The sequence below is a fragment of the Trifolium pratense genome, linkage group LG4, assembly GCF_020283565.1.
Source record: "Trifolium pratense cultivar HEN17-A07 linkage group LG4, ARS_RC_1.1, whole genome shotgun sequence".
Lineage (NCBI taxonomy): Eukaryota > Viridiplantae > Streptophyta > Magnoliopsida > Fabales > Fabaceae > Trifolium > Trifolium pratense.
The window spans coordinates 45,945,180-46,089,358 of NC_060062.1; the positions used below are offsets into that span (position 1 = coordinate 45,945,180).

The window sequence follows — 144,179 nt, forward strand, 5'->3', positions numbered from 1 at the left end:
AATCCATACCTAAAAACGTAAAATTCATAGAGTTTACGATTTAAAACGAGATTTTAACAACCTTGTTCTTCACATTCTTTTCAGCTAACATGGTATCATCTCTTTCGGCCTCGTTAACAAGATTCTATTGAACGTGATTTTCAATGGGTTTCAACACTGGATTAATGTAGTGGCCTCTATCTCTAGCATTGCGGTTCAATCCAATTGTCTTCACAGATGATGAGTGAATGGAAGAAGAAATGTTGTTGCCAAGATCCTTGCATTGATGCTTGAACGATCCCAATTTGTAACATTAAATGTGTTGCTTTCTTGTTGGTCATATTTTGTATATGAAATTTATCTTTATTGGCCTAGATTGTTTCTCAAAGAGCATATAGATTGAGAGGTTGTTTGGAAGACAAGTTTGTTTGTTAATTGTAATAAATAAATGTAATAAAACACAAACTTCGATATAGCCATCAAGATTAGATTTAATAAATATTGCAGGACTAAAAGATTTAGTTTATTTATTTGTTGAATCAATCTTTTTTTTATTTCAAACAAATAAATCAAATCTTTTAGTTAATATATTAGGACTAAAAGATTTAGTTTTATTTATTTGTCGAATCAAATTGGTTTTTTTATTTGCCAAACCAACTTAATTAGTTGATTGAGTGATGATCAACACTAAACTTTGTATGTAGCAAAATTGTCAGGATCGAGTTTTTACCTCAACTCGTTTTGCCTAGCAAAACTCGACACGTAAATTCGACTTGTAAAATTGTACAAGTTTACCAAAAATTAAAATAATATTAAAATTATTAAGTACATGACATATATACTAATATAATACTATAAAAACGTCAATATTTCAAAATATAAACTTACTTATAAAGGCAAAATATACCAAATCACTATATAAATAACATTATATCCATAAAGTTGTATCAAAATATATAATTATCTCACCAAATCATATAAACGTCCAAATAACAATCTAAGATAAGAAAGTTCATAAGTTTATGAAACCGTTAAAAATTTAAAGTATACAGAAAAACTAGAGCTTTTCTTTTCAAAAGTTCAATACTACTAGAAGGCTACATCATCATCTTCATCGATGTACTCATTTTCAACATCATCAAATTATTCTCCATAGGATAAAGAATTTTCAATAATAGAATCAAATATCAAATTCATTGAAGGTAGAGTCGAGAAAAATTGTTTATTTTGACAGTATGACAAAAAAAAAAAAATTGGGCCAAAAAATTAAAATAAACCTTTAAAGGTAAACTCGTAATCACAAGTAAACTTGTGCGAGTTTACTCGATTCTAGCGAATTTGACCAAGTTAACTCGGTGTAAACTCATTTTTTTCCGAGTTTACTAGAAAATGAGTTTACATCCGATTTAACATGTTTTTCACACTTAAAAACGTAAAATCGAAAGAGTTTACGAGTTAATACACGATTTTAACAACAATGGTGGTGAAGCCAGGTAAAAAAAAAAAAAAAATTTATTGTATTGAAGTTAATGGCTATTTTGGGCTACTTTTTTAGTTGCATCGGATCCAAAAATAAAATAATACTACTAGTATATGCACTTAGGAGTGGAATTTAATTTTAAGATTCAACTTTTGTTTCGAACAATTGGTGGTCAACCCAGAAGCATATTACACACATATACCCTTGCAATTGCAATGCAAACGGGAATGGAATAAAGTAGATAAATTAAAAATCATACAATACAAGATGATATTCCAGCTTATTGTTATTACTAATAATTAAGATTAACATAACATTTATTTACACATTGAAGCGTAAACCTTAAGAACCCACCAGGATTTTGCTGACCATGTTATTCTCTGACTATAATATATATGGTTGTCAAGTTTCCATTAGATTTGGAATCTAGAAAGCATTTCAAAAGATTTCCCGTCATAATTAAATGTCATGATCTTATAGTTTTTTGACTGAACAATTTTATTATTGTTATTAAGAAGAATAATTCATATAGATCGGTCCATAAAATTCTTTTGATCATGAAGCTAGATAGTATGCATGAGAATCTCATTCTTAAAATAAACTGTTTTGTCGCATAATAATCGCTCAATTTTACATTTAACAAATTAGATCATATCCAAAAATACCCGATCAATATGTGATGTGGAACAAACCTATGCTATGTTACTTGTGAAAGAAAAAAAAACCTATATGCTATGTTATGAGTGGGAGGATTTTTTATTTTTATTTCCCGCGAAACTTTTGGCTTTGGTTGATGATAATATTCATTAATACCCATATTCCATTCTTATTCTTAACTAAACAATCCTAATCTATCAACTTCTTCTGCTACTCTAAAAAAATAATTCCTAATCTTAATTATCTAAATTAATTTGGTCAAGAAATTACCAACGTTTACCCAATGCATGATTTTTTTTTAAACGGTAAAATATTATTAATAATAACCGATCTCTGCATGATTGATTTGAAAGCTTGTACATATACTCTCCTTTTCTTTTTCTCAGTATTCATTATATAGAATTTTTACTAAAAATGAATAATATACATTCAAATTTATAGAGTATATATCAATACAACACAAATTCAAAGTCATTAAAATTAAAAAAGATGAAACTGCGAATAAACTTACGACAACCATGTTAATAATATAAAACAAAAAAATACATTAATAACCTACAATTATTATATTCAAGTGATCTGAATAATTATGCCTCCAATATGTGTGTTGACAATGATAAAATCATTGATTGAATCTACATCGGATCGAAACTAATATTTCAACTTGAATTAATTGAACACAACACCAAGATAGAAAATAAATGATAAAATATCACTAAGACAGAAAATCAAAAGAAACAACGCACAAACTCTACCAAAATTTACTCTAAACCATCCCTCACTCAATTAATAGATTAAAGAGAAGAAAAAAAATGGTGACGGCCAGATGAAAAGAGGAGGAGGAGATATTATTGTAACCTTACAGGATAATAAATTAAAGTTTGTCCTCTTAAAAAAAATGAAAGTTTCTATATAAAATGAGAGATCTAGAAGAAATATACTCTAGAAAAAGACCCAAAGATCAAAGGAAGGACCACAAAGCATCGTTCAAATAGAGAATCATATGATAAAAAAAAATTATAATGATGTTTTGAGAACCAATCAAGAAGAAGAACATGTGTAGCTTCATTGACACGTACCATGTTTATGTGTTTCTTTCACACATTGAAATAAATAGACAAAGAAGAAAAAACAGTTAGGAACAAATCACTAATTATGAAATAATCAACGGCAAGAGATCTTGTTCCCTATATTTTGTAATACAGGTTGGGTCCGTACGTGGCCTCTAATTTTTTGATTATATACTAATCATATTAGTTGCTAAGCACAACCAATAGTGTAGGCTCGATACCAAACAAAAAGCCATCTGGTTAGGCTATATATGTCTCTTCTTGGCTACCACATGGAGAAATTAAGGTCAGAGGAACAAGGTTAACGATGTTGGATCCAAATGTATAATAAAATAATTTGGTTAAACATGAATATTAATTACTAATTAGGCCACAATGAGACGGGGTTAAACAAATGACAACAATTGTCTAGGTTTAGTTGGGAAAAAAACAAGAATTAAGCACGGTATAGTCAAGATCAAGAGTTGAATAAAAAATTAGTTACGACAGTTGGTTAAGGTAGAATTGATCCAAGTTGACCATGTATGATTAGAACAATAAAATAATATACTTGTGGACGGTGTTAGATGTAATAGAAGGGGTTAGACTCTCCAAACTTAGTGAACTAATGTTTGCATTTTGATTAATATAGATCTATACATTTTGTGTTTGAGAATGTATGAATACTTATTTATTGATAGTAATTAAAGACGCTAGCCATTCTTATACATTTTTTTTTCCTCTTTTGAATAAATTTTGAACTATAGGCAGAGACGGATCTAGGAGCTTAGTACACCGGGGGCCGAAAAATAATAAAATAATCAAACAAAGGAAAATGCTAAACAGTGCTTCCGGGGCACTGGTTAAGCATGTTAAAATGGAAATTTTGTTTCGAAATGCGTGCATTCAATGCCTCAAAAGTACAAAAAGTTGTCTTTTCAATATAAATTTTATTTTTTATTTCCTTTTTAAGTATGCTTAACAAGTGCCCCGGAGGCACTGTTTAGCATGACCCATAATCAAAACCATGTAATTTTTTTTTTTATGTTATAGTATTATTTTTACGAAGTTCTTGTTTAATAGTGACTGGTGACTAAACGTCTCCGGGGAATATGTGGGGCACAAAAAATGAGTTCTTCTCTCTCAATCTAATTTTGTTCATGTGCAAGAGCCAAATACTAATCTTTTGATCACTTACTTAAGAGACCGAAAACTCTTACCAATTGAAACAACTATTTTTTTTAATTAAAATGCTATATTTTTAATAATTTAACACCTATAATTGTTCGACAATATAAATATTTTTACACCATAAATATACATATCAATTAAATTCTTATTTATATAATCTAAATGATAAATAATAGATATAATTACAAATTATATATGATATATTATGTATATGTATGTAATTAAGGGGGAGGGGGGGGGGGGTCTTGGCTACTGCTTGCCCCCCTCCAGGTCCGTCCCTCACTATAGGTATAAGATATAATGGACTTGTGTAAGAATGATAACATAGTTGGAATGTCTAACCAATCTTTAATGCCTAAACGCTCTTGTTTAATCGATAGAAAAAAAAAGACAGTAGCTACTAAGATATTTATTTGTCTTTTTTATAAATGTTAGTATTATATATAAGACTAGGGATTAAAATATTGGTCTTTTTTAACTGTAATACTATTTTATTTATTTTTATGAGTTTATATTTCAGTTGGTAGGACATTGCATTATATATGCAGGAGGTCGGTGTTTGAATTCCGGTCATCTCACTCATCTACCTTAAGGGTGAAATTTCTATCTACTAAGCTACTTGATAGAAAAAATATTGGCCTTTTTTAACTGTAGTATTATATATTTTATTTTTGTTAAGTGACCTAATGACTAAAAATTCACCTCTTAAGGTGAATAAGTAGGAGATTTTTCATTCGAACCCCAACCCTGCATATAAAATACAATATCTCTACCAATTGAGTTATGCTCACGAGGACAATTATTTATTTATTTATTTATTTACTAACATATTTTTACTTAATTTGAATTTTTTTTATTGAATAATAAATACTATAAAGGAAACATGCTAGTATCAATTTTATTAATTTTTGTGATGTGATCTATGAAATTTAAAATTTAGGGACAGATGAGTAGTAAATAAAAAAAGAGTGAGTGTGGATGGTGTGGCTCGAGGAATGTTTATGGGATCGATTACTTATTTTTCTATGCGTTGTATAGATATTCCTGTCCATTTGTGTCTTTTATAATTTTATGTTTGATAATTTATTTACATATTAATAATTGTAACAATATAGTATAATATTGATACAGGTGTGGCCAATTTGGGAGCTTTGCCTAGTTTTTCTAGTCATCGAGACCTTAAATATAATTGACCAACTCTGAAAAACAAAACATCTAATTATGTATCTTGGTCCGAATTAACAAATCCATGCTAGGAACAATATATTGTATTTTAAGCCAGCATAGCACTTATGTCTCCAGGTCGGTGACATAAAGAAGCTATAATTTTTTTTGTTGAGTAAATACAAGCTATATAATTTTTAATCAAAGTTGTACGTGACATGGATCAATAAGTCATTTATTTATTAAAAAGAAATTATAAAGTATTAGTAAGAGTGCTAAATATTTTGATTTACATGAAATGTTATCGATTCTTCGCATAACTTTTATGTTCACACTTCCTTCAAAAAAAAAAAACTTTTATGTTCACACTATATAGGTCAATTTCTAGGTCAAGTCCCGTCTCAGATGGGGTGCAGATAGTTGGCACTGTACAAAAACATGTGTTTTACCTAGAGTTAAGCTTTCTAGCTCTATTTAATGGCAATTGTTAGGTGAAATTGTCATGTTAATCACACCATCAACACAAACCAAAGCATGAGCTATGAGGCTTATAATAACGTACAATGTGTTTACTTAGAATATATTTGAATTTAAGATTTTGAAGGATAAGGGATGGGTACTTATTTTTTATTTCTAAATTACAGTAGCTATAAAAAAGTTCTTAAGATAAATTAAATGAGAATGAAATATTATTTATGGTTTATGATGTTATTCTTTTTTTAAAAGAAATATCAAATTCTAAAAGAGGAATACAATCTATTTGTGAATCCAACTTTATGGTACATCTAATATTAGTGATGATCATAAATAAGATGATATAAACAACTATCGATACTCTATTTTTTACTACACTTTATTTTATATCTATCTCTCTCTTTCTATACTGTCAAAAAAAACAAAAAATTCTCTCTATAACATCAGGGTTCTAAGGTCCAGCAAGTCTGGACAGTTGCCCAAACTCTGAACAAAATTATTGGTGTTTTTAAGGATTAATTTATGGTTAAATTAAATTTTTTAGAAGTTAGTTTAGAATAAATCCGAGATTTTTTACTAGACCAGTTATATATTATTTCACATATAAAATTTTACATAAACTCTATCATATTTCTGGCGTATAACATCATCATCTATCACATTTATTACATTATTTTCTCTATCTCTTTATCTCTCAAAGGTTCTTAGTGTGTACACGAAATATTTTCCTTAGATAAATTACGGTATTTAAAAAATTGGATTTATAATTTTTTTTGACTAATTATAATTATTTTATTGATAGCTGCTAATTTGTGTTTTCAATTTTTTTGTAACTTGTTTCCGGCGTTTCAAAACTGCCGCTAAATATAAAAAACACGCCAAAAATGATTTATTTTAATTTAAATTTTCTGAATGGTTTTTCAGTGGCATTTTCCACCGCAAATGGCTTAAAATCATCGGAAATCTTTCCGTGAGTTTAAAACCGCCATTATATATGACCAGTGATACATGAAATTTTTGTAGTAAAAAAGTTGTAAACTACCACATTTGCTTGATTTATACTCTCTCCGTCCAAATATTTATTCATTTTACCTTTTTAGTTTTGTCCCAAATCTTTAGTTCTTTTAAGAAATCAATGCACAATTAACGGTATTTTACCATTTGTACCCTTACTAAAGCTAAAACATTAATTAAATATATTTTCTCTTTCTTAATAAAGTAAGGGTAAACTTGACTTAACTTATCAATTTTTATCATTTCTTAATCTCCGTGCAAAACTTTAAAAGGACTAAAGTTTTGGGACAGAGGGAGTAGTAAACTTTTTTTTTTTTTATTTCAAATGATATTTATCATTTCTTATTATATGTTTATCAAAAGGTAGTGTAACAAGCTGCGCCACTAAACCTTTCTGTATAGTAAAATTCAATTTTTGAAAAGCTACATTCAAAGAACTAGGCGACACAACATTACCATGCATGACCTTTTGAATTCTTTTCAAAAAGTTTAGAGCCTTTGGGGCTAGAAAGCCAAAAATATCAAATGCAAACGGTATAAAAAACCGAACAATTTTGAGAGAAAGAAATAGCAAATATAGTTCTACAATCATGTAGTACTAGTATGGATCAAATTGTACTCCTAGTCATAGTTGTTAAGAAGTGGTTAATTCATCTTGAAAATAGTTTGTTAGATGTTTTAGAGTTAGTTACAACCAACTTATTAGTTAAAAAGTTTGTTAGTAACTAACTAGGTAGTTAGAGAAATTGGTTAGGCCTAGGGATGAGCTTGCTTGTTACACAAGCTACCCTATAAATGCAATTAGTGCATTCATTTGTAATCAATCTTTTGTGGCCCAATAAGGAAGAATAAAATTCTCTATTTTCCCTAAGTTTCATAATCAGTTCTTAATCAATTTCATCAAGAAAAGTTGCTCATCTTGTATAACACAGTTTTTGCAAAATTGTGTGTGTGCTCAAGCTCAAGCCTGCGGGCCTATGAGCTTGCCTGCGTGCCTGTGCCTGCAATCCATCCTCTGAAGCACTTCAGAGTCAGAGGCAACATAACCTCTGAACTTTGCATCCTCTGAACCAAGCAAATTCTTGCTTCTGCTGCGCCAACAATTGGCATCAAGAGCCTGGTTCAATCACAGGACAAGAGTGAATTGTGAAGGAATCAAGTGGAGAAACACAAAGTGAGCTTTGTAGATTGATTTCTTGAAGATTCAAGATGAACACCCAAGGTTTTGGTACAAACATTCTGATTCTTGATGGAAAGAATTGGGATAGATGGAGTGCAGTGATGAAGTCCTTATTTGGAGCACAAGAGTGTCTTGAGGTAGTGGTGAATAGATACGATGAGTTGGGAGCAAATCCAACTAATGATCAGAGAAACATATACAAAGAAAACAAGAAAAAAGACTGCAAGGCTTTATTCTATATCCAGCAGAATTGTGATGCACAACATTTTGAAAAGATTTCAAAATCAACTAAGTCCAAAGAAGCTTGGGATATACTCGAGGGTTACCATGATGGTGGAACCAAGGTCAAGAAGGTGAAATTACAGGCCTTTAGGAGGCAATATGAGTCTATGGTGATGGAAGAGGATCAAAAAGTAAGTGATTTCTTCTCAAAACTTCTTGCACTTGTTCATCAAATGCAAAATTGTGGAGAGACCGTCACTGATGAAATGGTAGTAGAGAAAGTGCTTAGATCCTTAACTCCAAACTTTGATAATGTAGTAATAGCTATAGAGTATGTGAAAGATACAACTACTATGAAAATTGAGGAATTACAAAGTGCTTTGGAAGCACATGAGATTAAAGTTCTCAGTAGAAGTTCAGAAAAGAAAGATCAACAAGCCTTGCAAGCACAAATTAACAAGAAAGAAGATAATGGCAAGAACTACAAAAAGAAAGGCAAAGATAAACCAAAGTGGCTTAAAGATCAGAGTTCAAAAACTGATGACAAAGCTGAATCCTCTAAAGGAGGAGGTTTTTCCAAAGGTAAAAACAAAAAGAAGAACTTTGATAAAAGCAAGGTGAAATGCTACAATTGTGAGAAGCTTGGCCATTTTGCAGATGAGTGTTGGTACAAGAAAGATCAACAAAAGGCTAATGTTGCAGAAGAAAGTGATGTCAAGTCAGTCTTAATGATGGCTACTATAGGGGATGAATGTGAGAAGAATGAAGAATGATTTCTTGATTCAGGGTGTTCAAATCATATGACACCACATAGAGAATGGTTAACCAATTTTGATGCAAGCAAAAGGTCTAGTATAAAACTAGCAGATGGTAGAAAACTTGCTGCTGAAGGTATTGGTAACATAGTGATCAAAAGTAAGAAGGGAGGTAAAGTGATCATCTCTGAAGTGTTATATGTCCCTGGTATGAATTGCAATCTACTCAGTTTAGGTCAATTGGTGCAAAGAGGGTTCTCTGTAAGTATGGAGGACAATGCACTGAAGCTGTTTGACAAAATGAAGAACTTGATCTTGATGTGCAGCTTGTCAAACAATAGAACCTACAAGTGTAAAATCTCAAGTGTAGATATGATGTGCATGTCCACCACAGTGATTGATGAGGTTGAAGCACTTTGGCACAAAAGGTATGGACACTTAAACTATAGAAGCCTCAGTGATTTAAATTCTAAGGAATTGGTGTATGGCCTGCCTAAGTTTAAGACTAAGAAGTCTATATGTGAGATATGTGTGAAGAGTAAGCACAGTAGAAAACCTTTTGTAGCTGAAATGCCTAAGAGAGCTAGTGTTGTATTCCAAGTTATTCATAGTGACATCTGTGGTCCATTTGAAGCTGCTTCATTAGGGGGAAGCAAGTATTTCATCACATTTGTTGATGAATATAGCAGAATGATTTGGTTATACACTTTGAAGTTAAAGAGTGAAGCTTTAGAAGTGTTCAAGAAGTTTAAAGTCTTAATTGAAAAAGAAAGTGAGAAATCAATTAAGATCTTGAGAACAGATGGTGGTGGAGAGTATACCTCAAGAGAGTTTGAGAACTTATGTACTAATCAAGGCATTACACATGAAGTTACTGCTCCATACACACCACATCACAATGGACTAGCTGAAAGAAGAAACAGAACATTGTTAGATATGGCAAGAAGCATGATTAAGTAGAAGAATTTGCCACACAAGTTCTGGGGTGAAGCAGTACTTACTGCAGCCTACATTCTGAATAAATGTCCTACTAAGAAACTGAAAGTTGTGCCAGAGGAAGCTTGGTGTGGGAGGAAGCCAAGTGTGAAACACCTCAAGGTTTTTGGCTCATTATGCTATAAGCATGTACCAGATGCTAGAAGAACCAAACTTGAGGATAAAAGTGAAATAATGATACTCATAGGATATCATCCAACTGGTGCCTACATGCTATACAATCCAGTTACTCAGAAGGTTCACATTAGCAGAGATGTAATTGTGAATGAAGAAGAGAAATGGAAATGGGAGAAGGAACCAGTGTACAATAGTGAATTGCAGTCAACCTTCATCTATCCAAGTTCAAGTGATGAATCTGATGGAGGTGATGAAGGTGATTCAGCTGCTGAAACTAGTCAGAATCAAGGTACAGATAGTGATGGTAATATGAATTTATCAAGTGATGATGATGATAGGATTTATATGATTGCAAGGACTCAGAGAACCAAAGGTGTACCAACTAGATTGAATGATTGTGAAGTTACTCAAGACAATGCAGTGAATGATGAGGGTGATCTCATTCACTTTGCATTACTAGCTGATTCTGAACCATTGAACTACAGAGATGCTTTGAAAAGTAATGTGTGGAAGAAGGCAATGGAAGAAGAGCTGAAGTCAATTGAGAAAAATCAGACTTGGAAGCTAGTTGACTTGCCAAACAAGAAAAAGAAAATTGATGTGAAATGGGTGTTCAAAGTGAAATTGAACCCTGATGGCACAATTTCAAAGCATAAAGCAAGGTTAGTTGCTAGAGGATTCTTACAGAAACATGGAATTGACTACAATGAAGTGTTTGCACCAGTTGCTAGAATAGAGACTGTGAGGTTGGTTGTAGCATTGGCCTGTAAGAACAAATGGAGCCTGTACCATCTGGATGTGAAATCAGCATTTCTGAATGGTCCACTTGATGAGGAAGTGTATGTGTCACAGCCTCCAGGTTTTGAAATAAAAGGGAAGGAATCAATGGTGTATAAGCTGTATAAGGCACTATATGGCTTGAAACAGGCCCCTAGAGCATGGAACAAAAGGATTGATGACTTTCTGATTCATATAGGGTTTAAAAAGTGTGCTGCTGAGTTTGGTGTATATGTACATTGCCCTAAAGATGAAGATATTGTCATAATCTGCTTGTATGTTGATGATTTGCTCATAACTGGAAGTAGAGTTGCAGAAATTGCAAACGTGAAAGATAAGCTCAAAAGTGAGTTTGAAATGTCTGATCTTGGTGAACTTTCATTCTTTCTAGGAATGGAATTTATAAGAAGAGAAGATGGTATAGTAATGCACCAGCAGAAGTATATTGGTGAATTACTTGAAAAATTTGAAATGGAAAGCTGCAATCCATTGTCAAATCCATCAGTGACAAACACAAAAATTGATGAGTGCTCAGATGAAGAGAAGGTTGATCCAACTGTGTTCAGACAAATAGTTGGCACATTGAGGTATGTGTGCAACAGTAGGCCTGATATATGCTATGCTGTGAGTGTTATCAGCAGGTTTATGCATGATCCAAGGAAGTCACACATGATAGCTGCTAAGAGAATCCTCAAATATCTTAAAGGTACTTTGGAAGTTGGCTTGCTATTCCCTATGGGTACAAACAGTGCAGGGAGTACTTTGATAGGGTATTCTGATAGTGATTGGTGTGGAGACATAACTGATAGGAGGAACACATCAGGGTATGTTTTCAAGTTCAATAATGCTGCAATCTCTTGGTGTACAAAGAAACAAGCTGTGACTGCCCTCTCATCTTGTGAAGCTGAGTATATAGCAGGCACATTTGCAGCATGTCAAGCAATTTGGTTGAATTCAGTGATGATAGAAATCAAGTGTGAACCAGTGAAGCCTCTAATCCTAAGGATTGATAACAAATCTGATATAAGTCTTGCTAAAAATCCAATTTCACATGGCAGAGCAAGCACATTGCTACCAGATTTCATTTCATTAGAGAACAAGTGACTAATGGTATGATTGAAGTGCAGTATTGTCCAACTGAGGTACAACTTGCAGATGGTTTTACAAAGACTGTGAAACTTGACAGGTTTGAATTTTTGAGGAGGAGCTTAGGACTGGTTGTTTGTAATTCAAGCATTAATTAAGGAGGAGTTTTAAGAAGTGGTTAATTCATCTTGAAAATAGTTTGTTAGATGTTTTAGAGTTAGTTACAACCAACTTATTAGTTAAAAAGTTTGTTAGTAACTAACTAGGTAGTTAGGGAAATTGGTTAGGCCTAGGGATGAGCTTGCTTGTTACACAAGCTACCCTATAAATGCAATTAGTGTATTCATTTGTAATCAATCTTTTGTGGCCCAATAAGGAAGAATAAAATTCTCTATTTTCCCTAAGTTTCATAATCAGTTCTTAATCAATTTCATCAAGAAAAGTTGCTCATCTTGTATAACACAGTTTTTGCAAAACTGTGTGTGTGCTCAAGCTCAAGCCTGCGCGCCTATGAGCTTGCCTGCGTGCCTGTGCCTGCAATCCATCCTCTGAAGCACTTCAGAGTCAGAGACAACATAACCTCTGAACTTTGCATCCTCTGAACCAAGCAAATTCTTACCAAGCAAATTCTTACTTCTGCTGCGCCAACAATAGTGAATGCTCTCTCAATATCTCATAGTTTACTTCAACTATTTAGTTGGATGAGAAATTGAAATATTTACTATATCTAGTAATTTATATAAAAAAAACCTAGATATCATAGCAAATATTGCCAAGCATATGCTTATTTGATTTAGAGCCTTAGGTGACATACAGCTCAACTTGTTGGATTGGCAGTGTGGTTAAGATAGAAGAGGAGACAAAATGCAGAGAGATTTAATTTGGGTGTGCTTTCAAGCTAGGGAGAGGGTACTGTTAAAAAGAAGAAGTGACATTTCTTGCATTTGTTGTTTTATGTGTGTTTTGGGGATTTTGTAAGGTAAGAGTCCGACATAAGGGTACGGCCCTTGCTAGGATGATTGTCCAAAATTTGAGCATAGTGTTCCCTCATATCTCATAGTTTACCTAATGACCCATTCCACCTTATGTTATCTTGCTACTATTACTACTATATCTATTATCTATGTTCATAGTACTCTCATCTTAATTTTTTGAAATGACCTTTCATGCATATTGTTCATCTTATCAATGTGCACACGTGCTCATCAACTTGAACGTTCATCCTTTTTTGTGCTTGAGATTGTTTTCAACATTATTATATCATCACCACTTTTTCTTTTTATTAATCTCTTTGCTCTATATGTCATTATTCATCACCGCCTATTTCCCTTGACTTTTACTAAATACTAGTCCCACACCCGTGCGATGCACGGGTATTATGCGGTATTTTATATTGTAATGTTGAAAAATCATTCGTTTAAATTGAATCAATAAGTATTATGAAAATTATAATAATAATAATAATATCAACAACAACAAAATAATAATAATAAAAAAATGATGTAAATATAAGATAGATATTAAAGATGTGTTTATACATTTCGAAAAGATTATAATGAATCTTATTGCATCTACCAAAATAAGTTGGTAATCCATAAATTGTCATGTCGCTATGAAAACGGTTTGTGGTCATACTCATACACTGTGCATTTGATTAGCAATATCTTTAACTCATTCTTCAAAATAACTATGGAAATGATAACATATAATTGACCCGGGAAAACAATCGATGTTGAAACATAAGTTTTTATTTATATTATAAATCTCATTGGAGAATTCTGAGTTGGATAAACTACTTCATTATCTCTTACAAAAAAACTACTGTATTATCGAATTTGACATTTATATTAATTTGAAACTTATTGGAGCAAAGATAAACCAACTTAACTCATACTCAAATATCGAATATGATAAAAATCATACAGGGCATAACAACCATTAGTAAAATTTATTTTATCTATTTTTTTTTACTAACATTAGAAAGTAGTCCTGACAATCGACCAACTCCTTATATTTATAAAGATTGGGCAAAAAATTATTAGCAAAAACATTAACTTTTTTGAAAAAAAAAGACAATAAAATACACAAAATAATAAAATGAACAAAAAAATTTAAAATGAATAATAACCCAAAATAATAATAATAATAATAATAATAATAATAATAATAACAATTAGTACCCCACATTAAATGGATGTAAGTGGATGATGTGGCTAAATGAAAGGTTTTCATTGGTTTGTGGATTAGGGTTTAGATAGGCAATTCCACAACTATCTAGGATTTATATATATAGATTAAACTAGAATTTAGAAATCAAACTTGATGCATGTTGATGAGTCGTATGGTATGTTTGTCAAAATTTACAACAAATAAAGACGCTTATAAATCATCATAAAAAAACTTTATAAATCTAAATCAAGTAATTGATAAATTTCATTTCAAACTAATAAGGGATAATATATATAGTTGTTAAAATGGACTTGACTATTTAGGTCGGTCTATCTACGCGTATTTTAACAGGAGTTGGACTATTTAAAAACATGGAAAAAGCGATCATGTACATCTTTTTTAGCCAACTATTGAGCCTATATTTTTTATGAACTAAACTTAGGGGGTGTTTGTTTCACTTCTTAAAATAATATTCTCAGGATACTGAGGCTGGAAATAAATAAACCCACGTTTGGTATATTGGAACAAAAAAAAAGCCTTGGAATAAAAAGTACCCAGGAACCTCAAACTACCCACTTTCTCCCCACGTTCTTCTCCAATTTATTCCCATGAGATGAGGGCTGGAAAATTTTGTTCCCAGGAACCATGAACCCATGTTCTACTATGAAAACCCATTTTTACCCTTTGATTTACCCGCTCAATCTTCCCTCCAAAACAATTTCCACGTTGAAACAATTGCTTTATATTCTACTAAATTGTTTGTTCATCACCAACTTTTGCAATTTTTTCCTGGTTCTGGGTTTCTCCTTGTTGTTCCAGGTAATATGATCTACTTCTTTTAAACTCTTTCAATTTTTCCACTCTCAGATTTGTATGTTGTTGTTTGCTACTTTTTTTTCTCGATAATTTGCTACTTTTTCCACTCTCACGTTGATTTTTTTTTAATATAAATTAGTGTGGGAGTATGGTGAAAGAAGCAAGGAGTGGAATAAGGGAAATATGGTTTTAGTTGATTATTGATATATTTTTCTTGGAACAGAGATGACTATCATTTGTTTGTTTGAATTTTTTTATGAGATAAAGATACCAATAAATTACACAATTTTAGGCTAGAAAAAAGCAAAAAATCAAACAAATTTTAGACATTGATACAAACAGATTTTGAAAATAAGGTGATAATCACGAATAGATTTTGTAGATCCCCAAGGTAATATGGTTGGTTTCATTGTATATACAACAGGGGTATTTTGATAATTTTAATATTGATTCCCAGGAATATACATCCAAAACCAAACATAGTTTAGTTATTCCTTGAAATTTTTTAACAAAAAATGTCCAGGAATAAAGTTACTAACCAAACACTTTTTTCCCTATTTTCCTGGGAATAAGGTTCCCACTTTCATATTCCAGGGAAAGTTAAACCTGGGAATCAATTGTGTATCCATGAAACAAACGCCCCCTTATTCTTCCAATTGAGATTCAGGTCGGCCCATTGAAAATACTAAAAAAAAAAATTAAAAAAAGTAGGTTTGTCGACTTTGGTAAAATAATATTTGGACCAGTCTGCTTAAAAAATAAGGGTGCAAAGTGAATTAACCCTAACTTAAATCTCTTTCTCAAATTTGAAAAAGTAATTTTTCTCTCAACAAGCAGTTGCGACTTCAAGAGACACAAAAACATAGGGTAATGTTGCAACCAACGACTATGAAATGCAAATAAAGAGTTGCAACCGTGAGATCCAATGAGTTCTTCTTATCTTCTTTGAACGTTAGTGTAATGTATTATTTGAATGCTTCCGGTAAATTTTGACCTTAATTAGAGATCATTTACTTATGTTGAAGACTATGAAATACAAAATTGTGTTTACAGGATTCATTTACTTATGTTGAAGAAGTTTTTTTTTACTATACCAATAAAAAAAGATGAATTTTCCTAATAAAAAGTTCTCTTGGTTTTCTATTATTTTAAGTCCGAGTACATAATAAATTCTATAATATTTTTTTATATAGACATAAACTCTATAATTGTAGTTTAAAAATTATGATTTTTTCATGTAAGATATAGGAATGGTAGTAAATTATTTCATATAAAAAGGACTCGAGGAAATATAAATATGCACAAACAATAGTAGTATTATTTTGACAAGACCACAGCGTGTGCATGTGGAGTCAACTATGTAGGATGATGATTTTAAGATAATAATAACGTCAATGTATGGAGTATCTCTGTTTTTCTTTCCTGTTATGTTCGTAACCTTTATTGTACGTTCATCAGCGTAAGTAGAAAAAAACAATAATACTGAAACGGAAAGCATGGGTCGGGTTTATGCTGGATAAGAACAAAATTCACAACTGTACTAAACATGCATCCACGTCATCATGTACTAAACATTCATATATCACATCATCCATGCATGCATGCATGATCTACATACATACATGACCGACCTCATGGATGGTGTGGTGATATATATTGATCATTTTTTACATTAATTAATTTTCATAATTAAACCACATTGAGCCAAAAACAGAATATGCAATGATTATTTGGAAAGAAAAAGACTTAAACACTAACTTTGGCTTATATAACTAAAAAAATCAAATCAGAGAATCCATTCTGAACCCACTTGCAACCATGCAACAAAATTCCCACTAATCTTCTTTCTAGTTATGCATATTAATATTAATACTAATTAATAATAATATTTATAATAATGGGCCCGTTTGTTTAATATTATTAAAAAATATTACTTTCTAATATTTTAGTATGTTTGTGTATAAACTTTATTTTAAAAATATTTTATTAAAAGATAGTTTTTATTTATGCTAAAAATAAAAACTATTTTTGATAATTAACTTTTGAAGATTTTTTTTGTTAGGAAGTCTAATGATCAGAAATTCAATTCATTTTTTAGAACAATCTACACTGCATATAAAATGTAATATCTCTACCAATTGAACTATACTCACGAGGACTGAAACAAATTATTTTAAATAAATTAAAGAAATACAAAATCTTCTAATATATTTTTTAAATCAAAGATATAATAATAGCCAACTTTTCTTAAAAATCTCTTAAAAAAATAATCTCGAAATTATTTATATCGAAACTATTTTTTTAAAGTTTAGACACAAACATAATTAAAACATAAATAATAGGTTTTTTAAAATCTTAAACAAATGGGCCCAATAATACATATATAAAATGTTTTGCTGCTGTTAGCATCATTTGATTTGGTCGCAAGCTCTTAATTATCGTCTAAACAAAACCAAAATAGTATCAATTGGTGCATAACATATCACAATAAATTATTCATGCTTTTTCTCAAGTAAACAAAGCCAAAATTGATAATCAATTGGTGCATAACATATCAAAGTAAATTAATCATAGTCATGCTTTATCTCATGCATCAAAGTTTCATACATATATTTTTCTAAAAATTCAATTACATGATATCTCTACTAACTTTTTTTAAATCATCACATAATCTGAATTTATTAAGATTTTTGGTGGGACTACTCATTACAATATTAGGTATCTTCTTTCTCTTCTCCAAATTTCTCATTACTTAGTGGCTAAACTCGAAATGTCACCATTTAAAAAAGTTGACAAAAAGGTGAGTGGTATAACATCATATGCTAGTCCATGTTGCAAATTGATATTAAATTCTACGTGGGAGTAACAATCTTTTACATTTTTCATCACAACTTTGTTTTTTATATAGAGATTCTAGTGAATATTTTTAATTATTATGTGAGTTATATGGTCCCCACAAACTTGTTCCATAATATCGGATTATATGCCAAATGTTCCATAAGCACGAAGATTCCGGGATTCACATGTCTTAATATTGTCTCAAGTTATTCATTTCCACATCTTCAATAATTGAGAATACTTGCACCTATAAGATGATGAATAAAAAGAAAACCCTTCTTAATCAAATGATTAGATTTGAGGAATTATGCTTAAGGAGTGTGGCACTAATTATTACTATTATGTAACAGGATAATCTAGGTGGATTAAACACCCTTTGACACATCCCTTGAAGTAGTGGATATGTCATGTCATATGGGAAGACAATAACAGCTTAATTAACCATAGACAATTACTTACGGCAACGGTTTGGAAGTTGTGCCAGGAAAGCAATTTGCAAACAATATTGAAGTGCTAATAATGTAATTATGTGAGGAAATTTTATAGATGAGGGTACAAGAATCCAAAACACTAGGACACTTGGCCCACATAGGTATTAGTTGGGTTGGAGACCATGGTCTATTCACTTTCTTCTCTTACTAACTAGACCTAATTTAAAGCTAATAGCAATATTATAATAATGAGGTTTTGTTTATCTTAGGAAGGTGCCAAATATACTTCTTTTTCAACAAAAGTGTTGCATTGTTATTTATTTTAAATTATCTGCAATTAATCTAAGAACATTTAGATGAGATTACACAAGTCTTTTTTAACTTAACTTGGGTTTTAAATTTTGTCAAAAACAGTTAAGGTCCTAGATTCAATCTCTAGCTTAGATATACAACAACGTTAAAACTCTTAAGAATAAAAAAGATAAGTATATCATGTAAATATAAAAGAGAAAATTGTTTAAAAATTATTTTGTTCAAATTCATCTCTTTTTATATCATACTCAATAAAATTTAGTGTATTATAGTGTTCACCTTAAGAAAAATTAGAAATCCAAAACTATCAAGAATTTATGGGATCCCAATCTTTTGATTCTTACAGAAAGTGAACACAAGAGTGAGTAGAAAGTGGTATGTTCACTATCATTTTCATTTGTGGTCTGCTCACTTTCATTATTTAATTATGACATGACAATACCGAAAAGATGAATACTTCTTCCATCCACTTTCTTATTAACTTTCATGACTTTATCAAATCTCAATCTAAATTTTATTGATATATAAAATTTAGATGGATTGAGACACATCTTATGTAAAGTCAAATAGTATTATCAACTTCACCAAAAGGATAGTGTCAAATTAAGATTTAAATCTCGATGCGAAAGAGACTCTTATGTAGTGTTTAACGGTGTTTTGAACATGACTATCTCCAGTAAATTATATATAAAGAAAACTACCAACCTCAATGAGAATTAATTGTGCAAGAGTATGAGTGAAAACATTTTTATTTTCTAAAAACAAATTGCTATGCAATCCCCTCAATATGCTAAAAAAAATAAAAAAAGATACACCCTCTCTCTCATAATATAAATCATTTAAGTAAAAAGAAAAGAAAAAAAAAAAGGTCTCATATACACTTAATTTACTCTCTTTTATCAAATTATTGTCATTCCCTTTCTCATACCACTAATGAATACTAATTTTATAAAATATGTAATTAATTTTTTTTTTTTTTAATTCGTGTATCATTTGTTAAAGTGATTTAATGTTGGTTTTGTGAATGGGTGGGATCAATTGGAGGACCTTCACTGAGGGGGTGTATAACGTAGTATAGGTCAGAAAGTTCCACAATAAAAGGAAGCCTCCAACAAGGTCCAATAAAATAATCCAATATTGCATTCTGGGCCAGAGCTTAAAAAACAGCAAGATACACATCACATTCATGAAAAAGAACAAGCGTGAATTTAGATGGATATAGCCGTAAATTGAGTTGCGTGAGAAGTGTGAACTTCCCTACGTAACATTGCATAAAAATTTGCACCATCCCTTTTCAACTTTCGGTTGTGTTGATCAGATAACAAATTGAAGGCTATACATTACTATCGACCATAAGTTTTGGGACTAAATGCAACTTGATCTTGTTGACATCACAATAATAATATGGCAATGTGGGATCGGATCAATTCTGCATGAAAAATCTAGACAATTGCACTCTCAATATTGCCATTGAGATAGTGTTCAACCAACTCTATGTGCTCAAATCTATCAAAATACAATATTGAAAACGCAAATCAAGTATATTTTCAGATAAAATAAACGACCACATGCTTCCGGTAAAATGCCACGTTTTATGGGACGGGTTGAGCAATCATCTAACCAAATTTATCTAAAGACTCAACAAGTGTACCTTTCATTCGGCCCACACCAACATGAAAGCCCAATCATATTCCCTTACTCATACTTTTTTATTCGGCCTATGCCAAAAGGAAAATCAGGTAGGGTGTTATTTTTTATAAAAAAAAAAAAAAAAAAGTACATAACAAGGGAAGGAGAGGATCCAAATCCAAATTGAATCAAGATTTCACTTGCAAATGTAGAGCACACAATCAAATCAAATCAAATTGTTGAATAAACAAAATCAGAAACCCAAAGGCAAAGTGGGCAAAAACTAATCAAATTGAATTTTACAACAGAGGGGGGCAGAATCTCGAATGAGCAAGTTCCACCATAAAAACAAATTCAGACATCAAAAAAAGCCCCCCAATCAAGAGCGAACACCATATATCACAACAAGCATCAGCAACTCAATGTGCACGTGCTCGGCTACTTTCAGCATTTCTAATTGGATTGAAGTATGGATGGGCCTGCATAGCATTCACCATTTGTTAAACAAACATTCTGTAAGCAGCATACTAAATGCATATAGCAAAGTACAAAAATAGAATCAACCATCAATGTCGGTCAAAAACATCAGTTTATAGTGCAATGATCTAATAAACGGGGATCCACCAACAGTTCTTTTATTAAACAGGAAAAAAATCAAGACAAGACACGATTAACTGAAAAGTGATGAGCACCAGCTAAAGCCAGATAAGCACAAAGGACACAAATGAAAGACCAAGCTCAAATCAAGCCCAAGTGCAGCAATAAAAATACTAAAAGAATTGGGTGTTACCATTGCTTCTTTTGCAGTGGGCCGCTCTTGATGATCGTATCGCAGTAACTTGTCAACAAAGTCAACAGCCTTCATAAAAGCAATGAAAGTTTAGACAATGTGGGTAAATTAAAACACATAATTAGTTAATTGTAATGCATACTACCTCAGGAACAGCCAAGTGTTGATTTTCAACATTAATGAACCTTTGCCATGGCTTCCGGCTATGCCTGTTACAAAAATATTGGGAATATCCTGTTAGTTGAAATACCTAATAGTTTTATTTATTTTGACAAAACTAATATTTTTATTTAACAAAAGCTATATACTAAATTATGAAAGCACAGAAACAAACCTCCCAATAAGTGCTGCAAAATGCGGGTCCAACTCAATGCGATACTTATTCAAATATGTATTTAATTCATCCGTACCGAGCACCTATTGCATGAAGGAAGAAAAACATTATCATAAAAAATTCCATCTCTATCTCTTTAACGTCTAAGTTGCTTCTAAAACAAAGCAAACATCTTTTGTAGTTCTGAATGAACTCAATTCAGATTGATGCTTTCACAGGCATGGACAAGTAGCAAACAAATAAATAAAACAAGGAAACTGTTTGTTCTGCCAGGATAGATAGCCGAAACATAAAGCAACAAGTTGGAAACCGAGCAAAGACAACATCTTTCTAACAGACAACAGAAAAATAAGGTGTTTTCAAAAGCCAACAAAATATTTCATTTCTTTACAAAAAGCGTATTTTTTCCCAAGACCACCAAGTGGGCAAACTGTAGTACACAGAAATCATTGACGAGGAAAAGCCAACAATATAGAAAAGGACGCAAGATACAGGAGCAATGTACACTTGCAACATAATACAGTTCCCAGTGTGCAATTACAGATTAAAAAACCAAAGCAATAGTATAAGCAGTATTGAATTATCTGCCAAACACATATAAACCAACAATCTGGCACAGATTCAACCACTTCAAATGCTACACTTACCCTGGCTATCTTGACCAGTTGATCATAGTTATCGTGTCCATAAAAGAAGGGCTCCTTCCGGAATATCTATAACAACACAAACCACAGGTAAGTAAAGCAGGAGACCTCATGCTGTAGTTAAAGATTATAACGTTTAACTCAACAATAATAGAAGCCCGCCTAAATACTAAACATTAGATAAATTACATTTTAAGGAAAATATGTAGCTTACCATCCCGGCAAACATACAACCAAGACTCCACAAATCTAGAGAGTAATCATAGTCTTGAAGATCAACAAGAAGCTCCGGACCTTTGAAATATCTACAAGCCAAGCACATATTGAAGAGATCAAAAAGTGTTTGTACTCAATGTGTCTGTGAGAGAGAGAGATTATAAGTTCAGCTAAGTAAAGCATAATCTTGTTGCTGTTACAAAAAACAACAATCTGATGATTTCCCACCTATTCTGGACTAAACCATATTTGCTCTTTGTAATCTGATGGCCTAAGGATGTCTATGGATGAACTACAGTTAGATATTTACCAACAAAAGTATTGATTTTTGGATGCTAAATTCAACGACCCAAACCCTCTCCCTACAACAAACTTCCCAGAGTAGCAAATGATCATTGTATGTGTGACTGTAACAAAAATAAATATCTCTTAGGGTATGTTTGGTAGGGGGGGATTTGGAGGGCCAAGTCTATATTTTAAAATATATTTGATATTTAAAATATTTCAAAAGACAAGATGATAAATGATCAAATAATACTTCAGTTACACTTAATTGATCTTAAAAAAAAACATTTTATATTGTGCGTAATTTAAAGGAGAAAAGTAAGCACTCCCCTCCAAAACCCTTAAATCAAACATATACCCTTAATGTTCAAACTTATTTTTTGAATAGCAAAACATTAGTAGTTAGTGGGGGAGTTGAACCAATGACTTCCTTATCACTTCAACCCTTATGTCCTTCCCTCCAAGTATATATATAACCATGCCTAGTGGCGGATAGAAGGAGTTGCAATGATTAAAGGAAATCAAAAGCAGATGGTATAAGAATATGAAAATGTTGCCCAAGTAATTATTTAATGAGAAATAATAAATCATCTAAAAAAGCATCAAGAGAAACATAAGTCAGTCAGTCAGTCCTCTTGAGAAAGCTTGGTAGAAATCTGCAAGTGTACCTTGAAGCCACACGGACATTATATTCTTTCCCAGGGTGATAGAACTCTGCAAGCCCCCAATCTATAAGACGAAGCTTACGCTGCGAATGGTCAATCATTACATTATGGGGCTTTACATCTCGATGCATGATTCCTTGTGAATGGCAATAATCCAATGCCTGGTAAAAGTTTCAAATAAGTTAGCACTTCCAAGTTGATAGACACAAACGACTTTAAATGGCTGGATTGGTAAAATAATAGAATGAAATTATGGATAACAAATTGAACAACAGTGAGAATACATAAACTAACCACGATACATGAGCATGTATAACTAACATGCAAATAAGGAAACCTACAAGACACATGAAGAGACATGCAACACTGCCTTTTGCAATGTAAACCTTAAGAGGCAAAACTTTATAGTTTGATATAGTAAACAGTTGAGTTAACAAGATATTCAATTGAAGATTATCTTTACTGAATGACACCAAGTATCCATACAAAAAACAAAACGAAACCAAGAAACAAAATCTTCTGAGTTGAAGAACTGCACAATCATAATCAGAGACACGTGCATAAAAGTTGAAACACACTATCTCAGAGGACATAAATGGCTAAACTAAAGAAGCATGCAACCAATCCTAAATTCCTGATCAGAAGGCTTTATAAAACTCCAACCAATTTCAAGAGAAAAAGAATCTGGTTTTCAGACTGTAATCGAATAGTAAAGACAAGGTGGTATGACTTGCATCACAAGAGCACCTCTATGAGGCAGAATTGAGTTCTATAACAAACCAATCCTGAGACACCAGGTCCAAAATACCAACTAAAATGTACAGTTCATTTACACTACGCCCAAGACTTAAGTATTTGTTAAATCTGAGCAGCAAATGGTTCAACCCTTCATCACTTTTAAATTTAATTAAACAAGAAAAACACAAAAATCATATGCAATCAACCTTATAATATTATTAATTATATAAAAAAAAAACACATAATAAAACATTTAGTATAGTTCATCAAGATCAACGAAAAAAATGACAAAAATACAACTGTAGCATGTTCATGTTGCTCGTTAATAAACAGGAGCGCATCAAACTTGCCTTTAGAAGTTCATAGATATAATATCGTATATCATAGTCTGACAGTGTAGGATAGAGTACTTTAAAGTCAGTGTTGTTGACATATTCAAATATGAGACTAGGGGTCTTGGACTGCTGGTCTCTAACAATGTCAAGCAACTTCACAATATTGGGCCCTCCACAAAGATTCTGTAATATTTTGATCTCCCTCTTGATCTGCATTAATAACCAGAAGAATCTATGGAGTTAAATATATAGCAAGAGGATGGGAATGGGAAGTCATTATAGTTTAAATTAAGAAATAGATGAACACCCGCCTTCCACCAGATTATTTCAATTCTCAGTAACAAAAGGGAGCTAACTACTACTCCGTAGCACTATGGTCACTTGCACGCCATTGACATAACAAACAACAAAGAAACTAAATCTTAATTAAAAAAAATGCTTTTAAATGATTAAACAAACAACATAGAAAACAGAGAATTGAAGTCCCACATGGCATTTTCTACTTTCATACTAAAAAATTGACCCAGATTGGAGTGTAACTGCGGAATAGAACGAAGATGCATAAGCACAGCAGTTTAAGTGTTGAAGTACATCATTAACATAGCCTTATCCCATACTGTAGGGGTTAGTAAAGTATATAGATTAAGTAACACCGTTTATCATCAAGCCTGGCATGGTGAAATTAGACCACACTGCCGTTATACACAGATTGGAGTGTAACTGTGGAATAGAATGAAAATGCATAAGCACCGCAGTTTAAGTGTTGAAGTACATCATTAACATAGCCTTATCCCATACGCTAGGGTTAGTTATATTATAAAGATTAAATAACACCATTTATCATCAAGCCACCACTTGGGGTTGGTCTAGTGGAGTTGGCTTGGGTCCTTGGCATGGTAGTCAATCCCGGGCGATCCCAGTGGGATCCCGGTGGAGCAGAGCGGAGCGGAGCTCTGTCGGGATGGGATGGGATGGAGCGGCGCAGCTAAGCTTCTCGGTGGGATCCCAGCAGGTTCCCAGTGGACCGGAGCGGAGCGGGTCCCGGGTTGCCATCCCGGGTTAGGACTGAGATTTTGTTTTCATGGGTTTTAAAGGGCATTTTTGAAATCTCACTCATTTTAGTAAGGGTAAAATTGGTTTTTTACCTTAAAAACTGTTACCTACTCCTAACTAAACCCTAGCCGCAATTCATTCTTTCTCTCACGCTATCGTACTATCTTCTCTCACTCTCAAGATCCAAACTTCTTCAACCTTCATCTGCTGTTTCTTCTTCAACCTTCATCTGTTGTTTCTTCTTCAACCTTGGATGATTAGACTTAGACTTTGATGATGAACTCGAGTTTTAATTTTTAGTTACTTTATTAATCTAAGTGTTGGAGACTTGACTTTTGCTTATTTATTTTGCTTGACTTTTGTTGGTAATTTTTAGTTACTTTATGATGAAGGTGTTTTTTTTTTTTTTTGACAAAGATGAAGAAGGTGTTGTTTGTAGACTTGAGATTTGTGTTTTTAATTTTTAATTTATGAATGTTTTATGGATTTTGAGATGTTTGTTTAATTTTACATTAATTATATGTTTATAGTATTATTTATGTAATTTATAAATAAATAAAAAATAATAGCGGCATCCCGGCCATCCCGCTCCCCGGGATGCCGCTATCCCAGTTTTGGGGCTGGCCGCTCCGCTCCGGGATCCGGGATTAACTACTATGGTCCTTGGAGTATGCTCCTCTCAAGGTCTCAGGTTCGATTTCTCTTGGTGCCAATTTCGGTGGGCTAAGTCCATACACAGCAAAAAACTCTGGCTTTAAATGGGACCCCCGCAAGTGGGCGGTGGGATTGGTCCCCTTGGATTAGTCGGTCCTAAGACCGGATACCAAGTTTTCAAAACAAAAAAAAAAAATCAACAAGCCACCATGGCAAGGTGAAATTAGAGCACACTGCCATTAGACATGCCAGGAAATTGCCGGCTGCACATTGCAAAGAATGGCCGTAGCGACTTCTATCATGCCACCATAGCAGTACAAAGCATAAATAGTTACAAGAAAAGGCGTTTGTTCTATTTTTGAAAGGGACATGAAATTCCAAGAGTTCACAACCAATATCACACTCAAACGACCTTTGAAAACTTAACAGATTCTACAACCACCATTTTTGGCAAATCATCCATCTCTGAAATTGAATGGACTCCATTCTCTATCTGTGTTTCCTCTGTCCTTTCTTTCCCCTACTATTGTGATCTTTGATTCTCCTAGGTAATCTCTTGCAGCTAATTGTGTCTTTCCTTCTCTGTTCTCTCTGATTCTACTTTTCAATTATTTCCAACATTTTTTCCTCTCTGTTCTTGTTCTTCATGAGAAATTAAGAATTCAACTTCTAGTTCTAAGTTCTCTCAACTTTTTTTTGGTTGTGGTACAATGGTTGTTAATGTATGGAACATTCAAGAATAAATTTGAAGGAACTATTAAGTGTTTGAGCTTGACATGCAATCACGGAATGTGTACACAATCGGAATGTGCCATAGCAAACAATTATCATTTCATTTCATTTTGGTAGTTTATTCTATAGTACTTTGTAATAGTTGATGAACTATCGTCACACCATGTTATTCCATGTGAAAAGAAAATGAGAGATATTAGGCCTGTTGGGATATCTTTTAGCCAATAAACAAGAGAAAATGGCTCAGAAATGGAAGTTACTTGGTTCACAAGAAAGTTTTGTACTACGCTGGGGGCGTGGCTCTATCACGCGCGGCGTAATTCCTAGTTCGTCTGGTGAAGAATTCCCTGCTGACTACGCGCGGCGTGGTAGGATACCACGCGCGGCGTCATTACCCTTTCAGAGGATGGAAATTTCCCTGCCGATCACGCGCGGCGTGAGTCTCTATCACGTGCGGCGTGATGATGGAAGTTGTATTACGCCGAGGGCGTGACTCTATCACGCGCGGCGTAATTAAGGAGAAAAGGATCTTGGATTTTATCTGAAGACCACGCGCGACGTGATGGATCTGACACGCGGCGTGGTTCCGATTCGTATAAAAAGAATTCTGAGATTCTGGAAAGGGGTTGGAACTTTTGGAGTAAGATTTGATTCAGAGAGTTTTTGAGCAAGAAGTGTTGCGAGATCCTTCGTTTCAGAGGCCAAGATTGATCACTATTGAAGTTGTACAACACCATGGGAGCAATTTCATTGGAGTTGGAGCTGCAATTTGATCACTCAACCATGAGGAACTAAATTCTCTTGAGGTTGGATCTATGATTAGGATTTGAACTGTGTAATCTATGTAATCTTCCAAGTTGTAATGAATTTCTCTTTGAATTGTGTTATACAATGAATTCCATTTTTAATGCTTTCCAACTTTTGATCAATGTTTGAATTGAATTTAGATTTTGATTTGTATGAGAATATGAATTGAAATCGGATCTGAATTTGTTGTGCACTTGTTGATTCCATTGAGAAATTGAATGAATTAGTGTAATTAAAGATTAACAAGCTTCATAGACTCCTTTACCGATAGTTTCAACCAAGAGATTGGTGAATTATAGGTAAAGGATAGGATGAATCTATCAAGAAATTGAGGTTTATCATAGTGTTAATGTAGTTGTAACACTTGAGAAATTCATCACATTATGGTTGATTACATATGATTGCTATGGTTTAATGAATTCTCTAAGATCCGACCTCGTTTTCTTCCATTTGAATTCCAAACAAACGTTCTACCAATTTGATACCTCAAAGATTACCCCCAAATTATGTGTTTACAGTTTTCCAAGTGTTTAGATACGATTACGCGTGAATTGACACAAACCCCGTGAGAACGATATCTTAATTACTACTTGACGATTAATTCAAGCAAAGATCGTTTATGCAATCTGTAATGGGCGGCTAGTTGAAAAGTTTACCCTAACAACATCTATAAACTACTTATCAGTGACAATCTCCAGTTTATTCTGATATTGCCTAAACCAAATCCTAATTATGACATATATCCATTCATCAAATTAAAACCCCTAATTCCAAAATTAAAAAACATGAAATCTCACACATAACTCACCTTCTTCTTCTTGACAGGTTTGAGAATCTTAATAACACATTTTTCATTATCAGTACAATGAACACCTTCAAACACCTCACTGTATTTCCCCCTACCCACCTTCCTCACCACCTCATAATCATCCTGCTCCCTGAAAAATCACACAACAAAATCAAAACAAAGATTCAAATACAATATATGAATTGAAAATGAACGAATATTAACAAGAAAAACGAAAAAGATTATTAAATTATTATTACCCCCACTGAACGGTGAGGGTTTCGTAGTCCCAATATTCCTTAGGGCGAACAACGTTGATGTCAGAATAAACCCTAGCCTTGGAGGTAGCGCCAGGGCGGCGAGTGGCTTTTCCAAACTTCTGAGACATGAAGACCGGAGGAGGAAGGCGAGGACGGCGGCGATGGTGGTAGGGCGGTGGTGGAGTTGTTGTGGTGGCGGACGCGACTAAGCGGCGGAGGAAGAAAGAAGAGGGAAAAGAGAGAAGAGATTTGGGGAATTTTTTATTATTAAAAATAAAATTATTAGAAAAGTAAAAGAAGGAATGAGATTGAGATGTTCGAAAGAGAAAGACCAATCTATCGCGCGAGAAGTTCAATTGGAATTGTCTTATGGCCATTAAATTGAAAAGAGAAGAAGGGAAAATTAATATTTTAAGGCTGTACAAGGAAAAATAATTATTTTTTTTATAACAGAAAATAATTAATGGTAGGTAATATTTAGTCAAAAAAATTAATGTTGCATTCTGTAATATATATATATATTAATGTTTTTTTGGACGAATGCGGCAATTAATAAAATACAAAAAGATTATCTATATATATAAATCCTAGATAGTTGTGGAATTGTCTATCTAAACCCTAATCCATAAACCAATGAAAAACTTTCATTTAGCCACATCATCCACATACATCCATTTAATGTGTGGTAATAATTGTAATTATTATTATTATTATTATTATTATTATTATTATTGTTTGGGGTTATTAATTATTCATTTTAAATTTTTTTGTTCATTTTATTATTTTGTGTATTTTATTGTTTTTTTTTTTCAAAAAAGTTAATATTTTTGCTAATAATATTTTGTCTAATCTTTGTAAATATAAGAAGTTGGTCGATTGTCAGGACTACTTTCTAATGTTAGTAAAAAAAAAATAGATAAAATAAAATTTATTAATGGTTGTTATGCCCCGTATGATTTTTATCATATTTGATATTTGAGTATGAGTTAAGTTGGTTTATCTTTGCTCCAATGAGTTTCAAATTAATATAAATATCAAATTCGATGATACAGTAATTTTTTGGTAAAAGATAATGAAGTAGTTTATCCAACTCATAATCCTTCAATGAGATTTATAATATAAATAAAAACTTATGTTTCAACATCGATTGTTTTCCATGGTCAATTATATGTTGTCATTTCCATAGTTATTTTGAAGAATGAATTAAAGATATTGCTAATCAATGTTAATGAAAAAGATACCAAAGTAACTTCAAATGTGATGTATAAATAAATTTTTTAAATGTATATATATATATATATATATATATATAATTCCTAGATAGTTGTGCAACCACTAATCTAACCACAATGTATGAGTATGACCACAAACCGTTTTCATAGTGACAATTTATGGATTACCAACTTATTTTGGTAGATGCAATAGGATCCATTGTAATCTTTTCGAAATGTATAAACATATCTTTAATATCTATCTTATATTTACATCACTTTTATTATTATTATTATTATTATTATTATTATTATTATTTTGTTGTTGTTGATATTATTATTATAATTTTCATAATACTTATTGTTTCAATTTATACGAATGATTTTTCAACATTATAATATAAAATACCGTATAACACCCGTGCATCGCACGAGTGTGGGACTAGTTGTAAAAGATTATTGTAAGTAATATCTTGTGTTGTAAAATGTTGCCGAGAGATTTGACATGTTAGGTCGTGGTTTCGAACATGTAATTATTAATGTTTGTCTCTTAGTGTGTGTTTTAGTTTTGTTGTTGGTATCTTTATTAGAAAAGAAAAAGATTTAAACATCTTTATGAGATCAACGAAGAAAGTGTAAAGATCAACGAAAAAAATGTAAAAATAAATAGAAATAACATCATCTTATATCATTGTGTGATTTGAGATTCTAATTCTCATATAGCATGTTTTTACTCATGATTTGAAACTATATTTAAGTGTGTTCGTGGTCATGTTGTTATTGTGGGTTCACCCACCGCAACAATTTATAGCTTCCTAAAAATTACGGTAACATTCTCGGTGGGGTTTAGCATGCACAAATTGTAGAATTTGTGCATGAGTGCACAAATTTGTTTGTTTCAATATGGACCATTGAATATAATATATAATATTTAAATGGTTAAGATTAATTTGGATTGTATACTTGTTACTTTTTTATGACTTATTGGTCATACTAAAAAAAAAAATTATGACCCCACCAAACTATTATTTAAAATGATATAAATTTTTGTTATTTTTTGTGTGCTTTGGGCTAAGAAGTTTGGGTCTTTACGAGCCCAAATGAATTTTGAAGGGAAAATGTTATTTTATTTTTTTGAGAGAGAAGGGAAAATATTATTTTGCTATATATGAAGAATGTTAAGTATAAATCTTTAGTATAAAGTAAATTGATCCTTCCATTACTTAAAAAAAGAAAAAAAAAATATATAAAAGTGTTCCAAATATATAAAATGTTTTTTTACACAAAAAATAATCATGAGTTACACAAAAAATTTATTCACATTAGTTTGACGGTCCAATTAGATAATATTGAATGATTGAATTGATAAAATTAAAAATCTCCGGTCAAAATTGCTAGTTTTAGGAAACCTCATTACCTTTCATAAAAATTAGGTTTTCGATGAGACTGTTATTACAATTGGTCTGTAGCGGCCAAGCAAATCATCAAGCATATTTTTTACAATACGAGAAGAAACAATGTGACTGTGGACGATTTGCAGATGTCAAAATTATGAATACCGGCATGAATCCAAATAAATTGTTTTACACTTGCAAAGACAGAACTTGTGATTTTTGGGATTGGGCACATCCATTAAACTTAAATTCATGTGAAAATGGGACCAAAGTCTTAGAGGTTCATATGAAACTTGAACAATTGAACTCAAACATGGAGAAGGAACACAAGAAATTCAGCAAGGTTTTAAAGGATACTGGAGATGATGTCAAAGACATAAAAAATCTTTTGAGGTTTTTCAAGTTTATTTCCATTGTTATTGTCTCTATGTTGTTGCTAATTTTTTGTTTCTTTAAGTAATTTGTTGTAGTTTGTGTAAGATGTTTCAGACACTTATGTGTTCACTTTTTTAAGTTGTAATGGTGTTGTATTTCTTCAATTTCTGCCGTAGTAACTGATGTACTAATTTGAGAATTTGAATCATACAAGTGTTCATTTATGTGGTATCTGTTCATGTTTATTTGTTTGCTACAGTGTCCCTCTCTCAACTTTAGAGAAGAGGATGAATTGCTAGCATCATCAATAAAAAAATAATATATTCTTTTCACGATTTTTTAAAATTCACTTCATTTTAATGAATAAAAAATTTCAATAGAAAAAAAGAGTACTCCCTCCAAACACAAATATAAGAAAAAATAATTGTTTACGCGATGTTTAAAAAATTTAGTTAAGTGTAGTTAATTCTCTTGATTTAATGCAAAACATGAATTAAGTTTACTATATTACTCTTTGAAAAGTGATTTATGCCTTGGAAATCAAATAAACTTTTGAAAAGTGAAATGATTAAATAAAGGTATATTATAAATAGTAGTATTAATTAGTTTAAAAGTAGTTGAATTTTGCTTATATTTGTGTTCAAAAATTGAAGTGCTTTTTCTTATATTTATGTCCGGAGGGAGTAAAAATTATTTTGATGGTGGTGTACAGATCCGCATGACTGAGTTACGGCAATAACAACTTTTTGTTTATATTTTTTCGATGTGCAGTGTTACGGCAATAACACCTAAGTCATTTCACATAAAAGGGACTCACTAAGGATTACTGGATTAGGGGCAAAAGAGAGAATTTAGTATGATGCTTTTTACACACATAAAAAAGGTGAGGTTAATTAGCAAAAATTAAAATATATTATTTATTTTTATTTTTCTCTTTTCAATGACAGGTAAAATATAGTGGGAGTGGACAGCTGTCCTTCAAAAACTTTTTGTGCACAGTGCACAAATTGTACAATTTGTGCAGGCTAAATGGAACCAACATTCTCTAGTGACACAACAACAATGTCTTGAGCAACAACTTGTAATCTTTTATATTATAAGCTTGTATACACAAACAAATCCTAAACTCTAATTTGTTTTCCCTGTTTTCCCTCTATTTTAGATTGTAATTTTTATTAAAAAATAATATAATTTTGTCTTGACTAAGATTCGAACTCACAACCCTTCAATGCAAGATAATATTTCCAACCATTATGGCAAGTATACCAATTGTGATTAAAATTATGTGCAATAATTGATAAGCACCATCAATTTTAAAAGTATATCATATCAAAATTATTGTTGACTATATTATTCATCACGAAATATTTTTATGTCTTAACTGATCAATGATTTTTTTCTACCGGATCATAAATTTAGAGAATAATTATCATGTGAGATTTGGAAAGTTATTATCACATGTGATTTGGAAAGTTATTATCAAACTCAATTCTGCTAAATTAATTTTTTTTGCAATACAACCAAACACAACCATAGTCATGCCACTAATCACATTCATTATTTTGATTTTAACATTGCAGATTTAATATTAATCGATGATCAATTGATACAATATGCACTAGCAGATATTGAGATGATGTTACGTAGTTGTGGGAAGAGTTTAAAAGATTATCCTACAAAGCCTAGAGCAGACACATCATTAGTTCCTGATATACAAAATAGTTTAATACACGACGAATTGAATTGTAACAGACAATCATTAGCTGAGGAACATGTTAGATTGATGTCAACTATGACTTCAGAGCAACGTAAAATATATGACACAATCATGACAAGAGTTAACGAAAACAAACCTAGTGTGTTTTTTCGTTATGGTTATTTATGGCGGTACATGGAAGACATTTATCTGAAGGGTCATGTCAGCCGCATTACGCTCAAAAGGTGAGATAGTTTTAACAGTTGCCTCAAGTGGGATCACTGCATTGCTTATACCTGGCGGTAGAACAACACATTTAAGGTTTTGTATTCCTCTAAATGTTGACGAGTTTTCAACATGTACCATAGTTCCTAAAAGCCCTTTGGCGCTATTAATACAAAAAGCAAAGCTCATTATATGGGATGAAGCACCAATGATGCACAAACACTATTTCAAAGTTGTTGATCAAACTTTAAAAGATATTCTCAAGTCTGTTGATGAAAAAAATAAATACATTCTCTTCAGTGGAAAAATTGTTTTTGGCGGAGATTTTAGACAAATTCTACCATTAATACCCAAAGGTACAAGGCCAAAAGTTGTTCATGCTACTATTAATTCTTCGGTTCTTTGGAATTTTTGTGAAGTTTTAACATTGAGTAAAAACATGAGGCTTCTCGGTAGTGCTTCGAGTGCAGACGTTGAACAAAGAAGATTGTTTTATGAATGAATTTTGGGTGTTGGCGATGGAGAAATTGGAGATGACAACGACGAAGATTTAGAACTTGACATTCCATCAGATTTATTGATTCAAAATTCAGGTGATCCTCTTGCTTCTATCGTTGAAAGCACCTATCCCCAACTTTTACAACACATGAACGATAGAACGTATTTCCAAAATAGAGCTATACTAGCTCCTAAAAATTCAATAGTCGACACAATAAATGATTATATGTTGGATTTAATTTCCTGGTGAAGAAAAAATATATTTGAGTTATGATACTCCACTCACACAAAATGTAGACGGTCAAACAGTGGATGATGTTCATACTCCCGAATTTTTGAACACGATTTCTACGTCGGGACTTTCAAATCACAAGTTGAGACTTAAAGTTGGAGTTCCAGTTATGCTATTAAGGAATTTGAATAAAAAATTAGGATTATGCAATGGAACAAGACTTATTATTACGAGATTGGGAAAACGTGCTCTTGAAGGAAAAATTATTTCATGAAGTAATATTGGTGATCAGGTTTTCATACCTAGATTTTCTCTGACACCATCTACCGTGAGAATTCATTTTAAATTTCAACGGAGACAATTTCCTATAATGATTTCTTTTGTGATGACTATTAATAAGAGTCATCTTTAAAGCATGTTGGGATATATCTTCCGTCGCCAGTGTTTTCACATGGTCAGTTATATGTTGCAATTTCAAGAGTTACTTCTAGAAAAGGATTAAAAATATTGATCATCGATGACGACGGTGAAGATACGACTAAGACTTCGAATGTGGTCTATAAGGAAGTTTTCCGTAATATAACATAATTTTCTTTGTATGAATATTTATCCAAAATTATTATTGAACTATCATTTAATGTTACTCAACTTTTTTCATATACCTTACATTATTGGAATTATCATATCTTATTTAATCATTATATATCTTACAGCTAATCAGACCCGTGCACCGCACGGGTCAATGTTCTAGTTGGCATTAATATTAGTTGTTACCACAAAACCTAGATATACCAAAGATTCACTCACCATCATGGTTAGGGGTTTACATGGGTTGGATAAACCCAATCGACCAAGTCAAATCCACTCAATCTAACTCAAAAAAGTGGGTTGGACGGAGTCATTGGGTGGGTATGGATTTTAAAATGTAAAATCCATAAAAATAATAGGGTTTCGGGCAAAATCCAACCCAGACCCAAAAAATCCACTGAATCGGTAGTGTTATGGTTTTTAAAATATTTTTCATACAAATATCAAAGATTTTTCTTTATTAAAAAAGAAAAGCAACAAGTTCAATACTCCAATTTTCAAAATAAATTGCATGCATGTTTATTTCAAACGACAAATGTATTATTTTCCCGTACATCACAGTTTTAACGCATTCTCTCATCATCTCCTTCAAATCTCCACTCTTCGACTTCTTTTTATCATTTAAAAGTAGTGGTGCTAAAAAAGATTCACTCACCACAAAATCTAGATATACCAAAGATTCACTCACTAATCACCATCATGGTCAAAGAGAAGACCTTCAGCACCGAATCAGCAAGAGTTATATATCAAAATAACTAATTTCAACATTTAATTTAGGCAAATTCAACTGTGCTTTTGTTAAAACTTGATGTACCGGTACAATAGCCAATTCAACCAATAGAAAATTAATTTTTGTCTACATCATTATTTATAGGTTATATTTTAAAAGTCAACTAAATTTGTAGTATTGGTACATTTATATATACAAATTTAATCCCATAAATTATACAAATTGTATTTCAATATTTAATTTAATAATTTGAAAAATCAATTTATCTTCATCATCAACACAATTAAAGAACAAATTCATCCACTCCTAAACCTAACTGGTATTTCACAATCAACCTCCTTCTCAATCACGCACTCCCCTTTCTGAAACTCCCCACCATCTCCAATTTCTCCCCACCCCAACTCCCCGCATCTATTTCCAACCCTGACGGAATTTCCTTATCCAAACCCTTCTTCCACTTCCATCTCTTCTCTCTCAGAGATCATTCTCTGGTTGTTCGTTTTCTCAATTTTGTTCCTTCTATTCTTTCACATGGCGACGACTCAGTCTGAGACGATGGAGGACACAGGGTCACAGCATTACAACACACAACAGGTATAAATTTTAAGTTTATTTTTCCCCTTTTGCTGATTTTTTTCCCGTATTCCTGTTTCTAGTTTTTTTCGGTTTCTCTGTGTTCTGTTTCTAGTTTTTTTCCTGTTCCTAGTTTTTTAAGTTTATCTTATAAATTATTTGTTCTAGTTTTTTTATCGTAAAATTATTTTTCCCCTTTTACTAAGATGGTTGTACTTAAGCAAATCACAACATTATATATGCTTGTTCTTTTGCACATCTTGTGCTTGGAATATTTGCTATTTTTTTCCTAAGTATATAAAATTTTGTTGATTTAAAAAAAAAAAAGTACACTATTCTTGTACTTTGTTCAGCAAATAATTGTGATTTATGGGGATGAAGCAATTGTAATATTGATTTAGAATTTGAATAGGGAAAGATATTAGGTTCCTCAATCTCATCTTGTTTAGTTGAAAGAGAATGTTGGCCCATAGGTGGTTGCTCAATTGTAATACAAATGTTGGCCTGTGCGTGCTTGATAAGGCTTTGAGGTGGTTCCTAGTTTTTTGGTTTTTCTGCTCTTTAGCAGCTGTATAGTTCCCTGCTTTGCAAAGTCTAAGGATATGGAAATTGATATTCTGGATGTTGGTAATATTTTGATAAAGAGTCAAGAAATTTTATTGGTTTGGAAATTTAATTTGGATTTTGTTAGAATCATAAGTTATGAACTATGCTAGATGAGATTTATATGACATTGAGGTGGAATCAAATGACTTAACTATGAGAGCAATAATTCGTGAGTGTTTGAGGAATAGTGTAGCATCATAATTGTGTCTTGACATTGATTATGTATTTCTTTTCCTTTGTTTACTTCTCGTTGTTACTTTGGAAGCTTTGTGTAAGTGTCGAGGATGTGATAGAAGAATATTTTTTTTCACAATTTGTGGTATGGCTATGGTTACAGAAGGTGATCTGGTTCTGGAAATTGGGCTAGGAACTCTTGTGAATTCTGATGCATTTACTTTGCCAGTTAAGAATGTTTTCATTAGTAGAATTGTAGAACTTATATTAATATAAGACAGACCCCTTGGTGGTTTCCATGTCTCATTTGTTTCTTTGAAGTTTCACAATTTATATACATGTATTGGTGGTGATTTAGCAGTGCATTGAAGGGTGTTGAGTTAAGGAATGTCATGATATTATTCTCACATTTATTATTGATATGCTAATCATGATCATGTATCATTGACAGTTGAATGTTACAGTTTGTATTTAGTCTACTGTATTATTTGTTTCTTAGTATAGCATTATGTGATAATGACTAGCACAATGTAAGGATCGGATTGATCCTGATACTTGTATATAAATACATACTGAATGAATGAATAACACACAACATTCTTTACATCATTCTTTCTTGGTATCAGAGCTCTTAAGCTTGAAGGCTCTCGATCCATTTTTTTTTCTTTTCCATGGCTTCCGCCGCACAATCAAACCAAGAGAAAGCCTCCCAAAAGAATGATCTCCCATCACGCATTTCTGTCATGCTGGACAGAGAAAACTTTCCTCTATGGAAATCATTGGTACTACCAATAATAAGAGGTTGCCGACTCGATGGTTACATACTCGGGACAAAGGAGTGTCCAGAGCAATTCATTACATCAGCTGAAGCAAGTGGCAAGAAGATCAATCCAGATTTTGGGGATTGGCAGGCTGAAGACCAACGAGTTCTTGGTTGGCTACTCAACACAATGACAACAGGAACTGCATCACAATTGTTGCACTGTGAGACATCTAAACAACTTTGGGAAGAGGCACAAAGTCTTGCTGGTGCTCACACAAGATCACGAGTCATATATCTCAGATCAGAATTTCACAACACTAGGAAAGGAGAGAAGAAAATGGAAGACTACCTGATGAAAATGAAAGATCTCGCTGACAAACTCAAAATGGCAGGATCACCAATTACAAATGTTGATCTTATAATTCAGACATTGAATGGATTAGACTCTGACTACAATCCAATTGTTGTCAAATTGTCTGATCAAATCAATCTCAGTTGGGTAGACTTGCAGGCACAATTACTTGCTTTTGAAAGCAGACTTGATCAACTTAATAGCTTCAACAACCTCAATCTGAATGCCACAACAAATGTTGCTAACAAAGCTCAGTTTAGAGGAAACAGATACAATCATAGAGGAAGTTGGAGAGGATCAAGCTTCAGAAACACGAGAGGAGGCAGAGGAAAAGGTAGGCCTTCCAATGATATCTGCCAGGTATGCAACAAACACGGTCACACTGCTATAGAGTGTGACCATCGCTATGATAAATCTTACACAGGTAGCAGTTACTCAAATGCTAATGTTGAGAGACAAAGGACACACAATGCCTTTTTAGCATCACCCTACAATAGTCAAGACTATGAGTGGTACTTTGACAGCGGTGCTAGCAATCATGTGACACATCAAGCTGACAAGTTCCAAGAACTCACTGAAAACAGTGGTAAGAATTCTTTGATAGTTGGAAATGGTGCAAAATTAAAAATTGTTGCTTCAGGTTCATCAAAACTTAAAAACCTCAACCTACATGATGTCTTATATGTACCACAAATCACCAAAAACCTGCTAAGTGTGTCAAAGTTAACTAGTGATAATAATATCATTGTTGAATTTGATAATGATTGTTGTTTTGTGAAGGACAAACTGACAGGGAAGGTTCTTCTAAGAGGGATACTTAAAGATGGTCTGTACCAACTCTCAAATGGCAGCTCTCAAACAAATAAAGACTCATGTGTCTACTTGTCAGTCAAGGAAAGTTGGCATAGAAAGCTTGGACACCCTAGCAATAATGTCTTAGACAAGGTGTTAAAGATTTGTAATGTTAAGACTTCACCTAGTGACAAATTTAAGTTTTGTGAAGCATGTCAGTTAGGAAAATCTCATTTATTACCGTTTAAGTCCTCTTCCTCTCATGCTCAGGAAGTTCTAGAATTGATTCACACTGATGTATGGGGTCCCGCACCAATAAATTCAATTTCTGGTTTTAAGTATTATGTGCATTTTATAGATGATTCAAGCAGGTTCACATGGATTTATCCTCTAAAACAAAAATCTGATACCATTCATGCATTTATGCAATTCAAGAATATGGTTGAAAATCAATTTAATAAAAGGATAAAAATTATTCAGTGTGATGGTGGAGGTGAGTTCAAACCTGTCCAAAAGGTGGCACTTGAGACTGGAATTAAATTCAGAATGTCATGCCCGTACACCTCTCAGCAAAATGGTAGAGCTGAAAGAAAACATAGGCATGTGGCTGAGCTAGGCCTAACCTTATTAGCTCAAGCAAATATGCCGTTGCACTATTGGTGGGAGGCTTTCTCAACTGCTGTGTATTTGATAAACAGGTTGCCATCGTCTGTAATTGAAAATGAGAGTCCCTATTTCTTAATTCACAAAAAAGATCCAGATTACAATGTCCTAAAGCCTTTTGGATGTGCTTGTTATCCATGTCTCAAACCCTACAACAAGCATAAACTTCAATTTCACACAACTAGATGCGTATTCTTGGGATACAGTAGCTCTCATAAAGGATACAAGTGTATGAATTCTCATGGGAGGGTCTTTATATCAAGACATGTAGTATTCAATGAAGACCACTTTCCCTTTCATGATGGCTTTCTTGACACAAGAAATCCATTGAAAACAGTAACTGAAAGTACTACTACATTATTTCCTCTTTTTTCTGCAGGAAGTGCTATAATCAACACTACAAATGAGCCAACTGGAAATGAAGAGAACTCAGCTTCTGAGACTAATTCAAGTACAAACCAATTGACAACAAGTGACAGTTTCAATGATGATGGTGATAACTCACAATCTATGGCAATAGAGGACTCAACTCAGGGACTTGATGGTACTACAAGAGATAATAGTGATGATCACAGTGATGACTCAACTGAAACAAGCCAAAGGAGTACACAAATTGAGCCTGGAGTCATAGTAGCAAATGAAGAAAACAACACCAACACACACTGGATGCGCACTAGAAGCAAAGATGGGATCTACAAACCAAAGCAACCATACATTGGAATGATACAAGGCCATACAGATGACAAGGAGCCTGAAAGTGCTAGTGAAGCTCTTGCAAGACCTGAATGGAAGAAGGCAATGGACTCAGAATTCAAAGCTCTATTGTCAAACCAAACCTGGACATTAGTACCTTATCAAGGCCAAGACAACATTATTGATTCAAAATGGGTGTTCAAAACCAAATTCAAGGCAGATGGCTCAATAGAGAGGAGGAAAGCAAGGTTAGTTGCAAGAGGTTTTCAACAAACAGCTGGTGTGGATTTTGAAGAAACATTCAGTCCTGTTGTCAGAGCAAACACCGTGAGAATTATCCTTACTATTGCTGTACATCTCAATTGGGACATTCGACAATTGGACATAAACAATGCGTTTCTAAATGGACATCTCAAGGAGACTGTTTACATGTCTCAACCAGAAGGATATGCAGATCCAACAAAACCACATCACATCTGCAAGTTGTCTAAGGCAATCTATGGGTTAAAGCAAGCTCCAAGAGCTTGGTTTGATAGCTTGAAGAATGCTCTCTTAAATTGGGGATTTCACAATACTAAAAGCGACTCGTCTCTCTTCATTCTCAAAGGTACTAATCATACTACCTTCCTACTCATTTATGTGGATGATATAATAGTGACCGGAAGTAACTCCAAGTTTCTAGAAGCATTCATCAAACAACTCAATGTAGTTTTCTCACTCAAGGATCTTGGGCAACTACACTATTTCCTAGGCATTGAGGTTCAGAGAGATGCAGGAGGATTGTATCTAAAACAGTCAAGATACATAAATGATTTGCTCAGGAAATTCAACATGGAGAAATCCTCAGCTTGTCCAACTCCAATGATAACTGGGAGGCAGTACACAGTTGAGGGGGAGAAAATGGCAGACCCAACTGTATATAGACAAGCTATAGGAGCATTGCAATATCTAACCAACACACGTCCAGACATTGCTTTTTCGGTTAACAAGTTAAGTCAATACATGAGCTCTCCCACTACTGATCATTGGCAAGGAATCAAGAGGATACTGAGGTATCTACAAGGAACAAAAAACTATTGCTTGCACATTAAGCCTTCTACCGTTTTAGACATAATTGGATTCTCGGATGCAGATTGGGCTACAAGCATAGATGATAGAAAATCCATAGGAGGTCAGTGTGTATTCCTTGGTGAATCATTAATCTCTTGGTCCTCACGAAAACAAAAAGTAGTGTCAAGGTCTAGTACTGAATCTGAATACAGAGCATTAGCTGATCTGGCAGCTGAGATAGCATGGGTTCGATCTCTCCTAAATGAACTGAAACTGCCTCTACCAAGAAAACCCACCTTGTGGTGTGATAACTTGAGTGCTAAGGCACTAGCATCCAATCCTGTTATGCATGCTCGTTCCAAACATATTGAAATTGATGTTCACTACATAAGGGACCAAGTGCTGCAAGATCAAATCAAAATAGCTTATGTGCCTACAGCTGACCAAATCGCAGATTGCCTGACTAAACCTCTCACTCATTCAAGATTTCACTTTCTAAGAGACAAACTTGGAGTGACTCCCTCACCACCAGTTTGAGGGGGAGAGTTAAGGAATGTCATGATATTATTCTCACATTTATTATTGATATGCTAATCATGATCATGTATCATTGACAGTTGAATGTTACAGTTTGTATTTAGTCTACTGTATTATTTGTTTCTTAGTATAGCATTATGTGATAATGACTAGCACAATGTAAGGATCGGATTGATCAGATACTTGTATATAAATACATACTGAATGAATGAATAACACACAACATTCTTTACATCATTCTTTCTTGTTGAAGCAAGGGAGTAAGCATAATGACTACTGGTGTTTTGTTTAATGTGCAGCAAAGGAGACTTTGGCTATGATTGATTTTTTAATTTTTTTTTTCTAGTTTGCTAGCTTAGCTGAAGTTTCTTAATTGTATTGTAATGTTGTAAAGTTTATGTGGCAGCCTGCAGAAAGAATTTAGCAATATGATGTACTTAGTGGTGAAGTTGGGTTGGGAAGTATCCTTTAGGTTGTATCATTTCGATGGATTAGGAGAAATGTTGATGCAAAACAGTGTAAATTCTAATATGAACCATTTCATCAAGTGGTCCATGGTGGACCAATCATGAATAACATTATAACGAATACGAATTTTATAAAATCTACCGTTGGATTGAAAGTTTATATCATATAGATCATCCATAGAAAAATTGAAAATCATTTGATATGTTATAGAGACACATCAAGATTAACGGTTTATTAAATAACGTAAATCTTGATGGGTCTCAATAATACATCAAATGATTTTCAAAAAATTTTAAAAAATTTATGGATAATCTATACGAGATAAACTTTCAATCCAACAGTGAATTTCGTAAAATTCATATTCGGTAGATCACTTGTCCACGGTGGACCACTTGTGAAGGTGGTCCACCATAACATTAGCCTGCAAAACAATCATATAAGTAGTGTAGATGATTATCAGTGTCGAGTTGGTAAGTGTCATCTCTACTAGCTTAGGAGGCTAATGGATTTTCTGCGTTTATTTTTAGATTGATTTAGGCTTATTGGTCATATCTCAAAATACCATGTCCGGTTGGTTATTGTAGTTGTGAAAGTGTGTGTACAGATTGGAGAGGAAGGTGTTAAAGCTTATAATGACAATTGACAAGTAGGGTTATTAGTTGATCAGAGTACGCAGTGAAAGGTCAAGTTGTTGAGTAGTGCGAAATTTCGAGGACGAAATTTTCATAAGAGGGTAGAATGTAATACCCCGAATAATTAATTAATAAGTTATGATAATTTTCTTTATTAACCTTAATTAGTATTATGGCAATAGATTAAGCTAGTGAACAATTAGTAATTAAGTTTGGAAAATTTCGCATTTTAAAATAGGGAGGGTAAAATTCCGCATTTTTTAAAACAGATGGGGTAAAACTGCATTTAAGCCTAGATATTAATGGCACAAGAGTAATAAAGCGGAAATTTAAGGGTGCTTATATTATAGGAAACAAGTACTTGGTCCATTTTTTTTTAGAAATTATTTAGGAAAAAATAAAATAAATAAAAAGAAAAAAAGCTTTCTCTCTAGAAACATCCACACGTGAGAGAGAAGAGAAGGGATTTCAATCTTCTTCTCTACCTTTGCTATGGGCATCACCGACCAAGGAACAACACTTAGAGAATTACGTGACTCTGATTCCCTAATCGTTTAGGGATACGTAGGACCAGAGTCTTTCCTGTCGAGCTATAATTTCAGTAACTCTATATTTCAAATAAGTATATTTGTTATAGTGTATTAGGCTTGCCAAACTATATACAGGGTTAGTGACAACAGGGCAGGAATTGAGACTTAAATTCTCATTTCCAATTGTTTGTTTAGATTTGATTTTCTATTTTATTGCTACCTAATTAAATAAATATATTGATAGAAAGACAATGTGCAATGTCTATGTGGGTGTGTTCATACCATTTCCACTAGGATTTTTTTTGTTGAACTTTGTAAGAATAATATTTTTTGATTGTAAGTGAAATTACATCAAAAGAACCAAACAAATAAGTGAAATTATAAAAACTTTCACTTAGTGGTAGGTACACAATCCTAGTGGTAGGTATACAATACCAGAACTCTGGAATTTTAGGGAAGGAAGGCTTCGTTGAAGGAGGGTGTTTGAAACCAAATACTAAGCGAAAGAGAACTTGAGTCTTCATTTGGGCGGTAAGAGCTTAGAATTTGAGTTTCCTGCAGAAAATTTAATTTAAATTGGCATTTGGCAGACTTTGGTACATCTCAAAATTATATTTCCAATGGTTGTTGATGCTTCATATGGTAGACTAGTAATGATACTTTCTTTAAGAGTTAAGTATGGCTGTTAGCTATATGCTAGTACTGATATCATAGTACTTTATTTAGGATATAAGTATGACTTTTGGGTTAAGACTTTTCATACAAGTTGAACTCAAGTGTTTTTGGTCTCTTTCTCCTGCCCTGTTGCACAAAAACCTCCGTGTTACAATCATTCCACTAACATTTCTTACCACAAGATGTTTCCTAACAATGAAACCATTGCATTTTGCATACTTTACATAGAAACCATAAGCTTCTTTTTCACTACCAAAATCAAGACCCTCGATATCATCCACTGATTTCGTTGTAATAGATGGTAGGTTTGTTAGGATTAATACCATGACAGTGGATGATATCGAGGGTCTTGATTTTGGTAGTGAAAAATAAGCTTATGGTTTCTATGAAAAGTATGCAAAATGCAATGGTTTCATTGTTAGGAAAGATCTTGTGGTAAGAAATGTTAGTGGACTGATTGTAACGCGGAGGTTTTTGTGCAACAGGGCAGGAGAAAGAGACCAAAAACACTTGAGTTCAACTTGTATGAAAAGTCTTAACCCAAAAGTCATACTTATATTCTAAATAAAGTACTATGATATCAATACTAGCATATAGCTAACAGTCATACTTAACTCTTAAAGAAAATATAATTACTAGTCTACCATATTACAACCATATGAAGCATCAACAACCATTGGAAATATAATTTTGAGATGTACCAAAGTCTGCCAAATGCCAATTTAAATTAAATTTTCTGCAGGCAACTCAAATTCTAAGCTCTTACCGCCCAAATGAAGACTCAAGTTCTCTTTCGCTTAGTATTTGGTTTCAAACACCCTCCTTCAACGAAGCCTTCCTTCCTTCCCTAAAATTGCAGAGTTCTGGTATTGTGTACCTACCACTAAGTGAAAGTTTTTATAATTTCACTTATTTGTTTGGTTCTTTTGATGTAATTTCACTTACAATCAAAAAATATTATTCTTACAAAGTTCAACAAAAAAAAATCCTAGTGGAAATGGTATGAACACACCCACATAGACATTGCACATTGTCTTTCTATCAATATATTTATTTAATTAGGTAGCAATAAAATAGAAAATCAAATCTAAACAAACAATTGGAAATGAAAATTTAAGTCTCAATTCCGAGTGTAAACAACAACATAATGAACACTCAAGATGAATGGCTGTAAGATTTTTTTACTCCTGTACCCCTGTTTTTGTTCAAAATTTGTGTAATGCCCCTGTTTTGGAAAAATATTGTGTAATACCCCTCTTTTGAGAGGAATTTCGTTGGACAGCGTAAAAGGTAATGGCGGAATCCTGGATTGTGCCATGTCAGGAGCAATGGCGGAAAGGAGAAGTTTGCCATGTCAGTCACATGGCGGAATTGCAGTTTCCGCCATTGACTGCCTCGGTCAGCGCGCGCGTGCAGGCTTTGCAGGGGAGATACAGTTTGTGTTTTTTTTTTTTTGGCTTTTTGCTGTTTTTTTTTTTCGTTTTCATTCAACAAAAAAAATATTTTTTTTTTTTAAATCTTAAAATAATAATAATTTATAAAAATAAAAATTATTATGATTGAAAATGATTAAGAAAATATAAAATTATTGTATGTGGTTTATTTTTCATATTATGTCAATATTTTATGTTTTATGTTTGTGTAATTCTATTAATGATGTAATCCTAAATTTACTAATTTTAGTTTATTTTTTGATATCGTATGATTGTGGACAATAATTTGTGTCATTTAAAATATGATATTAATTTATTGATAACATAATAGAAACACGTATGGAAGAAATTACATTAAAAAAAAATTATATTTAATTTGAGGGTCCGGCTTTATTAGGACAGTCACGAGCCTTATGACCCGGCACCCGACATAAGCCACAACGATTCTCTCTTTTTTCGATAACATATATATATTGATGTTATAATTTTAAATTGACAAATGGTTTTATTTTTATACTTATATATACTTATACCTATGTGTAGGACAACAAGACTTTGAAAGTGCATAATCAGTGCCGATTTGACCCACCAAATGATGCAATAAAACCACTCTTGGAACAATGTGGTTTTGGTTATGTCGTGCGGCTCCGAAAGTGCCATATTGATGCTCACTTAATCACAGCTATGGTACTTAGATGGAGACCCGATGCGCATACATTTCGTCTACCTAGCGGAGAGTGCACGATAACTCTCCAAGATGTCAACATGTTACTTGATCTACAGATTTCTGGACAAGCAGTTAGTGGAAGAAATGACTCTGTTTGGGAACAGTTTCCACGATTATTGGGAGTCAATCCGCCCGATACAACACATGGATATTCTATTAGGACAGCATGGCTAAAAGAACAACTTAGTTCGATGCCACCCAATCCTAACGAAGAACAAGCAATGCAACAACTAAGGATGTATCTTCTATATTTTTTCGGTAAATTTTTAGTACCCGATAAATCTGGCGAAGCCAAAAAAAACAGCAAAAAGCCAAAAAAAAAAACACAAACTGTATCTCCCCTGCAAAGCCTGCACGCGCGCGCTGACCGAGGCAGTCAATGGCGGAAACTGCAATTCCGCCATGTGACTGACATGGCAAACTTCTCCTTTCCGCCATTGCTCCTGACATGGCACAATCCAGGATTCCGCCATTACCTTTTACGCTGTCCAACGAAATTCCTCTCAAAAGAGGGGTATTACACAATATTTTTCCAAAACAGGGGCATTACACAAATTTTGAACAAAAACAGGGGTACAGGAGTAAAAAAATCATGGCTGTAATACCAACACTGCAATGCATTTCCCATAAATTGAAGCTTCTGATTTTACATGTCAGTTTGTGTATTTATTAATCAATCATTAAGAGAAGCAAAAGTATTGGACAGTACAATTAACTATGAAATTTCACTTTCCTTTGCCTAACGTAGAACATCAGTCATGGCAGTCTCAAATGGAGCAACTCGAAGCTTCCATAAGTGAGACTTGTGAAAGGACTGCAGTTCAAAAGATTTAATGTCAATAAATCATCAGCAATGTCCTTATCTTGATAATAACAGTACAAATATGCAATATTGTAGTGAGCCTTTGATTGGTTTGTGTTTATTCAATTTCAATCTCTTAATATAATAGAGTCCACAATTGCTCAGTCACACTAGCTAGGTCCAACAACCTATCTACGTCACACTTCCCTGCTGTCAGGAACAGTGACTTCTGCTCTATTACAAAAAACTTTCTAATCATAAAGTGGTTTGAATGCTAACACTAAGGTGCCCTTACCTTAATTTCATAATGCTTTCCATCAACGCTACTTTTGTAAAGAGCCTGCAAAATGAATAATAAGGAAGGGGCTCAGGAAAGTAAGCTCAATGAGAAAAGAGATGGTATATCTCCGCATACACTTTACTTACCACTTTACCATAGCTACTAGAACCAATCTTATGTTCTCGAATATACTCATTTAACATCTTGTTCCCGTTTTCATCCTGAAAGAGTGCCAGAATTAAAATAAAGGTTATGAAAGAAACATATCCAATACACTTGACAAGTTTTGACTTGATACAAATAAGAAACAACCATGCGACTCAACAGCAAGACTAACATACATGATAAATCATGACTACAAAGAAAGAAATTGCCCCAAAATATTTTAAAGTGCACATTTAAACACAAAGAGTGCATATTTCATTTAACCAATATTGAACTCAAATCATTCATACAGCCACACAATTCAACCTTGTCTACATGTATTGTTGCCACTAAAAACTGAAAGAAACTCGGCAAAAACAGAAAAGTGATTCCCATAGTTACGTCTGATCGAACAAGTTTGTCAGTCTCCTTAACAAGAAAAGGCCTACAAATCATGCCATTCTCTGCTCTAAAGTTCAAAATATCCTGATTGGGTAAATTTTGCTCATCTCCACTGGTTGTGTTACTAGTATATATAGTCACCGCTCTATGATATGAATCTATTAAAATTTATTGTGAATCTCACAATATATTATGATATTAACCAAAGATCCAACTCACCAATGAGTTTCTCCTGCTGACGAAACTTGTAGGAGTGGCTCCCATCTGAAATTTCAAAATCAATGTTAATCGAGGACGGTGACGATGCCATTCACTACAATTAATTTCAATGTTAACATTGAAAGCTAATTTGTTAGTAACATATTGGTGCATTTAGATTTGTATTGAAAGTCTTATATTCTAATTGTTCTACTGATACAACAATATTGAACTGATAAGTTGTATTATGTACGGAGTATTAGCAACTCAGCACAGCTTATGATGTTCAAAATAGTTAAAAAGGAAAATCTGAATAACTAAGCTGCGCTTAAGTGCTTAAAAAGTGTCTGAAGTATTCAGTTGATGGCAACCACCAAAGCTATGTTTCATATAATGCACAATAAAATTGAGTCAGCAGTGTTTTTTGTTTTTTGAAAGGCTATAATTTGTATTCACAAAGAAATAATGTTCCAGCACAAGAAGAAAGAAGCCTCATGAGCAAAGCAAAAGCCTAAACAGAGGCCTAAATACACAAACATGGAACAACAGAAAGCATACAATATCCAAAGCAAGGGTGAAGCAAACTTAACGCGCCATACATAGCTTCGGTTCAACGCGCCATTCATAAGGGGGGGGGGGGGGGGGGGGGGGGGGGGGGGGGGGGGGGGGGGGGGATGCGCTACCTGTGATTGACTTAACCACCACTTCCAAGATGAGACTATGATTCTTTCAATCACCTATACCGTACTAATTATACCATTATCAAACATTACAAAATTTCTATGTCGCCACAATGACCATATCACAGCATTCCAAACCATACACAACCCCTTACGTAATTTCTTTCCCCCGATCGAGATAAGATAGTTCAAAATGGAGAACAAGTTATGTGGTAGAGAGAAAGATAGACCAAGCCAATCAAACACCCGAACCCAAACCTTAACTTTACAGTAAATAAAAAGGTGCAAGGTAGATTCGGTATTCTCACCACAAAGTCTGTCCCCAGCCGCATCAATGATCCCCTGTCGGTGCAAATTAATCCGAGTCGGAATACGGTCATGCTGCAGCTGCCACGCGAATGCATTCACTTTTGACGGCGCCCAACACTAGTGTTATGAAGAGACAAAGAATAATAAGAATAAAAATGGGTCTGCAAAACGAAAACTTCCCAAACAGGAAAAAAAGATGGAGAATTTTAAACTACGTTACTGTATATCTGGGTATCAGCCACACTGATACCAAATAAACACAGAAGTTCACAAAGGCAAGTGGCACTTCTGATCGCTGGTTAGAATAATGCTTCTCCCCCTTGAATGAAGTTCAACTCTAAATTATATACAAAAATTCCCTCTAGATAAAAAATTATATACAAAAATTCCATCTAGATCAAAGAATTTGTCTGAAGAACTCAATGAATTTCCCAAACAATATCTCACTGGACAATAATATTGCCCCACGTGAGTCACACACAATCATCAAAACCTCGGTGAAAACCTCCTACAAAGAACCACTTGAGCAGCACAAGCAACAAACTAAACAACAAGCCTGTACCTTTTAAATGGTTTTCTCATATCATCTCTCTCTCATACAATTTCCAGGCAGGAGAAATTTATACTTCTCTGCATTTTCCAGAAGGAAAGCAGGCAGGTGAACTGCAGATTATGAATGGGGTATTTGGCCCATTTTACCGATGATCTCCTTGAAAGTGTACTCCTCCGGCAGCATGTCAAATAGATCGTACCCTTCGCAGATTACTTTCTGAATTCTGTCAGGATCTAGATAGTGAGAGAACCTAACTCTATCATAATGAAATCACTGATACGACGGAAGCAGAAGCTACAATGCCACCCAGCATCTGCCAACAAAATGTCAGACTATGTGCATGTATTGTCTTTCCCGACTGTTGATGCCTTCCAGCTCTTATTTCCCAATGGTGACCACCTTCCAAAGCAACCACTCAGCCAATAGATGCAAAATAAACTCTGGTTCTGCCTCTAAACATCTCTAGTCAATACCTACTGAATATCAAACACACAGTAGTATTCTTTCAATATAGGAATCTCTAAGTTATTCAACCATAAGAAATAACAATCACCCAAAGTCCCCCTCCCCTGTACATTAATATTGAATGAATCTTTACAAAATCTCCATGCATGAATATTGCATATAGTCGTAGCAACTAAATTTTAAGAAAATAGTCACAATTAATTTTCCTAGAGAATACAAAATTAGGTTTTAATTTGATCTGAAACAACTTAATTGAAAATTAATAAATAGAAGTTGAGTTTCAATTTGAAAAGGAATGGAAATTGTAAAAATATAGAATCTGAAGAAAAGAGAGAAAATAAACTGATAATTAAAGGTAACTGCGATAAAATAAAAGGAATTCAAAATTGAGTTTCAATTTGAACTTATGAAGGAATTCAAAATTCCAGAAGAAAATCGCACATCTAAATGAAGAAAAGGAATTCAAAAGTCCAGAAGTGAAAATCGTAGCCATCAAAGTTACAGAGTTGAAGGTCTCGGCGTCGCTGCCATGGTAGAGGATCTGGTCGGCAAAGAGAGGCGCATCGGAAGAGACGATGTTTCGATGATGAACATCAGAACCATCTGGTCGGGTATGAATGTGGAGAGTTTGGAATTAATGATGAACAAAATCATCAACAATAAAATTTGGTGGTGAAAAGTGAAAAATGCAGATGTTTTGTGGTGTTAAATTTACAAATATAAGTCAAACTTAACTGTTCCAGCTTGTCAATGTCATTACAGCATGTCAAATTACTATTGGTTAATACATTATCGGTACATCATAATCTTATTATTGTACCATAGAAGGCCCCTTTAATTTAACCATATTTTCAGGAGGAGAGTGGCAAGAAACAAATCTAGTGCTTCTATATTAATCGCTAGTTGGTTCAGTGGTGATTGACGCTGAACTTGGTAGGGAGGACCACGGTTCGATCCCCGCAACTGCGATCGGGAGGTGGCTGGAACCGCTTGATGTCAAAACTGTCCCCGAACCAAATTAAATTGATGGCGAAAACTTCTAGCGTGAAAAATTACAAGGTCTTAATTTCGCTAGCGAGTTTCCAAAACTCTTATTTACTATAACTAAAAACTTCATCATTGTAGGCATTTCAAAGCATCCAACATGCCTAATTGTCTGAGGTTTGTGCCGGTACAAGTTTAAGTATGTATTTGTTTTCATGACATTGGTGAAAGTCCATATATGCGCGGTGAATATGAAGAACGTGGAATTAAACGACTGACTAGATCAAAGATAAATTTAACCCAACCATGCCATAAGTTCCCGACTTTATTTCAACATTCTCCATGAAACAGTTCATACAATACAAATGTCCAAGTGTTTCCGTCGAGCTTTATTTTTATGGCATACTAGTAAATCATAAAGATTTATGGAATATGTTACATAATCATGTGATTTAAATTCAAACTATAATACAAATCACGACGAGGCACTAGGATTCTTTGTGATGGGTAAGTTCCCATCATAAGTGCATTTGAAGACATCCGGTTTCCTTACAAGACGGGGTCCAATAGGTACCTTGTTATTTTTAGGACGAATATCCTGAAAAAACATCGATCCACATAACTAATATTACAAAGCGACACATATAACATGAATGATATATATATTTTTTTTAAAATGCAATCCTTAATCATACATATAAAGAATCTTGGTATGATTGATAATTTTGTTATAAATAGCTGATGCATTAGACATGATTATTTTTTTATATTTATATATTTACCTGATCAAATATAGCAGTTGGGATGGCCAGTGTTGCACAAGCATTAGGAGCATCAACAATTCCAGATATTCTTCCTTCACAAGGACAACAAGATAATAGAAGGTACACCTGTATAATGTTCAAGGGATAGCAATTAGCCATAGGTTGCATTTTTCTTGTCTTTTTGTGATAAAACATACTTCATTTTTTTTTTCATAGACATTAATTTATATGCACCAATAGAGTAAATTATTTTTTTTACAGATGTATTCGATCAAATCACATTACAATGTCACTTTGTTATATCTGTTCCTAAAATATCTACATTGTGAGATCTCAATGATTGCATGCATGTGTAAAAAAACTCACAATGCATGTAAGTTGAATAAATTTTCAACGGAGAAAAATAACATATGCTTGGACAATTTAATGGTGTGCAATTAAACCTGTTCTTTTGAGTAACCAAATTTGGATATGTAGTCAATAGCATTGAGCACTGCTCGTTTGTAAGCAACACTTGCATCTAGGTAGTGTTGTTTCCCACTTTCATCCACACTAATGCCTTCAAACACTAACCACTCTGAGAATCTTGGTTCAACAGGGCCTATCTCAAAGATTGGGTTGACATGAAGGGGAGTAGGGCCCATTGGTGTAAGGTACTCTTTCATTCCTCCCCTTATAATGTCACACCTGATGATGACATAAAAATAAAAGGGTATAAGCTTAATTGTAAGGATGGAACAGAATAAGTTTGCTAAGATTTGTATTAATGTAAGTTTTATACTAACTTGAGTTCCAAGAAACCACTCATTTCTATTGCACCACATAATGAGACCTCACCATCACCCTGTGAAAAGTGCATATCACCAGTGCTGAGATTTGCTCCTTCTACAAAAACAGGAAGGTATACTTTTGAACCTCTACTTAGATTTTTTATGTCACAATTTCCACCGTTTTCTCTTCCCGGTATTGTTCTTGCTGCTTCCCTTGCAATCTTCTCCCATTGATCACTTCCTTTTTCAATCTACAACCATGTCAAGAAAAGGGCCACATGATAATAAAAAGGTAATAATCTGTTTGATTTCTTAACAAACCAACTAAACATTAGTCAAATATAGTATGTTCAGCTAACTTGTATAAGCTATAACACGTCGACATTGCTAATGTCAAAAATATAGGATACTGACATCAATACATATTTATTTATTACCTTTCCAAGCAGACAACTTTTTGTTGTTGGTAAGTTTGCCAAGGGTCTACTATGCAGAACCTCACATAGTTTGAGAGACTGAAGACCATTTTCTTCAACATCTCTTTCTCTTTCATTCCATATGTTTAGGAGTTCCATTGATGGTGCAGTTCCAATTATACCTGGGTGTGTTATGCCTGGAAACCTCACTCCTGTCCAACAAAAATGATCACATGAGTGAAAAAAACATGTAGAAAGTATCTCTTATAATTCATTTTAACTAGCTAAATTACACATTGATTCGTTAAATTATTCTTAAGTTTCATTTTGGTCTCTTAAATTGTTTTCACTCCATTATGGTCATATAATTTACAAACTTTAGGCACGTCGATCCCTTAAGTTTATTGTTCCATTTTAGTCTCTTAAATTATAAACGCTAAACAGTTTGGTCATTTCGGATAATTTTCTATATGAGTTTGTCAAATGTTTTTCATACTTCATATAACATTTTTGGTGATTAGGCATCTGTCTCAGCAAGAAAAGTAAGGAAACTTAGAAAATATTTGATAGATTACACAAACCAAAAGTGATATATCAGTCCTTATACCTGGTATCTGAGGTGAATAAGCATATATTCCTTCAAAGTACCAAATAGCTTTTGTGGCATGAGGAAAATGGTCTGTCAAAAAACCACCTCCATTTTCTCTGTCAAATGTTGCTGTGAAGCCCCATTCATCACCAGGAAGAGGACCCAAGTTGCATATTTCAACAGCGAGCAAATCTCCGGGATGGGCCGGGATGCCTTCATTATCCACAATTCTTATTGGCCCACTAAGGTGATGGACCTGGCCAGTTTACCCACAACATCCAAATTAATTTCCAAAAAAGAAAAACATATATAATTCACATGATATATAAAAACTATATAAAAACACTTCAATACTTTACATGTTATTCGCCTAGCTTGGCGGCCTGACCACTTATCAGTAAACTATTGGTCATATACAACAGAACACGAGTAACAATCTTGATCTAACATTTGAAATCAATTAATGCGTGATTGTGACTGTAAGGAATACAAATTCGGAGACGAGATGAGATTTAATTTAAACTTACAACTGAGAGGTCTACAAGTTTTATATCAAGTGCTGAATTGTCATCTTTAATAGCACCTCCAGTCCAATCTACCATCTCAACTCTAAAGATTTCACCAGTAGTAACATCTACCACATGAGGTATGTCAGGGTGCCATCGATTATGAAGAGGAAGTTTTTGTTCCCATGGCTTCTTTTTCATGTCTATTGGCACAACTAGTCTTGGAGTTGGTGGAGCCATGGACAAACATGTACAGTGATTTTGGAAACATATGTTGGACTTAGTCTAGACTTTAGATATTGTTATAGCAGTGTTTGGCATTAGTCTAAGGAAGGGGACCGATTTTCCATTGGTGGAAGGACCACATAACAGTGGATTTGAATTTTTATGTGTATATATGCCAAACAATAATTTAAAATGTGGTGCATATTCAATATTCATATTTATTTTTAAGATGTAGTTATAGATGATTTTGATGGTTTAAATTCTGCCTGGTTTATTAAGGTGAATTAGATATTTATAATTCTAAAAATATTAAATCTTAAATAATATTTGGGGTAAAAATACTGGTGTTTTTTTTGGTAAAATTAACTAGTAGTTTAGTATAAAATATATCTTAATTTTGCCAATGATTAATCTTTGTTGAAGGATTTGGCTGACAACTTTTAGTGAAATCTCCCATTCGAATTACATTATTTTTATTTACAAAATTCGAACCTCAAACTTTGCAGAAGGGATCGAAGTTAAATTTCAACCAGACCAATGGATTTCGGTAGTATAAACACTTTAGTGGTATTAATTAGTTTATGCTAATCATTTTGATTGGATAATTATATAAATAAAAACACTCTGCATATGGAAATAAAGTAAAAGCATAGAAAAAAAGTTGAGAAAAAAAAAAGAAAGGAATTTTGATTAATGATTTTAAGCAAACTTAAAACACTTTGGAAACTATAATTAAAGTCTATACTTTAACACATAGACAGAAGATGAATAGGAAACTCACAGCTGAGAGATCAACGTGCTTGGCATCTTCAGCAGTGTAATTTTGAGTGATAGCACCTCCACTGAAATCTATCATCTCAACTCTGAAAAGTTCACCAGTTGTAGCCTCTGCAACTGGAGGTATCTCTGGATGCCACCGGTTGTGAAGTGGTAGTTCCTGCTCCCATGGCTTCTTTTTCAAGTCTACAGGCACTACCAATCTTGAACCATAATGAGCCATGTTTTCCTATGATATTTCCACAAGGTACAAACCATATATATAGTAGAAATTAGAGAGATTTGAATGGTTAAGATTTTAAACTGAGTTTGATTTTTTATTGCAAAAAATCAAGTCTCGCATTGTTTAAACATAAAGTCCCGGTGGAATTTATATAAGATGACGCTCCTTATCTTACGAGTCAACTTATAATTCTAAGATGGTATTCCCACTTTTTACAGTGAAAAACTGATTTAAAAAAAAAAAAAAATAGTAGTAGTTAACTGGCTGGGTATATAATTGGCCTCACACATTTAAATATAGAGAAATGTGGAATTCGGGATTCGAACCCCAACCACTTCACTCCAATAATATTTTTGGTAGCTATCATTTGAGCTACATTTATGGGAACACAATGACTCCTTTTAATCATTCTTGTATCAAAAAATCATTTTCAATTGGGAATAAATCATGCCCATCATTATTGTAACGATAAATCATGCCCATCATTTTGATGACCTTGATTTAACTTCCTAGCTACCTCAAAAAAAAATTCCTACCCTCTCTTTTTTCTTTTTGTCTGCTTGTCGTTGACCACTTTGCTAACTTTAATCAAACGTTGATACTACCTATGATCTTAAATATAAGAAGAAGAAAAACTTGGGTCAATAAAAATTGTATTTGATTTAAAATTTATCATGGTGAATCATAATAATTGTAAAAATTATATTTTAGAGCTTCAACGAAATCGTAATATCATTGTGTGATTTTGACAGATTGATTGCAACATACATCAAAGAAAATACATTCTCTGGCTTTCGTCCGAGTTGCCATTTACAGCTCTTGTTTGTTTTTCTAGATTTATTGAGAATCTAGTGTATCTGACCTATAATACAGACCAGATATATTAGATTTTGAATAAATCTAAAAAAACAAACTTCCTCTTATATTAAGAACCGGATGAAGTAATTTGACACCTAAACCGATAACCATTTATTTCGAAGGTAGCACCGATAACCATCAAACTAAGTTAATTGACACCTGAACCGATAACCTAAATGGATTAGATACCTTTAATTCCGGAGGTGTAAAATGTTCACTCAACTTTTCAGATTTTTTTTACACCTCCATATTATCCAATGCAAAAGTGTATAAAATGTTAACTTCAAAGTTTTCAAATTCACCGACCTTCTTCATGCAAAATTCTATTGAGTACTCAATGTATTCATACCTGAACAAGACGAGCTAATTGATCCGCTGAAGGTATACAAATTCCAAAACTGCATGCAATTTTAGAATATAATAGCTTCTTCTGCAAATAAATTATACTAGTAATTGTAAGAAAAAACAAAAGGCTACTGTAAGTGGTTGAGAAGAGTTGAAGAGGACTAGAACACTAGAAAGATAATAAAGTTTTGGAGGAAAGTTATGTTACAAATGCTTACATGCATGAAGACAAGTGTCACAAGAAAAACATACAACAAGACAAGTGGTAAAGAAACTACATGCAACAAGCCAAGTGTATCTCATGCAAGATGTTATGATTTGAACGGTTAAGATTTCAAACTGATTTTGACTTTTTATCGGAAAAACCAAGTTTCACATTGATTAAAAATAACACATCATTAGAGTTTTTTTTATTATTTACTATTTTTTATTAAGTAGCACAGTGACTAGAAATTTCACCTTAAAAGTGAATAAGTGAAGTGTCCAATGTTTAAATCTCAACTCCTACACATATTATGCGATGTCTCTACCAACTGAGTTAAACTCACGAGAACGAGCCTCATTAGAGTTAATAAACTGGTTTTATAAAGTTGAGTGAACTCTCAATTTTAAGATGATATTACCATTTTTTTCATTTTAACAACTATACTATTTAAAAAATAAAATAAAATAAAACTAGAAGTAGACAATGTAGTAGTAAAGGCTCGGTGGACTATCTCCTATACGGAAAATTTTAATATGAACCACTTTTTTCAAGTGGTCCATGATAGATCAATATTTAAAAATATTTAAAATATTATTTATAATATACGTTGTTGTTTGAAAGTATAACTTCATGGTTAATTTTATTTTCATAATTGAAATAATGACTTAATGGACATCGATTTGATTAAAACAACATATTATAAAAATGTAACTCGTACTAAATTGACGTCAATAATATCCCACCTTTAAAAAATTATTATTGACAGTCCTTAAAAATTCTGATAATTTTAAATAGGAAAATGTTAAACAGTGCCCCCGGGGATTATATGCCGAATATATTTTCCTTATATTTTTTAATCAAAATGTTTCATGTGGATTTATATGCCGAATATATTTTCTGGGGATTTATCTAAGATCTATTTAAAAGGAAATTCTTTCCTGCGGATTTCCTGAAGATTTATCGAAGGGCTTTTCTGGGGATGTATATACGGAATTTGTTAATTTTGCTACAGAAAATCTGTAGGGAATGTTCTTGAAGATTTCAAAATCTGCATGAAACAATTATCCACAAATGTATTAATTAGCTGGGAACCAGAATTTTTTGTCTAAATTCGTAGGAAAATTCGCATAAAATAAACAGATTTCTAGTAATGTTGATTGTTGAGTAAATCCCCAAAATTATCAAGGGATAGTGTAGAAAAAAATCTAAATAATAACTAAGTTAACATATAAATACTAGTAATAGACCCGTGCATTCGCACGGGTCATAATGTTACGCCGTTAATTGTTAAGTTACACTTTGCGATAGCAGATTACGAAACAAAATTTATGATTTACACACTAATTATAAAATAAGGAGAATTTATTCAAGTAAATATTTTATCGACAACTTATTTTTAATTGCAGAAAGACATAAATAGGTAGTACAATACAAACATGAAGATAAAAATGATAAATTCACTGAAGATAAATGACATTTAAATTAATAAGTTAATTATTCTACAATACAATATTTTTAGAGAGCTATCTTAAATATATGAACCATGTGACTTTCGTTAACACGTGCCCATTTGAAGCGGATTTATTATACGGAATTTGTTAATTTTGCTATAGAAAATCTGTAGGGAATGTTCTTGAAGATTTCAAAATCTGCATGAAACAATTATCCACAAATGTATTAATTAGCTGGGAACCAGAATTTTTTGTCTAAATTCGTAGGAAAATTCACATAAAATAAACAGATTTCTAGTAATGTTGATTGTTGAGTAAATCCCCAAAATTATCAAGGGATAGTGTAGAAAAAAATCTAAATAATAACTAAGTTAACATATAAATATATAATATTCTTCCTTTATTAATTATATATCTATTTTTTTATTTCTATTAAAAAAAAACCACTTTTAAAGGGTTTAAATACCTTTTTTTTATTATTATTTTGTTTCAAAAAAAAAAAAAACCTTTTTTATTTCTTACAAAAGAAATTACATTTTACGCTTCCTCTATGATTAAATATAAAAAAATGTTTACCTTTAGATACATTAAAAGTTTAATGTATCTAGTTGATCTATATCATAAATTAAATACATCAATCTTTCAATGTATCTAAAAAGTTTTTTTTTTTTTTTTTTATGTTAAAGATTGGAGGGATAACAACTATTTTGGGACAACCTCATGCAAATTTGTTTGGATTAAGAGAATTCGTTAGTGTCCAAGTTAAGAGAATTCGTTTGGCAAGGGGCACAAGAGGCATTTGGAACCCGTTAAAAACAAAATAGTACAACTTAAGAACAAGGAGTCTTAGAAAAGAGGCAAAAGTTACTTTCCATCCACATAACTTTTTTTTTTTGAAGAAGCTAAATTAGCTCACCCAAATTGGCGCCAGAGAGAATCGAACCTCAGACCTCAAGAGGAGCACACTCCCAGGTCCCAAGCCAATACCAATGCACCAACCCAAGTGGGTTTCATCCACATAACTTATTCAAAATTGGCAGCAATCAAGAAGAATTATGACAGCATACCAGTGGCCAACATCTAACCCTTCTTTAGTTTCTAGACTACATTGTCCATATTACCAAAATTCATAAAATCCGTCAACATCCCTACTTTCTGTTTTGCATCAAGGGATTTTCAAAACTGATAAGAAAAAATGGTTTGATATGTGTATTGACTATGCCAAACTAATGAGAAGTCTAATTGACATTTAGAGAACAGAAAGCATATTGTATCATAGTAAATGTTTATAGATCAAATCAAGGCAACAATTGAAAGCTTAAACTATAAGACAAAAACACACATACTTGTCTTGCAGCTTGATTTTGTAACCCTCCGCCCCCCTGATGACATAACAGAGCTAGCACAAATCCAAAAAGCTAGATTGTGTAACCCTTCGGCCCCTGATGATATAACAGAGTCAGGCGCGAAGCTTAAACAAATACAAAAGAATCATGCAAACACACAATTAGGCCAACAGAAAAACCAGAAAAGAGAAACACAACTAGACCAACAATCAATGTAACAATTAATCTGCATTCTAGATTTGCTCTAGAGTTTTGTTCCTGCATTTGAACATGACCAAAATGGAACAATTCCAGATTAGCAAGATTCAACTAATGTTTTGGATGCCAAAGTAAATAAGCTAGCACAAGCATTAGTGCCAACAAGTAATCATATGTTTTATTACAAAATTGAAATTCAAGCTCATATTAATTAGAAAACAATAAAGCATTGGTTAAGTCTATCCATTACCTCCATACTTGCAAATTAAGGAATAGATTTGTTCTCTAGAACACATGAGTCTGAATCACTTGTTCTGTAACCTGTATGTATGTAAACAAAATAAAAAACAACGAGGACATTAAAAACCACATTTTAGCAATTCAATATAAGATAGAGTAGCTTAACTTGATGCTTTTTACTTCCCCAATTGAACTTAGAGTTATTGATGCTGATTCATAAACCTTGATATATCTCTAAGTGTAGGGAGGGACTAACAATTATACTATTCACCTATGAAGCTATACCTCCGATACACCCTTGACGAATTTAATTCCTCTAATGTGAAATCAACTGCCTATGGGACTTAACTATTTCAATACATAGGCATAGAAATACATAACTGATATATACATGTAGTCAAAGCTGAGCATTTAGCTTGATAGTGGAATAAGAATCTATTAGCATGTAGCTTGATATTGGAACAATGAACTATGTGCAAAAGTATTGTGAAAACTTACAAGACGAGTAGAAGCTACTGCATAAACTTGTCCAAATTTTGCAGAGTTGTAACGAATCCACACTTCAACCACCCAACCCAACAACAAGTATCTACAACTAAAAGAAGTTCCAAAAAGACCACAGTCGCCACAATCTTCAATAACAAAAAGGAACACGAAAAATCTTCAAAGCAATTTTCCGTTAACTAATATATTTCTCTATCTATCTCAACACCTATGCCATAACCATGAATACGCAGATAATTTAGTATTCACACACTTATCTTGGTCTTTAAGAAAAATTAAGAGTATGTGAATTTCATACTAACACCAATAGATAAATAATAAATTAAAAGACCTTGTTGATCAAATGCATCAGACACAAGATGATGGCCACAACTGTAAGCCCCTCCTGTATCACCAACCCATGCTTCAGCTGAGGTTCCTGAACTTTGAAGTTCATTTTTAAGGATAAGTTAGTACACAATCATAACATTAGAACAGGTTGAATGTACCGCTCACAGTACATTTTTAAGTTCAAATTTTGCAAAATTTTGAAGTACATTTTTAAGGCTAAGTGAGTGACTCACTACTATTAGCTTTAAAATTTTGCAAAACACTAAGTTCAACCCTAAACCACTAAGCCCTGATTTGTGCATCCAACCTAGACTAAAATTAAGCATGAATCAACACTAACATACTTCCTATTCTCAACACTTTCCTCAATTGGCTTATGATCAGTATGAAATGCATATATAAGCTATAAGAAAGTAACCATAACATACTTCATATTCTCAACACTTTCCCAACTTATACCACCCTAGAGGATGTTAAGATCTAAATTTGTCTTGACACAACCAGATTACCAGAATGCATGTTCTGCCCTCAGAAACAAATAATCACAATAATACTCTCACAAAACAAAAGCACAAATCCTTATCCTTAGCAGTAGAAAATTATTGATGCAAAAATTATCTAACTGACATTATAAAAAGCATTTCAATTTGTATCCAATTATCAACAAGATCACTATGAAATAAACAAAATATTCAATGAGTACTTTTATCAAACACTTTCACTGCAATTCAAAGAAAACATGAAAAACAAGAAAGGAAAAAAAATTCATAGAGAAGCAGATAGAAATTTATCATAATTCAAATTAATTTGACTATAAGCTAGGTCATAGGAATACAGATAGAGGTCGTGTCGGAGAACGAAGTAGAAGGTGTTGAAACCAACGACGGCATTGTACTTCAGAAAGTCGCCGGATAGAGCATCAACACGAATTAAGGAATTAGATTTTTTAAGTCACAATTTCCACCATTCTCTCTTCCCGGTATTGTGATCAACAAAAGGAATGTAAAAATAAAGATCCAATCACCATCATGGTTCAAATGAAGACCGTCCAAAAGAAGGCTAAACCAAATCAGTGAGAGTTATCAAAACAACTAACTTCAACATTTAATTTAACCACAACAAATCTAGAGTTTACAATGAGCTGAGAATCGAACCCATGACCTATAACTTACTACTCACCCAGCCCAAACCCCTCACCACTAGACCAAACCTAGTGGCTTACAAATCTAGAGTTTCTGTTGTTGTCTATTGTACCAAAAACTTCTAGCGTGAAAAATAACAATGTCTTAATTTTGCTAGCGAGTTTCCAAAATTCCTATTTACGCACTTTAAATAAAAACTTCATTATTATATTGCAGGCATTTCAAAGCATTCAATATGATGATTACCCAGCCCTAATTGTTCGAGGCCTGTGTTGGTACAAGTTTAAGTATGTGTTTGTTTTCATGACATTGGTGTGAACATCCATAGATGCGCGATGATTATGAAGCTACAAAAGGTAGCTTCGACTTTAACGTGAAACCAAACAACGATTAAATCAAAAATAAATTTCACCCAACCATGTCATAAGTTCCTGACGTTATTTCAACAATTCATACAATACAAAAGTCAAAATGTTTCCAACGAGCTTTATTTTTATGGCATACTATTAAGTCATAAAGATTTCGGAATATGTTACAGAAGCTGAGAAGCATGTGATTTAAATCCAAACTATAATACATATTGTTGAGAATGTGTAATTCATAACTGATCTTACTTGTTGTTAGTTAGTTTTGATCAATTGAAAGTTGGTTAAGATAGTTTTTAGGTAGTTAGTTAGTTAGAAGTTAGTTTCTAGGCCTAGTGATCAGTTACTTGTAGCTTAAGTAACTCATGTAAATACTCTTGTGTGTATCACTTGTAATATGCTCTTTGCTTGGCCCATTAGTGGATGAATAAAATTTGATTTTCTTTCTTAGTTTCTCATCTTCTTCTACCTCACAAAACAAGAACACAAATCCCTTTCATTCCTTCAACAGTTTTGCAGAAACTGTGATCTATGCTCATAGGCTTGCCTTGAGCCTATGAACCGTGCAGTGTGTGTGTGCTTGATGCTTTTGCTGCGCCAACACATATCACGAGGCACTAGGATTCTTTGTGGTGGGCAAGTTCCCATCATAAGTGCATTTGATGACATCTGGTTTCCTAACAAGACGGGGTTCAAATGGTACTTTGTTATTTTTAGAACGAATATCCTGCAAAACATCAAGCTGCATAACTATTATTACAAACTATACAATATAATAATTTTTAAAAATGCAGTGTTTGTTTTGCAAAATGTAAGTATTGGACAAATGTTTAAAATATTGGACGAATTTTTCCTTGTACGATATTTGGTAGACAAAACGTTATTTTGATATTTTAGACAACTTTTGCATAGGACAAAAAGTTGACCCGTAGTTCAGTGATGGACAAAAATTTCAATTTTTATCCAATCTCTGGGCTCCCAGTTTGTCCAGTGCAAGTAACAATTTTCAAATCAAACATAGTACAATTGAAATTGTTCTACTTGGTCCCTTATTTTTTTAGCAGACCACGCACAATTATACAAATCAAGCATCTTGGTATGATTAGGAATTTTTGTTACAAATAGTTCATGCATTAGACATGATTTATTTTGTTATATATTTACCTGATCAAATATAGCTGTTGGGATGGCTAGTGTTGCACAAGCATTAAGAGCATCAACAATTCCAGATATTCTTCCTTCACAAGGACAACAAGATAATAGAAGGTACACCTGCATAATGTTCAAGGCATTGCAATTAGATATATAGCTAGCATTTTTGTTGTCTTTTGTGATATCCGTTCATAGAGATTCAATTCTATGTACTAACAGAGTAAGACTTTTTTACAGATGCATCAAATCAAATTATTATATTATAATGTCACTTTGTTATATCCATTCCTAAAATATCTATATTGTGAAATCTCAACGGATGCACGTGTAAAAAACTGATGGTGCGTGTATATTAAATCATTTTTCATACGGAGAAAAATAACATATGCATGGACATTTTAATGTTGTGTAGTTAAACCTGTTCTTTGGAGTAACCAAGTTTGGATATGTAGTCAATAGCATTGAGCACTGCTCGTTTGTAAGCAACACTTGCATCTAGGTAGTGTTGTTTCCCACTTTCATCCACACTAATGCCTTCAAACACTAACCACTATGAGAATCTTGGTTCAACAGGGCCTATCTCAAAGATTGGGTTGACATGAAGGGGAGTAGGGCCCATTGGTGTAAGGTACTCTTTCATTCCTCCCGTATAATGTCACACCTGATGATGGCATAACAATAAAAGGGTATTATATATCAACTTAAATTGTATGAACAGAACAAGTTTGCTAAGATTTGAATTAATGTAAGTTATATACTAACTTGAGTTCCAAGAAACCACTCATTTCTATTGCACCACAAAATGAGACCTCCCCATCACCCTGTGAGAAGTGCATGTCACCAGTGCTGAGATTTGCTCCTTCTACAAAAACAGGGAGGTATACCTTTGAACCTCTGCTTAGATTTTTTATGTCACAATTGCCACCATTTTCTCTTCCCGGTATTGTTCTTGCTGCTTCCCTTGCAATCTTCTCCCATTTATCAGTACCCTTTTCAATCTACAGCCATGTCAAGGAAAGGGATTCATGTAAAAAATATAGGGCATTGACACCAATAAATATTTATTTATTACCTTTTCAAGGAGTCAACTTTTTGTTGTTGGTAAGTTTGCCAAGGGTCTGGTATGCAAAACCTCACATAGTTTGAGAGACTGAATACCATTTTCTTCAACATCTCTTTCTCTTTCATTCCATATGTTTAGGAGTTCCATTGATGGTGCAGTTCCAATTATACCTGGGTGTGTTATGCCTGCAAACCTCACTCCTGTCCAACAAAAAGGATCACATGAGTGACAAAACATGTAGAAAGTGCCTTGTGCAATCCATTTGCTAAATCACACATTGGTTCATTAAGATATTCTTAGGTTTGATTTTGGTCTCTTAAGTTGTTTTCACTTGATTGTGATAATTTAAGTTAAAAACATTATACGCGTTGGTCCCTTAAGGTTTTTTGTTTTTGTTCCATTTGGTCTCTTAAATCTAAATTAAACACTTTGGTCATTTATAATAATTTTTTATTTGAGTTCGTCAAATGTTTCATACGCGATATTACATTTTGCTGATTAGACACTGTCTCAGCATACAAAATATACGGTAACATAGGAAATATTTGACAGATTATATAAACCAAAAGTTAAATATATCAGTCCTTTAACCTGGTATCTGAGGTGAATAAGCATATATTCCTTCAAAGTACCAGATAGCTTTTGTAATTGAATACACTATGAAAATTGTAATTGAATAGGAAACTCACAGACAGCAGAGAGATCAACGTGCTTGGCATCTTCAGCAGTGTAATTCTGAGTGATAGCACCTCCACTGCAATCTATCATTTCAACTCTAAAGAGTTCACCTGTTGTAGCCTCTGCAACTGGAGGTATCTCTGGATGCCACCTGTTGTGAAGTAGTAGTTCTTGCTCCCATGGCTTCTTTTTCAAGTCTACAGGCACTACCAATCTTGAACCATAGGGAGCCATTTTTCTGTGATACTTTAACAAGGTACAACAGTTATATATATAGGTGAAATTAGAGTGCATGCGTCTGACAGTCTGATTGAGATTTGAAAAGGGTCAATTTTATATCTATAGGGTCAATTTGAAAAGGTACAAACCGTTATATATATAGGGTCAATTTTATTAAGATAAATAAAATTAAGCGAAAAAAATTTAATTACATTAAACAAAGAATTTTACAAGTGATGGAATTTCACCACTTTATCCAAACAATGGAATTTAAAAATCAAGGGAATTCAATTGAATCAATTAAATTGCCTAGTATTTAAAATCCATTAAATTTCTAGAATCCCTTATCCAAACACACTTACTGAATTGGCTTTTGATGCACCTCAAATTCAAAGGTATGGTATGCAATATCAACCATACTCAAAAGCCCACATTGTTTTTTCCACCATCAGTCGAATCTGGTTCGGGGATCAGTTCTGGTATCAAGTGGTTCCAGCCCCCTCCTGATCGCAGTTGCGGGGGATCGAACCGCGGTCCTCCCTACCAAGTTCAGCGACAATCTCCACTGAATCAACTAACGATCGGTCAAAAGCACACATTTACATTAAAACAAGACTATTAATAATTATTTCATGTATCATGATGGATTATTGGCAAGTGCACCAATTATCGTCAAGTAATAAAAAGATATCGATCATCAGGGATTGAGATTAACTTGTAACAAAATAATAAACAATTACTTGGGAGAAAATATAAAAACAATTGGGGGGTTTGTGTCAATTGGGTTAATACTTGAAATTAAAATTAGTTTAATTCAATAAAGGTAAAAACGATTAGGTCTCTTCGAATCATCTAATTTAAGTTGTTTGAAAGTACGGTCTATTTCAATTAATTATTTCATTAACATCACGATGAATTAACATAATAGTTATGACCAATCGGTTGGGTCATAACCCTCTTCCTCAATTATAATCCCCTAATCTCTTAGGCGAAATCATAATTGAAGAAGGTTTGATTGAATGTTAATTCCTAAAATCACAATCAACAACCCGATATCTCAAAAACAATTACTAATTGAATAATCATGCTAGATCTAATATCAAAACCTAATGCTAGTAGCGAATCTCTATTTAGAATCATTTCACATGTGATCAAACAAAGCATGATTAAATGATACTAAGTACTAACTTCGTAATTAATTAAATCAGTACTCAAATACTACATAGAGTCGAGCAACATAGCATTAAATTCATCTACAAAACCTAATCTAGAGTTTAGCTACTCACGACAAAATAAGTAAATAAAATGGGAAAAGAAAGAAAACCAATAAAATTGCAAGTAGTGTGTCACCAAGTTGCAGCCATCTCCTTCAATTCTCTATTTCATTTTCCTGGTACTGTTCAGCTCTTCACTCAAGCACTTGGCCCAGCAATGGTCACAAACATTCCATTTCTTTCGATGGGCCAACCAAGAAAATAAAAATTACACAAAATATTATTTTAATAGAAAAAATATGTTAAAACTTATTAAAAAGACTCTAAAAATAGTGACTAATGAAAACTCATCCCATGGTATCTCTCTAATGAATACTTAGCTTATGAAGAAATGGTAAATATTGAGGTGTTACACATACAAGACACATAATTTTATTTGACAAAAGAGTTGTGGATGCGGTGAGCCACCTATAAATGTTAGGAAAATTCGGAAGGACTCATCATCTTTAGATGGATCGAGGGTGTCTTACTATATATTTCCGGTGCCCCCTAATTTCCTTGTTAAGATTAAATACGTAAGTGTTAGCTTGACTATGGGATATGGATTATGTGCGGTCGAATGGAGCACACAGTCACATTGTCATTAATCAGTGACCTCTTGATCTAATTGAGATCAGACAGTCTAGATTTTAATCTTAGATTTTATATTAAACTTTTAATATCTGAATTGTCTGATCAAAATCGGACGGTAATAAAGTGTTGACTACACACTGACTGCATCAATTTTGATTGCATCTAATCAATTTCCTTGACTAAGTAATATATGTGGACTGGTGAATAAGAAAATCTGAATTGTATATAATCAACCTGGATTTAGTTTTTTTAAAAAAAAAAAAAAAAACTAAATTCCTTTTTTCACCAAGTCCAAACATGTTTCCGTGACCGTGAGCCCAAAACATTGTTTGAAACTTATTTTCTACACCTCCCTAAATCATTTTTATCAAAACTTAAATTTTTAATAACACTATTTTTAATAAAAAAAATGTGGTTGTGGATGGCCGGTCAACGACATAGTCAACACCGGACCTCCGACACCAGCATGGCGGCGGACGACGGCAGATGCCAATTTTTTCTGCGGTAGATGCCAAATTTTCCATACACCAACACGTTGTATTTGAAATAAATAATATACAACGATTCATTGGATTTTAAACTTAGGTGGACGAATTGGATAATCCATTTATAATTAAATAGATGGATCCAATCCATTAACTAATATTTTTTATTTATCAATAGATTCTCAAAAAAAGTTAGTGGATAGATTGGATTGATAACGGACCAACAATCAAACTGTCACCCCTATGTCGGGGGTATCTTATGGAAAGGATGGTAACTACGTATTACCACATTTTTGCTATTGACGAAGCTTTGAAGTTTGCACCATAGTTTCCTTATTCTAAATTGGGATGATTTGGTTATGCTCAATATTGTTGTTACTAGGGTTGAAATCTTTAACATTGTGCGTATTATGAGCGCTTTCAAAGCTCCAAATTTGGATGGTTTTCATGTTATGTTCTATCAATCTAGTGGAATGTGGTTGAAGATTATTTTGTTATTATGAACTTCAGTATTTTCAAGAAGGCTGTCCAAATTTTGTCTTTCAAATGAAACTATCATTACTTTGATCACCACGGTAGATGTTTCATGGGTTTGTTTAATGGGTCATACAAAATCATTACCAGGATCTTGACTTGTAGGATTCTCATGGTGATTTAGTCTCTTGTTAGCCTTACTAAAATTTGTGATACAATTATGTTATTGAGACATAATATTGGAGACACATACTTGACACAAGAATATATTTACCAATAAAAAAAGAGGGGCAGTTTTTTCCAGCCCAAACGTTTCACCTTCCCCTTTCTGGAAGATTATTCTCTAACTTTGCATTTCTTACCTTTTGTGTGAAGGGTTTGGTGGAGAAAGGATGAGGACGAAGATTGGTGTGTGGCCGCTAATGGAAAACGGAGATTGGTGTGGTTGGTGATGGAGGATCTAGTGAGAGAGTGAAAGAGAACGATGAGAGATGAAAAGAAGAAAAAAAGCATTAATGAATAGTAAATACATTGAGTTGTATTTGTGTTAAAATAACATTTCTTCGATTTTGTCAATAATGATAACACAAGAAACAACACAAATACAACAAACAGACAATATTGTTATTTTAACTTTAAAAAGAGGGACAATTTTTTCAAAAAGGATAAACACAATACCAACTCATTATATCTCCTTCTCTTTTCCTGCGGCTTGCAACTTCATCCTCTCTCCACTCCGCCGTCAACCACCGGTCACCGTCGTCGTCTCTTTCTATCTTTCATGCTAGCCCCCTCTCATTGCCTAGCTATTCTCATTAACATGGAACAAAATTTTAATGATATTGATTGAAGAGTTATGACAACGGAAGATCGATGGAATGAAGATCTAATTCTAAATCGGACGCTAATGATGGAACTAGAGAGTAGTCTATCTCTTTTTATTATATTGTTTATATTGTTGTTGGTTAACTGTTCTTCTCATCTTAGAGCATCGGTGGAGGAGATGGAGGTGTCCGGTGAGAGAGAGTGATGAGTGAAAGATGAAAAATAAATATATTAACCAATAGTATTATGGTGGGTGATTGCATATGCATCAAATAAAAACCAAAATATTTTGCTCAAGTTATCAATAAATTCTCTTTAAAATAAATCATTCGACAAAACACGAATTCAATTCATATAAAAATAATAATTCTAAGTTAATACAAAAAATAACATTTTTGCCCATAATAGAATGCTCCTATTGTTTTTTTCTTTTGGGGATTCTTGTTTTTATAGTGTTGGGACCTACGACCTTTTATTGATAAAAAATAATTAAAAATAAAAAATTATCCAACGGTGGAGGAACATTCATGCGCGGAAACACGGAGCCGCTCACACCCAAGACATTGGAATCTTACACCCTCCCATACAAACAAAAAAGTACACTGCCCTCTGAAACAAACACACACACTCACGCTCCTTCACGTCTCTCTCCCACTTGCTCTTAACTCAACCACAGTTAACCAAACCACACTTCTCCTTCTTCTTCCCCTTTATTTATATCCCAACTTCACCTCAATTCGCATTCTCCTATCCCATTATTCCTTAACCATCATAGTTAAATTTTCTCAACCCCTCTTTCTATTAACATATATTATTTCTCTTCTCTTTCATGCGAGAGTGATTAATCTGATTAATACAGAAACATGAGTTGCAATGGTTGCCGAGTTCTTCGCAAAGGTTGTAGCGAAACATGTATTCTTCGACCTTGTTTACAATGGATCGAAACACCAGAAGCTCAAGGCCACGCTACTGTTTTCGTAGCTAAATTCTTCGGTCGCGCTGGTCTCATGTCTTTCATTTCCAACGTCCCTGAACCACAAAGACCAGGTAATTAAATTAATTTAAATAATTAACAAATTTAATTGAATTATAATTATAATTAACAACAAAAATTAATTAATAATGCTTATTAATTTTAGTGTATTAATTGCGTGTTCTGTTTTCAGCTCTGTTTCAGTCTCTATTATTTGAAGCGTGTGGAAGAACGGTTAACCCTGTGAACGGTGCGGTGGGGCTATTATGGACTGGAAACTGGCACGTGTGTCAGGCAGCGGTTGAGACGGTTCTTCGAGGCGGTGTTCTTCGACCTTTACCGGAGCTGACACTCATGGACGCGCCACCTGTTGCTGCTGATGAAGCATCTGAGGCGGAAGACGGTGGTGTTGACGCCATTTGGAGGATCCGAGATCCGAATCCGAATTTCCGGTTCACAAGCTCACGATCTAATAATAAAGTCTCATCTGGAGTTAAACGCCGACGATCGGAGGAGTTTGTAAAGGTTCCACCGGCGACTAATCTTGATCTTAGGCTTACACCTATTTTCCTGCAGAAAGAGATGGAGAATCGTCTACCGGGTTCTCCGTCGATGAATTCGGAGGAATCCGTGACGACGACGGCGTGTTTGGAGACTGGAATTGCAGATCGATTGGCTCACGGTGGTGAACGGAAAGTTCTCAACCTTTTCATATGAGAACTCTCTGTGTTTCTATTGCGCGTGTGTCTCACGCGCGTTTTGTAACCTTCTGATCACAATACTCATTGTGGTGAAGAGGGATAAAACGGTTTTGTAGTTCGGTGAGTTTTCGTGAGTTACCGGTGGTTCAGGATTTCTCTTGAGAGAAAGATGATGGTTCGTCGGTGATTTTTTTTTTCTTCACTTTTTTTTCTTGTTTATCCAAATATGAGACATGTAAACCTGTAACTGTTGAAATTTTAAATCAAATATAAATAAAGAGTAGCTTTTTTAATATTTAGTTGCGTAATATATTCAGTTATTTTAGTTTAATTTTAATTTTAATCTGATACCATGTCATAATCACTCTAACCAATCCATTGCTGTACATATCACTCTAACTAATCCATTGCTGTAGGTTAATTTGTTTAATTAAATGTATTACTCACAAGTCACAACAGATTAATTAGTGACAAATCAGTTCTTCCCCTAACATTATTAATGAAATCAGATTTTTGCATATTCATTAGGCTTTAACCAAAGAAAAATGTTAACCACACAAAATTAACAAAAAAAAAAACGTTGTTTATTTGTTTTTTGTATTTTTACAATACAATAGAAATAAGCGATAGATAGAGACAAATGGAAAATAGATTCCTTGACGCATTTACAACTAGGCGTATGTACAGTGTAATTTGCACCGTTTAATCTTAAAAATCGATGAGGAATGAACATTACTAGAGAATCTTCTTCGAGATAAAAGCTATATCTTATGCAATCTAAAATTATGCTTGAATAACACAACTATTAAGGCAAATGAACCAAAGTCCCCAACTGTTTATTTACTACATAAAAATTGATACTCGTAATTGTTAATATGATCTGATATGGTACATTAAACTATAGACGTTATATTTGAAGCTGCTACAAATTAATGATTCAGCCATCGTGAACAATATTTGACCTTGACCTTATGCAATGTAGTAGTAGGATTAAAGATAAGAATATTGGAAGGTAGCTATTTGACGTCAGAGAAATAGGACACACGACACAGCTCATTGTAAACTTGGAACACTGAAAATAAAATGAACACAATTTATTTTATTTTGTTTACGTGGAAACAAGTTGGATTATTTTGTTGGAGAATTTGGTAGCGCCAAGAAATGGTAAGCGACTTTTGGAGAATGCAAAGAGACGTACAAAGAAGGAGAAGGAATCAAGGAAATAGATTAAAAATTCATCATATCATATGATAATTTAATAATAATATTGGACCTACAAAATATTAAAGCTGTGATTTGCCTCTTGTGTAGGTGCGTATATATCTCTCCTCCAGTCTCCACCAAGCAAGCACAACACAAGCAGGGGGTAGTAAAGCCAAAATATACGGCTCGCTTCGGCGTCGAGTTTTGGCTTTCTTGTCAACTCCTCATAGGTTGGTTACAGCTGTGTGTTACTCAAGCACAACACAACATTCACGAGTTTATCCATTATCCGATGGTTTTTGTCTTACATTATATTTTTACCACTCATATATATTTTATTTCAGAGAAAGTGTTTCATGGGCACAACCCTAAATAAATATGGAGAATGTTAACTTGTGCCCTTAAGGCACATGTTAAGGAAGCAAAAATAGAAATTATTAAATGCTAATTTGTGCATTTTGACTTTTGAAGCATTAAATTTCTTGTATCATTAAATGTTGAGTTTCTATTTTGGTATATCTTAACATGTGCCCTAAGGGCACATGTTAACAAGACCCAATAAATATTATTTGGACACACTCACATAAAACTAATAAAATTAAATAAAAAATATTTAGTCACATCAATTGATATATTGTAATTTTATTTACCTTTAAATTTTTCTTGGTTTTGTACGTGTGCCCAAAAAAAATTGTTTGGGATTGTGCTCAGCCAAGTGTGCCTCTTTTCATTGGTAAAATAATATAAGATATTTAATCTTTAATCGCGGCTGATGAAATGTCTCTTGAAGACTATGGTGAAAGGGGTGTATCATGTACCTGTAAAACATTCTGACACTCGAGTTAATGTTTGAGTAAAGTGAGATTTTAAAGAGTAAGAATAGAATATCTGACTCTTTCGCCGTAGAACGATATATATATATATATATCTCGCATCCTCGACATTAATGAATGTCGGAATAACGGTTTAAAAGTCATGATTAATAATAAATGTCAATAATTTTGATGTTTGTTGTTACGGAAGCTACGCTTTCTTGGTCGTTGAGCAGAGACGTGTTGCCTTGGGCCAATATGCAACTGGGCCGAGCTTGACGCCAAGTTGGGTTTATGCCTAGTCCAGAATAATACCAATGTACTACTAAGAGCATCTCTAACAAAAGTTTTATCATTGAGTTTCAAAATACTATGCAACGATATCATGATTTTTGTTTCCATTGAAGATGCTTCAATGATTCTAGAAACTTATTATACGGGGTCCGAAAATTGGAATATAACAAAACTAATTTATTTATAATTATATTAATATATTTATAATATGTTAATATAAGAACATTTATTTTGATTCTCAAATGTATCTTTCATTTATTAGTTTGATCCTCAAATATACTTTGTGTTAGTCTATTTGTCTAAAAATTACTAAGAATAGGCATATTTGAGAATATTTTTGTAATTTCAATACCCTGAATTTCGAGTACATTTACGTGGCAATATGAGTTTCATAAAAAGTTGTAGAATATTTTAAGGCATCGTTCCATACCAATATATAATTAATTATGCTTGTAATCAACCAACAAAGAAATTAATTAACTTATAGTAACTTATAAGTTGTTTAACGGTGCGTTTGATCAGCTAAAAAAATAAGACACTGGACAAGACAATATCAGTTGTACTGTGTTTGATTTTAAAACTGTTCCCGAGAATGGACAAATTGAGGGTCAAGGGACCGGACAAAAACTGAAATTATTGTTCCCTATTGAACTACATGACAACTTTTTGTCCTTTGTAGAAGTTGTCTATAATATCAAAATAAACTTGTCTATCAAATATTGTATAAGACAAAATTTGTTTAATACCTTAAAATTTCTCACGTGTTGTACTGTTATGTCTAATACAGATAACGTGTTGTACTGTTTTATTTTTACAATAAAGATAAAGATAATAAAGATACAGATAACTGTTCTCACGTGTCACCGAATTGTAGGTGTTTTATTTTTTATTTTTACAATAAAGATAATAAGAATTGAATCTATAACATCATGCATACACTAAAACCTCTCACGACTACACCCTTAATTTTTTCGATGTATTATATTTTGTAATGTTTTTTCAAATATTGGTTTATTAAAACAAAATCCTAATATACAAAAACTCATTTCGTCCTAAAATAAATGACCTACTTGATCATTTCACACATTAAAAAAGGTTGTGCTAACAAGTGCCCATAAAAGAGAATAATAATTGAATTAAAAATTTATGTAAGTAATATTAATGAAAAAGTATAATTGAAAAAATATAATTAATATTTTATTAAAAATTGAAAAGTCAGTTATTTTGAGAGACTAATTCTTTCTACAAAAAGGTCATTAACCTTATAAGAGAGCCGGTATTTTTTTTTCTTTTTCCCAAAAATTACTACATCATTAACTTTAATATTTTCACAATTATATAAAAAGATAATTACGAGTAGCTAAATAACTTTATTGTATGATACCTCTCTTTGCTGTTGTACTTTGGAATATTTGGCGTGCGCGCAATGGCGGAACCAGGAAAAATTTATTGGGTGGGCCGCTAAAAAATTTATGGCTTATAATTTATAAGTTTGTATTGAAAAAAAAAATTGGTAACATTTTTTCATGAGCTTATAGCTTACTAATTTATATATAGTTTACGAACTAATATGTTCACTTGCACTTGAACTAATATGCGTACCGAGTAACTTACAATCATCGATAATAAACTCCAAATTAATATTTTCATTAATATTTGTACTAATATATATACTGAATAAATTTAAAATCATTAATAATATACTTAAACTAATACTCTATACTTATAAAAATATTATTTTTTGGGGATGGGGGTGGGCCGTGGCCCACCTCAGCCACCCCCTAGTTCCGCTGTTGCGTGCGCGTAATGAATGCATTTGAGAGAATAAACAAGTGAATTCGGTGACCTCTTGTAGGTTTGCTTCCGACTTGATTCGAAACTTTAATTGGTGTCGCAATATGCTTAATACAGTCCCTACACCTGCTCACGTGCTTACTTGGGAGAAACCTTCTACAAATTGGCTGAAGTGTAATTTTGATGGAGTTACTTTCATGGCAGAAGGGAAATTCGGTATTGATATATGCTTTCGTGAATCGTGATAGTATGGATTGCTTTGTCCAAGCATGTACTATGATATTTTCCTTTGTAGTTATTGCCACTAAATGTAAAGCTACTACAATGAAGCATGCTATTGCGCTTATTTTATCTAATTACTTTGAGAGAGTTATATTTAAAAGTGACTATCAACAGGTTATAAGTGTTTTGCGTAGTAATTATTTATATGTGAATGAGCTTGTTACTTTGCTCTCAACTTGTATTACCCTTCTCATTTCTAACGTTAATTACCACATAAGTTTGGTCGAATACTTGAGAGATTGAAATGGAAAGGTTGAAGCCAACGCAATGACGCAAATGCAAACGGCTTCTAGTATTTTTATCTTTTATTATTTTCTTCTTATTTCTGGTATGCTGCGTCTCGCCGCATTTGCTATGGACCCCACCGAACCTTCCCCCACTTTACATTGTGGTGCCCACATATACCTCAGCTTCCACTAATTCTTCAATCAATCAATCTCAATACTCTCTAACCTTGGTTGGGTTCTATCCACTCTCTTGTTTCCTCCTTCGTTCAAATTAATTAATTGCTCTATGATCTGGTCCACTAATATTAATTTACATTTTTCTACTATTTTGTTTATGATATGTTATTGGTGCCTATCATAATTTACAGATTCCTTGCCTCTTCTTTTCCAAAACTTTCCAATAATGCAAGGTTTTAACTTTTAATCACATTTCATACTTGCATAAAAAAACGACATTCAAATATATCAAGAAATCAATTATAAAACTTACATGGTTCAGTGTTGATCGGCACTATATTTGGTATGAAATATTACAATTCGATCTTCCGCAACTACGATTAGAAGAGAATATTAGAATTGACCCCAAATCAGATTATACGATCCAGTGAACCAACTACATGTAGTGAAAAAAAATCCATTATATGATATTTTGAAATAAGGAGTACATTTTTAAGCAATTGTTTCGGAAAAAATGTTATTGGAATTTGGAACAAAGTTTTCCAAACAAATATACCACACCATGTATTTTCGTGTTCATTTGTACCTCCATTTTCTTTTTTATTTTTCTTTTCATATCTCTCTCTCTCCGACCACCGCTTCTCTCCTCTTCGACCAATGTCTCTCGCTCTCTCTGACCATTGTTGTCTCTGATCACTCTATGCTTTTCGTGGACGTTTTTGCTATAATTTTTGCAATTTTTTTTATTATTTTTTTTTAGGTGAACTAAGAGCATAATGACATTAAAGAGAATAGAAGACATCCCAACTATGTTGGCACCCCTTGTATCCCTAATCCTCTGTCAAGTGCTCATAATAATATATATATAAAAAAAAAAGAAGAAAAAAAAGTACAAATGGGGGGCCAAACCTTACCCAAAAAAAATAATAATAATAAAAAAAGAGCGAAAAAAAAAACAGACAAAACAACAAAAAGCCAAACAGAACGCTAAGTTCTACGAAAAATAGGAGCACCAAATCTATCACGAGAGAAATCCTCATGCAAGAAAGGAGGCAGGGAATCCCACCAATGAAAATCCGTAATGTTATGACCGTGGTTCGCCAACTTGTCCGCGCAACAATTACCTTCCCTAAAAATGTGTGAAAACAATAATTGCATATTGTGAGAAAAGCAATTGTTCCACCTATTTCTTAGGTCCCAAGGGACTATGGAGAAGTTCTTAGAGGCTTGAATGGCCACTCGAGAGTCACTTTCAATCCAAAGATGCAACCAACCCCTTTCCAACGCTTGTTCAATGGCCAAAATGATCGCCATCAATTCTGTATGCAAAATCGAATGAAAATTTAACTTGCATGAAAAACTCCCCAAGTACGTACCATGCTTGTCACGAAAAATAGCTCCACAAGCTGAAGATGAACTAATTAAAGAACCATCTGTATTAACTTTTACGAACTGACCACACGAAGCTTTCCAACAAACCGGATCAAAACCAGATCTTGGCAAAATCATATCTTAAAGCTAGTACTGTTATTGTTATTATTTTGGAATCAAAATCGGATTTTGACAACTGCAGTCAACAACAATGAGAGTGATGTGGATGGTGGTAGGCAATTCTTATAGATGGTCCAACTTTTTAAAATCCTAATTTATAAATTAACTTACTAGATGGTCCGATTTTTTTGACAACAGATGGTCCAAGTTTTTTAAAACCATGTAAGTAATTATATATGCTTATAAATGAGGACTTACATGGGGCAAATTTTGTAACAAAAAAATAAAAAAAAATGAGGACTTGCATAGTTCGAGGGAGTAAGCAATTCTTATTAATTAAAGATCACAAATCTTTGATACTAAATGATGATTCAGAAATCAATGTTGTGAATTGAATGCTTAAATGTCACAAGTTATTATTGCAAGTTGAGAAAAAATAATTAATTATGTTTTTTTTAATGGAAAAAAAATTAATTATGTATTTGAAAAAATAAATTGGATATGAAGACAATTAATTTTGGTAACTCAAAATATCATCCGTGTACAACTATAGATATTAATTTTTTCGGTTAGGGTTTCTACCTTGAATCAAATGGTAAAGAAGCCTAAGCTATATGTTGTTGGTATATGAAAACAAATTTAAATCAGACAAGAGTCAATTGAAAGTAATAAAGTTAAGATGTAGTTCCTTGATTCACATGATCATATTCATTTTATTGTTGTAAACTATAAAGTATCATCTGCGTGTAATATATTAGAGATTTATCTCGCAAAATATTGAGTTATATAACTAAATTGGAGAATCATATATATCTATCTCTTCGGATAATTCTGAACTCCGTACACAAGTACAAATATTAGTCGATATTTTTCTATAACCTTACATAAAATGTGTCTACTATAATCTAATTTCTTAGCATGAACTTTATCTCTCCTAATCTAAATTTTCTATAAAACAAAAATGATTGTCAAAAAAAAAAAAGTAAAAGGAATTGATAAGAAAAACATCCAGTCATTATCAACATGAAGAAAAAAAAGAAAAAGTTGAGTCACAATTCTCACAAATGAAGCAATGAGTGATGTGTTAGAAGAGCATTGAATGGATAATTAGAGCAAAAGGTGACGAATCAATAGAACCAAAAATGAAACATGAAAACTGGATGTGGCCAGCATAATTATTCCGTAGAGGACAAAAAAGGAGCAAAGGTGTGACGCGGATTACACCACAGTTCTTTTTCAATGATCTTAGCCATTTAAGGGCAACACCAAAAATTCCAAGCTTCTTGGTGTGGATAGAAATCTCATTCTCATATCATATCCTAATTTAAAATTACAGCGAGTTTTATAAAATTACTGTTATAATATATTTTGATGAAGTTCTAAATTTGGTACATAATAGGAGTAAATTCTAGGATTTTTTAAAACATTTTTGAAATGTAGGAATTATATATATATTTTTTGATAATCAATGTAGAAATTATTGTTAAAAGAAGGAGTAAAATATGTGGACCAAAAACATAGTTAGTCGGATCTGCGTCAACTTTCCGTTTAAAATAATAAATAGATGAACTAAATTTGTTAACTGAAATAAACTCTAGAATTTTTAAAAATACTTTTTAAAATATAAGACTGTGGTTAAAAAATTAGCAAATATAAAGACAAAAAACATATTTAACCCAAATTAAAATTCTATTCATTCATTTTTCAATCTTTTCTTTCTTTCTTTCTACTTGGTTTCTAAGAAACATGTAGTAGTGCTTGTAAATCTAACCTTCGTACTAGTCTCATTGAAGATTGAACTAAGATTGAAATAGTTGGACATGCAACAGTTAAATTGCACTTGATCCTATACCAATATTTATATACTATTTTTCTAGTTTGTAGAAATCGGATATCCTCTGCTGCTAGTCTATGCACACAACTATAGGATTAATTTCTCAAGTTAAGTTAATGGTTGGAAAAATTCTCCCTTAAAAAATATTAATACCGTTGCATTCTCATAATTGTATTTTAATTCATAATCTCTAACTACGTTTTATCTAAGTATTCTTAAATATTTACTCCCTCCATCCTTACAAATTTTTAGATACTTTATTTCACATTTTTCAAACATACCCCCTTATTAATATTATCAATTTGTCTTGAAATATGAAAAATCAACAATGAATGTATTAATACACAAATTTAGTAATAAATAGTAACACACTTTTATGACAAAATTATATATTTTTTTACGGGACCCATGGGAATTTCAACCAATAAAAAAGAGTGTGGTGTAGTGTGTTTGTTAAAAAGTGTGTTGCTAGCATTATTCTATTATTATTCCAACAACTTTTTATTATTATCCATGATTTTTGAAAAAGTTCTTATATAAAGGGGCAGAGGGATAATATATACTCCTTCCGGTTCTTTTTATAAGGAATACTTTGAAAAAATCACACAGACCAAGAAAATATATTTAACATAGTTATTTTCATTTAATACTCTTATAAATTTCAATTTATTTCATGTATACCCCTATTTAATTACTTTTTATTCAACTAACTTACTTATTTTTTAAATTTTCTTTCATAATAAATAATGGTATAAGTGAAATTGAACATTTAAAACATTTGAAAATTGGTCAAAATTTCTTATAAAAATGACAAATTTTTTTTCCAAAGTATTTATTATAAAAAGGTCCGGAGGGAGTACTTTCTTTAAAATCTAAGTACTAATATTTTTCTTGAAGAAAGAAAAATCTAATATATTTTGACCTATTTATTTATTTATTTATTGTTTTTCTTAAAAAAAAAAAACAGTGATAAATGCATTAAACCATTAATGAGAGATCTCGCCAATTTGATCTTTTTATTTAAACTATTTGGAATTTTTTACCAAAAAATAAAATAAAATAAACTATTTGGATTTTTGTTTATTGCAACTCGCAAGTTGTGAAGCAAATTGCCACATGGGGTCTACTTGAAAAGGATTCTAGATGACGTTGCTCCACTTCCTCATGTTGACCTTTTTTAGATTCCTTTTAAGTTTTTAATTTTAATGCGTTTGATGAGTTTTCATTAAAATAATATGCTGAGCTAAGCAGTAGTAACAAACCAATGATCATACACAATGACAATTGATATAAATCAATTAAATTAATTTAAAACTTTTTTATGAAATAATTTAAATTTTCATGTTTATATAGGTTTAAACTGAAATTAAACTCAATTTTACATTATTTAAAATTTATTAACCAACCAACATAGTGTGACACAAGTGGTAGATATATACTTGAATCTCTTAACCATTTAGTCCTGAATTTGATCTCTGGCTAGTGCTATGGAGAAACATTTGTTAAGAGAGGTTAACCCCTTAAATGAATATTAGTTATCTCAAAGAGATTAGTCCCTACAGTTATGAGTGGAGGATACATTCGATTCACAAAAAAAAAAAAATTGATTAACCAAGATCCAAATCAAATAATTATATTTTATGACAAAGGAGTATTAAACTAAAGTTGTATTATCTTGAAAAATATGTTGCATTATACATGTGTATTTTTCATTCATTACATAATATTTTCCAATTGTGGCTTATGTATTTGTTTAAATTCATCATGTTCATCACCCTTTCCTAGTCTGGCCAGATTGAGCCAAATATATTCTTCCTTTGAAATTCTTTTGTTGCATGGAAATTTTTACACAATCATATGCCCATTATCGACAATTTAAAAAGTTGTAGGTGTATTGTTGTCAATTTGCATCCTATATCATCAAACAAGGAATCTTCAATTCTTACCATTTGTTTTTTAGTGCATGTTTTGTAGGGTACTTTGGAGTTGACATAGTTCTGATTCAGAAATAATTGGAGTCCTCAGGTTCAAGTAGTTTTAATAGCTACAAGTATCAACACTTTCTGAAAATAAGGTTCTATGAAAATTCTATCATATTCAACAACAATTTATAGTTCGATTATATTAGGTTTTAATATGATGTTTACTTCCACTTCTTTTAGTGGGACTTTGACCAAAAAAAATGATGTATTTTACAATTCATGAATTTTAAATTTTAAAATATTTTTCTCTCCTTGTAAAAATGTAAAATAATATTTTCCCTCGCTTTTCCTCCTCCTAAAGCTACATCTATTATTCAATTTTTTTTGGTTTGAAGTGGTTCGGTCGCAAGTTGCTTTATTTTTTATGTTGGTATCATCCTATGCTTTGTAAAGAGAATTAGAGGCAATTACATTATAAATGTTACAAGTTCTTATTAGAATGTGATTTCTCTCCGGTGGTCTTGTCTTTTCGGTATTTAATTTTGTTCCATAGAAATTACGTAACATAACTATTTATTAATTGTTACTTTTTTTTTTGCTACAAAAGGGGCCTAAGCCCATTATTAATTCTTACTTTCTTGTGTGTAATTTATCAAAGTCTTTCATATTTATTGGGAATAAAAATTATTGTGTTAACACTTTGATTTTTCTTTTTTTGGGGTTTATATATATATATATATATATATATATATATATATATATATATATATATTTATTTTATTTTTTGGTACAATTTTTTGGGGTTTATATATTTATAAATAAGTTACTAAACCAAAAAATCTTGTAATTAAGTCATTCTATTACAAATTGACTAGCAACAAGCGTAAGACACAAATATAAAAGATAAAATACGAAGGAGAAAAAAAATTAGAATTGATACTCCCTTCTTGATAATATATAAGCAAAATTCACCAAATATGTTTTTAATATTAATACAATATCATTTGTTTTATTTTTTTACTAATACGGGATCTTTTTTTTTTATGTTTATAAATTGCCATTCTTTTTATTTGAGAATTTTGAAAATTTTAATATTAAAATGTTATTTTTGTAGTCTCATTTTACCCGTGCTTGGCACGGGTCCGGATACTAGTTCACTTTTATAGACTCATTACATAATAATTAATGTATATAGTCATAAATTAATTATCATGCAACGAATCTAAAAAGATAAATTTTGCTTATATGTTGTCACGGAGAAAATACATAAGAAGTATGTAATTTACTATCCTTAAAAAAAAAGTATATAATTTACCATTTATCTTTTTTTTTTTTGACAAAATTTTACCATTTATCTTAATTCTATAAGAGCTTGTAAATCTTACGTAATTAATTCTATAAGTTATGAACTTTTAAGAGCTTGTAACGTACTGTTCCAAACACGGCCCATGTTCAATATGGATTAGACTCACTAGGGAATTACAGATGTTTTGGGTCAAAATCCAAGGCCCAATCTCACAATCGGTTATCCACGTCCATTAGAATCTTGAAACTGGGATATGGTAAGCCTATGAACATCTTGAGTAAAAAATAAAATAGAAATTCGATAATTTCTTTTGGCGCCCCCTGTGCTTTTCGTGCGTCTTTCTCGTTTCTAATTTTGTTCTCCTATTTTGTGGACTGCGTCAGTTAATGAGTTGTCAAGTGGTCAATTTTGATTAGCCACTTGTGCGGCCATAACATGACATTTGCTAATCAGAGCACCCCAAATTTCCTATAAATACCCTCGTTTCTTCTCTTCTCTCATTCACCACTCCTCTCCTTCTTTTATAGTTAGTTTGGTTTGTTAGTTTTTGTCATTTTGTGTGTAAACGACTGCATAATCCATCATCGGTTATTCCTCATCAGTCATATCAACTAGGCAACGAACCCAATTTGTTAATTAAGTAGTGAATTATACAAATAAAAAAAAAGCGATAAAGAACAAATCAATACATGTCAAAAAAAAAATCAAATTTTTTCTTGGGGACATGAAATCTTAAAACATTGTTGAAGCTAAATATTTTTTACACATCTGGTACTTATGTAACAAATTCAGTTCGCTACTTAAGTGGCGGACAAAAGTATTTTGAAAAATTCACAGGATGCGCTAGAAGACTTGGGGGTGCCCGAAAAAGTTCTCCCAAAATCTTGGTCATTTATAAGCTTAGCAAGTAGATCTTACAACAAAAAATTTCGTCTTTCGACTTATACCCTTAGCTATCATATTTTTAAGGGGCACTATACACAAATTTCAAAACTTATTTATCATATTTTAGGTACACTAGTTAGCATTTTTCATTTATTATTACAATTATTTCTCTTATAATATACCTGTGATTTTTGTTGGTTCTTATAATAAGATATAAGGGACGGAAATAAAGAGCATCTAATACCTATGGCTTGCTTTATGTTTTGGGTAACTTCAGTTCCTAAAAGATTAACAAAATCCACTCAGCAAGTGAAATATATTAATAGAGGTATCTAAATCTAAACGCACATGGTTACATACCTTACTTTCATGCTTGCATTTTTTGTTTTTAGGTGTTATTTTAGTCATTGCCAGAGAATTTTCTTGTAAGAAAAATTCCAAACACTGCTTCAAAAAAATTTGCTTTATCCCATATGTCCTTTAGTTCTTGTAACATGTCTAGGAATCCTCTGCTCAAAAATCTCATGCACAAATATTTTAATTATGGTTCCTTAACTTTTGTTGTTCTCCTTTTGTGCTTCCCTTAAGATTCTTCTCATTCTTCTCTTCAACTGAGCCATTAATTCACACATATTTATGACATTTAATTATTTAATAATAAGATAAATTAGTTAAATAACTAAGATGAGAAAAAGTTAGTCAGCTTTTTAGTTGTAAGATTCCATTCAAGTACGCCTGAAACAGGAAAAATTAGTTAGCCAATGAAGAGATGAATGGTAAAAAACAAATTTGGATGTTGGAGTTTTTTGGAATTTTAGTGATATTGTATGACCAAAGGCTTTGGTAGCTCAATTTTATACTGATAGCTTTTAACAGCCAGTTGGTATTTTTATCCTATAGTTGTATGACTAGTGACTAGATTAAAAGAATGAAGTACTATATGAAATATGTATAGGAACCATGTAAAAACAGGCTTTTGATATATATATGTCTAAGAAGATAAGACAAAATTGTCACTACAATAGACAAAAAATCAGTGATAGTATTTTTTGGTCATGAGGAGAGTCTAAAATAAATATTGGAGATATTTTCATGTTTGATCATATAGGATATTCTCCTATAGGATATAAGAGATTCACACTTTGAGAGGGAGATTTTTGGGTACAAATGTGAGTGGTTACGTCTTATATTAATTATGAAGAGCTAAATGTTGGATATGTGTGACCGATATACATAATGAGATTGTTGAGCGTGATAGTATTCTTTGGTCATGAGGAGAGTTTAAAATATTGGATATATTTTCATATTTGGTCATATTGGATCATCGAATAGGATACAAGAGATTCACACTTGAGATCGAGATTGTTAGATTTAAATGTGAGTGATTAAGTCTCACAAAAATTTTGATGAACTAAATGTCGTTGGATATGTGTAATACATAACCGGTCATAAGGCACTAAACTCCGAGTGGGCGAGTCTGGAGGGAGAGAGTAGGGAATAAAATTGTTAAGAGTCCCATATCGGTTAAAATATGCTCTGAAAATGTGTTTATAAGTGGGCGTAACCTCGCCTTACAAGCGGGTTTATTAGGGTTGAGTTAAACTCAGCTCTCAATTTTAAGATAGTATCAGAGACTCCTCCACGATCCACTGTGCCATCTGCTATCAAGTTTATGATTAGACGACCCACCATTTATATCCGTGCTTCAAGCGAAATAGTACTGGGTGCGAGAGCATGTGTTAAGAGTCTCACATCGGTTGCAAGATGAATTGAATATATAATTATAAGTGAGGGCAATTCTCATCTTACAAGCCGATTTTATAGGATTATTTGATCCAATATCCAATTCTAACATCGGGAAGTCTTTTACATTTTTTGGAGAGATTTTGTAGATAATGATAAATGCATGCTTATGATTATTATATTTTTAATATTAAGTGTTATCACAACATATACCGAAAAGATAAGACATACATTAAATTTGATAGACTAATTAAGTCCTGACTTCTAGTAACTTCGAAGGGATGTAAATATATTTGTAAGTGATATTTGAACTTTAAGGTCTTCTCTGCTTTAGACTGAGACATCATCCTCTCATTCTAAATTTCTTTTAGAAAAAAAGAAAGAAGATTGAATTTGAAAAATTATTTGTCCCCTTACTCTATGATTCGCGGCTCTAGCAGGTCTCTTGATAGAAATCAATCGTTTATTCTCGGATGTATTGACATTCCCCTTTTTTTAATTCTAGTTATTGGTTCAGGAAGGGCTGACGAAGATTAGAGATCTCATAAAATAGATGTGGTAAATTAAGATTTTGAATAGTGATCGAAGTGGTATCTGCGATGTAGATATTCATACTCATACTTAGCACTCCAACAATCTACTTATCAAGTGTGATTCATTCATGTATTTAGTGTTCTCCTTCTATTGATGGCTTTTTTTAAATGGAGGAATACATTTTAGCTAAAATCTTAAAATATTGGATATATCATTTGATCGGTGTGATGTATTCATGTATAAGCTAGTTATTTAATGTTAAGATGTGCATATATGTCACATGTTAAGGAACCAAATATAGAAATTATGTTTTAGAATTTGTACATTTTAACTTTTCAAGCATTAAATGTTTTGTATCATTAAATGTTAATTTCTATATTAAGATACTTTATCATGTGCCATATATGCACATGTTAACAAGACCCATTTTTAAATGGAGGAATACATTTTAACTAAAATCTTAAAATATTGGTTATATCATATATGTTGTCCTCTAATATTTGTTCTTATCAGTTTAATATTTGATATATGTGACTCATTGAGTCACATGATATTAAATTTATTTCTTAAGGGGAGTCCATCGCAATAGTTTGCTATTGGGTCTCTTGTACATTGCTTTTGCGTTGCACTACAACAATTGTCTGACGCACCCGATGTTGCTAAAAAATCACAACGTTCATAGCTCACACGTCTATCCGCTTACTTAAACTGAGTCTCCATTTGGGTTTTGGTCTAATCTCTCTAAATTTTTTATTTCATTATTTCTCTTTTATAATATTTGTGTTCTGACTCACTTTTTTAGCTAAAGAAAGAGATGTCAACATACTTGGAATGTCTTTGTTTAATTTTTTTAGCCATCACTTTTGCGTAAAAAAAAATGTATCCTCAAATTTATATGTTGCTAAAAAATGTATCCACTTGGGGTTGGTCGAGTGGTGTTGGCTTGGGCCCTTGGAGTATGCTCCTCTCAAGGTCTCAAGTTCGATTCCCACTGGTGCCAATTTCGGTGGGCTAAGTCCATACAGAGCAAAAAAACTCTGGCTTTAAATGGGGCCCCCAAAAGTGGGCGGTGGGATTGGTCCCCTTGGATTAGTCGGTCCTAAGACTGGATACCAAGTTTTCAAAAAAAAAAAAAATATGTTGCTAAAAAATCACAAGGATAGTAGATTACACGTCTATCCACTTAAACTAAGTCTCTCTTTGGCATTTAAGTCATTGTTTTATGTTCTAGACTAGACTAGAATTAGTCCAACGACATACTCTCTAGGTCCATAATGCTTGCCCACCACATCCATGTCAGCAGAACATGGTGGAACCTCTCTACCAAGATAAGAGCAAATCACTGCCCTTCCCACTATCTAAGGGGAATATCTTGGCAGTCCATCTTATTGGGCCAATTCAATAAGGCCCAATAAGAGGACCTTTGGCCCAGAGCTGAGGGCTATATAAGCTCTCCTATTCAGGAGAGCAATGTAACACTATTCATTCACTCAATTACTTTATCTCTCTAGTATCTCTCTGCTCTCTTTCCTCTCTGACTTTGACATCGGAGCACCTGCAGGTACAATTTCCCTCCGTGGATCAGCTGCTCGACCCGCCGTCAACCACATGCTCAACGGACTGCTAGCTGGCCATCTACCTGTTATGATCACCAGTTAAAGATCATTTTATGTGTAGTACTTAATAGATCAATTTCATTCAACAATACAATTAACACTTGTTATATATAATTATATGTTTTAAATCATCTAGTTCCAAAATCTCATACACATAAGCACTGGATTCTGAGTGGGGGGCGGGAGAAATTAGAGAATGTTTAAATAAATTAATGTACTCTATGGGAAGTTGTAGTCATGCATTGGGTAACATGCTATATAAGTACAAGGATAAGATGTTCTGTTCTTCATTTTGATATTTTAAAACAAAGAAAATGGATAAATTCCATAAAATGTGGGGACCAAGGAGATTAGAATTGAGATTAATATATATACAAAAATAAAAATAGTAGTTATTTGACCAAGGATTCTCATATAATTTGTTTTGTCTCTTTTATCATTTGAACCTTGATGTAACGATAGAGGTTAAGTTAATTAATCAAGGTCCCCAATTGTATTATTGTACACTAAGTTTTCGAGATGTATTGGGGATTGTCTTATACTCGATTACGTTGAAAAGGCTGCGTAGATTTATATTTATTTTATTTATGCAACTTAATCATGCAATATATTTTTTTGATTAATTCATTCTTGTAATTTTTATTTGATATATGCATGTGTACAAAACCTTAGTTTAGTTTATACTATCAGCTAGACTCCAGGGTTTGTTGAAAAGTAGAGTCACATTTTGAATTATTAAGAAAATACTATACTATATATATATGGTAGACAACAAAGTGGACAAAATCAAAATGTATAAATATCCAACGAATTTTGGTCTCAATACTTTTTAAATGGACTTGGATTTAGATGAGGATGTGAATCACATATACACAATTCAAACTCTAATACAATTTAAATACATTATACCACATGCCTAGCTTGATTTCCAATTTATACAATGTGATCTTTAATCCGACTTCTTTTTGTATAATAGTATAATGGCTAGAAATTCTAGTTTTAAGTTGAATAAACTGAGTTAAGTTCATTGAAACATTTTAACTCGACATTTTGTTTTTGGTACATATCTGTAACCCAACTTTATTATCATATTAAATGAATTTAAATCTTACGTAAAAAACTAGCTCATGGGATAAAAATGTCCAAGTAAATATATACATTGATCTGTACCAAAAAAAAAATATACATTGATCAACAAACATAAATGAGGGATCAAATGACACAAACTAGTTTGACACAAAATGTTACACCTCTCAATAACGTTTTAACCGATATGAATTTTATAAAATCAACTGTTTGATTGAAAGTTTATATCATATAGATCATCCATGTAAAACTTCACACAAATCGAAAATTATTTGATATGTTATTGAGATACATCAAAATTAACGGTTTGCGTCTTTTTTTATATGCCGTTAATCTTTATGTGTCGCAATAGCATATCAAATGATTTTGTATTTCTCTGAAATTTTACATAAATGATTTATATGATATAAACTTTCAATCCAAAGGTGGATTTTATAAAATTCATATCGGTTAAAACATTATTGAGAGGTGTAACATTTGATGTCAAACTAGTTGGTGTCATTTGATCCATGAATATATATTTTTTTAAGGAAACAACATAAATATATTATCAACAATGTAAAAATCTAATTCATTAGGTTTGGTCTAATGACGAGAGATTTAAATAGTATGTTAAAGGTCACGATTTCAATCCTCAACTCCATCATAAATAAAAAAATCACTTATTAGTCCTTGTAAATATATCATTTTTTGCTTTGGATCTCTAATATTTTGTTTTAGTCCTGCAAATTTTATTCATATTGGAATTGGTATATGTAATATGTGGCATATTTAATTTTAATTCCTCAATATAAGGATTATGAATATAATTGAAACCAATTTCAATATTAACATGCTTTGTACGTAGATACTAAAACGAAATAGCAAGGATAAAAAAATAAAAAGTTGTATATTTGCAAAGCATATTTTTACATAGACCAACAACAAAAATAGTATATTTTTAAAAAATAAAATCATATTTAATTTAACCAAAATTATATATTTATTTGAAGTTTGTATTTTTGGTTGTTGCAAAGTTTTTTATAGCCTTAAATATGTTTTTTAATAATTACTAGCGGCTAGGCAAGGCGCGTTCCACGTCTGTCTCTGTCTATTATGTAAATTTATGTTAATGTTAAAAAAATAAAAAAAGTCTTATGTTATGGTGAGTTTGTTAATAAAATATTTTTACCGCTAAAAAAAAAGACATGCCTTATGTTACAGTGAATTTATTAATAAAACATTTGCATAACATAAGGCATGTTTTTTTATTAACAAATCAACAAACTCACCGTAACATAAGACATGTTTTTTTGATAGATAACATAAGACATGTTTTTTTTTACATAAATTTGCATAATAGACACAGACAGGCGCGAAACGCCCCCTGTCCACACCTGTCTGGCCGCTAGTATAGGTATAAATAAAGTATTCATCGTGCATAATTTTTGTCAATATATTTTTTCATTTTTTGTGTTAATATGTTAAAAGTATGAAGTTTTTCTCCAACCCACTAATTTCTTAGAGTTAGGGGTCAAACTCCAAAATCCAAATCACTTATTTAATAGGCCTGAATTTCTTATCACTTAGATCAATTTATTGTTCATCTTATTTACCTTTCTTAAAAATAAATAAAAAAGAGTAATCTTTTAGTTGGGGAGACTCCAAAACACTTGTTGTTATTAAATATGGGGATTAAAAACTATAAAAAATATTATAGAGACTAAACTGAAAAGTCCATAATTTTATAGGACTACAAGTAAGGTATGTCTAATATGAATTTAGTCCAAAATTGTACCCTATTAGTTTTAGTAAATTTTAATTTTTTTTTCATTTTTTTTATTATTATAAATAGTAAGAGTACAACTTTAAACAATTTTTTAGAAATTCATACTTGACACACCTTTACAAATATATTTAGGGTCCGTTTAGATTAACTTATTTTTGAGCTTATGCAAATAACTTATGCAATTTTTATGTATTATTATAAGTTTGTCAAGGTAGTTTATGATAAAATAGCTTATAAAAATATAATTTTCACTAGTATGAACTTATAAAATAGCATAAAACCTAATTTATATTACATAAGCTGTTTGCATAAGCTCAAAAATAAGCTAATCCAAACGAGCCCTTAAGCTTTTTTTTATTAAGAATATGGCTGCTGCATATAGGCGCGCTAGTATAGAGACTAGAGAGTTCTTGATCTATCCATGACATAGAACCAACAGTACCTAAGTCTAAGCACTACTCTATATATAATTGCTGCACCTGTTCTGTGCAGCCAAATTCTTGACTGTTAAATCTGTATTATAGCCGAATATTATTAAATAAGTTATGAGAATGCAAATCTGTACTTGTCCAATGTTTTTTCCCTTGATTTTTATTCGAAGTTATAAACGTCACTTGAAATTCACACACGACTATAAAATTTAGAGTTCAAATTTAGATAAAAGTGTTTGGTCTACTAATTTTAGATTTGTCAGATGTATTAGAAGATATAATAAACTTGGATCGATTGCTGTTATAGTTGCATGCAATAGTCGAGCTTGGTTGTCGATTTATTATCAAATTGTTCAGATTTATGCAAGATAAATTTCATAGTTTATTACTGTACTTGATCTTAACCCTTATAATTTGATCGGACGGCCAACAACAGTTACCGTGTCCAAATCCGATATATAATATAACATTTGAGGGCAAACAAACAAAGGTTAAATATAACAATTAAAAACTATATATCCAAGTTATCTTGCCGTATCAACCTTGGCAACCTAGCTATATAGTTAGGTATATTTTGAGCAATATTTTCAACATCAAAGTAGTAAGAAGAGAAGTTAAACAAAACAGAATACCCTAAACAGTACTAATATATACAGTATACACACATATCAGGCAGAGAGAGCTGAGAAAGGAGCTGCAAAAAAGATACAAAGTGGCCTAAAATGATTTGTTGATTATACAATAACCCGTGAGAATGAAAGAGTAGTGAGCCAAGTAGAAGACAAAAACACAACTCCCAAATACAAACAATTTGGTGGCCGGCTACTTCACATGCCACCAAATATAGGTACTCTCTCCATCTTATATCAGACACATCTCTCTCAGTTCTCTTTCTTCTCTTTCTTAACAAAGGTATCTCTCTCTCTCTTTCTCTCTCAAGAGCTGGATCACAACCTTTTGTAGCCATGAAAATGATTTTCTTTTCATAAACTCTTGCACATATCTGTAAAAGCCTGTTTACTTTTTTAAGAACGGTCTCTTTTGCCCAATTTGACTTCAGATATATTTTTTGGGGATGTGAGTTTATTCATGAATAGTCTCTTTTAGCATCAACCATAATTGAAACGTCCTTTTTCTTTCCTTCTTTTTATTCATGTGCAGAATTTCTCCTACATAAATACTCTACTCCAAAAATTGGATCCTGTCTCCGTGCGACAATTCAAGGGTATCTATCCAGTATCCACCATGGTTTTAAATTGTGGTCCGCAACTGCAGCCATGACATATAGGTTTTTGAAGTCTATGCAACAATATTAGAACCACAAACAGAACTTTCATTGTATTAGCTTCATTTTGCAATATAATAGTTCGCAGGGTATCTGCAACCATTATTACTAATCTGGTTTGGAGGTCAGTTCTGTCATCAAGTGGTTCTAGCTCCCTCCCGATTGAGTTGCGGTCTGCAACCACTATTTAAAACTAGGGTATCCACTCTTTTTCTTCCTCATTTTTCTCTCATTAATCAAATCTCTTTTCAAGTTTCCACCCTCTAGCTTGTTATAATTTCTTCACTTCTTTTCCTTTTTTTAATTTATCTATCTCTCTATGACGCAATTTACACCTTCACTACCTTATTTGCACCAAACAACAACAACCTTTTCAAACCCTTCTTCTTCCATGAACAAAAACAATCAAATACCAACTAAACCATGGTTTCCAACATCCAAAGCTTTAACTACTTTTGGTGACACAAACTGCATGGAACAGTTACTTGTTCATTGCGCAAACGCAATCGAAACAAACGATGTAACACTTGCTCAACAAATCCTTTGGGTTCTTAACAATATAGCACCACAAGATGGCGATTCAAATCAACGCTTAGCTTATAGTTTCCTAAGAGCCCTCACAAATCGCGCAGCGAAAACCGGTACCTGTAAAATGCTAGTAGAACAAGTTTATTCAAATGCTCATAACAATCTTACCATAGAAACTCATAGATTCTCAGTCATTGAACTAGCTAACTTTGTCGATTTAACACCATGGCATCGATTCGGTTATGCAGCTGCTAATGCAGCTATTCTTGAAGCAACAGAAGGTTTCTCAGTGATACATATTGTTGATTTAAGTTCAACTCATTGCATGCAGATTCCTACATTAATCGATGCTATAGCGAATCGCCATGAAGTTCCTCCTTTAATCAAACTCACAGTTTCTGATCATGATAATAACATTGATCAAATTCCACCTAAACTTGATCTTTCTTATCAAGAATTAGGTTCTAAGTTGGTTAATTTCGCTAGGTCTAGAAACGTGACATTAGAATTCAGAGTAGTTTCTTCGAGTTACACAAACGGTTTTGCTTCTTTGATCGAACATTTAAGTGTTCAACGTATGGTTTATTCAGGTGAAGCTTTGGTTATAAATTGTCACATGATGCTTCATTATATTCCAGATGAAACCCTATCAAATTCAAACTCTTATGTTTATGATTCCATGTCTTCTGTATCTACTACTACCACTACTACTACTACTACTGCTACTACTACGTCTCTGAGATCATTGTTTCTTACCGCGCTTCGAGGTTTAGATCCAACACTTGTTATTTTAGTAGATGAAGATGTTGATTTAACTTCAAATAACTTGGTCAATAGATTAAGGTCAGCATTCAATTATCTATGGATACCTTATGATACTGTGGACACTTTTCTGCCACGTGGAAGTAAACAAAGACAATGGTATGAAGCAGATATTTGTTGGAAGATTGAGAATGTGATAGCTCATGAAGGAGTTCAAAGAGTTGAGAGAGATGAACCTATAGGAAAATGGGAACAAAGAATGAGAAATGCAAATTTTCAAGGGATTGGATTTGGTGAAGAATGTGTTGGTGAAGTGAAAGCTATGCTTGATGAACATGCTGCTGGTTGGGGATTGAAGAAAGAAGATGAATGTATTGTGCTTACCTGGAAAGGGCATAATGTTGTTTTTGCTTCTGCTTGGTTACCTGCTTAATTAATTAGTTGAACATTAATTTTTGTTAGTTTCTTTGTATTTTGTATGAATAATTAATAAAGTTATTGTTTTGCTATTTTTAGTCTTTTGGTTTTTATAGTAGTTATTTTTAGTGTATTTGTTTTTTGGTTTATAACCCTCTGGTTCATAGGAGAAGAAGTCCTAGTAATCCAGAGTTCGGCTGCGAGGTAGTAAAGTTTGGTCAAGAAATTGTTCTACCTAGAGATCGAACTCGGGTTCTCCCGAACCTTGAGCCCAATGACTTTGGTTATTTTTAGTGTATATTAGTAAGTAAATAAGTAGATGAGATGTTTATGTTTTTATGTTGTTTTAGGTTTTATTTTTATATATTATTAGTTTATTTTGTTTCCATAAATAAACAATCATATAGTCTCACAATAAATGGTGAGAGGAGGAATAAGATTGAGAGAAATTAAAAAAAGAGAAGATATGAGGAAGAAGAGACATGAAAGAATCAAGAGAAAGATACATTATAAAGAACTGCAGGGTTATTGATCAGGTTTCATTTTTTTTCTTTTCTTTCTATGAGATGATTTCACAATAAATCCTTGAGTGTGGTATCATGCACCCATACCCATGAATCAGACCTATATCCCTTTAGGCTTTGTTTTAGATTGTTGAGTTTTGATGGCTAAGTCTATATTTTGAAAGAGTTAGTCTAAGAGTAAAGCTATATATACTAAAGTTCTAGTTTAGGCCCATTAACAAAAAAAAAAAAATCACTAGATTTATGTAAAACAAAATCCCTATTTTTAAATTTATTTTAGGTTTCACTTTAGCAAGACTCATACGATACCAATAACTCGTCTATGCTAAGAAATAACAATTCTAACTGTTAGCAAATTGTCATAGGTTTGAATCGGAAAGAAAATTTAATTAACAGCAAGAGCCATTAATTATTATATGAAGTGAGCAGTGAAATTGGTCCCCTCAAATTAGTAAAATATTATTAGAACTTACATGCATTGACAATGTCTCTTTATGTGTTCACATTCATAGAATAAATGTCAACCCTCCGATAGACACAGTTCTCTATCCATAATTTATGCACTAGTTTATGAAACATGAAGCACACTTGGTTGGGCACAACCCCAAATGAAAATATTTGGGCATGCAAAATTTAAAGGAAAACAAAATTATAATATATCAATTGATGTACTTTTTATTTAATTTTGTTAGTTTGAATATGCCCAAATGATATTTATTTAGGGTCGTGCTCATGAAAGAATTTCTCATGAAACATTTTGCCAAAGCTTCAAGTTTGTTTGCATATACTCCAAACTGTCACCAACATAAGAGATCTATATGATCATTTGACTCATTAACACACAAATGATGTGTGATATTGATCGAGTAGTGTCTATTTTTCTCCACTTTCGAAATCGGTTTATCTTCTAACCTGATGAAATAAAGGAGTTCTCATAATGCTCTATACGCTATGCATGCATTGATAAAAAAATCTTTTACTAGTAAAAGGAAGGTTGAATTGCTCATAGGCCTTCATTGTGATGATGTGGCACCTCTAAAAAAACTCCATATTTTTATTGAAAATTTACCAACTTCTCTTAATTATTATTAAAAATATCTAAAATAAAATTTATCCTCCACAAATTAAATTTCATGTCTAATGATTAATACATGAATAGAAAAAGAAACCCCCATAATTCCAAAAGACTATATTTTGGCATATATAAAATGATAAATATGGATTAATAAAAAACGTAAATGACTAAATAATTAAGAGTAACCTAAATATCCATATACTTGCCCAAATAAAAAACTTAATTCGTATATATGGATCAATAAAACATTCATACGTAAAAAAACCAAGATAAATCATATTAATATATTATTACACATTGCAAGAGGTTAAATCAACAATCAAACGATTAGCTTATCAAAAAAAAAACAATCAAACGATTAATTACAAGGGATAAAAACAATTATGATTGACCCTTAGGTATTCATATGATGCAACTATAACTGCAAAATTATTATTATTTTATTATACAATTAACCCTCATGATTGTTGGAGTTCCTTTCAATAATTATATATAAAAAAAAACTGTATGTTTTACCACAATGGTCTTTATAAATATTGATACTCACACATCACTACTTGCCCATGGTCTCATATTTTGTAATCTTATTTTTTTCTTTTTTGTGTTTTCTAACCTTCTTTGTAGTAATTTCATCAAGTCATGTCTACTCTTGAGTAAATCAACTACACTATCTTATTGTTTCAAGGAAAAATGTAATTCTATTTTCAAATGTATTTTCCTCATTGTTTTTGGGATAGGTTCTTTTTTTTCTTTCAAATATAGCAATGAAATGTATATTCAAGAATAACATTGCGACAATGAAAAATATATATAACTGCAATTTCTTAACTTTTTTTTAGTGGTACTTGGTTTTAATAGAGAAGATTTGGAAATGTAATACAAGTTGGTCGTATGAAGCAAATTTGGAAGAATTTAATCTCTACTTGGTTAGAGGTGTTTTCATATGCTTAATCATCTTGGTTAGGATTCAAATAAGTGGATTGGGCTGGTACGAAGGTTTTCAAGTTTGCAATTGAGCTAAGTTGTATTTTAATTTCTTTATTACTTTTAGAATAAACTCATTTAAGTCACTAAGAAAAATCGTAAGATTCCATTTAGTTTCTAAGACAAATATTTTGTTTGATTGATGAAGGAAAAGTGGCGTAGCAATTTAGTCACTACTTTACAATTTATACTTTTTTATTACACCAACATTTTAACTACTAATTTTGATATTCCATTGCTTAAAAAGACACATAAAATTAAAGATGCAAACAAATTAAAGAGAGGATAGTGGCATAAACCTCACTAAGAAAAATAAAATTAAACCAAAATAGAAAAGAAAAAGAATTAAGCATATGGTGAAAATGATAAACGAAACCACTAGCTAAATAATTCTGACAAATAAAAGGCAAAGAAATCTTAATAAGTAATATAAAATGTTATATTATATTTATCTATTTTATTATTTAAATTACTCTCTAAGCATAATAGTATTTAGGAGATAAGATATTATAGTTATGAGTGAGTACATAGTGAGATAGTCTTAAGAATAAGATGACATGTTGAATGTTAAATTCTTATAATATCATGCAAACTAAAAAAAGAAGAATAGTATTTCTTAATCTTTGTACTTTCGAACAGGTGGAGGGTGTTGAAGCCCTATATTTAGACCCCCCAAAAATAATTTTTTTGGTAAAGGATTTAGGCCCCAAATTTTTTTTATCACCTTTATACTATAAGAAAAGTTTACAATCTCTATTAAAAAACCTTTTCATCATCTCTTTTAATTAAATTAAATCATTTTAATTTTAATTATCTTTAATTAAATCATTTTAATTTTAATTATCAATATATCAAATTATCACTATATAACTTCTTACACAAGGGACCAACTAACTAAAATGAAAAATTAAATTAAAAGGGACCAACTAATATATAAGATTTATATAACCACAAAATATTCATGACTATTGAAATTCTTTCAATACTAATAAAAAAAAAACGTGTGTCTCTCTTCATTGCATAGTTAATTGGTTCCTAAATGAAAAATTTAATTAAAAGGGACCAATATAACCACAAAATATATTCTTTCAATACTAAGAAAGAAAAAAAAAGTGTCTAAGACTATTGGAATTCTCTTCATTTCATAGTTAATTGGTCCCTAAATGACAAACGAAAAATTTAATTAAAAGGGACCAACTATCGATATCGATTTATACATATCCATTAGATAATTATCAAAAATTGGATGGATTTTCAAAAGAAATTGGATGTGGCACTCTATAAAAAAAGTTTACAATCTCTATTAAAACCTTTTCATATTTCATATAATAGAGTTACTCTAATAATAAATAATAAACAATAATAATATATTAAAAAAAAAACTAACACAATTTATTGTTGTTGAATTGAGACAAAAATGAATTGCAAGCAATGAAAGGTGGAACGATGCATCATGTTATTGTTTTATTAATTGCATTGCAATATATTATTAAAATATATATTGTATGTTACAATTCCCTATTAATGCAATTGAAAACAAAGAATTCTTGGAGACACTAATATTGAATATGTAAATTTAGCTAATTATCAAACACAAGCTCTATATAAAGTTAACCCAAAAGCTAATTATCACCACCATATTGAATATGTAAATTTACATTGAAGTCTAGCTTCTATGTTTTAACAAAATTTTAATTTATCTATCTCATGGCAAAAACTCTATGGTTTCTTTGTCTGACATCTCCATGAGAAAAAGTTATGCATCTTCACCTTCCATATGTTAAAGTTACACATTATAGTCTCTTGAATTGATTTAAAAGCTATCGTGTGCATATATATAGTTACATCATAAGTATATTGGTTTTTGTCCTTGGTAGGTGATGGTGTCTAACCTCTTAGAATATCAGGTATGTCTACATGTGGTTGATTAAGAAATTGATATACATATATGTGATAGTTGCCTATTAATATGTTTGTAAATTGGAATTTTTCTACTACTCTGAGTTTAGAACATCTCTAATAAACCCACTTGGGGTTGGTCGAGTGGTGTTGGCTTGGGCCCTTGGAGTATGCTCCTCTCAAGGTCTCAGGTTCGATTCCCACTGGTGCCAATTTCGGTGGGCCAAGTCCATACAGAGCAAAAAAAACTCTGGCTTTAAATGGGGCCCCCACAAGTGGGCGGTGGGATTGGTCCCCTTGGATTAGTCGGTCCTAAGGCCGGATACCAAGTTTTCAAAAAAAAAAAAAAAAAAAAGAACATCTCTAATAATTTTTTATATTTCTTTTTTAGGTTGGATATTTTTTTTAAATATCAACCGGTGTTTTGTTCGATGATTAATTAAACTTTGAGTTGAATCGATTAATATGAATATGACTATTTTTTCATGTGAAGGAGGAGAACATGATAAAACATACTTCTATTTTTGCTTACGTTGCATCTTTGCTCCTTATAAAGCCTATGAAATGACACCTCATGTAAGGATGTGTATTTAACTCTAATGGGAGTTTGTAAACCATCATTTTTTTTATTGATATAATGTTTGTAATTAGACAACTTTTCTTTTTCATTTATTATTTTATTAGTCTAATGTTTTAGCTTATTTGTTTCTTATTTTCTTTTTCATTTATTATTTTATATAAGGTAGAAGATTTGTATAAAAAATTGTTGATTAATAGGAATATAATTTTTTTTTTTCATGTGAATAAGTTGAAGAGGATAAAAGAGACTTCTATTTATTGATTTTGAAGTGCCTTAAAATTTATATAGATCGAGGGTATATTGATGTTGGAGGCATTCAAATAAAAGAGGACAATCCAAATAATTTAGAAATATAAATATGTGTCTCATTTTTAAATATTATATTGTCTACAATGTGTAGGTGATCTACTTGATCTTGATCAAGAGAAATATAGAAACAAAAACAAAGTAGAAATTAAAATAAGTTTTTTTTTTGTAGTTGACACTCAAGTCATGCGGTTCTTATAATTGTAATACATGCAAGAAGTATATTGATTCAACTTGACTTAGAGGTTGTCCAAATATATAATCTTCATGCATTTATCGTATAACATTTGCCTAATCCTGGATGGTTCAATATGAATATATATGAATTTTAATAGACGGTCCTATTTTAATCTACGCATGTCATCTTATTCTTACAACCATAAAATGAATCGATGAAAAGAATTGTGCTAAATACTTTTTCCTCCCACTTAGAATTGTACTAAAAACTTTCTAAATTAAATTAAAAAAAGACAAAAATTATTAAATAAAAATTGTTGATGCTCATTTGTCAAAATAAATTTTAGAAACTATTAAAACCGTAGATGTTAAAATATATTTACATATATTTAGAAAATATAATCACACATATATTTAAACATATTTACACACAACTAAAATTCACCAATAATTCAAAAATTATTAATTTAATTTACATAATAATATAATTTTTTGGATAAATTAAGTACATATTCTAAAAGATTGTTTACGTTACGACTGAAAATAAAATAGTGGAATATTTATAAGAATAAGATGACATTTCTTTAAGCAAATAAGAAGATGACACATGTTAAATCTTAAATTCATCTATAAGACTTTCTTTACCTTAACCAAATAACTAAACCTAAATTCAAATATATAAAATCTTCGTCCAAACTTATATATTAACAACAACAAATATTCGAGTTTATATAATATAATAAGAAAAATAAAATAAATGTTCAAGAAAATATTAAATAAGAGGGACAAAAACTAACAATAATTTTGAAGAGACACAAACCTCGCCAAGAAAAAGAAAAACAAACCAAAAACAAAAGGACCAAGCAAAAAAAAATGTGAACCAAACAATAGACTAAAAAATTGAGACTAATAAAGTTGGAATAAAATTTCACCAAGTGAATAGTGAGAATAAACTCCAAGAGAACGAGAGATGAGTAAGTAGATAAGCTATTTGGAACCTTAAATTGCATAGAACGTAGTAAGCAAATACACTATTTGATACATAATTTTCAAAAAATGAGATCACGCGGAACAAATAGGCAAAGCCACCATATATGAATCATATTCTATAATCAAAACTTATTTTAACATTTCTCATGAGCAATATTGTCTACAAGTATAATTAGGTATGCCTCCAACTCTTATTGAAAATAATAAAATAAGGAATACATCAAAAATAAAAAACAAAGTGACATTTGACTATAAAATTGCAATTCATATAAAGAAAACTAAAATCTTATATGATTACACTAATAAAATAAAAAATGATACATCCTTTCAAACTTATGAAATATTATAAGAGATCTATTACATTAAAATATAAACAAACTACGATATAATAAAAAATCTAATATTTCTAAACAACCTTTTTTTTACTCATATACTAATATTAAACATAATCATATTTTTAAATAATATATATTATTTAACTATATGTGATTATAGTTATCACAATCATTATTTTTTTATTTATAAAAATATTTTAATTATATATTTTAATCGAACCCGTGCAACGCACGGGTTTATTCCTAGTATATCATGGTTCCACAGTTTGATTACTTTGATAGGATTATTGCGGAGTTGAGTCACTTTACCATCATGGAATAGAGATGCACCGTAGATAGAGCAGGGCCGGTTCCGAGATTTTGGAGGCTCAAGACAAATAATAAAAATGGACCCCTAATAAAAAAAAATTAAAAAAAATTATTTATTTATTGTACAAAAGAGGGCCGAAGTCCAACATTTATTTAAATTATAAATAGTATCAACAACAATGTACCAAAAAAAAAATAGTATCAACAACATAAAAAGTAATCATTTATCTGTGTAACTAACATAAAGAAAATGTCATTCCACAACGTTGAAATTGAACCGGTGAATAAAAAACTAAGTGATCCATTGAAAATATCCGATAATTTTTAAAAAAGAAAAAACTTTTATTGAAAATGTAAACAACATCAATGATGTAAAAAAAAATCACTTTCAAATCAATAATAACAAAATACACTTTCAAGACGATATCATTAAAAATTGATAGTATTTTTAATAAAAATTGCAACTTAATTTTAGAAATTAATTCTTTATTTTTAAAGAAATAACAAAATGTAGGTTTTTTTAGAAAAATAAAGTAGTGAAGTTATTTATAAGTTATAGAGTAATTTTATTTATATTTATTATTTATAGAAACAACTCACAAAGCAAACAATTTTAAAAATAGTATTGAAATATTCATTTTAAATGGATTAAAATAAAAGTACACAGGTGGGATTTGAACTCACAACACCTTTGTAGTTGGTACTCAATCACCAACCACTAGAGCAACCATAATTTTGTGTTACAATTTAGCGGAAACACTAATTAACTACAACTTACTTGTTGGGCCTGAAAAAAATATTGAGGCCCCCAAAAATTGGAGGCCCTGGGCTTGGGCCCTGCCTGCCCTGGCCCAAAACCGGGCCTGAGATAGAGATTAAAATACATGAGCCATCCAAGACAAATTTTAAAAATCAGACCGAAGATCGAATCGATTAAACTTTCGGTTCATGGTTCCATTGATCCAATCGGTTGAACCACAGTTGAATCGGTTAAACTGTTTAATGGATAAATAAATAAATAAAATAAATAATAAAAATATATTGTTAAAGAATAAACTAGGAAGATGATATATCATCATAACATAAGAAGGAATTTATTAGAACACCGATTTAATCATCACAACACAACCTACTTTGGATAAACACTTATTACTTCATAAATTAATTTTACGCCGAAATTTGTCTTTCATAAAGTTAAAGGTGTTGGAACAAAATTGATTTAAAAATGTTTGCCCCTAAATCTATAAAGGTTTTGATGATAACAAAGTATTAATAAACAATTGGAAGGACTAAAAATTTATTTTAAGTGCGCAGATATAAGCATCAGATAAGCTCTGAGTGAAGCTCAGAGGATGTGAATTCAGAAGTTCATAAGCGCTCAGAAGATGTTGGACTTCAGAAGTTACAACCTTCAGATGATGAATTCTTCAGAACTTCTTAAGTGACTAAAGCTTCATCAACCTCTGAAGATCTTTTTGAAAGCTGTAAAGATTCCCTTTGCAAGTCAACTCTTCTACCAATGAAGAAAAGGACCTTTCAAGCCTGATTAGTTCAGCTACTCTTGTTTTGTCTGTTCTCTTTTGAGAACGTGGGTCTTCAGACTTGTTAGCTAAATAAGGAAAGTCTTCTCTGCAGTAGTCAAAGTACCTGAAACTCTTTCTTAGTTTTGGATACAACCAATCTGCATCAAGACAGACTGCTTGAAGACAAAAGTTTATCAACTCCAACGGTTCTTTTTGCAACGACTCTTTTCTAGTGGTATATATACTAGAAGAATCAGCTACAACAGATATAATTTTATTAAGGATTGAACGTGCGCTGAACAACCTCTGAACTCTGTGATATACAAGCTCTGAACCTCTGTTAAGTGTTTTTGCACTTTAGTCAAATACTCTGTACTATTCGTATTTGCTCTCTTTAGGTTCATCTAAGAGCATTTGTATATTTTCATATACTTTACCATTACTTGAGGAAACTTAAGCTTGTGTGCTTAAGTGTGAATTCTTAAGCTTGTGTGCTTAAGTGTGAAGTCTTAAGCTTGTGTGCTTGAGCATTGTTGAGAAGTCTCTTGCTTGTGTGCTTGAGCAGGTGTAATCTTGTGTGATTATTGTGAAATCCCTTGGTAGTGCAAGGGGACTGGACTACTCTCGTTTTGTGAGAGGAACCAGTATAAATTGCTTGTGTGATCTCTCTCTCTCTCTTGTTATTATTTGTGTTATTTATCCGCTGCTAACGTAGTTGAGTTAAGAACTTAAAAAAGTTTTAACTTAGCTAAAACACAATTCAACCCCCCCCCCCCTTCTTGTGTTTTCACACCTTCAATTGGTATCAGAGCTCTGGTCTGTTACTTTCACTTAACAGTGAGACAGTAAAGATCTTGTGAGAACACTATGTCTGGAGGAGACGATAGTAGTACTAGAACAACCGGTGAAGCCGGTGAGGCCAGTGGTGCTGGTGGTGGTCCTAGAAATGCTTTTGGTTTTGACTACTTAAGTAATGAATCACATGAACATAGTGGCAATAGAAAAGCCCCTATATTCAATGGTGATGCATCATTATTTGAGTGGTGGAAGGAAAGACTGTATAGCAATATTACTGCTATTGATCATGAGTTGTGGGATTTGGTTGAGCTGGGAGTAACTTTTGAAAACTTAAATGAACATGGAAGATTGTCCATTGAGCATAGAAAGTTACTCACACCAGCTAACTTAAAAACCTACACTAAGCATCATAGAGTAAAGGACATTGTTGTTGGTGCTATTAGACATGAGGATTATGTCAGAATAGAGAACAAGTCTACTGCTAAATCTATCTTTGATTCTATGTGTGCTACCTATGATGGTAATGAGAAGGTTCAAGAGGCTAAAGCTAGTCTTTTGATAAGGCAATATGAACTATTCACTATGCAACAAGATGAAAACATTGAGACTATGTTTACAAGGTTTCAAATCCTTGTATCTGGTCTTAAAGCTCTTAAGAGAAGTTATTCCACCTATGACCATGTTCAGAAGATTCTGAGAAGTCTTCCTATTGCTTGGAGACCCAAGGTCACTGCAATAGAGGAAGCTCAAAATCTCAAGACTCTGAGTCTTGAAGCTCTGATAAGCAATCTCAGAAGCCATGAGATGGTTCTGGATGCTGACTCAGAAACTAAGAAGAAGTCCAAGTCAGTGGCTTTACAGTCAACTAGGACTACTTCTAAGGCTCTTAAGACTCAGCTTCTTGATATTGAAGAAGAATCTTCTGCTGATGGTCAAGAGGATGAGATGAATGAGGATGAGTTTGCTTTATTCACCAAGTTTCAGCAATGGAACATATTTAACAAAAGAAATTTCAGAGGTAACAGCTCCAGAAATTTTGTCAGCAAAAAGGATGATCAGAAGAACTGCTTCAACTGTAAGAAGCCAGGACACTTTATTGCTGATTGTCCAGAAATGTCTGCTAAAGACAAAAGCAAAAGATACAGCTCAAAGAAGCAACAATTCAAGAGTAAATTGAGAAAGAGTCTGATGGCTACCTTTGAAGAGCTATCATCTGAGGAAGAAGTTGAGGAAGAAGAAGAGGCAAATCTAGCCCTGATGGCTTCAACTGACTCAGATGCAGACTCAGACGATGAATCAGAATCAGATTCAGAAGTAACTGATGAGGTATTTTCTGACTGTTCTAAATCTCAACTTATAACTGCACTTAACAAGGTCATTGAGAAACATCTCAGAGTGTTAAGTAAACAAAAAGTTTTACAAGAAAAGCTTAACACTCTGACTGAACAAGCAGAACATTTTCAAGGTCTATATCAAGAAACTCTGAATAGAGTAAATGACTTTGAAAAGGGTTGTGCTGTTTGTCACAAACCTATTGATGAGCAGGAAATAGCTCTTCAACAGTTTCTGCATCTCAACCTTGGTAAGAGCAAAGCTGCTAATCTTGTTTATAATGTCATGAGACATAGAGGAGAGGGACTTGGCTATGAATATGGTAGAACATATTCAAAGCTGAAGACCTCTGCCAAAAAGGTTGGAAAATCTTGGGTTTATTATGTTGTTCCACAAAGTGAAGAGGGAAAGAATTTTGGTAGTGATGAAAATGACAAAGATGATCTGAGTGATTTAGAAGCTGACAGCTCAGAGGAACCCAGTTCCTCAGGATCTGGAGAAAGAAGTTCAGAAGATAGAAGTTGTTCAGAACCTGAGAACATCAGTTCAGAAGTTCTGAAAGCTTCAACATCTGAGACTTCAAATTCTGGATCCAAAGGAACTTCAGTACCTGAAGCTAGTCAATCTAAAAGATCAGAAGTTTTTAAAAGAAAAAATTCTAAATCTCAGATGGAGTACAGGACTCAGATTATTTATGATTCTAGAGTCAGTAGATATAATCAATCAGAACATGGGATTGGTAATAAATACAAACCCTGGAATCATAAACAATCCAAATCCTGGAATAATAACAGATTTCAAAAGAAAAGGTTTCAAAAAGGTCATTATTCCAAACCAAGATCTTTTTCTAACACTAGACAACATAATAAGCATGTATGGACTAACAAGCGTGGACCCAGAAGATGGGTACCAAAAGCTGAAATAATGTATCATTCAGATTTACCAACTAGGAAAGGATATGTCCTACCTAGAGTGTGGAAACAAGTCCTATGCAAAGGAAGAAGGGCTTATGTCCTAGACCAATGGCTGACAAGTTCTCAAGTTAACAATCAGAACTTGATAAATGAAGAGGAAGAATATTGGGATGACTTTATCATTAACCTTGATGAAGAGTTCTATCGCAATGATTAAAGTTGTTTCTCATACAGCCTGCCACTCAAAGAAATATCATGAAACACTCATGGTATCTGGATAGTGGATGTTCAAGGCATATGACTGGTGACAAACAACTATTTTCTAAGCTGACTATGAAAGAAGGAGGATCTGTTGGCTTTGGAGGCAATCAAAAAGGAAAGATAATAGGTACAGGTACAGTAGGTAATTCTTCCCTATCTATTAATGATGTTTGGTTAGTAGATGGACTTAAACATAACCTATTGAGCATAAGTCAATTTTGCGACAATGGTTATGTAGTTGTCTTTAATAAGGAATCATGTACTGTATCTAAACAATCTGATAACTCCATTATATTCAAAGGTCTGAGAAAGAACAATGTTTATAAAATTAATCTTTCTGATTTGAATGAACAAAAAGTGATGTGTCTTTTGACCTTGAGTGAGGAAAAATGGATCTGGCATAAGAGGTTAGGCCATGCTAACTGGAGGTTAATCTCTAAGCTTAGCAAGCTTGACCTTGTCAGAGGTTTACCTAAAATCAAATATCACTCAAACACACTTTGTGGTTCTTGTCAAAAAGGAAAAATTACAAAATCATCTTTTAAACCTAAGAACATTGTCTCTACCTCAAGACCATTGGAACTTCTTCACATTGATCTTTTTGGGCCAGTTCACACTGCCTCTATCAATGGAAAGAAGTATGGATTAGTAATTGTTGATGATTACAGTAGATGGACTTGGGTAAAATTCCTAAGAACAAAAGATGAAGCTTATGATGAGTTTAGCATCTTCTGCAAACAAATTCAAAATGAAAAAGGCTACACTATTTTAAAAGTTAGAAGTGATCATGGTGGAGAATTTGAAAATGAACCTTTTGAAAACTTTTGTGAAAAATATGGCATCTTGCATGAATTCTCTTCTCCTAGAACTCCTCAACAAAATGGGGTTGTAGAAAGGAAGAATAGAACTCTGCAAGAAATGGCCAGAACCATGATGCATGAAACAAATGTAGCAAAGTTTTTATGGGCAGAAGCTGTAAACACAGCATGTTATGTTCAAAATAGAATCTATATCAGATCTAAGTTGAACAAAACTGCTTATGAATTGTTCAAAGGAAGAAAACCTGATATTTCTTATTTTCATCAGTTTGGATGTACATGTTACATCTTAAACAACAAAGTCCATCTAAAGAAATTTGATGCTAGAGGTTATAAGGGTATCTTTATAGGATACTCTGAACGCTCAAAAGCATACAGACTGTATATTTCTGAAACACACACTGTGGAAGAAAGTATGCATGTCAAATTTGATGACAAAGAGTCTGACCAAGTGTCAGAGCTTGTGGAAGGTTTGTCTAGATTTCAGGTATCAGAGGATCAATATTCAGATATTCCAAACTACTCAGAACATCCATTCTCTGAAGAACCTCTGAACACAACAGTTTCTACTGACTCTGAACAACAAAGAACTGAAGCAACCGCTGAACCTGATGTTGATGAGTCTGAAGATGATGAGCCCCCAAGAAATACTTTCAAATACAAATCATCACATCCAGAGGAACTGATATTAGGCAACAAGGATAGTCCAAGGAAGACAAGATCTCAACTGAGAAATGAAGAATCTTTAGTTGGTCTTATCTCAATGATGGAACCTTCAAAGATTGATGAAGCTCTGAAGGATGATGCTTGGATTGTAGCAATGCAAGAAGAGCTGAATCAATTTCAAAGAAATGATGTCTGGACTTTAGTGCCTAAACCTTCACACAAGAACATTGTTGGAACAAAATGGGTATTCAGAAACAAGCTGAATGAACAAGGTGAAGTGGTAAGAAACAAGGCTAGATTGGTTGCACAAGGTTATAGTCAACAAGAGGGGATTGACTATACTGAAACCTTTGCACCAGTTGCTAGACTTGAAGCAATCAGGTTACTTCTATCTTATGCTGTTAATCATGGAATAACCTTATATCAGATGGATGTGAAGAGTGCCTTCTTAAATGGTTTCATTTCTGAAGAAGTGTATGTTAAGCAACCTCCTGGTTTTGAAGATGTCTCAAACCCAGAACATGTTTTTAAACTGAAGAAATCACTGTATGGTCTGAAACAAGCTCCAAGAGCTTGGTATGATAGACTCAGTAATTTCCTTCTTGAAAAGGGTTTTGAGAAAGGAAAGGTTGACTGCACACTCTTTAGAAAAACAACCAAAGAAGACATTTTAATCATTCAAATTTATGTTGATGATATTATTTTTGGGTCAACTAATGCTTCTTTGTGCAAGAGTTTTTCTAAGATAATGCAGGATGAATTTGAAATGAGCATGATGGGAGAGTTGAAGTTCTTTCTTGGAATTCAAATTAATCAGAAGAAGGAAGGAACTTATGTTCATCAATCAAAATATACCAAGGAACTTCTGAAGAAATTCAATCTAGATGACTGCAAGATAATGAACACTCCTATGCATTCAACTACCAACATGAGCAAGTCAGATGATGAAGGAAAAGTAGATCAAAAGGTCTACAGAGGTATGATTGGTTCCTTACTCTATCTGACTGCGTCTAGACCAGATATTTTATTCAGTGTTTGCTTATGTGCAAGATTCCAGTCAGATCCCAGAGAATCTCATCTTACAGCTGTAAAGAGAATCTTTAGGTATCTGAAAGGAACAACTGATCTTGGACTTCTCTATAAGAAATCCAATGATTATGTGCTAAATGGATTCTGTGATGCTGACTATGCTGGAGATAAAATTGAAAGAAAATCCACAAGTGGCAATTGTCAATTTGTTGGTGAAAACCTTATCTCCTGGGCTAGTAAAAGACAAACTACTATAGCTTTGTCTACAGCAGAAGCAGAATACATCTCAGCAGCTAAGTGTTGCACACAACTACTCTGGTTAAAATATCAGTTAGAAGATTATCAGGTAAGCAGTAACAATATTCCTTTATATTGTGACAATACTGCAGCCATTCATTTATCCAAAAATCCTATCCTACACTCTAGAGCCAAACACATTGAAATTAAACACCATTTTATCAGAGATTATGTTCAGAGAGGAATTATAGATATTAAGTTTGTTGATACTGAAAATCAATGGGCTGACATATTTACTAAAGCCTTACCTGTTGAAAGATTTGATTTTATAAAGAAACATCTGAACATGTTTTCAATCTCTGAATGAAAATTTTTTTTGGCAATTAAAGTGTAAGAAGTTATGCATATCAGAACTTATGATTCAGATCATCTGAAACACAAGCTCTGAAGTACCTAACTCTGATAGAGAATTTTAAATATCTCAGAGGCTCTGAACTATTTAAGTGGGAAACGTTTAGTATTCACTGCTGAACAGTTGTCCATTAAAATAGCAGTTACCGAGTAAATTTCTGCACGTGGTCTACGTGTGTCAGGTAGTGGGTGGTTAATGATGATTTTTGGTATTCAACTTTCTGTCAATTAGCGTAACTTCCCAAATTTGCCATTTTTGTGTTAACTGTACTCATTTAAATAATCTTACACAATACACTTGCACACTATTCACTTTCACAACCTACACTTTCATATTCTCTCTAAACCTCCAACACACTTTCTTTCTCTCTCGTTAGTTTTCCAAACCCTACCCTAATCTCCAACAATGGCCGGACCTTCGTCATCTTCTTCATCAAAGATTCCACCGTTTATGTTCAAGAATCTTCAGATTGTTGGGAACGAGATGGAGTTTCCTGAATCTGAACTATGCTTTCTGTCTGAGAAGATTGTGGACTTTGATAGTCTTTCTGCAAACGGTTTTGAAGTTAAGCAGTACTTTACATCACAAAGATGGGATAAGTACTTCGACATGCTTAACGGTCCTATCTACCCAGACTTGCTTAAGAAATTTTGGATGAAAGCAAGAGTGTTTGATAAACATGAAGCAAAGAAGGAAGAGATTGCTGCTATTGAGAGGAATCCTAGTCTGAAGGGTAAAACTAGGAAGGAGATGGGCTTACTAGAATTTACAGGTGTTCAGATTAGGTCTAACATCTGTGGGATGAATATGGCTTTCTCACCAATTCATTTCAATGCTCTCCTTGGTCTACCTAACTCTGGGATAGAGTTAGATGCTTTTGAAAAGGATACCAGATATAGAGATGATCTTCTGCATCTCATCTGCACTGATTTGAATCTGAAAGGCAAAGTCAAAGGATTGACTGACGAGTGCAGAGTGATGTTCAAGATAATCCTTGCTTCTATCAGTCCAAGAGTTGGAGGGACTGATACAATCTCCTAGACGCATCGTCATTTGTTATATTTCCTTCTGACAAGGAAGAGAGTTAATCTTGGAGATTACTTTTTTGAACGGATTTGTGAAGCAATTTTGGCAAGTAAGGCTCAGAGGAAAACTACTATAGTTTATCCCAGGTTGCTGTCAGACCTTCTATATCAAGGTCACGTGGTTCAGAACCTGCAGAAGTTCCACCCAGAACTGGTTCAGAAGAAGTTCTATCCTGAGATTCTGAATGCTAGTTTTCTGTCCAAGATGCGGTTGATTGCATCTAAGCCTGTTGCTCCTCCTCAAGAATTCTCTGTTAGGCTTGAAGATCGTCTGTACATAGAAGGCTACCCAGTTATTTCTGAAGCTGATGCTGAGCATGTGATTCAGGACAACTTAGAAGTGCTCAGAGGAGAAGGTTTTATTGTTGATAGGAGTATGGTTCCAAAGGCTCCTGCAAACCAGTATAACCCTTCTAGGAAGCAAAAGAGAAAGGCTGAAGCTCAAGATGATCTACCTAAGCCAGATCTTTTGGCTCAAAAGAAAGTTAAAGTTGAACAATCCATGGCTGAGCAAAGGACTAAGAGAAAACATGAAGAATCTGCTACCAAGGCTACTGAAGAAGCTTCGAAAGAGCCTGTTTTTGTTGAAGTATCCAGCTCATCTGAAGAGTCTGAGTCAGAAGATGAGACTGAATCTGATGAAGAGACTCTGCTCCTACTCCTAAAGATAAAGGTAAGTCTACTAAGTATGTCTTTAATGCAAAAGAGATTGGAATAGGTTACACCAAACCTCTCAGAACTGTTTTACCAGCCTCTGAAACTCCAACCTCTGATAACCCCCTATCTGAATTAGAAAAACATCTTAGTCCAGACCCTCTGAATAACCAAACCTTCACCCAGAAACCTTCATCACCTCCCAAATCTAATTCACCTCAAATTCAACCACAAAAAGAAACACCTATCATATCATCATCTGAACCTATATCACACACTCCAAACCCTGACAAAGCTTCTCCCACTAAACAACCATCTCCAATTCAATCATTTGAACCTGCATCCCCACAACATCAAAATCCTGAACCATCTAACTCTGAACCAACAGATAATCCAATTCCTGAAACAATTTCTGAACCTCAACCAAGTGCTGAATTTGCTTCTCCTGAGCGTATTCATACTTGTGCCCCCAAGCCTTCAGAGGCAGAAGTTGTCATTATTGACAATCCTGCTAATGAATCAACCAACCTCTCTACCATTCCCAATCCTTCACCCTCATCATCTAACCCATTCAATAATCTATCCACTCAATTGCATAAAGACTTGGTTAGATTATCTTTGCTAAAGGACAGGTTTCTAGTTTGTCCTTCTGATGTGGATTTGGAAGTTTCAAGCATTAAGGCAAGAATTTGCAATGCTTTGGATGGTGCTGCTGAGGAAATTAAGGCTGTGGTTGGAAGAAGAGACTTGGATGTGATAAGCTTCATGAGGGAAAGTCTGGCTAGGGCTGAATTGAAAAGGTTAACCACTTTTAATCATGCTGAATCTGAACATGCTAAGCTGGAAGCACTTGCTGCTGCTGAACAACGTCTGAACGCTTTTAAAGTCATCTGGATAGACTCCAAGCTGTTTCAGAGTCTTGAAGCTCAGAGGTCTGAGTCTGAAAGGTTAGAGGAAGCTGCTGCAAGAGTTGCCCTGTTGGCAAATGAGTTGCAACCAGAGAACATTTCAGAGGATGATGTGCTTGCTTTTCAGAATCAAGAGGATGTGCTGATGATTGACTATCCAGAGGAAGGTGAACCCTCTGATAAAGGCAAGGCACCTTTGGTTGAAGAACAAGCGCCTTTGGTTCAAGATCAAGCTCCTGTGGTTAATCAGTTGCAGATCTTTCAAGAAGCCCTGAGGGAACAGCAGGAAGGTTTGGAAAGGCAAAGAGCTGCTCACCAAACATTGGAAACCAAGGTGGATGGTTTAGTTTCCAATGTGGGATCCTTGAATGACAAATTTGACCAACTCTTAGCTTTCCTTAAGAAACCCTAGGATTCTATGCACATTTTCTTTATGTTTTTATGTTTTGCTTGATTATACTTTTTTGTTGTTTGTTTTCTGAACTTGGTATTCATATTTTGTCTAAACAATTTCTTTTGTTAGTTATGTGATTTGGTATTATTTTTTTCTTTTTGCAAACTTTCTCTGTTAAAAAAAAAACCATAAGAACACAAGATGCTTTTAAAACGAAAACTTTTATTAATGCTCTAACCATGTTGAGTACATTGGTAAAAAGAAAAAGAAAAGGACAACCTAATCCTAATCAGATGGATAATACTCAGAAGAAATCTCAGATTTCTCCTCAGCATCCTCTAATGAAATTTCTATGGGATCTGGGTTTGGTTCTTCTTCTTCTTCTTCTTGTTCTTCTTCTGGAACATAGCTAGCCAAGAACTCAACATAGTCAGCATCATCTTCATTCTCTTCAGCTTCAGAATCTGATGAGATGATTATTATCTCCGCATCTTGTGGTTTCTTGTTGTCTTCTTTATTTTTCTCCTCTTCTTCGCGTTTTTCGCTTTCTTTCTTTCTCCTAAACTCTGCAATGCGTGAACTAAACCTTCTCATTCTTCCTAATCTCTCTTGATTTACTCGTGTATTCTTGTTTTTCCTTGAAGAAGGCATGTTAACTCGTTTACCTTTTTATAAACTCTTTAGCGTGTTGTTTTTTCTGTTTTTGAAATTAATTCACCTCTGTAACAACCACTCTTCTTCTTTGACTGTCTTGATTATATAAATTTTTTTTTACTTTTTGATAATGACAAAAGGGGGAGTAGTTACGCATTAATTGATAAGTGATAAGTTTCAAAACTGAAACCACGCCTTTTATCTCGCTTTTATCCATTAAATTAAAAAGTTGTTACTTTTAAGTTGTTTTACGTATTTCAAGGTGGAGACTAAGTTAGTTGAAACTGAAATAAATTTCATAAGTAAGGATAAGTTAAGAGTGCAATTTTAACTTAGCCTTATGAGACTTAGGGGGAGAGCTTGCAAACCTCTCACTCTGAAGAAAAATATGAAATTTGTTTTATTTCAAATTATCTTAATCTTATACTAAATTAAAATATCATGGATAAAACTTAAAGCCTTGGCTTTAAGGAGTATCAATCTTAGGGGGAGCTTGCAAACCTCATAAACCTAAGAGAAACATGATAAGTTAATTTAACAACAATTGTCAATTAATACTGATGTTTGTCATCATCAAAAAGGGGGAGATTGTTGGAACAAAATTGATTTAAAAATGTTTGCCCCTAAATCTATAAAGGTTTTGATGATAACAAAGTATTAATAAACAATTGGAAGGACTAAAAATTTATTTTAAGTGCGCAGATATAAGCATTAGATAAGCTCTGAGTGAAGCTCAGAGGATGTGAATTCAGAAGTTCATAAGCGCTCAGAAGATGTTGGACTTCAGAAGTTACAACCTTCAGATGATGAATTCTTCAGAACTTCTTAAGTGACTAAAGCTTCATCAACCTCTGAAGATCTTTTTGAAAGCTGTAAAGATTCCCTTTGCAAGTCAACTCTTCTACCAATGAAGAAAAGGACCTTTCAAGCCTGATTAGTTCAGCTACTCTTGTTTTGTCTGTTCTCTTTTGAGAACGTGGGTCTTCAGACTTGTTAGCTAAATAAGGAAAGTCTTCTCTGCAGTAGTCAAAGTACCTGAAACTCTTTCTTAGTTTTGGATACAACCAATCTGCATCAAGACAGACTGCTTGAAGACAAAAGTTTATCAACTCCAACGGTTCTTTTTGCAACGACTCTTTTCTAGTGGTATATATACTAGAAGAATCAGCTACAACAGATATAATTTTATTAAGGATTGAACGTGCGCTGAACAACCTCTGAACTCTGTGATATACAAGCTCTGAACCTCTGTTAAGTGTTTTTGCACTTTAGTCAAATACTCTGTACTATTCGTATTTGCTCTCTTTAGGTTCATCTAAGAGCATTTGTATATTTTCATATACTTTACCATTACTTGAGGAAACTTAAGCTTGTGTGCTTAAGTGTGAATTCTTAAGCTTGTGTGCTTAAGTGTGAAGTCTTAAGCTTGTGTGCTTGAGCATTGTTGAGAAGTCTCTTGCTTGTGTGCTTGAGCAGGTGTAATCTTGTGTGATTATTGTGAAATCCCTTGGTAGTGCAAGGGGACTGGACTACTCTCGTTTTGTGAGAGGAACCAGTATAAATTGCTTGTGTGATCTCTCTCTCTCTCTTGTTATTATTTGTGTTATTTATCCGCTGCTAACGTAGTTGAGTTAAGAACTTAAAAAAGTTTTAACTTAGCTAAAACACAATTCAACCCCCCCCTTCTTGTGTTTTCACACCTTCAAAAGGTAGGCCTAGGTGATCTTTTAACGAGACAGGATCCCCTCAATTTTAAAATTGACTGGAGACAACAGTGTGCATCTAGGGATGATCTTATCCGAATCAATCCAAAAGTAAAACCGCAAACCGAACCAATCCAAATCGAAACCGCAAAAAACCGCATTTAGTTTTAACCGCACGGATCATTTTTCTTCCAAACTGCACGGTTTGGTTAGGTTTGCGGTTTTCATTTCAAAAAACCGAACCAAACCAAACCGCAATACTTAACTTAGCTCTATCAACTACTAGCAATCAACCTAAATTGAGTCCATAAAACGATAGGCTGTCAAAACATATCATTTCACGTGATCGAGAACTATATTGTTGGTATTAAAAGTAAGTTATTATGTATATGCAATTTCTGTATATACATATTGTATCATGTAAACAATAAAATAAATTAAAATTTCATGTTTATTTTGTAACAAGTTGAATATATTGTCATAATTTTTATATCGTGATAAACCGCACAAACCGAACCAACCCTAACCGCATTGGTTTGGTTTGGATGACTTTTTAAAAATCAACCGAACCAAACCGAACCGCATGCATTTTTATCTCGCTGTTAGGATGATTTTTATGCTCAAAACCAAACCAAACCGCGAACACCCCTATGTGCATCTCTACCATTAAAAGAGCATTTTCCTATGTTTTTTTTTTGAATTTTAAATGAATGGTCCAGATTTAATTGGAGAAAATTTACATGAGAGAGGATCCACTCTCGTCTTTTAACCATCTTTAGTAAAATTTTATTTCCCAAACACATTTTTTCAAAAAAAGAAATGCGAATTCAAAATTTTGTTTAAGAAATTTGAGTCTATTCAGACCAATTTAATGTCGGTAAAATTAAAATTTATAATTTTTTAAATAAAAATTCAATTTAAAATTCAATAATTTTTTTTTTTTATTAAACTCAATTAATTTGATTTGATTGATTGGGATGTTGGGCTTGAGGGGTTTATATGAATCTATGTTCCATAAGATTCTTCCATCTAACTTCCAAGTCACATATACACATATGTCATGTATTTTTAGCAAAATTCTCATCTTATATGATTGGCAACATACAAACCCCTTTAATCTTGGCTCGACGGCACAAACACACACACACACACGTACCAAAACTCACTCACACGTGCCTTTGACTATTAATTAAGTTACGACTTTAGAAGTTAGTTTCGTACCTTCGATAATAATTGTCAACAAAATTTTCTCTTTTTCGTAACAAAGCCCTAATCCCAATTCTTCCAACACTTCACTCTTCATTTCAATTTCAAGGTTTCGCATTCTCATCTTTTACTTCAATTCTCTCATTTTTCCCGCTATTAATTGCTACTTGTTACTTTTGTTTTTCGTTACTTGATCAATTTTGTGCGTCGATTTTGTTATTTCCCCAATTATCGATTTTAAGTAATTAATTACTGTTTTGATGCATTGATTATTGAATTGTTGCTTGTGTTTATCGTTTCTGTTAAATTAGTTGAACTTCGAAACTGTTTTGCATTTGATTTAATTATAGTAAGTTAGTTAGTTAGTTTACTCTGTGATGAGTGTGATCGAGATTGAGAGTAGTGGAAATTCTGATTTTAATTGGGGGTGAATGGAAATTAAGTTGTGTGGTTTACTTTTTTTAGCTTTGAAAATTGAAAATTGAAATTTTTAATTTTTAGGGTTTGGGTTATTTGATCTTTAAGTAGCGTGTCAACTTGATTCAGCTGTCAATGTTAAGTTTTATTGTTGAATTTAATGAATGTGTAGTTGGGTTTGTCGATATTTGAGATCGAATTATGAATTTATCGATATATGAGGGTTGTGACGTGTTTCTCTTTAATGATTGAAAGGGAATTATGAACTTTTCGTTATATATTATGGTTGTGTCGTGTTTCTCTTTAATGATCGAAATAGAACTATGAATTTGTCCATATATGTCGGTTGTGTCGTGTTTCTCTTTAATGAGATGATGTTTGGATTTTGATTATAGTGATAACTTTGGAAACAGATGCCAGCAGCGCGGTATTTTTCGCCTGTAAACACATTGGAACAAAAGTTACAGATTCAAAGGAGGCTTGGTGGTGTGAAATCGTGCACGTACTTTCATCTTATCAGGCGTTATCTCAATCTCAAAATTTCCAAAATTGAGTTTGACAGGGTCTGCATACAAACTATTGGGAGAGAAAATATCCCCCTTCATAATCATTTCATCAAGTCAATCTTGAAGAAAGCATGTCTCCCCCTGCAAAAACAGAGCAGAGTTCAAGCTCCTTTGAACGTGAAAACGCCAAATGGGTGTAACGGTCTTCCTCCTCTATGCAAGGATTTTCCTCAATCTCCTCGAAAATGTAGGACTCCAAATTCGCGTGACCGTAGTAGATTCAGCGAGCGTCTCAGCCCTCTAGGTCCTCATGGAAAGAACAGCAGCATTGGAGTTGAAAATTCAGCTCTTAAAATTCAAGAGCAGCAACATGATTCAACTCCTAAAGTTCAAGAGCAGCAACATGATTTAACTCCTAAAACTCAAGAGCAGCCATGTGATTCAACTCCTAAAATTCAAGAGCAGCTACGTCATACAGATCCACATTGTGCAGTCAACAGGCTTCCTGTGTCTGTGGAAAATGGGGAAGAGGTTGATCGGGATTCTGAGAGCCTGCCCATTATTAGGAGTCCTATACGAGCACCTCTTGCTCAAGACAGGGAGCAACGTCATACAGATCCACATTGTGCAGTCAACAGGCTTCCTGTGTCTATGGAATATGAGGAAGAGGTCGATCGGGATTCCGAGAGCCTGGCCATTAGTAGAATGAGTCCTATACAAGCTCCTCTTGGTCTTCCAACCTATGATAATAGAGCACAAAGACTTACACACAAAAGATTATTGTCTGGTATTGTCTCTGATACCTGTCAAAGTATTGGTCATTTACCTGATACAGGTTCTTTGATGAAAAGGTTGGAGCATAACATGGAGACTGAGGGATTTAAGGTATCAGCGGATGCAGTCAATGTGTTGAATAATGCACTTAATGTTTACCTCAAAAGACTGATAAAACCCTGTTTGGATTTAGCCACTTCAAAATCTGTTAAAAAAGTGAGTAGCCAAATCCAGCCTGGTTTGAATGAGTTGCCGCGGAATAGGTGTATGCAGAAGATAATTGGACCTGCTTCTGCATCAATCTCTGACTTTAAAACAGCAATGGAGTTGAATCCTACCATACTAGGGGTAGATTGGTCTTTACATTATGAGAGGGTTTGCTTTCTTGCATCAGAAGAATGAGTTAAACTGGCTCAACATTGTATTGATCCAAGTTACAAATATGATGTTTCCTCAAAATAATGATATTGGAGACTGACCGTTTTTTGCAGATAGATATTGCCGACATACATAGAGGTGGAAATATAGAAAGTTTTGAAGTTGGTGACCATAGTATCATGTATAGGTTTCAGTATTGGATGGTTTGGCTTCAGACATTGTATATCATAAAAATCTTAACTAAGGTTTGAGTCAAGTTTAGTGAATAGATGCGGGAATCTCTTAACAATATCTGTAGTATTTCTTCATTTTATTAAGAAATTTTTGAATAAATCTTATATTCAGTCTCTTCAGATCTAAAATCATGTTCCTCTGTGTTTGAATTAATAGTCATTGGTGTGGGTGTGTGAAAAATTAAAACTTTTCTTTTATACCTGTTTATATAAAAGCCACTCGTGAATTCATATCTGTAAGGATGCGGTCATCCTGTTACTTTGCTTTGATTGCATATAATCTAGAGCCTGTTTGGATTGGCTTATTTGAGCTTTTCCACTAGTATAAAGTTTGTGAGACTGTTTGGAAGAACTTACGAAAACAACTTGTGGTCATCTTGTTTTCAAGATAGTTTATGAAAACAGCTTATACGCAAACAATTTAACTTTATTTTAACTTTTACTATAGAAATAGCTTATACATAAGAGCTTGTGCTATAAGCTACAAATAAGTTCTTTTTCCAAACAGGCCCCAAGTTTTCATACTTATAATATCATCATACTTCTCTCTTATTCCTCCTATTTTGTTAATGTCCTAATAGCAAAGAATGAAGTAATATGAAATATCCAAAACCATAAAAAATTACGATTCTTCCGTGGTTATGCTTGTTTTAATGTCCCTAATAACCATAAAAGAATTCAAATATCTAAAAAATAACAATTTTGTTATTAAAGATTGTATATTTAACCAGTAGGTAAGTTTTCTGATATTATTTGTGCTGCTTATGGATCTAGAAATGTGAATGCCGTGTCTGTAACAATTATCTTTTTTTAGAGTTTGCCTATAAGTAATATAATTATTGGTTGGGGGTTCTTTGATTTTTTGTTGTTGTAGGGACTAGGGATTGAATTTAATGCCAACTAATCTAAGAAGAAAAAATGTAATTTTTTGGTTGGGGATAAAGACATTAATGTGCAATTACATGCTTTGATTTAGATACTAAGCAATTAGTCGCATTTGATATTGTTTGCAAGTCCTCAACATGGATGGTTTTAACTTGTTGAAGTATCTATTTACTTTGCAAGTATTGAAACTAAAATTTGATGTTTAGACTTTTAGATTCTAAACATAAGTTCATTCATTTATTTATTGAGTTGAATTTTGGTGGTGAGGCATGCTGGTCATATTGAGACACCTATGTGATTCAAATTTGAGATGCTAAGAATCTTGATGGAATAAAATGTTGACATTTTCACTGGTAGGGTGAACAGCAAGCTTCATGCTCTACCAGCTGAAATATAACATTAATTTTATGTATTATTATCTTTCTGTTTCAAATTGTACTTGAACAAAATAGATACAATTGTTTATGTGTGCTACTGCTACAAGTTTTAGTGATTCTAGACTCTTTGCAACGATCCTCTACACCATGCTTAGAGTTTCGACTGTTAAAGTTGAATATGGATGTTGTTTATCTTGGCATTGATCAAAGTATTTGTCTACTTTCTATGTTAAGCAGATTTGGATTATTTGATCTCTGAGACTCTGGAGAAAATTTGTTTCAGAGGAGAATCCACTTTGAATGTCCACAAATTTCTCAAATGAGATTAATGACCGTTAAACGACGGTAAAAATTTCGTATTCATAACATACTAAAAAAAAAAAAAACGGTTGATGGCCTTCATTACTTACAGCATATTTATCTCAAGTTGTCCTTAACTTATTGTGTGCAATATTGTTTTTAATACAAGATATTGAAGTTGATTGAAATGATAATAAGTAGTTAAATACAACTGTGGTCGGTTGTTATGCTGTTGTATTCTTGCGGTTAAGCTGATTATCACAGGTGAACAAATATCTTGACTTAATAAAATTTGGCCTATAAAGCTCTTTGAAAGTTTATTTATGGAGAAATTTTTTAAAATACAGCAAAAATTAATATATTTTCTTACAAGAATTGTTTTATTTTAATTTGGGAAAATAATTAACTTCTTCATCTTTTCAGTTACTAAAAAATAATACTCTACTTAGCCCAAGCCCAAACTCTTTTTACAATAAAATAATACTACATTATATTAATAACAATATATTATTATCCTCAAGTTGTATTTTATTTTTTTGGTCAAGTCCTCAAGTTGTATTTTTATATAGATACAATTTAGATCAGTGTTTACATAAATTCTACTTGTTTGAAATCATTATGTTTTTTTTATAGGCAATGAGAATTATGGATTTGAACTCAATTTACGGCTAGTGTGAAGTGTCAACATTCGATTTATGATGTAAAAATAATTGTCTATAGTCTATTTTAACCCTTTAATTAATGCAATGAAGTAATAAAATGTTCAATATTAAATTAAGTTCATATACAAAATTAATTAAAAAAAAGTAAAAAACTAAAGATCGAGATATATTTTGGCAACATATTCATTTTCAATAAACAAAGTTCATAAATTTAGGGGACACTGAATTATTTGAAACATTACATTAAAGAAAAACTCAACTTTTTTCTCTCCCCTTAAATTCCATCTCGGAACATCCAAACCACTCTATTTATTCGCAAACAAATTTATTAACAATTAACAAATAATAATCTAGTCACCCATTGCGAATTTTCCAGCTTATATTTCTCCATATAGATACACTATTTGCGACTTCATGTTCAATTAAAGCACAGAACAATCAGTACGGATTTTCCCATTTCTTGCAGTTTTAACTCCAATGCGACCCAATTTAGTCATGGCAGCGATGAAATTGGAGTTAAAAACGTTACCACTAGAAGCGAAAGAATTAACCGTTGCCCTAGATCTTGTATCAGTGAAGAGAATTTGATCAGAAGTAAATAATCCTTTTCCTTGTTGAAGGTTTGTGTAATAAGCATTGTCAAATTGTCTAGGAGTTGTTGGGTCCATATTGATGGCTATTCTTGGATCAACATTTCTAGGACACATTTGTTGTAATTGGGCTGCATATTGTTTGTTCAATGTTGGATCAATTGGACTTTGGATTCTATTGGAGAACCTGTCGCAGTGAGAAAATCCAAGAGTGTGTGCACCTGAAAAAAAAAACGGTCTCGTAAGGTTAATTCAGCTAGTAAGAATATAATTTTTTTTTTTAGAATTCTGATACTTTTATTTATTCAACTTAAAAAAAAAGTGAAATTTAACATTCATTGAGGAAACAAAATGTGTAATAATACTACGAAGTACACTGTTTGATTCAGACTACACATTAATAATGTTTTGTTTTGTTTATTTGTTAGCATTGGCTTCAAGATAAGATTCTTTTTTCTTAATGTTATTTTAGTGATTTGGATTTGATGCTCTGATTATAATAGTTTTTTGTTGTTTTTGAAAATTTCTATTTTTGTACCATCAATCTAATAATAGACATGAATTATTCTATAAAATAAGAAAGACGTACATCAATTTATTTGATAAGATTTAAATTTAAAATTGATAAATGATCGTGTTTTTATTATAATTAATTTAATACATGAATTATTTGGATGATGTCTTGAATAATTTTTAAACAATTCAAGTTTTTTGTTTTTTTAAGTGAATTAAACAATTATATTTTTTTGATTGATTGCTACTAGAGAACCGAATACAACATATTTTTATTGAGATTCACTATATAGTATACTACTTGATGAGTTTTCTTGAAACAACTATTTTTTTTTTTATAAATAATTTGTTAGTTAAATAGTGTCAAATTTATTTTCCATAATTGTGTATATTTTAAAATAAAAAAAATGTTAGTGTATTATTGTTACTTATATTCAACGATTTAAATAGTAGAAGAGATTTAAAACCCAATAAGATTGTGACATCATTTAATTAAGTTGACATTTGATGTAAATTATGAAACTAATAGAGTACAGTATATACCTACAGACCAAAAAAAATAAAATACAGTGTACATCTAAATATCCACACTCTTGTCAAATAAATAAAAAAATCTAAATATATATCCACACTATATTGAACTCCAACGCAAAAATAAATAAAGATTATGCAAAAAGTAAACTCAATATTTTGTAGTAATTGATATTTAATTAAGTGCCACTTATCAATGATAATTATTTGTATGATGCATTAGTCTATAATATGTCAAAATAATAAAAAAATAAATTAATTTCCTTACAATTATACAAAAAACAAGTTCTTGTAACTAAAAGATTTTTAAGTTATCCTTTGTCAAGAGGAATCTCTTTCTTATGTATAATGACTAAGTATTAATCAGTATGCACCATTTCATTCATGTGATCATAATGATACATCATCTTTTCATGTTTCAATTTACTTATGTATTTTGTTCACCAAAAAAAATTATTATGTACTTAAGAACTCTCATTTTCTATGTGTCAATGAAAAAACTATCATTTTCTCATTAAAAAAAGGTATTTAGGAACTTTCTTGGATTTTAACACATGGTAAGGGTGTGTCTGGCACAATCTTATTTTCACTTCTCTTTTTGCTTTTTGAGTAAAATTCTTCAATTCTTTACTGGTCTAACAACATTTTAGAAACTATCTAAAAACTAAATGAAGCATAGTTTAAAAAATTGAATAAAAGAAGTTTCTAAAAGTTGAAAACACTTGTATGCAGTTTTAAGTATAAGACTATATAACAAGAACATGATGATTGTTGTTCGCCTTCTGTATTGTTCAAGGAAACAAAATTCACGACAGAAAGATATTTTTCGATAAAAAGACACTATCAAAAAATAATTTTTTAGCAAAATTGAGGAGATTCTGAACAACGCGAGAAAAGAGTAATTTTTTAAGAACTTATATATGGTAATGGGACCTATTTAAAATGGTGGCCCATGAATTACCTGAGAGGGCAATCATGTCTGTTTGTGTAAGTCCATTGGCTGCAAATAAGCTATTAAGCTGGTTCAAATTGAAGCCTGGTTGAGGTAGCCTTCCATTAACATCTGAAGATCTTGAAACCAACCCATCAAATCTTCCCAATTCAACTGTATAGGATGGTCCACCAGCCTGAAATGTACACAATTTCATTGATTAATTGATAAGTTACTTCAACTCCAAACTAACTAATCAATCACCAAAATTAAATTAAGTTTATAGAAACAATGCATTTGGTATAAAAAAATCAACAATAAAATTGACCTTGTAAAATTGCTATCTTAGTTGTGAACTTAACTTTGTAACCTTAAAATACAGAATTCAAATATCAGATGAGACAGTTTGTATAATAGTCATTTTGTTGTCAATTATAATTTAACTTTTCGTCCGTAAATATCTAAACAGTAAAGTAAACACAACAAATTATATATCGTAAATTGTTTATATTCCTTTCGACGAATTCCTCCTAATGCGATGTACGGATTCTCAATACTAGTAATGATATTCAAACATAGATTATAACAGCCTAATTAGTGTACAACACCTCAAATTCAAAGAAAGACTAATGAGGTTAAAGAACAAACCAGATTAATAACATCTCTGGTTGCTAAGGCAAGAATATCAGCACAAGAAACTTTGTTTCTACACTGTGGAACAGCATCTAATGCTGCTTTAGCTTTGATCACTGTGTCAAATCCATCACCAGCCAATGAAAGATTATCAGCGTTATCTTTCTCTGCTTTATTACTTCCGGTCGATGCCACCAAAACTGAAGCATCACAACCCTGTAATAATAACAATAACAAAAAACAGAATTATTAACACACTATAGTTATAATCTATGAAACACTGACACTCCTCAGATTAGGCGTGTCTTATACCAATACGACACTGAAACCTATTATTACACTGAATTATCTAATTTTTTCATAGTATTATTAGCGTCGACATGTCAATATTCGTGTTGTGTCTGGTGTCTGTGTATGTCCTTGTGCTTGATTAAATTAAAGTAATGAATTAGTTACCTGAACAAAACAATCATGAAAGAAGAGACGAAGAGTAGCAGGAACAGTAACAAATGTTTGTTGAAATTTCTTTTGAACAGCTGATCTAACAATGCTTTGAACATTTGGACAAATGTTAGCATAATGGTTTGGACTAAGCTGAGCAAAAGTAGTATATGGAATAAAACATAGCATTAATGTGAGTGACCATACAAGAATAACATTATTAAAACGACCCATTTTTCAAAAGGGTACAAGAAAATGAAGAGATATTGGTTTCAAATATGCTTAATAATTTGAAAAAAATGTGATGAGGGGAGGTGTATATATACAAAAGAGAGGTATAGTATATTTGAGTTGTTGTGGTCACGACTCACGAGCCAGTTGTATTCAAAACTTTATTTTATAATATGACTTTAACAGCAAAAAAGTTATATTCTTTGAATAATAAGGGTAGTAAAAATGTGTTGGTTTCGAAAGGGACAATATTTGAGGTGTGGTTGTGTCTATATAGCCGCCTTATAGTCTCATTCAAATCAAGGGGTTAGAGGAAACAACTTGGGAAGGAGAATTACTTGAATTAATCTAAATTCTAAAAAGGTTGTTCAGCAAGTTGAGAAATTATTTTTGGAATCAGTAAAAAAGTGGGAAAGCCATAGGCTGCTAAAAATTCAACACGTTCAAAATTTGGATTAGTAGTCATTTTTGGTTCCTAATGAATAGAGCCTAGTAAAAATAGTGTAAGTACTTCCTTATTCTTATTATATATTAAAACTTTTTTTTTCTAATTCAGAACTGGATTTCGGATTTTCTATAGTCAATAAATCTTGCAGTCATGCAGTCGCTGTTCTTTGATGAGTCAGATATAAAGTTCATCAAATAAATGAAAAAAGCAACAAAATTGAATGGTTGAGATTTATCTGTAGTCACTATTTGACTGCAAGGAATCTATTTCCGTTTTAATTATGATATATTTCATCATGCAGTTGAATTTATATGCGCCTTCAACTTTCAATGATTTAATAAGAATTACGGAAGAGCTTCTGGGAAGATCATTTAGTTTTAAGTAGGAAATTGCAGTGTTTAAGTAAAAGAAAGCGATTTTGCGAAATACTAACTGGGGTCTCTGCACAACACGAACAGAGATCAAGATAAACGAAACTACAAAATAAAGGCGACCAACATAGTAATTAAATCGTATTCTCACAATTAACATATTTTAAGGAGCAATTGCTAATGTGTTTGAGGAGCGATTTGTATAATTTTGAAATAAAAATCACATGATTAAGTTTTTTTACTCAACTCCTTGATAATTTGGGTATTTTTCTAACAATCAATGAGAATAACTCATGCATGTGAAATAAACGTTTGTTATATGTTCTCACTGGTTGTTTGATAAACACCTTAAAATTTTCAAGAGGTAGTGTAAGACTCACCTATAATTAAACTAGACATCTTCACCTTGGACCTCTTTGAAATTGAATGACTTCTTTAAAAAAAATTGATTTGATCCAATTAATAAAGTTAGGCAAAGTAACAAATTTGTGGCAAAAGGTGTTTATGTGTCTGTTTAATATTAAAGGGACAAGTACAAATTCAGTATTCTCAAAATTGATGTTTAAATGTGTATTATATTTGTTTTAAATAAAATCATCCAATTACTTGATTTATGATGTTAATGATATTTTTATTAAATTTTGAGAGAAGAGTAGTGTTAGGCTCATGTTGGTGATTTATGTGTGTAAGTAATCATATTTGGTGTTCTAGTGTCACCGTGAATATAAGAAGTGGCCTCAGTTTTCAGATCCGCATATACAAGAGACGAATCTTTGCAGATCGGCCCAGAAAAGTGACCGACCAAGGCCCTATTTTTGAATGAAAGAAAGACTTTATCATACTACGTACCCACGACTAACAGCAACCATGTTATAGCACATTTTGAATCTTCCAACTCAACATTAAACGACCACATAAGATCCAAAGAATTATAAAATAGGGGGAGTAAAATTCCGAATTTTAAAATAGGATGGGTAAAATTCCAATTTATTCAAAATAGTAGAGGTAAAACTGCATTTAAGCCAAAAAATTATAAATAAAAAACAACTTAATCAATTTATTACATTATAAACTTCTTTATTTAAAGGATTGTATGATATACTTGACCTTATAAATATACTATAATACTTAACTTGGCCTTATTTAAAGGATTGTATGATATACTTCTTTATTTAAAGGATTGTATATACTTGACCTTAATCAATTGATATTTTTTTTTTATTTTTATAAATCATTTTTTTTTTAAGTATCACTAAAATTTTATTTTAGGTCTCTGCATGTGCTGGCCATGTCCACTTCCGAGGAAGAGTAATGAAATTTGTGTCTTCCTTTTTATGGACTGATATTTGTGTCTTATACTGATATCATATGAACCTTATTTGAAAAGTAAATTAGATAGTTTTGACCTGTTGATGAGACGATGGTCGATTCTATACAGCTGGGCACCATATTATTTTAATTTATAATTATTGGTATATATGATACTTAATATTATAGTAATAGAAAATTAAGCAATAAGAATCCACATGCGATGAGAGAAAAGACATAATCCTTGGCTCATATAGAAAAAGAGCTACACGTACAATAATTTAGTTGTTGTATTTGAATCGGATAGATGTTAACTAGTAGAGTGTAACTGTCAAAAGTTAAATATCAAAAAAAAATCAAGAGGATCATAGTACTTTGATCGTTGTGTGGGGTTGCTTCCATCCAAAATAATGCATAGGAAGACTATTAAAATTCATATACAATGGATTAATTTATTTTTTTATTGGACCTGAGATAATCAATAATTAATTATCTATGTGAATGTATAAAATAAAAATAAAATTCGTTGATGCAGAACTATATATATATATATATATATATATATATATATATATATTGATAAACTTTCAATTTATGATAAGGGATGATGCATCAGTTCAAGTCAGAAAAAATATTAGTACTCTCAAATTACTTATTAAGGTAATTACATCTATCTCATTTTAAATTAAAAAATATCATGGTTTTTTATATGGCAAGAACAAGAGACAAAAATATGATGAACAATTATATAATTAAGTGGTCAATTAGTTTTCCTAATTAAGAATAAGTTGTTTAAAAGAATTCGAGTTTAATTCACGAGATAAATAATTTTTTGTTAGCGTTTACATGTCTCTCAAAAGAACTTTAGATATATATTTTGTTGGACGACAAATATATTATTATTAATAATCAGGTTTTTGCACAAGACAAACAGAGACCCATAAAAGAGGGTTACAAAACAAAGGCGCCATAAATAAACGGAACACCGAAGAAAATACCAAAACAAACACAACCTAAAGATGTCCACTTCTAATCTAATTCTTAAACTGACGTAAATAAGTTTTAGATTTTTTAATCAATGCTAATTTGGCATTCAGCCATTATATACATGGAGATAATGGTTAAATACACCTTAATGAAAGTGGATAAATACACCTTAATATGAAGGTTGCTAAAACACTTATTCTAAAAAGACAAAATGAGTTAAAATGGGTCACTCATTTTGAAACGGAGGGAGTAACTAACTACATTTAATTCCAAAGGAATATTAATTACTAATACTCATGGGTAGCTTTACACATAGACATAGAGAAAGTAGTAGTACTCCCTCCGATTTTAAATATAAGCAAAAGTCAAAATATATTTGGCTCAAATTTAGATTAAATACATTTTGACTGTTGCTTATATTTAAGACCAGATCAGAGAGAATATTACATTACATCCACAATCTTGAGAATCCAAGGAATGAACGCTTCACCTTTGTTTTGACCTTCTATTAATTCCTCTAATTTTCGCTCGTGTACCAAGTGAATGCATCAAAATGAGTTATGAATGGGCATTTTACATTATTATTTTTAGAAATGGGCATTTTACATTTTGCCTAACAAAATGCTCTCGATTAGCTAATTATCTTTCTTGAGGGTGAAGTAATTGCTAGTTGTTCCAAGTGGTCACGTACTAAACCACTATATTTCTCTAGGAAATTTATTTTCTCGCCTAGCAAAATGTGCTCTTTCAACAATTTCTTTGACTCTCTGATTTCATTTTGCTAGTTGTTTCAAGTGGTCACTAAACCACTATATTTTTTTTTTTTCCATTTTTTCTGAGACATTTTTTTTTTGAGTCAATTTCTGAGACAGTAGTTAAAAAAAACTAAATATAGAAAGAAAAAAAAAACTTAAAATTTATATAATCAATTTTTAAAAAAATAAAAAATGATGTTTTCAATATATTTTGTTTTATTCGTTAACTAATGACCCAAGATCCTAATCAACAATATCTATCTAATGAGGTAATATTACTAAGCTTACTAATGGAATATGACAAACTGTCGGTGATTTTAAATCTTTTATCAAACTAGCAACTTGTACTTATTTTTTTGAATTTGTTTTAAGCCGTTTTGACACAAACATGCATTATTAAGCTTGTGATATAACGTATACAATGTTGGCTAGCAACGAAGTACTCTAAGCTGCACATGGCAACGACGCTACCAAATCCAAACACCTCTGAAAGAGTATCAAGAAATTATTTTAAAAAGAAAAAAAAAATTGAGATCTTGAATAGTAACTGTAATTCACCGGTGGGTAATTTTGCGCAACAAGCTGCTTATAGGGGTCTTCTTCGAAATGATCAGCTGTGGAATTGCAGAGCTTTGGAGAATATATCATGATCTAAAATACCTTCGAGTACGATTTTAAAAAAATTATTCCATCGAAGAAGTTATAAATATAGATTCTTATGTTTGTTACAAAGTTAGAAAATTAACTCCTAGGAATAAAACATTCATAGAAAAAAAAAGTAACTTCCATTTCTTCATGATTTTTTTCCCAAGAAAATGGGTGAGAATAAAAGATTCCCATGAATAAGGGAATAACAATGAAATAAAATAACTACCTACGTACTTACTCTTGCAAATAACTCTTGGGAAAATGACTATCATTAACTAACACATTTTTTTCAAAATACTTGGAAATAAAATGATCACTATTATTTCTTGGAAAATGTATTATAGTGATTTTAAGAATGTTGCGGGCTTATTGATGGTTGTTCCAAAACTCATTTGCGCTTTGCTTTTGTGGATGTGAATTAAACTTCAAATTATAAGATGGTATCAGAGTTTTTTTAAATATTTGTTGTGTTATCTACTGTTAAATTTCTGTTATTGGATCACACACCATTTATATCCACCACCAAGTCCAATAGTACTGGACGTGAAAGATGTGTTAAGAGTGTCATCTCGAATGTGAGATTACTTGAACATGAGTTTGTGAGTTGAGACAATATCTTACAACTCAACTAAGAAGTTGAAGTTGTTTTGAGGTTTTTTGGAATTTTACATTTCTCATGGAATGTTGGATGTATATAGGCACTCTTAGTTATCTTTTGAGCTAACTTTGGAAATCAAATTCAAACTCATAGTTTCGAAGCATGTTCTTCGATAAGAAAATCAAGCGATAGATGTTCCTACAAAATATAGTTTTAGGATGCACTTAATTTATTACTCCCTCCGGTTTTATATGTAAAAAAAATTTACTATCGTAGAATTGATGTAATCTATACAAATTAAGTGGCAAATGACCGGAGTACTATTCAGGCTCTGCTTGGCAAAAATAGTTTATGGCTGATAAGTTAGCTGATGGCTTATGGCTGATGGCCGATAGCTTCTAGCTGATTGAAGTGTTTGGTAAAATTAGCGGTTCAACTTGAAATTCTGGCACACTAGTAACACGATGTTGAACACGATGCTCCAACACTGTATGTTTGATCCGATGATCCAACACTGTGTTCAACACTGAACTAGATGAACAATAAGGAAATATAAAATGCACGAAACAGAATAACACAGTTATTTGTTAACCCAGTTCAGCATAACAGCCTACTCTGGGGGATACCAATCCAGGAGTGAATCCACTATGATAGTATTAGTTCAAAGCCCTCAATAAACGCCCCGTTTATGACTTCTCACCTAATCACCACCCGTGCTATATTCTACCTAAGTCACACCTAGGTATGAGAACCTCCGCTCAACTCCTCTTGATCACAGCCTCTGTGATCGTACACTTTTAGTTTCAACAGGTGAAGACACACTTCATAAAACACACACCAATTCCTTACTTAAAAGCTTTGGAATTGTATACACACACTATCTCCTTGCTTAGAAGCTCCAGAGATATTACAACACAAAGACACACAGTTCCTAGTCTAGTGGAAAATCAACACAAGACTTAGAACACAATAGACACAATACTAAAACCTAAACTCACGCTTTGTAGGATTCAAATCTGGTTTCAGTGAGTTGAACAATGGTGTCAACCTTCTTTAAATAACCTTCACGAGCTCAGGCTAGGTCTTCAATTAGGCTTCAATAGCACAACATGATTAATGGTTTCTTCAAGAAATAATCTTCAATTAAAATGTTTTGTTTCCTTAACTTGAAGATCTGATTAGCAAGCAAAACTTGATCACGAGATCCATTAATAATTATGCGTGACAACGCTCCTTATCTCAAACGAACATTTATTGTGGATTCCATATTTAGAATTTAAATCTTTTATCTCTTAATATTGAGGAACTAATAACACATAAATCGCTTACTGAAGATTCTGGAAACACCTGTGTGTTGGCACACAAATTAAAAGGCGTGGATTAAATCTTCAATCAAATCTTTCAAAGATCTTACGCAAAAATATATCATTCGCGAAAACAGAGCGCACTGGATGTGGAATCCAATGTTGAAGCATGAATGTTGTATCCAATGTTGAAGCATTCTATCCAACATCTTGCTTGAATATTTGTTTTAGCAAAATGAGGCCAACATAAAACACCAACAATCTCCCCCTTTGGCAATTTTTGGCTAAAACAACTTAAGATCATTTCAACCAATCTAGAGAGATACATCACCTACCTTTCTTCAAATCAACATAAGCACACAGTCATGAAGTAAAGTAGAACATCTTTAAATGCAGTTTTCAATAGAACTTCTCAGATGAAAATAGCAAATAAGAATAGTTGTATCGCACAAGAATAACAGAGGCATGCAACAGCGGAATAGTGAACACAACTCGCCTCACAGGAAAACGCCAATGGAGTGAAAAATATTTCTCATAAAAAGAATCACCGGGGAAAAATAAATTCCTCTCAGGAATCAAGATGTTCATTTTCAACAGAGCATCAGGTAACGTGATTCAGCATCGATTAGAACATCTAGCATTGGGCCACTGAAGGCAAACCAATCAGATTCAGCACATAATACTACTCTTCACAGATTCAGCAGACAATCAGCAGTACATCAGGCAGACTTACTAACTCTCCCCCTTTTTAGTCACAAAATATGCCAAACAGAAGCTTCATGAACGAAGAGTATCACAGAAATCCATAGTGCAGAGTATCAGAGCATAACAAATCCATATATTAGTATCTAGCAATCCGTAGTCTTGGAATAGCAGAAGCATTACTTCACATACAAAAATGCAGCAGCATTGCTATACATAACATATACTACACTCCACAACAGGAAAGGCAAATGTCTCTACATTAAGCACCACATCATAAAACATCAGATAACTACTCCCCTTCAAGACATGCATAACAGAGTATCAAAACATCACACACCACTCATGCAGAGCACATTCAGAACATATGCAGAGCATATACATCAGATACTATACATCACATACTGCTACCGTGCCTACAGCAGATGTTAGAGCATCTGTCAGCACATCATGCTCACTAAATAATACTACTCCCCCTCAATATCAGAGATGGGCAAAAATTTAATCAAACATTTTTACTCCCCCTCAAAATCAAGGATGAACAAAAATTTAATCAGGCATTTTTACTCCCCCCAAAAAAAAAGTGCATATCAGAACAAAGTATCCAAGTACCACATGCATATCAAAACTTACTCCCCCTTAATTCTTGCAGAGCAAACATAAGTACTACGACACATATCAGATGTTGCAACATCAGATAGCACATCAACATACTGCACACTACTAACTACCAACTACTCCCCCTTTTTTTAGACAAAATAGGGTCTTCATAGAAATAGCAGAAAATCCAGAGACATAGTGCAGAATATCACAGTCCAGATGCACACAGGGTGCTTAAATTTAGATCATAGCCCACACATGGAAAATAAATCCAAAAGAAACATTACACAGAGGCACTGTCTTGGGGAATCATTTCCCTCATCTTCAACCTCAGAGTCTTCTTCCTCATTATCACCACCTGCATCAACACTCAGATTCTCATCAATACCTGCATCAGTTGCTTCTAATGCAGCTTCTTCAAGCTTCAGAGCATGAATCATTCGCTCAAACTACAGCTTCTTTTCATCCAGCTAACTAGAGGTTGTAAGTTGTAAAGCATATCTACTACCTCCATCACAACAAACACATAGTCAACATTCACAAAATAGACATTTCCCCTTGTTTGCATAATATGACAAGGGCATAAGAAAACATTGTTCCAATCTCCCATGAACAGTCTTTGGCTGAGGTTCATCCAAGAAGTCAACCTCATCAAGATCAATCATCTCTTGTTCTTCATCTACTATCTTTTCAGACTCAGTATCTTTATCACCAAGAGAGACAACTTTCTCTATACTTTCCTCTGTTTTAGAGTCTTCAATAGCATCAGCAGGAATATCATTCTTTTCTTTGTCCTGCAATTCATCTTCAGTAGCAGCCTCAAAATCACAGCTATCACCAAAAGACTCAGTGATAGTGGTAGCATTTGGATTAGGCTGGACAGAGAATGTTCCAACATCCTGTGCAACATCAAGGGTAGTAATGTTCTCCTTGATAGAAAAAGTAACAAGCTCAACAACAGAATCAGAGATGGACTTATCAGATGGAACCACATGATCATTCACAACTACAAATGGTTGTATAGTAGCATCAACAGTATTATCAGAGTTTAACATGGTGATCTGATTGGAATAAAATAGTTTTTGATTGAATTGAACTTCAAACAAAGCACAATCAGTGGGACAGTAGGTGAAAGAGAGTTGATTGCATGTTATGACACGGTTATGGCAATTTTGATATGATTGCCCGGAATTAGCGTGCATCACTGGTGGGAGCGAAGTGAAAAATATGGTTGCACGCTCAAAACACCTTAACTGCTACAATTCCATATGCAGGCAAATTCCTAATTTGCCCCTTAGTCTTTCAAACTCAACAACATCCAATGCTTTACTGAATATGCATCCAATAGCAACATGATCAAGCTTCACAATATTTTCTTCAACTAAATCCCTGATAAATGGGACTTTGTTGACACGGCCAAGTTCTGATTTAGGATCAGCAGATTCATTGTTAGAACCTGAAACTTCATCAAATACAATATCATATGACTGTTGAATGGATGATTCATCATCTGCTGTTTTGGTTGATGATGCATCATCAACTACCACATTCATTAATTCCACGGTAACTTTAGTTCTAGAGTTATAAACTCTGTAAGCTCTGCTGTTAGTGGAGTATCCAAGAAAAATGCCTTCTGATGCACAGGAATCAAAGAATTTTGCATTCTCAAATTCTTTTCCACGATCACTTCTTATTCTTACAATAACAACCTCCTTTTCTCTTTGAAGTTGTAAGCATAAGTTTCTAAAAGTTTCAAAGCTGTCTGATTTTTCTCTAAGGAAATCTATCCAAGTGAATCTAGAAAAATCATCTTCCAAAGCAAAAACATACCTTTTACCACCAAGATTTTCAGTCTGCATAGGTGCCATCAGATCTATGTGTAATAGTTCAAGTGCTCTAGATGTAACCGGATGTTGGAGCCTCGGATGTGCCACCATGGTTTGCTTGCCTATTTGGCACTCACCATATATAGTTCCTTCCTCAATCTTGAGCTTTGGATTTCCCTTGGTTGCTTCTTCTGCTATGACCTTTTTCAAACCTCTCAGATGTAAGTGACCCATTTTTTGATGCCACAGCTTCACTTTATCCTCTTTGCTTAAGAGACAAGTGGACAAGTGGTTTTCTTCTTCAGAGACCCATAAGTAGCAGTTGTCCTTTGACATCACACCCTTCATCAAGAGTCTTCCTTCTTCATTTGTAACAAGACATTCTGACTTTGTGAAGTTTACTTTCATGCCTTGATCACACAACTGGCTAATGCTGATTAGATTAGTTGTAAGACCTTTCACCAATAGAACATTATCTAGATTTGGCAATCCATTGTTGATTAGATTCCCAATTCCTTTTATCTCTCCCTTAGCTCCATCACCAAAGGTTACATAACTTGTGGCATAGGATTTTAAGTTGGCAAGATATCCTTCCACTCCAGTCATGTGTCTTGAACATCCACTGTCAAAGTACCAATCTTGTCTAGATGATGCTCGTAGTGATGTGTGAGCTATCAGACATACATCATTCTCTTTTTCTTTCCACTCTTTCTTAGTCTTCACATTTTCTGGCTTTGGTGCAGGTGACCGGAAATTCTTTGGGTAACCATACAATTTATAGCAATAAGGCCTTATGTGCCCTTTCCTACCACAATAGTGACATCTCCAGTTCCTTCTTCTAGATTTAGTTCTTGACCAGTTATTCCGATGTGGAGGAGGATGTTGAGGCATCGATTCAGTCTGTGCAGAAGGCTTAGGTTTGGGTTTTAACCAAGTGTCAGTTCCCTGGTGTGTGGGAGGATGTGGTGGTAAAAAACCAGCACTGACAGGAAAAGTCTTCTCAATGGGAGTACTGATTGTAGCTTTGTTGTATCCCATTTGTTGATCAACAATCTCATAGTCAAAGCCAATTGGTTTCTTTCCTGCACTTTGTTTCAATAGCATTGCTTTGAATTTTTCTTCTCCTGATCCATAAACTCTGACTTGTCTTCTAGCATGCTCCAAGTCAACATTTAGTTTTTCAATCTCTTTGTTGAGAGCATCAATTTTTGTAAGATAGTCATTCTTCTCAGCCTGTAGTTGACAGTTAACCTTCTTTTGTCTTTCCAATGCCTTGCAAACTTCATTACTCCTGATGAAAAGATCCTTATAGGTGGCAACCAGTTCTTCATAGGATGTTTCATCACATGATTCAGCATCAGACTCACACAGACCTGTCAGCGCATTGACATGTTTTGCAGATCCACTTTCAGTTTCCTCCTCTGAGTCATCCTCATCTGACCAAGTGATAGCCAGACTTTTCTTTTGTCTCTTCAGAAAGGTAGGACATTCAGCTTTGATGTGTCCATATCCTTCACATTCATGACACTGGACCCCTTCTGACTGGCTGGTTTTCTCATCACTTTTAGCCCTTCTTTGATCATTGGTCTGTTTGTTGATGTCGAGCTTGATGCTTGGCACATTGAACTTAGACTTTTTGTCCATTCTTTTCATGATTCTGTTGAATTGACTTCCTAGCAAGACCATTGCTTCTGACAAACTTTCATCACTCTCCAAATCTGATTCTTCATCTTCTCTACTGTTGGAGGCAAAGGCTAAACTTTTATTTTTCTTTTCTTTTCTTTGATTCATGCCTAACTCATAGGTTTGAAGTGAGCCTATTAGTTCATCCACTTGAATGTTGACCAGATCTTGAGATTCTTCAATTGCTGTCACTTTCATGTCAAACCTCTTAGGTAGAGATCTGAGAATTTTGCTCACAAGCTTTTCATCTGATATGGGTTCTCCCAAGGCATCAAATGAATTTGCAAATTCTAAAATATTCATGTGAAAATCATGAATAGTCTCTTCTTCCTTCATACTCAGATTTTCAAAGTTTGTGCGAAGCATCTGAAGTTTGGACAACTTTACCTTGTTGGTTCCTTCATGTGCTTTCCTAAGTATCTCCCACGCATGTTTAGCCACAGTGCATCGTTTGACAAGTCTGAACATGTTGATGTCCACCCCATTGAATATGGCATTTAAGGCTTTTGAGTTTCCTAGAGCTAAGTCATCCTCGTCTTTAGAATAGTCTTTTGTAGGCTTGATTTCAGTGGTTTTCTTTCCATCCTTATCAATGACCACTGGGGGTTCCCAGCCATTTTCTACAGCTTTCCATGTTCTGCTATCAATGGATTTAAGAAAAACCATCATCTTAGCTTTCCAGTAGTCATAGTTCTCAGGCCCTATCAGTAGGGGCGGTCTGGAAATTGTTCCTCCTTCCTTGTCCATTTCACCAGAAAGTATTTTCCCTGGATCTCACCCTAAATCCAGAACAGGGTGCCTGCTCTGATACCAATTGAAATTCTGGCACACTAGTAACACGATGTTGAACACGATGCTCCAACACTGTATGTTTGATCCGATGATCCAACACTGTGTTCAACACTGAACTAGATGAACAATAAGGAAATATAAAATGCACGAAACAGAATAACACAGTTATTTGTTAACCCAGTTCAGCATAACAGCCTACTCTGGGGGATACCAATCCAGGAGTGAATCCACTATGATAGTATTAGTTCAAAGCCCTCAATAAACGCCCCGTTTATGACTTCTCACCTAATCACCACCCGTGCTATATTCTACCTAAGTCACACCTAGGTATGAGAACCTCCGCTCAACTCCTCTTGATCACAGCCTCTGTGATCGTACACTTTTAGTTTCAACAGGTGAAGACACACTTCATAAAACACACACCAATTCCTTACTTAAAAGCTTTGGAATTGTATACACACACTATCTCCTTGCTTAGAAGCTCCAGAGATATTACAACACAAAGACACACAGTTCCTAGTCTAGTGGAAAATCAACACAAGACTTAGAACACAATAGACACAATACTAAAACCTAAACTCACGCTTTGTAGGATTCAAATCTGGTTTCAGTGAGTTGAACAATGGTGTCAACCTTCTTTAAATAACCTTCACGAGCTCAGGCTAGGTCTTCAATTAGGCTTCAATAGCACAACATGATTAATGGTTTCTTCAAGAAATAATCTTCAATTAAAATGTTTTGTTTCCTTAACTTGAAGATCTGATTAGCAAGCAAAACTTGATCACGAGATCCATTAATAATTATGCGTGACAACGCTCCTTATCTCAAACGAACATTTATTGTGGATTCCATATTTAGAATTTAAATCTTTTATCTCTTAATATTGAGGAACTAATAACACATAAATCGCTTACTGAAGATTCTGGAAACACCTGTGTGTTGGCACACAAATTAAAAGGCGTGGATTAAATCTTCAATCAAATCTTTCAAAGATCTTACGCAAAAATATATCATTCGCGAAAACAGAGCGCACTGGATGTGGAATCCAATGTTGAAGCATGAATGTTGTATCCAATGTTGAAGCATTCTATCCAACATCTTGCTTGAATATTTGTTTTAGCAAAATGAGGCCAACATAAAACACCAACACAACTGACTGATAAATGTAAAATTACATTAAAGGACATCTTTCATTCAATAATTTATTTTATCAAATTAATACTATTTGAGATACTTAGAATTTAATATTTTAAGTTTTTTTTTTTTACAATATTTTAAGTTTATTAATTCAATAAATATATCTTTCAAATATTATATTATTAAACTATTTTTTTTTGTTTACAATGAGCTGAGGATCGAACTTAGGACCTATAACATACTACCCAAACCCCTCACCACTAGACCAAACCTAATGGCTTATTATTAAACTAATTTTTATATTCTGGATATTTTTTTAAAAAAAATTATTTTCCCTTCGGTTGATATACTTTATGAAAAAATAACAACAAAATAAATTCACAATATAGTATAATGGTTAATTATAGTAAGATACGTTGTTTCATAAAAAAATTATAGTAAGATACGGACCTATTGATAAAAAAAAATAATATGTTGTAGCCTTCATATTTGAAAATAGATAATAAGCCAACATTAAAATATACTATATACGTGTGATTTTAAAAGAAGCAACGTTAAAACATGCATTTACTTATTTTATTTTAAATTCTAATGATAATAAATTATAAAGGGTAAATATGGATTTTAGTTAAAATAATAAAGGTAAAAGAGGAAGAAAAAATGAAAAACTAGAAGTTATAAGCTCATAAGCTACTTGAAATAGCTTCTGAAAAAGAAACTATAAGTCAGTAAAATAAGCTAAAAACTCTTTCTGAAGAGACTGTTACCAAACAGGTCTTTTAACTTATAAATCATAATACAAAAACTAAAAACTAATTTTTTGGCTTGCCAAAAACATATCTCTGTGAAGAGTTACGGCGGATTGAATTGCATGGTTAACCAATGATTAGGATAAGGAATTGTCAATTCAAAATTGTAAGCTCTCTCTCTCTCGCATGTGCAACTACTTTTAATATAATTGGCAGCTCATGCACGTAATCATTTTCTTAACCTTCATATGAATCATATTTGACTTTTCCAGCTCTTTGTATTCCTGTTTTGTATGTGATCCTGTTCTAGCACAGCTTGAATAGGACATTTTCACGTTTAATTCATTTTTGTGAAACATTTGCTAGTGCTTTTCTTTTATAGATAAAGGTTCTTTCAAATTATTGGTCAATTATTGAAAGAAATTATAAATAAATTAACATGTACGTTCGATAATCAAAGTAAGAGAGACGTAATAAATATTGATAAAATAAATTATTTAAATTATAATTGTATTATTTGAACATCAAAATACAGACAAAAAATACGATAACATATGTGTTTGCCTCTATCCAGTGGAATTAAAAGAAAAATTGGATCGACCATTAAAAAAAACTAAATCATATAGTATAAATTATTTTTATTTTTTTTAAATTACCCCTGAAAAAATTGAGGTGTATACTTTAAAGTAATAATCTACGTATAATTGTAAATACATGTCATGAGAGTCACTACAAAAAAAGTCTATATTCAAACACTATTTTTACAAAGAAATTCATTTACTAAGGCTTTTTAATGAAAATTAAGCTATAAACTAGCTTATAATTAATAATTGATATCTTATAGATAAAAAAAAAATAGTAGAATGAAATTTAAGTGTCTGACAAATTTAGTTGTTGTAAGTATAAAATGACATAAAAATACATAGTTGCGATATGGATTGATGGAATGAGATGAAATATGGAATGGAACAGAATGGACGTAAAATAATGTTCCATTGTTTGGATTTGTAAAATAATAATAAAATGGAATAGGATGAAATGGATTTCATCAATTACCACAACTTACTTTTAATTTTGTTCCTCTCTTTTTTAAAATATTCAAACAATGAAATGAAAAATTTATTTCATTCCACTTCACTCTCTATTCCGCTTCATTCCATTATATCCCATCAATCCAAACATAACCTAAATCAGAGAATGAAGAAAAAGCACAAAGGGGGAGAGAACAAAATGCAGAAAAAAGAATAACAAAATACACAAGTGAAAAAACAAAACCAAAAAATAATGAATAAAGGGAAGAACAATCAATCACCTATAAAAAAAATGAAAATGCTAATACAAATATAGTAATATAGCATTGGAACTTGTGCACTCAACTCCTTAAAAGTCTAATAGATACTACATCCGTCCCTAATTATAAGATTATGTTTGACCACTGAACATACGCCAATGCACAATTTTGAGCACTAATATTTTTAATTGTCTATTAGTAAAAATTATAAATATTTAATATTTTGAAAATACTCATCAAAACAAATTTAACAAGACGTTATATGCTAATATTTACATTTATATATTATTAAAAAAATATGGTCAAAACAAGGTAAATGAATAATACATTTTCGTCAAACAAAGTCGTATAATTAGGGACGGAAGTAGTATTATTTTCAATTCAAATCTTTCTTTTTTGATTTGCTTAACCAATATCCCGAAAACACCGGTTAGCATGACCCTAAAAAAATTAAGGGTGGGTCATGGCTCACTGCGACCACCCTTAATTGCGCCTATGTCTCTGTGTGTCTCATACTTTTCAAACATAATTTCTCTTTTAAATATCTAGCTAGTCATAAGTCTTATCCTATAATGTGATTTAATTTAGAAACCGGATAGATCAAAAAAGTAATAAATTGTATTTTCTAATTTACCTTTATAAAATATAGTTTATAATCTAATTAAAAAAAATCAATTAAAACCTAAACCAAAATGTAAATATGATATAAAAAAATGTGAAAATATAAAAATGAAAATCTTTAATAATATACATGTATGAAATAATTTGAATCTAATAAAAGAAATATGTTTTCAAATAAAAATTAATTAAAAATGAAAAGATATAAATTTTAATTTTAGTTAATATAATATATAATAGTAATAATTAATTTATAATTATAAATACCTAAACTTTGTCACAAGGATAGTAAAAAAAATTAAATTCAAAATTATTTAAAAAATAAATAATATCTTGTCAAAAGAGTAATTGTATCTTGACCCTAGATAAAATAATATTTTATTATATATATATATATATATATATATATATATATATATATATATATATATATTAGGTTAATTAATTTTTTGTCCCTATATAGTACTATACATAGTAAATTCATTTTAAATAATATAAAACTTACTAATTGACTGTGGGACGATTTAAATATAAAAAAAATTATGGTTTGATTTAGACAGGAAATTAAATGATATAAATTAAAACAGAAAAAATTATTGTGGAATTTGTTAAAAAAATAAAAAATTAGAGGCTCTAGACGACTAGACCTCTCACTCAACCCTTATCTATATCTAATGTATGAGTAGGGGTGGACAGGGGGCGGATATGGGCGGGTTCGGGTCAAAAGTTGTCACCCGGTCTAAATCGCAGAGTCGAAAAATAAGGCCCATTCCACCCGAAAAATGAAGAACGATTTTCACGGGTTCGGGTTTGCGGTTTAAGCGGGTTGTCGGACGATTTGAAGCGGTTAGACATAAAAATTTTAAAATAAAATAAAAATAAAAATAGTAACAAACCCAAAATTTGGAGTTTAGATATATAAAATATACAACCAGATATGAGAGAATTATGAAACAAACACAAAAGGAAAGTTTTAGAAACTCAAAATCGACATAAAAAATAAGAAAATAAAATTAAAATATAACTTTGATTTCAACGAAGCTAAACAAACAAGATGAAGAATGATCAAGTTTTGGGTTTCAAAATGTTTTAGTCTCCGTGGGTTTGAGGTGAAGTGAGCAAGTGTGAAGAGGAGACGTGAGAAGAGCTTAGATTCGGCGTTTTGAATTACACATGTGGGCGGATTTCGGCACCGTCGGTCCAGTTTTCACTACCCGAACTCACCCGTACCAACCCAGTCTAAACCGAATTTTTCAACCCGCTAACTCGTGACCCATTTAAATCGCTCAAATCTTTAATTTTTGGGCGGGTTTTGCTGGGTTCGGATGAGTCTCTGTTTTTTACTCAGCCATGAGTGTATATGAATCAGTTTGGATTGGTTTTGACTAATGTTTATAAAAAAATAGATAAAAGTCTTGTACTCGGAGACATTCTAATTTTTACTATAGTTTTGGGCTTTGGCCTATATATTATGTGAAAATACTTTGATGACATAAATTTATTTTAATGAGTTCTCAAAGAGGATATAATTTCAAGATTAGTTTGCTTATTTTATACAGTATGATTGGTTGTATGTCAATCAAAATTAAATAGTTTGACTAGTTTATGAAAAATGCTCTTTGACAATGAAAGAATAGTATACGCGGCAATTTTATCAATTATATTAATGAAAACAAATGAAAAAAAACGAAATGCTCTCTATCAAAATAATAAATGAAAAAACATGCATACCACTTTTTTCTAGCTATAATGTAAAATAACTAGACTCTTTTACTTGTCGTATTGATGTTGACAAAACCATTATTTCCCACAATAATTAAGCATTATCATATATTCTATAGTAAATTATTTTCTTGCCCTCCAACTGAAAGGAACATAAAAACTTCTTCAAGTTTTAAAAATGGCTTCTTTTTTTTTGGGTGATATTTTAAAAAGAGTTTAATTGCTGTGCACCGTCGGTGTAAATTTTTTTTACACATACATCCAATGACGTGTTGCCACATCATTTAATGAATGTGACACATCATGTGTTTTTAATGACCATACATGATGTGTCTGTATATTATTGGACGCATGTGCAAAATATCTTTACACCGACGGTGCATATAAATTAAATTCTTTTAAAAAATGGCTTTATTACTTCTATTAAAGAATCTAATTTCTCAAATCCTACCTACCGCTTAATTGAAATAAACAAAACCGTACCTTTTTAATATTATTTAACTAGAAGGGGTGGTTTGAGTACAGTTTAAGAAATGAAATAAAGGTGTTTGTGATAAATTAGAGACGAAGAGAATCATTAGAAATTATAATATTTACAAGTCACTAGACTATCTAACAAAAAAATTATAATATTTGGAGAAGAATAGAAAAATGTTGGATTGTCAACTTCTCCTAAGTATATTACATAGATATGCGCAAAAAATATAAGATTAGTGTTTTTATTTCGTAATAATTTAGTAGTTTAAAATTTGAAATCTGGCACGCAGTGAACACAATGCTGCACAAGATGCTATAGCACACGTTGCAGCAAGACAGTCGCAGAACACAGTAAATAAATAAATAAATTGCAGAATAATAAATAAGACAGGTAGTTGTTAACCCAGTTCAGTGCAACGTCACCTACTCTGGGGGATACCAATCCAGGAATGAATCCACTATAATAGCTCTAGTTCAAAGCCCTCGACCAACACCCGGTACTTGACTTATCACCTAGACACTACCCGTGCAATCCTACCTAAGAACCTCTTAGATAATGAGACCCCGTCCCAAATTCCCTCTAACAACACGTACCATGTTGCTGTCAATAATAATGATCAAGATGGAGACACTTTCCTAGAAACTAGACTACACTCTTGCTTAAAAGCTCTTGAGTGAATCACACACACTAACTCCGTGCTTCAAAGCTTAGGAGTAGCTTACAATTAACAACCAAAACACAGTCCTAAACTTGCATCAAATTGACACAAGAAAGGCTGACAAAAGACACAAACTCTAAATCTTAAAAACTCACACTTTGTAAAAAAACACGGTTTAGAATACACGAGTAGAATAGCTTGAGGCTTCACATATTTATAGTGTTCAATTGTCTTGATGTCCAAGTTAGGTCTTCAGACATGTACAGCTGTAGGAATTGCGGCCCAACCCTAGGCTAAAACACCAACAATCTCCCCCTTTGGAAAATTTTGGCTAAAACAACCTTAGGCCAGTGCATAGAGAGATACAGTCTAAACTTTTCCTTCGAGTCAACATAAGCACACAACTAGGAAAGAAAGTAGAACGATGCTAAGCTTATTTAAACTTTCCTTCGAGTCAACATACGCACACAACTAGGAAAGAGAGTAAAGAAATTCATCAGATGAATAGATAGCTAGCACGTAAGCATCAGAGGCATGCAACAGCGGAACATAACACATCTTAGCCTCAAAGTACAGATAGAGAGAAATAAACTCTCACATAGTGGATTCAAGATAGGAGAAATAAACTCCTTCATATTTAATCAATGCCACAGAGAATAGGAAAAATAAATTCCTATATGAACACTTCAGACATGCATATCATAAGTAGTAGAAAAATAAATTCTACCTACTCCCCCTCAATATATGCATAAACTTCACTCCCCCTCAAAACATGCATATCACATATAACAGACATGCTATACTAGATGCTATAGCATTTTTCATCACATCATGCACACAGATATTACTCCCCCTTTTTAGCCATAAATTCTGACAACTAAAGTCATTACCATAGAATAGGAGCAAAGTACAGACTTCCACAGAGTTATCAGAGCATAGAGAAACATAGAGTGCAGAGAGTATCAGAGCATAAGAGATCATAAAGTGCATATTACAGACCATCATGGCAAAGAGAACCTGGAGTGTCGGAGCCAAAAGACATGGATTGTGCATGTTACAATCCAGAGAGCATCAGGGCGTAGCCCACAAAATTAAAATCCAAAAGGACATGCAAATAAAGCATAAGCAGGTCACATAGAAGGACTTGCGTCAGAGTCCTCCTCCTCTACTTCAGTATCACCACCTGCAATATCATTAAGAACACCAGGATTGACATTGAAAAAAAAAACACCTTGAGGTCAACAGTCATTTGCTTCCTAGGCAAAACATCAGTTTGACTGGTTGACAGATGATGCAGCACAGTCTGCAGCATGCGTACCCTCAAACAGTCTAAAATCAAAAGACAAATCACAACCTCTCTTACTAGGAACACCAGCCTTAGTACAAATGTCAGGATGTTGAGCTAGAATAATGTCACACATCAGTGTAGGAAAGACTATAGACATCTTCACAGTACATGACTTACCATGCAGAACAGTTTCATCAAGAATATAAGAACCAAAGGCAAAAGGTGATCTGGTCTCTACAACATATATAAACCTAGCCAAACCTGTAGCCACAGTATTTGAATGAGTAGTTGGAGCCCAGTTGCAGTTTTCATCAATCCAGCTGCATTAATCAAATCAACAAGCTTTTGGCATTGTAAGAAAAACTTCACTTAAATTCCTTTCCACAGCAAGCTCCTCAAAAGCTTCTTCTTTGGCTCAGAGGGCCCAGTAATCTTACTCCACTATCTTTTAAGACCATAGATTTTCTTTTCCTTGGCAGTCTTGACAAGAACATTAGAAACAGCTACACCTTTACCAGCATTGCTCCTTAACCTCCTAGTACTAGAAGCAGGAGTCCTCTCAGTAAGGTTGAGATTGTCCACATAAATAACATTTGAATCTATCTCAGCAGATTCATCAACATTCAAAGGAACAAACATAGTTTTACCACTATCATCAACATAAGGGATCACATAGATATCATGAACAAAAACATTATCAGTAGTAGTTGCTTCAGAACCATTTTCTTTGTTAGAAACAATAACATTATCTGGAGACTCGGGTATAACAATGCTATGCAAATTTTCCCGTGCTGCAGATGTTGTAGCATCATGTGCAACATCTTTCTCAGGAACACTATTCTTGACATGTTCCAACACAAAGTCATCTTTGACCTCAGTTGGAGCGCTAATATCATTACCAAC

The 144,179-nt window shown here is 32.7% G+C and overlaps 7 protein-coding genes, 1 long non-coding RNA gene and 2 pseudogenes across 14 annotated transcripts; 4 read left to right on the forward strand and 6 right to left on the reverse strand.

Annotated features, from left to right (window-relative positions):
• Positions 1–20,509: 20,509 nt before the first annotated feature.
• Positions 20,510–29,046, reverse strand: LOC123919755 (casein kinase II subunit alpha-like). Its single transcript, XM_045971748.1, has 10 exons — positions 28,637–29,046; positions 28,398–28,527; positions 24,359–24,553; positions 23,274–23,431; positions 22,319–22,409; positions 22,108–22,173; positions 21,461–21,543; positions 21,272–21,335; positions 21,127–21,195; positions 20,510–20,815 (listed from the first exon to the last, which is right to left on the reverse strand). Exons 1-10 carry the CDS (start codon positions 29,011–29,013, stop codon positions 20,756–20,758), a joined length of 1,293 nt encoding a protein of 430 aa, XP_045827704.1. The 5' UTR covers positions 29,014–29,046; the 3' UTR covers positions 20,510–20,755.
• Positions 29,047–46,848: 17,802 nt separating this feature from the next.
• LOC123919756 (serine/threonine-protein kinase GRIK1-like) lies at positions 46,849–49,985 on the reverse strand. 4 transcript variants are annotated; one of them, XM_045971751.1, is made up of 6 exons: positions 49,631–49,985; positions 49,068–49,185; positions 48,101–48,145; positions 47,482–47,556; positions 47,351–47,395; positions 46,849–47,067 (listed from the first exon to the last, which is right to left on the reverse strand). In XM_045971751.1, the coding sequence occupies exons 2-6, from the start codon at positions 49,161–49,163 to the stop codon at positions 46,993–46,995; spliced, it is 336 nt and encodes a 111-aa protein (XP_045827707.1). In that variant the 5' UTR covers positions 49,164–49,185; positions 49,631–49,985; the 3' UTR covers positions 46,849–46,992. The 4 variants fall into 4 exon arrangements, with proteins under 4 accessions (XP_045827707.1, XP_045827706.1, XP_045827705.1 ...); XM_045971750.1 differs by having other exon boundaries at positions 49,319–49,985; XM_045971749.1 differs by having other exon boundaries at positions 49,068–49,985.
• Positions 49,986–51,377: 1,392 nt separating this feature from the next.
• LOC123919757 (formamidase-like) lies at positions 51,378–55,493 on the reverse strand. 2 transcript variants are annotated; one of them, XM_045971753.1, is made up of 7 exons: positions 55,122–55,493; positions 53,628–53,865; positions 53,042–53,232; positions 52,620–52,855; positions 52,278–52,521; positions 51,853–51,960; positions 51,378–51,668 (listed from the first exon to the last, which is right to left on the reverse strand). In XM_045971753.1, exons 1-7 carry the CDS (start codon positions 55,338–55,340, stop codon positions 51,546–51,548), a joined length of 1,359 nt encoding a protein of 452 aa, XP_045827709.1. In that variant the 5' UTR covers positions 55,341–55,493; the 3' UTR covers positions 51,378–51,545. The 2 variants fall into 2 exon arrangements, with proteins under 2 accessions (XP_045827709.1, XP_045827710.1); XM_045971754.1 differs by lacking the exon at positions 55,122–55,493 and adding an exon at positions 54,137–54,477.
• A 1,064-nt stretch (positions 55,494–56,557) lies between these two features.
• LOC123919759 lies at positions 56,558–60,695 on the reverse strand. Its single transcript, XR_006813313.1, has 4 exons — positions 60,482–60,695; positions 59,994–60,064; positions 59,546–59,641; positions 56,558–56,628 (listed from the first exon to the last, which is right to left on the reverse strand). It is a non-coding gene; the product is annotated as an uncharacterized LOC123919759 (long non-coding RNA).
• Positions 60,696–63,476: 2,781 nt separating this feature from the next.
• LOC123919758 lies at positions 63,477–65,482 on the reverse strand (annotated as a pseudogene).
• A 4,073-nt stretch (positions 65,483–69,555) lies between these two features.
• Positions 69,556–71,036, forward strand: LOC123919760 (LOB domain-containing protein 38-like). The gene is made up of 2 exons (XM_045971756.1): positions 69,556–70,114; positions 70,234–71,036. The coding sequence occupies exons 1-2, from the start codon at positions 69,931–69,933 to the stop codon at positions 70,755–70,757; spliced, it is 708 nt and encodes a 235-aa protein (XP_045827712.1). The 5' UTR covers positions 69,556–69,930; the 3' UTR covers positions 70,758–71,036.
• Positions 71,037–85,719: 14,683 nt separating this feature from the next.
• LOC123882627 lies at positions 85,720–85,900 on the forward strand (annotated as a pseudogene).
• A 4,856-nt stretch (positions 85,901–90,756) lies between these two features.
• On the forward strand, positions 90,757–93,419 carry LOC123919761 (scarecrow-like protein 32). Of its 2 annotated transcripts, none has more exons than XM_045971757.1 (2): positions 90,757–91,058; positions 91,308–93,419. In XM_045971757.1, the coding sequence occupies exon 2, from the start codon at positions 91,751–91,753 to the stop codon at positions 93,152–93,154; it is 1,404 nt and encodes a 467-aa protein (XP_045827713.1). In that variant the 5' UTR covers positions 90,757–91,058; positions 91,308–91,750; the 3' UTR covers positions 93,155–93,419. The 2 variants fall into 2 exon arrangements, with proteins under 2 accessions (XP_045827713.1, XP_045827714.1); XM_045971758.1 differs by having other exon boundaries at positions 90,757–90,993.
• A 21,317-nt stretch (positions 93,420–114,736) lies between these two features.
• LOC123919762 lies at positions 114,737–117,326 on the forward strand. Of its 2 annotated transcripts, none has more exons than XM_045971759.1 (2): positions 114,737–115,020; positions 115,742–117,326. In XM_045971759.1, the coding sequence occupies exon 2, from the start codon at positions 115,742–115,744 to the stop codon at positions 117,008–117,010; it is 1,269 nt and encodes a 422-aa protein (XP_045827715.1). In that variant the 5' UTR covers positions 114,737–115,020; the 3' UTR covers positions 117,011–117,326. The 2 variants fall into 2 exon arrangements, with proteins under 2 accessions (XP_045827715.1, XP_045827716.1); XM_045971760.1 differs by having other exon boundaries at positions 114,793–115,020; positions 115,724–117,326.
• A 2,284-nt stretch (positions 117,327–119,610) lies between these two features.
• On the reverse strand, positions 119,611–123,557 carry LOC123919763 (peroxidase 51-like). The gene is made up of 4 exons (XM_045971762.1): positions 123,098–123,557; positions 122,657–122,857; positions 122,039–122,204; positions 119,611–120,254 (listed from the first exon to the last, which is right to left on the reverse strand). The coding sequence occupies exons 1-4, from the start codon at positions 123,314–123,316 to the stop codon at positions 119,866–119,868; spliced, it is 975 nt and encodes a 324-aa protein (XP_045827718.1). The 5' UTR covers positions 123,317–123,557; the 3' UTR covers positions 119,611–119,865.
• Between the last annotated feature and the right edge of the window lie 20,622 nt (positions 123,558–144,179).

Coding starts and splice junctions, on each gene's coding strand:
- LOC123919757 (XM_045971753.1), bottom strand. CDS start 55,340: ATGGCTCATTATGGTTCAAGATTGGTAGTGCCTGTAGACTTGAAAAAG. Junction 53,233..53,627: donor TTATTCACCTCAGATACCAG/GTATAAGGACTG, acceptor TTTGTTGGACAG/GAGTGAGGTTTCCAGGCATA. Junction 51,669..51,852: donor CAACTGCTATATTTGATCAG/GTAAATATATAA, acceptor ATGTTTTTTCAG/GATATTCGTCCTAAAAATAA.
- LOC123919756 (XM_045971751.1), bottom strand. CDS start 49,163: ATGCATTCGCGTGGCAGCTGCAGCATGACCGTATTCCGACTCGGATTA. Junction 48,146..49,067: donor GGCTGGGGACAGACTTTGTG/GTGAGAATACCG, acceptor TTGAAATTTCAG/ATGGGAGCCACTCCTACAAG. Junction 47,557..48,100: donor TCAGCAGGAGAAACTCATTG/GTGAGTTGGATC, acceptor GCACTCTTTCAG/GATGAAAACGGGAACAAGAT.
- LOC123919755 (XM_045971748.1), bottom strand. CDS start 29,013: ATGGCCATAAGACAATTCCAATTGAACTTCTCGCGCGATAGATTGGTC. Junction 22,174..22,318: donor GTTGTATGTTTGCCGGGATG/GTAAGCTACATA, acceptor GTGTTGTTATAG/ATATTCCGGAAGGAGCCCTT. Junction 20,816..21,126: donor CCACTGCAAAAGAAGCAATG/GTAACACCCAAT, acceptor AATGCTATGCAG/GCCCATCCATACTTCAATCC.
- LOC123919760 (XM_045971756.1), top strand. CDS start 69,931: ATGAGTTGCAATGGTTGCCGAGTTCTTCGCAAAGGTTGTAGCGAAACA. Junction 70,115..70,233: donor CCCTGAACCACAAAGACCAG/GTAATTAAATTA, acceptor TTCTGTTTTCAG/CTCTGTTTCAGTCTCTATTA.
- LOC123919762 (XM_045971759.1), top strand. CDS start 115,742: ATGCCAGCAGCGCGGTATTTTTCGCCTGTAAACACATTGGAACAAAAG.
- LOC123919763 (XM_045971762.1), bottom strand. CDS start 123,316: ATGGGTCGTTTTAATAATGTTATTCTTGTATGGTCACTCACATTAATG. Junction 122,858..123,097: donor TTCATGATTGTTTTGTTCAG/GTAACTAATTCA, acceptor TTATTATTACAG/GGTTGTGATGCTTCAGTTTT. Junction 120,255..122,038: donor AGACATGATTGCCCTCTCAG/GTAATTCATGGG, acceptor TTTTTTTTTCAG/GTGCACACACTCTTGGATTT.
- LOC123919761 (XM_045971757.1), top strand. CDS start 91,751: ATGACGCAATTTACACCTTCACTACCTTATTTGCACCAAACAACAACA.